This window comes from Anastrepha obliqua, chromosome 1, assembly GCF_027943255.1.
Source record: "Anastrepha obliqua isolate idAnaObli1 chromosome 1, idAnaObli1_1.0, whole genome shotgun sequence".
In the NCBI taxonomy this organism is placed as follows: Eukaryota; Metazoa; Arthropoda; class Insecta; order Diptera; family Tephritidae; genus Anastrepha; species Anastrepha obliqua.
In genome coordinates, this window is record NC_072892.1 from 42,365,738 (window position 1) to 42,509,916 (window position 144,179).

At 36.2% G+C, this 144,179-nt stretch overlaps 2 protein-coding genes across 2 annotated transcripts in view; one reads left to right on the forward strand and one right to left on the reverse strand.

Annotated features, from left to right (window-relative positions):
• Positions 1-12,707: 12,707 nt before the first annotated feature.
• On the reverse strand, positions 12,708-114,077 carry LOC129249553 (rho GTPase-activating protein gacF). Its single transcript, XM_054889374.1, has 6 exons — positions 113,981-114,077; positions 77,300-77,532; positions 74,273-74,495; positions 56,498-56,627; positions 56,019-56,372; positions 12,708-14,164 (listed from the first exon to the last, which is right to left on the reverse strand). The coding sequence occupies exons 1-6, from the start codon at positions 114,075-114,077 to the stop codon at positions 12,868-12,870; spliced, it is 2,334 nt and encodes a 777-aa protein (XP_054745349.1). The 3' UTR covers positions 12,708-12,867.
• A 23,366-nt stretch (positions 114,078-137,443) lies between these two features.
• LOC129247879 (juvenile hormone esterase-like) overlaps positions 137,444-144,179 on the forward strand; it is an 8,484-nt gene continuing 1,748 nt past the window's right edge. Inside the window, exons 1-3 of the mRNA XM_054887243.1 lie at positions 137,444-137,768; positions 141,263-141,388; positions 141,447-142,467. Coding sequence (XP_054743218.1) covers positions 137,526-137,768; positions 141,263-141,388; positions 141,447-142,467 — 1,390 coding nt within the window. The 5' untranslated portion in view covers positions 137,444-137,525. The remainder of the gene's footprint in view (positions 137,769-141,262; positions 141,389-141,446; positions 142,468-144,179) is intronic.

A 144,179-nucleotide genomic window follows, 5' to 3' on the forward strand; every position in this document is an offset into this window, starting at 1 on the left:
GTCATGAATTGGCGCATAAAATCCTTTTATCCTTTCGAACGCGCTCAATTTTGATGAGAAAGTCGCATTCGCACGTTTTTTGTTTCATTGTTAGCAAATGCGGCACACAGCTTTGTGAAACCCAATACTTCAGTTATCTAGTCAATCAAAATATTGATTACACTGCCCAATAAGATGCCTAGGACTTCTACTAAATTTTTTTCAATCACTCAATGATTTTCCAATACGTTTTCCTGTATTTTTTCTACGATTTCTGAGTTGTTGCTGATTTTGGACGTCCTTGACGTTGATCGTCTTCAAGGCTTGTATGACCACGTTTAAATTCAGCGACTCATCTTTCTAAGGTACTAATTGATGGCGAAAACTCCTTATAGACTTTTAACATTCGTTCATAAATGTCCGTTGTGTTTAAACTTTACAAAAATAAAAATTCAATCACTGCACCATGCTTGTAGAAAATGAGGAATTGAATTGACGACACATTGAAATGAAACTTCGCATACATCCATACGAAGAGTGTACCAACCTAACAAAAAAAAAAAATGTGGGCTAGGAGCGACGCCCTCCCTTATCGTGGGCCACTGTGCAATTGGTTTCCCTACAGGGGTAGATACATATATTATATAACATACATGCGTAGTACTTTTAACTTGCACTTCTTTATTTTCATATGTAAATACTACGGTCGCACGTAAGTTTACCAGACCGTTTTGAATAAAGGTCAAGAAGCCAGCCAAATGAACATATATTCAATTTGGGTACCAAACAATTTTGTAATTAATATCAACGCCTACCTTAATTGAAGGTAAAATGCGAGTAAACTAGTAAAACAACCTTTACACGCTTGGCCAAATGTGCAAGAACAAAAACATTCAAGGTATTAATAGCTTTGTGCATGAATTATTCATAGATTTCATTTAAATTTGTCCTTCGAATATTTAATGCAGCTAAGGATTCTTAGTACATAAATGTGGGACATGTCATCATGGTCTAGGGATACGAGTATGTATATTTAGTTGGAAAACGTATGTTATATATAAGTACATGCGTATGTATGTATGTGCATGTGAGAGATATCCCACACTAAACAAAGCACGTAGAGGACAGACCATTTCAACTAATTTTTTTTTAGTAGTATTTTGGAATATCGACTTAGTTTTTGTTAGTAATTATTTATGAGAGAAATAGCTTAGTTAGACTTCTGAATAATCCAATTTAACATTCTAGTTTTGACACTTAAAATGTCTACAGGATATTAATGCATTTTCTTCTTTAATGATTTCTTTAAATTCTTAAAAGCCTTTCAACTTCAGCATATTGTGAAACGTTTCGTTAGATACAGATATAATAAGACTGGCAAGAGTATATAAGTAGTATAAGTATAAGTCCACTTTAAATTTAATATACCCTCCTGAGCTTCAAGACACTTTAAGTCTCTTCTTTTAAAACTAAGTAAAACAAATTTCGAATTTAATCATCCATTCTAATCCTTTATCCTTCTAATCCAATATTTTAACTATTATTTCAGCATTTTTGATATATTGAACCCGCTTTTTAGCATGAAGAAAACTATCTTCTCTCAATAAATTACTTTCCATGTCTATCTCTCGCTTTTTATTCAGCTGAATAACTTTTGTTCTGTAGCTGAAAATGATTGGATTTCTATTCTCGACACTTAACAAACTCCAGTCTTTCTTATCCCAGCGGCAAAACAAAAATGATTTGTGCTATGGACTGCGTTCCTCGGATTGAGGAACTAAAGTGTCTGCTTATGTAGAAAAAGTAGACTTATACTGCGTAATCGATATCAATCAGTCATAATAGATCCAGCTTTAAGTCCAATGTTCGCATAAAATATAATATATTCAGATATCTCTCCATTCTTCAAACATAGTCGGCATTATTTTTCAGCCTACTGACTTGTTGACCCGGTACAGTTGGTCGATTATCTCTCCGTTGGGCACCTTTTTTGACATTTTCGGTTGGGGATCCGGGTCTGGGTTATATCCATAAATCTATAGAAAATTAAGTTTTAGGAAGCTAACTCGAAGCTCAAGTCGTTAACTATAATAAAAATATGTTAAATTCACGTCTAGAGTCGAAAAAGTCTGGCTAGACCCGGGTGCCCAACGGAGGGTTTGGACTGATTAATGTCCATTATGCAGAATAAGTCTGGTTTTCCTACATTAACCGACATTTTAGTTCCTTCAAAATTATTCATGGTCCGTTGTTAGGATTAAACAGATGATTGTGGTGGCTTGCTAAGATTTCCATCATTGCACGTACAAAAAATAAGTCTTAAATTGGACAGTGGTCCTCTCCGGCAGATGAGTGAACTCTTGCTAAAAAGGTAACCCATCCAATCTACCTTAACGATGGACTACAAGGACTCAACAGTTAAGTTGGTTATTTATGCCTATTTTGAAGGCCCAAAAACAAATGGCTACGTGTATACAGGGTTGGCCATATTAAACTGACCCATGTGATTATTAAAAAAATATGGAAAAAGAAACATTTTTTTGTGTTTCATTGTGAAAAACATTTAATTAAGTTCAAGGAGATTCGTTTACATCACTTTTTGAATATGATATCGCGCAAGTGGTCGCCCTTAGCTCGTATAGCGTAATACGCCCGTTTTTCGGCGTTTTCCATAGTTTTGGCCAGCGTCTCGGCCGATATGGCGGCTATTTCCCGTCGGATATTGGCCTTAAGTACGCCTAGTGTCTTTGGCTTGTTGACGTAAACCTTAGATTTCAAATTACAGTAAAAAGTTATAGGGCTACTCAATGGGTCAGTTTAATATGGCCAAACCTGTATATGTATAGGGTGGGCCATGTAAAATTTGCTTTTTTAATCGGCTATAAAAAAACAACGAATCAATATTTTTTCAAAATTGTTTTTTTATTTTGAAGATTAAACATTGTCATTTATGAATACAAAATAATATCGTTCAAATGACTGCCACGACTGGCTTTACAGTAGGCCATTCAATCAACCCAATTTTTAAGCACATTTTCGATTGTTTGGGCTCCAATTTCATGAATGGCAACTTCGATTTCGTGCTTTAAAGCATCAATCGTCTCTCGATGGTTTGCATAGCATTTATCCTTAACGGCTCCCCACAAAAAATAGTCAAACGGGCTTAAATCACAGCTCCGAGGCGACCAATTGATATCGGAATTTCGGCTGATTATTCGGTTTTCAAGTGTTTACGAGTGTATGTACGAGCACATATGCCCATAATTGTGAAAGTGGCCTAAGTTATATTACATTTCTTGTTTCAAGATATTTAGTGAATTGGATTTGAATAAATAAAAAAATATTTTTTATACATAATGCGACCTTTTTATTTAAGATTCTATAAGTCTTGATCAACCGAAATTTATTATGAATATGGAATATTGTGTGAATTTCATACGAAAATAGAATTGGTTTATATCATTTTCAAAATTATCTGAATGTCCTATAAATGAGTCAAAACAAAACTATAAGTTTTATTTTAAACTATAACTTTAGTGCAATAATTCATGAACATTTATTAATTACTTTAAAAAAGTAATACATCTGTATCATTTCGAGTTTTTAAGATTCTAAAAATGTTGCTGAAAAACTGGAGAAATGTATGGTAGTAAAAACGTAAATCTTTATGTATTTCTTCCATTACTGGTCTAGTGGTGGTATATCTCTTTCCGTCACGCTCTTTACTGCGACATAAAAAATATATTTTTTGTTGTTAATTGGTGAATATGGAATACAAGTAACACACGAATGCAAAAAAAAAAAAATATTTACCGTTAGGTTTTTGAGAAACAAGGTGGTCACCACCAGTAACGTCATGGGTCAAGGGTAAAAAAATTTATTAAACCTAATGCACTCAATTACTTCACTTTTTTATTTATTTTTAGAAAAAAGACAATACAAAATTTGGTAATAAATTAACAAATAATTATTTCTTATGAAAATCTGAAAAACATGTCTTTCCTTTTCGGAGGCAAAGTGGGACGTGGCATGTTCTGCATTGCCATAATGTGCGGACAGGGACGCTTTTGGTACTGCAAAAGGCGCATCTTCTAGGTGTGCCTCTAAGCGGTTGGTGTCGATTACTCTCATGGCGGATTTCAGCAGGCACGCTAGGCTTGTACCGTTTTATAGCAACTGGTACAGAAGATCTTGGTCTTGATCCATTCCTGGTCGCGGAACTTCCTGGAGCTCGCTTGTTTACGTAGCAAGGTGCTAACATCCCCTGGTAAATTGAGCGGCGAAAGTCCTTCAATGTCAACTCATCCAAATGAGGTCTGTTAATCAGAAGCTCTTTGTAAGCTATATAGCTATTGATAACGCAGCAATCCAAGAAATGAAAAAAAAAATCGGTGCCACCACTTTTGGGGTTTTCGGTCGATGGAGTAACACGCTTTTAATTGATCGAATTTATCAACGAAGTTCATATTGCTGTTGTATTTCTTTACAGCCAGAGTGCAATCGATCCCAACTGCACTTCCATCACGTTCCCTGCGAGTATCTTGTTCCACATCTTTGAATTTTATCATGCTTTCATCGATCGCGACACATTCGGGTGGTTTATAATTATTTCTGAAGTTGCGGCGAAGAATTTCAAGCATAGAACGGACCTTATATAACTTGTCATAGTCTGGATGCTTTCAAGCAGGCATGAGATTATTGTCATTCAGATGCAAGCATCCAAGAAGTCAGCTGAAGCGATTAAGGGGCATACAAGAGGAAATGTAGGAGTCACGTAAATCAGGAGCAGAAGACCAGTAATCTTTGTAACTCGGTAGCTTTTTTATACCCATCACCATATTTATGGCCAAGAAAGTTTGTATTTCAGAAGGACTGGTAGGAGAAAAAGGAGTACCTTCTTGTGTTGCATACAGGTTAGTTTGAAAGCTTATGACCTCAACCAAGTCCTCTGACCAAAACATGCGAAACAATCGGAGTGGTGTTACATCTTCCAAGCTGATTATATGATCAGCTAAGCCCACACTCTCAACAAACTCGCCAGGTATATCCATGGAGAAAGTCCTTTTCCATTTAGGAGGCTGCAAGGTCATAGAGCTACCAATATTATTCTGACTTACAAAGTTTGATAATGGTATGTCATCCTCGTCGTCGAATAGCTCTTCATGGATATTCTGTACATCTGCCCCACACACATCCAGTATCGATTTTGACACTGGCCACTCAGGCGTGTCTAGATTTTCATCCTCATCGGAACTGGCTTCACTTTCAGGTCCTGAAGGTAAATCTTCATACAAGCATTCTTCAATTTCCCTTTGCGTCAATGATCGTTGCATTATTGAAATAATTGCCTAAAATATTGTAAATACCAAAGAAAATCCCACTCATAGTGACCGTATAAAAAAGCAAATTCTAGGAATACTTACGTCACGGTGGTTATTGTTGCTAACCACCACTGATTATAAAAAATATTCGTAAAATAATCGAAATTTAAGCGAGAAAGCAACCACTGTGTATCAAACACACCACAAGAACTAAATTTGCACAAAAATCAAACCATAAATTGCGTTATTGAATTTATTATGAATTTTTACTTCTAGCTTTCACAAAAACGCGCGGCCACGGATTTTTACTTCAAATTTTCTCAACACGTGGTGGGTGTATTTCTAGCTATTAGCTCCCTTTTCACTTAAAAAGAAGCAATAATCAATATTCGTGCAAAATTAAAAACATAAATGTCGCCAACCGTCGTAAAAAAAATAAAAAATAGATGGTTAGCAACGCTAACCAACGAGACGGAAAGAGATATAATAGGAGTTCAACATTTTCGTATATTTTTGGTCTTCCTCTTTTAGGGGTACATTTTGGCGTGGAATTTAGAATTATCTAAATAAGTTTTATGAAAAATTTTATAAGGTTAATTTTTAAAAATCTTATCCATTGTATTTGCAGATAAGACGCAGATTCGCCCGCAGTATTTTTTACTCTCCATGTTGTTGACTCTTCTAGTGATTTCGTGGAATTAAAATTTAGCTGCGGCATTCGGTTTATCGAAAAACAACAAATATTTACACTTTTCTATCAATTCAGAAAATGCTGTTTAATTTTTATTTCTTTCAACTCAAAAACATGGTAATTCGGTAGAAAGTACCAAACATGTGTGGCCTATTGTTTCAATATTACTTATATTATTTCTTGACCGAGCAATTTTCATCCTTGCCATCTGTTTCTGTTATTATTTGATGCCATATTTGGGCTTATTATGTAGTTCGGAAATGCGTCAAAGAGCGCCATTTTCAATAATTTTTTTAATAATTCCTTAAAATTTTTCACTTAGGCTACTATCATAATTACCAATAAGTAAATTCTATATAATGTTGAAATTACAACCACCTATATAATGTAGTACTTACACAAAAAACGAAAAAAAAAAATTCATTGTGTTTCCACTTTTTTTTGTTTTTTTAAACCAAGTACTTGGGACTAAACATAGAGAGGAAATTGACTTGGCAGTCAAACATCTTAGAAAGGTTCAGGAAAACGAACCTAGCTTTTTATGCCTGTAAGAAAGCTTTAGGTAAGACCTAGGGAATTAAACCTAAGGATGCTCATTGGCTCTACTCTGCTGCCGCCAGACCCATTCTTCTATATGGAAATGTTGTCTGGTGGTGTGCTATGCAGATAAAAACCTATTCTAATTTATTGAATAAGGTGCAGAGATCAGCGGAATTAGCAATATGTGGCGTCATGAAAACCACGCCATCCATGGCTTTGGACATCATGCTGCATCTGCCACCCCTAGATCTCTTCTGCAAATACTCAGCGGTCTGCTCCGCTTTAAGGCTGAAAGCGAGCTCACAATGGAGGACTGTTACACATGGGCATTCAACCATCTTAGACTCCTACACGGATATACCCAGTGACTGTGATTATCACCCTCCCATTATTTGCTTCGAAAGGAATTTCCTATTGAAAATCACTTCTACACTGGAATGGCTTGAAAAAGATCCAACACTCAACACACCCGTTAAGATCTAAACGGCCGGATCTAAAATGGACACCGGTGTAGTATCAGAGTTATTTTGCGAAGAGCTTTCTATTAGTGAATCCTTTAAACTACCGGATCACTGTAGTGTTTTTCAAGCGGAAATAAACGCTATTCATGTAGCCTTAAAATGGTTAAAGATAAACAGAATATCTTCAACGGATATCTGCATTTTATCAGACAGCCAAGCTGCCCTACGAGCCATGGATGCATTCCAAACAACATAAAGGAGTGTCTTACGTTGTCCGCAATCTCTAAATGGGATGGCCAAGTAATATCGTATAATCTTATGTTGGGTTCCAGGCCACAGAGATATACCAGGGAACTGTAGGACAGACCAACTTGCAAGAGAAGGTACCTTTATGGAGATACCTCTCGCAACTTGTAAGCTTCTCATTAAGGGCGCGCTAATCAGTTCTGCAAATCAAAGATGGATTAACACCAGTGAAATTGCTAGGCAAACATGGCCAAGGCTAAATTTACGTCTGTCCAAGAGTATTATAAAACTGAGTTCTTGTCTACTAGGAAATCATGCAAGGAGATTACGCGTTTACACCCATGATTTCTGTCGTAGCTGTAGAAATGAGGAGGAGTTGGAAACAATTCAACACCTTTTTTGCACATGCCCAGCTCTAGCCAAAAGCAGGAACCGATTTTTAAAATCCTACTTCTTATCGAATATAGATAATCTATACATTTTAGGTATCAACAACCTTTTTTGCTTTGTCAAAAGCTCAGGATGGTTTAATATAGAGAGGGAAATGTAGCCCAGCCCCCGGACTTACAACGGACCTATTTTGTGGTCTAAGTGGCATCGTTGTGTCTATGTGCGATGTCGCTGCCAAACCTAACCTAACCTAACCTTCCACTTTTTTTAAAGAAAGAAATTGATTTCAAAAATATATTATTTGTACAAAATGTAAGGTATGTATATGTACATACATACAAGATAGCTTACGTCCCATTACATTTTTAAAAGGTGTTGATATAAAAAATAAAAAAAAAGGTGTTGATATACCGAGTACAATTTAAACAAAATTGTTCAAAATAATTGAAAAAGTCTTAGGAGATTAGGGGTGGTCAGAATTTTCAAAAAATTTAATTGCATTTTCTTAAAGTATAATATCTCAAAACACTTGTGTGAAAATATGAAGTGAAGCCGAAAAATACTTTTCGAGTTATTCAACAATTAACAAAGACCGCTCGGGCGCTTCGGAGCGTTCGAGAGCAAATAGCTAGCGGCAGATAAAAGCAACCGACTTCTCGCTAACGATAACACCCGAGAAGGTAGAACGCTACGTAGGCAACAGCAAATCGATATTTTGGAAGCTGCTATGATGGCTGAAGAACTATTATATGGACCAGGAATAGATGGCACAGTGTGAGTAATTAAATAATTCGTATAACTGTACATAAATCGATAGTAAAACTTTAAATACGTTTTTCTCAAAACTATGTTTTTTAAAAAACCGCTTGGTAGATTTCAAAAAATTTATACTGCCTTTAAAAAACACAAAAAAACTCGTGCCTTATCGAAGGATTTTTTTTTTCAAAAATTTTCATTTTTTTAAACAATTACTTGTCGTTTTTTTTCCTCGAAAATCTGAAAAATATTTCCTGACGCTGCCATATTGTTAGTTTTGAAAAAAAATTATTTGATTTTAGATCAGTTTTTCATATTCCCATCAATTTAATTTTCGAAAAATTGAATTTCCAAAAAAAATGGTTTTAAACACCCTAGAACATATAATCAAGATGAAACCACTCGTAAAAAAAATTCTTGAAAAATGTAGTTAAAGAAGTGATAAAAAACTTTTAAAAAGGCCTCTGGATATGCCCTTAAAACAGGAGAAGTACTGAAACAACTCCCAGAAAAAGGACTCACTTTCCTTACGTATCATCTGGCTTTGTTCCACCTATATGGAAAGTAGCTCAAGTAAAAATGATCCTCAAGCCAGGAAAAAGCGCTGAACAAGTCGAGTCATATCGGCCCGTCTGTCTATTTCCTATTGCCTCCAAAATAATGGAATCCCTTTTTCTCAAAAGAATGATGCCTATAAGTGGAGTTCGAAATATAAACCTAATTCGGTTGCAGCAAAAAAAACAGTGCCATCGAACAAGTCCATAGACTGATAAATAGTAGAAGCATTTCAACAAAACAAATATTGCACAGCGGCTTTTCTCGATATATCTCAAGCCTTTGACCGCGTTTGGCATGACGGCTTATTCTATAGAATAAAAGACACTTTTCCAATGAATAATTACATATTTATTAAGTCCAACTTTGGGATACTGGAGCTAATTTAAACATCGAAACAGTTAAAATATTCCAGTCGAAAACCCTCAGAATGAGCTCAAACGCCCCTTTTATTTCGCAAATGCATCGCGATCTCAAAGTACCCACAATAATTGAAGAAATAAGAAAATATGCTATATCACACAACTCTCAACTCGAATCGCACTTAAACCCTATTGTCACAGATATAATTGCAAATCCCATAACCTTCACCAGACTGAAGTGAAATAAATAAGTCTACATTATTATTTATCATAAAATTAGTAAATGTTTACATCACTGGGTGCATTCCATAAATGTTCTGAAATTAATTAAATAATTAGCTTTAAGTAAAAATATTGTTTAATGTTTAAAAACAGATGATAAAATAAAAAAAAATCGTATACTCACTTTGTGATTGAAATACGAATGGAAAATGCAAGAGGATATTCAACTATTAAAACTAATTGTTTGTTTACTTTCCGCCAAGACAAATATAGTAGGATCAAGTCTTTTTGAAAATTTATCCCTAAATATGTTTGAAATTTTTTAATGCATTTTTTTGGTAAATGTTAGAGATAAGTACTTATGTATTAATATAAGATTAAGCTTCACTTCGTTCTATTTATTGTTTTATAAAAATGTAAGGAAAACAGTTGAACTTTCCTCCTATGAAACTTCATCCCTTTGAGACTTTAACCCTTTCCCCTTTGAAATTTTAGAGTGATATACAAAATCTATTTCATGAGAAAATGAAAAACTGAGTATACATCAATCCTATATGCAATCTATAGCTACACGTCTATGTAAAGTAATATGTAACAGTGTAATAAAACTAAAAATGTTCAGTATATAACAGGGGTGGCCAAGCACTTTGATAGTCCGAGGCATTTTTTAAAATTTGAAATTTTTTGCGAGCCGCAATGAAATACGTATTTAAAAGGTATTAAACCAATTTTTCTGAAGAAATTATATTTATTGAAAAGATATAAATAAATAAAAGTACACATAATGTATTGGATTTAAATACTAGAAATTAAATGTATTTATTGTAGTTTACGTCTCTTGATAATTTTTTTAAATTTATTGAATAATCGGTGACAGCATTTCTCAGTAATTTTTTGAGACGCTGGTTAGTTAATACTGATCGGTGTTTTGATTTCACAAATTTTAAAGTGGAATAAAATGTTTGTTGTTCCAAATATTGAAATAGGTAATTTGACAAGCAGCCTTTTTTAATTTAGAGTTCTTTGATTTTGGTACAAATTTCCAAAATTTAATAAACGTCGACGACTCATGTTCTAATTGTGGAACTTCTTCTTCTTGCGTCTCTATGAATTCTCTAGATGCTTTTTGGGTTATAATTATATTGGAAATGGAAAACTCACCTTGAATTCAGAAAAAAAATTCTAGAGACGATTTAAAATATTTCAAGTCTTTGGAATCTTATTTGAAATTCCGTCAATATTCTTCTATATTTTTGATATATCAACTCATTGAGTTTTTCTAGTTTAAAATTGGAACACATTTTTTTCACTCGTGGAAAGTGATAAAATGTTTTATTTTTGATCTCATCTTTTGATGTAATTTAGTTTGAAAGCTGTGAGAGATCAGTGTTTGCAAATATTCCATGCCATCAGCCCAAAACATTAAGTCTCGTCTAATTCTGAATAGGTTATTTCCTTTTCTTTTAAAAATGCAGGTATCGTATCAAACAATTCTACAAAACGATTTAATACGTTGTAACCAGATAACAATCTAACACAGAATACGTATGCAAATGCAATTAATTCTTCAAAGAATTTTTTTAATTGCTGCGATTGTAATGTGAAATATGTAACACTATATTAATAACATCAGGCTATTTTAAATATTTTGTAACGAGATGTTCTCGATGAATTATGCAGTGAATCGGTTTGAATTTTGGAATTTGAGTTAGAGGCACATCAAGGGTTGAATTTTGAAGTACTAAATCTAATAAATCTTCTTTAACACGAAAGTCAGGTGAAACAAAACGTATAAAAACTTCCAATAGCGGAAGATCTTTGATATCTGAGGCTAATCGTAAAAATATATTTAATAGCACAAAAAAAAGAGAACTCGCTTACATTTATCGACACAAATAATCTTTCTAAAAGCCGCAGATTCCTAGACGGTATCTTTTTTATGTCATCTTTGGCATTTGTCACGAAGGCAGATGTACAAAATCGTTGATCTTTAAAAATAACACATGGCAAAATTTGTAATTTTTTTAGTGTAGGTAATCGAATGAGTCGACACTTTAAAGTTTGGTGAAAAAATTTCAAAACACCCTGTCAAGTATAGAAAAAGGACTAACAGACCAGACGTTCTCTTTAGATTATTGCTGCTAAACAACCTTCAGCATCGATATCTAGACGGCATTCATGAGTCGACTGTTTGGTGGATTTTATCTGTGGATGTACCATGGCCCATATTCAAATGATGCCATTTTTTACGTATAATTATTAAGCGTCGTATTTTGAATAAAATTAGTGACGCCTGAAAGAATCTAAATTTGCATATGTAATTATTTTAAAACAACATCTGGGTGCGCCTTTTGAAATACCCTTTATTAGGCTTTAGGGAGAATATGTTGAAAATGAAAAATGACTAAATTTTTATTTCGCTCTCTTTCCTCTATATTCTGTGAAGTTCAATTCATACCATAAATTGCCTGAAAATACTTATATACTCTGGGCAGGAAACTCATAACTCTTGGAATATATCTGGTAGCAATGTGTGCAGCTTAATTTTTTGTAGACTCTCATATTTTTTCGTACATCATTTTAGCTAAAAATCCTTGCTATGTTATTACTTATTTATTATACTACATTTTACTGGCTACTGAAAAACTCTTCGGGTTAGGTAATCTATCAACTTCAAGTCTCAATGTCAATGTGACAGGAGTCTATTACGCATTGGCCTCGGCTCCGAACAAACTAGCCCGCTCTGTTTGCGTGTATGCATGACTGCACGTTTGTAACTTTATGTGCGAGTATGCATAACTATGCGAAATTCCAACTCGTTTTCATGAGTAAATGAAGAGAAATTAATTGAAAGGATAAAGACGTCTAAATTGTATGCAAGTCACATAGCCGATAAGCTCATCAGGAGTTGTGTGTGTTGCAGAGCAGACGATAGGCGGCGCGCACGAATGCACAGCGAAAGATTGATGAATTACAGAGGCACCAAGTCAACGCAGGACTGTGGCTACTTGTATACACTATACATATGCTTAAAGCACAGCCCACTGAGAAGAGTGGCTGCTACTACTGCTATCGATACATCACGGCAATGAGTTTCGTACACTGTCTTACCTTAAATTTACATTATTTACTTACTTACTTGTCTACAATAAATAAAAACAAACCCATTCCCTTTCCCCGCTAATTCAAAGTTGCACACAGTCTGCGCCAAAATCCATTATCTATCTGCTCCGACTCCCACTGCGACTTGATGAACTGCGACGCTTGATAATTGCCAGCAGACCGGATGCACTCGAGTCTGATGATTGTTGTTTAATTTTCGTTTTCGTGAATTCCAACTGTTGCTACATGCTGGGGTTCCAACTCGACGAAGAGGAGTATCTGCAAAGTAGCACCTTTTTGAAGGCTTTCCGAAACACCTCATTGAAGGTTGTGTAAAAGATGGGATTGACCATCGATGAGGCATAGCCCAGCCATGTAACGACATCAAATACCCAGTGTGCTATGCGATTTTCGCAGTCACCACATATTGTGGGCAACAGATTGAGCACAAAAAAGGGCGACCACAGTATAACGAAGGTAAAGAATACAACACCCAGCACTTTTGTTGCTTTCTGCTCGAGTTTGATGATACGTCCATGGCGCGATGAATTCCGTGAAATCACGCTTGAGTTGCGCGAATGGTGTGAGCGTACGGTCTGATTGCGCTGCAGCTGACATGGTGAGGAGTGTGGTGTGCGAAATTGTGGACGCAATCTGCTTAAGTCAATCGTGTTGGTTGTGCTATCACCCGCGGAAGCCGAAGCGTGAAGATAGTTCATATTGTTGTGACTGCGCAGTGTGGCGGAACGTTGTAGTGGGGTTGCTGACGATGATGACGTTAGCGCGCTGCCGGTTTTGGTTGGGGTGAGTAGTAATGTGGTGCGCGCACTGCCGAAGCTGGAACCACGCCTGCGGTGACGGCTCGCATCCCACATCACAACCGAAGCAGTCTTTGAGATGCTGAGCTTACGTCGTCCCGGGCAGGGTGTGCCGGGTGGCGCACCTACGCTCAGATAACCAGTCGTACAGCCATCACTGGAATGCACGGTAAGCGAACTACCCGTATTGTTGCTGTTCATATGCGCAGCCGAGTTGGGGCTGAGACGTGAGACGGTGCCATTGCCGTTTGCAGTGCTTGTAACCAAAATACTACTCAGCTCCTCCTCGGGCGGATTGAGCAAGCTTTCGATATCCATAGCGTTGGTGACCTTAAAAGTGGTTGATATGATTTTGACCTCGGCTGGTTTAACACAATTTTGCAGCGGTCGATCGCCGAAGTATGGGCACGTGCATACTGGTGGCAACTCAATCTGCTTTTCACTGACTCGTTGATAATGCGATTTGTTGATTTGCTCTACATCTGAATCGGAATGTCCTTTAGCGGGCGACGCATCACAGTCGGTACTAGTAGTCGCTTGACTGTTTTGGCGGGAGAGGAAGAGTAATGCATTCTTGGGTAAGCTGTTGAAGCGGTTACGCCGTTGTGGTGGTGGCGTATCGGGTCGTACCTCTCGTATGCCCTGTGTGGCCGTGGAATAGCGCCGACGATTCTTGCAGGGCATCATTGAACGCTGCGCTTTGCACGATGGCGAAAGAGATCTGAAAATATTTAAAAACGGAGGAAGGTTGAAGAAAATTTGGCGAGTAAGTTTTTTAAGTTCTAAACAGATATAATTATGTATATTTTGGTTTAACAACGAACATTTTTAAGGTTCTAAGTGATTCACTTGCATTTGCGAACTCCAAGAAAAAAAAAGAAATATAAACGAATGAGGCACCAGGGTGGAACTGGTAAGGGATACCTTCTTTGGTTTTGACCAGAAAAATATATTTTTTGATTTGTTCATGAGTCTAAAGCGGAGGTATAGAAAGTACTCAAACTCTTGAAATCACACATGAGGAATTCGATAAACAGATGAGACTAGAGCACAAACATAAGAAATTTGTATTTTTAGCTTGCATTTTTTAAAGAACTTTCCAGTTTCAATAAATTTTTAACACTTGTAAAATGAATAATGGCGAATCCAAACTTCATATCTCTACGTTTTTGATTCCAATATATATAGGGGTTATGAATCTTTTTAAAGAGCATCAGCTTGTCTTTTAATTTGAGTGTTCAGTAGCAGGCCTCAATTAGAAGTAATAATAGAGGATTAAATTTAAGTTGGTGTGAGTAATTGTAATAATTTATATAGTTATATTTCTACAACTGATTTAAATGGATATTCAAAGATGATAATTCTAAATTGTCAACTTTTTTAAGACTTTTCTACCACAAAAAAAAACTATGGAAAAAAATATTTTCCGATTATTTGTGTTGCCCTCTTTCACTCGATACTCACTTCTCCATATTCTTGCCGTAATAATAAGGTCCTTTAAAAAAACATTCACTTATTCTAAAAAACTAAATGGATCTACAGTTCATTTCATTAAAAATTAATTTAAATGCGACCAAATTGCCATACTCCAGTCTTGGTCCAGTCGCTTGTAAAGAAAACTTTTTATGTTGTATTAGCTTACTAATAATATCACTGCGGAATAAATGATCTCCAGTCCTTGTAGTATGAGTTGAATGACCGATTTTCTTATGCAAATTTATTAACAATTACAAAGCTATATTAAGTATTTCAATCCATTAAAAAACGAAAACTCAGGACTCAAATTTTCGCTGATTACGGCCGCCTTAGCCAAATGGGTTGGTGCGTGACTACCATTCGGAATTCGGAGAACATTTTAATTCTAATAGCGGCCGCCCCTCGGCAGGCAATGGCAAACCTCCGAACGTATTTTTGCCATGAAAAGCTCCTCATAAAAAACATCTGCCATTCGGAGTCTGCTTAAAACTATAGGTCCCTCCATTTGTGAAACAACATCAAGACACACGCCAGAAATGGGAAGAGGAGTTCTGCCAAACACCTAACAGAAGTGCACGCGCCAAATATGCTTAGTCCTGCCAAAAATTCTGTTACAAGTTAAGTCCGTTATAGATATGAAATTATAATACTTTTTTTTAAAGAAGTTAGTTTTATTTAAACATGTAAGTAATAAAAAAACAATTTAATTTTTATTCGAAATAGTCACCATTTGCTTTTACACTAGCCTTCAAACGATTAGGCCATTCAGTTATTGCAGTACGCACGGTTTCCACGGATATTGACAACGCTACTCGAACCAAAGATTGTTGGAGACTCTCGAAATTTCGGTGAGGTCTTCGACAGGCCAAGTTGTCCAATTCTGACCACAAAGTAGTTCAATGGGTTCAGCAGTTTTAGCATAGGTTTTGTCATTCTGCTTATTAAAAACTTGTTCAAAAGTGAACATTTTCTCATCTGTGAAAATAATATTTTCATGAATGTTGAGCGAGTGCCACCGAAGAAGCTGCTTGCATCTGTCGAGTATAATTTGCTTCAAGCGCGTTGCCAAAAGATGACCAGTGGAGCGATTAGTTGATTGAATTGATTAATTCCCCTGAATATAATTTTCTGCATTCTAAGGGGATTTCTGCTAATTCTTCCACGAATGGCCTTTATGGCTGCACTAGTTCGAAACACACAAGGACGACCACTTCTTTTTCTGTCCGTCACTTCAGACGTTTTGGGAAAAACGAATGATTCTGTGGCAAAGAAATATCCTCGAAATATTCGTTTTTTCCAATAAAATCGTAAATCTCACTTGCACTTTTATCCCACTCCCATTTTCCTTAACCCTCCACTTCATTGTTAACAAGCGAAATCTGCCACGAAACTGAGTATAATTTATGAATAGACAATGCAAACGAACAAAAGCAATAATAACAGAAATTTTTGAAGTGAAACTTCTTTTGTCTCGAAGGATGAAACGCTGTGAGGAGTAAAACCATAGCGTTTCATCGATATGTGACGCTACGCCAGCGCCATCTGTTAAAAGCGTGGCGTGGATGAAACGCTGTGAGGAGTAAAACTACGCTAAACTACGTAAAACTCACGCTATGCCAGCGCCATCTGTTAAAAGACTGGCGTGGCGTGTCGTCGTGAATGTAATGCGGTCGTTTATTATTGCATTCTTATCGAATGTAATTTGTAAATATGACATTTGATTGACGGCCGCCGTAGCCGAGTGGGTTGGTGCGTTATCACCATTCGGAATTCACAGAGAGGTCGTTGGTTCGAATCTCGGTGAAAGCAAAATTAATGAAAACATTTTTCTAATAGCGGTCGCCCCTCGGCAGGCAATGGCAAACCTCCGAGTGTATTTCTGCCATGAAAAAAATCTGCTCATAAACATATCATAAAACAAAATGAAATAAATGTATAAAAAAAAAAAAAAAAAATTTTCTTGTGATTCGAACCAAGGATTTCGGATCGGAAGCCCACATTGCTAGCCGCTGGGCTATCGCGCTGTGCTGTCGCCGCAAAATAATGTATCATAAATCTGTTTACCATACCAAAGACCATACACTTTGCGAACGCATTTCGGTGGAAACAGTTGACAGTTATCCCAAACACAATATTATTAGTAACGCGAGACGCGTCATAGAGTGTGTGTGTAGTTTTGAGCAAATCTTACAAACATATTTTGTTTTGTTGATTGATTTCTGTTAAATATAGCATCAAATCAACAAAAACGGAAACCGAAAACAGGTGCTGAACGGCAACGTGAGTATTTGGAGCGTAAAAAATTAAGAGCTACTGTTGAACACCGTGACAGGGAATCCTCCGGTTGTACGATAAGTGATAATTTGTAGTACCAACAACAAGATGCGGAACTACCATTGATGCAGTATTTCATCGATACCTTGATAGATTAGAATGTAGATCATTTTTTACGTATTTCAGTTACCATAAAGCCCTTGTTTCATTTTTGGAAAACGAATCCAATAATGATAATGACAATGCCGAGAACCAAATGTAATTGAGTACAATAAATTCATTTCTTTTTATATTAAAATAAATAAATAATTCTGTTTAATAAAATTCCATTCCATGCTTTCCATGACTTCTGCATGCATTATATTGAAATAATAGTTAAATTATTGATTTGTTGATAAAAGAAGTTTCACTTCAATCGTGCGGGTTCCGTGAACTACCACACACTTTCTTTTTTTCAACGAATTTGTTCACACTGTATGCATTGTAGAATTTGCCACTGAATTTATGGCAAGACTAAGCATATATTGTACTTAACTGTTTGGGGTAAACCTTTTTACCTCCAACTCTTTGTCTAGCGCTGTTCTAGTTTGTTGTTCCCTTCTGAGTAATAGGATTTGCCCAAGTCTGAAAAATAGCCATTCGTTTCTGCAATCACCTCCTGCCAAACGCCATAATATACCGATCTGGCTGAAACTTCGTGTTTGTTATTTCAAGAGATTCTTCTAATTATAAATAACTTGGATCTGCACCAGTAGTACATCTCTCTGACTTTGCGCCGGCTTTCCAAACGCCCCGTATAAAATCGTAACCTAACCTAAATAACTCTGCTTCAGACAAAAATGACAACGCCGTTGGTAGATTATATTTCTTCATGAATGTGAATTCTGAATATGATCCGACACAGATTATAAATACGAATTTTCAAAATGTCTAGTTCCGAGCGACGCCTCACGTGTACAAATTTAATGCAATTAATCTGCAAAGTCCGAAGAGAAGTTCTATCTGCTGGGTTGGCGCACAAGAGAAATTATGTCTCATGCAAGTACCATACCCAGTATTTATATTTTGCTTCTCTGCTAAATCTTAACAGAATGTTAAAACACTGTGAATACGAAGCGCTGAGATAATTACGTCTGTGGCTGTCCAACTTGGTTTGGGTCACAATATATACAATTTCTTTTCAATCAATATTTCCACACATTTTTATCCGTTGCTAAAATATATTCCATTGTTACAAATTTATTGGCGTGGAAAATCAATTTCCTCCAATAACAAGGACGACTAATGAGAAATGCTGAAAACGGGAAAGCTAAGTAGAAATGAATAAATATAAAAAATGCTGAAATAGAAAGTTATAAATGTAGAAATTAAGGCACATATTTGTGCACAAGTACTCAGGAGTTAACAATAATGTCTTGATGATATTATCTATTTAAGCTGAAGATTCTAATTTGGAATGGTCTCGTTCCCATAATTCTTTTCCTATTTCTTTGTATTTCTCTTTAGCGACAGTTAGCTGACAACCAACTATTTTATTCAATTGAATTTCAAAAAGAAATATGAGAACAATTTTTTACTTGCATAATGTTAAAGTATATATGCCTGGGCATATCTATCATGTCGAGCATGACTATCGTACACATTTAAACTCAAACTAAAACTAGCTTTTAAACTTTTTTTATGTGGAATAGGCTTAACCCAAGTGTAGCTCTTAATTAGCGCTAAAGTTGATTTTGCGAAATTTTTCGTAGTGAAAATTATTACAAAGCACCAAACCATTCGTAAGTGACAAAACTAAAGTGATTTTTGGCGCTAAAAATTCAAAGGCGGGTATCAGTGAATTTGATAAAGTATTTCAGGCTGACTAATATTCGAATGCTTCAAAATGGTTATTAATTTATTATATTTTAACCAGTCTCGCGCGGGACATTTCGCACGTGACTTTTTTCCATCATGACATTTATGGGGGTTTTGTTGCTATTTTTAAGAAATTATGTACAAACAAGCTTAGTAAATTTATTTTTGGATCAAAAGAAGAGAAGTATTCAAAGTAAATAAATATTTAGAAGTAATAAATTATTGTGTAGTATTAAATGCCACCTTGATTAAAAAGCTCCTGGAACAACCGCCTGATGACGCTCTAAGTTCACGATTTCAGTACTGTTTTTTTTGTGTTAGGTTGTCCCATCCGTGATTAATATTTCTACCAAAATTGTTCCGCCATTGCTTGACATTTGCAAAAGTTGCGCCATCTTGAGTAAATCTACCTCTTCACATATTTTGTATTTTTAACAGTTTTAAAAATGGATTTGAAATTGCAACAACGAGCTTGTATTAAATTTTATGTTAAAATATATTCAACAGCTGGAAACTTGTTAGGGTCGTCTTCATACCAAAGGCAGGCAGAAGAGGACATGAATCAGCGAAGGACTTTAGGCCGATCAGTTTGTCGTCCTTCCTTGTTAAAACTTTGGAACGGCTTTTAGATATGCACATTAGAAGTTCGCTGGAGAGCTTTAGTATATCAACTGCACAACATGCTTACCTCAAAGGCAAATCGACGGAGACAGCGCTTCACGAGGTAATCCGAACAATAGAGGGGTCTCTAGTAAACAAACAGTATACGATGGCAGCTTTTCTTGACATAGAGGGCGCATTTAATAACGTTAGCACGAATGCTATCCAACGGGCGTTAATAGACTTAGGGGTGGAAAATTGTATCACCAATTGGATCATCTCTATGCTAGAAACCAGGATCATCAGAGCTAATATGGGTAACATCAACATAACTAAGAGAGTCCACAGGGGTACTCCACAGGGGGGAGTACTATCTCCACTTCTTTGGTTATGTGTGATTAGCAAAATCCTAATAAAACTTAATAGAGGAGGGGTAAAAGCGGTGGCGTACGCTGATGATGTGGTGCTAATGGCGTCAGGACTGTGTCCTAATACGATCAGTGGGATCATTCAAAGGGCGTTAGGCGAGCTTAATTCTTGGGCAACAGGCTGTGGCTTAAGTTTAAACCCGCGTAAAACAGAACTCATGCTCTTTACCACCAGATACAAGGTACCAAGCTTTACCCTACCAAATATTAATGGACAAACCCTCTCACTTTCACCCAGTGCAAAGTACTTAGGGGTAATTTTGGACTCCAAACTTAGCTGGAAATTAAACGTCGAAGAACGGGTAAGGAAAGCTGAAATTGCTCTATATGCCTGTAAACGTATGCTTGGAAGAAGATGGGGTCTTCAACCTAAGCATACATTATGGTTGTACAAGGCGGTTATACGACCAATTTTATCGTATGGTTCGGTAGTTTGGTGGAAAGCTCTAGGGAGAGATTACAACATCAAATTACTCGGCAGAATACAAAGATCAGCCTGTGCAATAACGGTCGGCGCAATCAGATCATGTCCTAGGGAGGCTCTGAACGCACTGACACACGTTATTCCAATAGACCTACATATTAAGAAGACGGCAACCATGAGTGCATTTAGGTTAAACGAAGCGGGCCGCTGGAAAGAAAACACTTATGGTCATGCCAGTCTACTATTGCGGCAAACTCAGTTAACCTCGGTGAGGACTGACTACATCGTCCCGACGGTAACATTCAATAGGAATTTTGCCACTCTCTTTCCATCTAAGGAAGAGTGGAATAAGGGATTCTCATTAAACAACTTCGACACTACAGTCTATACAGATGGTTCTAAAATGGATTGTGGTGTTGGAGCTGGTATATATTCTCATAGACTTAAAATTGAAAAATCTGTGCGCCTCCCCAATACCTGCAGTGTCTTCCAGGCGGAAGTACTGGCAATTGGGGAAGCTTGTAGGCTACTAATCACAGACTTCTCTTTTAAGAGCAATATCGCTATTCTCTCGGATAGCCAAGCTGCAATCCAGGCACTGGATTCAGCGACTACAACCTCAATGGTGGTGGAACAAAGTAGGAATAGCCTTTCCACCTTGAGCGAAAAACATAATGTTACCTTAATCTGGGGACATAATGTTACCTTAATGGGACGCTATACGCTTGAACAAAATTGGGAAATATTGAAAACCTATTTCCAAAGTGGGGAGTCTTCTTCTTCTTCTGCGGTTACAGTAAATGGCGAGCGTTACCGTGACATGCTCAACGAGTTTTTCTTTCCAAAAATTAAAGAGGATGACATGGTGTAACTTTTGGCTACCGTTTTTGAATTCCGATATCAATTGGCCGCCTCGGAACTGTGATTTAAGCCCGTTGGACTATTTTTTGTGGGGAGCTGTTAAGGACAAATGCGATGCGAACCATCCAGAGACGATTGATGCTTTAAAACACGAAATCGAAGTTGCCATTCATGAAATTGGAGCCCAAACAATCGAAAATGTGCTTAAAAATTGGATTGATCGAATGGCCTACTGTAAAGCCAGTCGTGGCAGTCATTTGAACGATATTATTTTTCATTTATAAATGACAATGTTCAATCTTCTAAATAAATAAAAAAGTTTGAAAAAATATTGATTAGTTTTTTTTCTATAGCCGATTCAAAAAGCAAATTTTACATGGCCCACCCTATATATAAGTAAATATAATGTGGTGGCGGTGTAAAATGCTTCACCTTGAAAAGCCCTCAACGCACGGCGAAGGCTTTTGCTAGCACAGTTTAATATACATACATAGTATGTATGTCATCCTGGGCAAAATATCTTCGTTATATCCGTGGTGCACTTTTTATGGAAACTTTCGCACCCATGAGGTTTTTATGGGGGATTTAACAAACATTTTTTTACATTGCATTTTCGTTTTATATATATACGAGGTGTGTTCAAAAAGTATTGCGAATTTTTTGTTTTTTCAAAAATTATTTATTTATTAATTAATATCTGTTTTGTTCCCTTCAAAGTAATCCCCATGAGATATTATGTACTTGTGCCAACGCTTTTTCCAAGCACTTCAAAAAATCATTTTTTTTATCTTGTTCAGCTCCTCCTTCGATGCCGTCTTTATTTCGCCAATCGTAGCGTTGCGTCGTCCTTTCACGGGCCTCTTCAGTTTCGGGAACAAGAAAAAGTCGCAGGGAGCAAGATCTGGGGAATACGGTGGCTGTGGCATCATTGCGCATAACTTGCAGGTAATATTCCTAATTGACCGTTTTACCCTGTGGCAAGAACTCATGATACACAACGCCCCTGCAATCGAAGAAAACGGTAAACAAAACTTTTGTTTCGACCGAACTTGGGGCGCTTTTTTCGTTCTTGGTTCGTGCGGCAGCTTCCATTGAGATGATTGAGTTTTGGCTTCCACGTCATAACTATAAATCAACGTTTCGCCATCAGTTATGACCCTCTGGAGCAAATTTGGGTCGTCGCGGACAGAGTCCAACATCTCATTAGCAATGTTCATGCGATGATGCTTTTGGTCGAAATTGAGCAGTTTTGGTACGAATTTTGCGGCGACCAGTCTCGTGCTCAAATCATCGAAAAAATCGAATGGCACGAGCCAATCGATATTTCTAGGATAGTGGAATCTATATGGCGCGCATTTTGGTGTAATTTTATAAGTGTATTTTAACAGTTCTAAATAAGTAAGTACTAAATTTGACGGATAAGATCTTGGTCCCCCTTAAAAATGTTCCGAATCAGTGTTAAACTCTGCAAAATATTTCTGTGAAGAACACAACTGCAATTTAGTTGCTGCAATATGTATTTTATGAGCGGGCGCCGTATGGGTTGTCATATATTATATGTACATATACATACCTACTTATAAATGAGTAAGAGCAAACATAAGAAGGCGAATACGAATACGAATGAGTATATACAAATATGAATGCCAATAAGAAATGGAATGCTGGAGCTGAACCATCGCCGTCGCTATCGAACGCAACTCCAAATGAAATTTTGAGATTGCGGCAACCGATAACGATTAGGCTTAGCCGATTCAATGTATATTAAGAAGATATTTTCTATTAAAGAAATTTAAACCCAGTTTCCCTCAGTGCTACATTTTGCACGTTAAAGTCACTCTTCTTTGTGTTTTATACGTCGTTACTAAAATAAGTATTAAAGTGACTAAAAATAATATTGTTGTTTCATTACAATACTGGCATTGAGCCAAAGAAGCAAAACCAAGAAACAAAAAAAAAAATAAAAACAAATAATAATTCGAAAACAGAAATGAATAAAAATGGCTTATTAAAAAACTGCATGATTTATTAGCCTCACTTGATTCCCTGTTCTTTATTTCGTTTTTGTTGAGTGAATCTTTGACACAAAACCGTTCTATTCGTGCAGAGATTGTTCCTTTAAATGCTAATTAAGAAAATCATGAAGTACGTAAAACAATACAAATACTATAGAAATCATATTTGGCCACATTATGCCAAAAAGCGTTAGTGTAAAAGCAAGGTACGAAAAGGCAAAAAAAATCTTGTAACGAAGCTAAAAGCTTCTACTAGGAATGCAGCGTAAATTTTTTATAAGAGTAAGTGAGTAGAAGTTTTTCCTCTAACATCATGTTGATGCCATTATGAATGATGCAGAGGGCGGTAAAGGGTGCTCGAACAGAGAAGTTCATATTTGAAGTAGCGTTAAAAATATAGGGCGGAACGTTGTTGAAAAAAGTAGAAGCTCTCTTAATTGGAAGTTCTTCTTATAGATATAAATTGTTTTTGGGACAGCCGTACTAAAAATGTATGACGCTGCCTCATACACTGTTATTATTTTTTTTATTGAAACCAAGGAATATTTTGGTGCAAGTAACTAGCACTCTAACGTGATTAACCGGAAAACTCGCATCAATCCGACTTAAGTTTATCCATACCTCTGCGCAAAACCATTTTGGGAGAGAGAAATTATTTTATAGAATTACGAGTATGACGCCGAGTGCGCCCTTGAAAGTTCGATTCGTGTAGTTGAAAATATTTTTGGTGGTCAAATGAGATTTTCATGCCTCTGAACAAGGTGGCCTCCGGAAATTAGAAATAACGTTTAATATATGAATATTATGAATAATATGAATATTAGTTAAATAGAATGTTCAGGCATAAGAAATAAATTTCCAAAAATAATTTTCCCGTCAAGAATTTAACCCATTATTGCCTTCTGCAGCGGGTCTTTTTGACCCTTTCTTTAATAAGTACTTCAATTTTCCATTAAAAAAAGAGTGATAGTGTTAAAAGGTGTACCAATTATATCCTCTTCTTCTTTACCTTTTATTATAGGCCTGTTCTTCTTTATACAAAAATTAGAATACATAAATATATTTTCATTAAAGTTTACATACATATGTATATGATGTTTTAGTGTACATTTTAATATTTAGAGAAATTACGCATAAATTGTTGTATATTTCTGTACAAGATAATGCATCCATCTTATATCATTGTTGTGTTTAATTTTGTGTTGAGGTGGATATCCAACTTTCTTCCCGTTTTCCTGATTGTCTTCTTCCTTCTGGTATCCCATCACGAGCTATTTTTAGCAACCGATTGCTAGGGACTCGCGTCACATATTCGTTCCATGCCCGTCTTCTGCCTCTTATGAATTTTACAATGTCGGTCACACCTGTCTGTTGTCTTATCTCCTCGGTTCTTAAGTGGTCTAGTCTAGTTTTACCAGCTATGGCCCGTAGGGCGTGCATTTTGGTAGTCCGCAGCAATAGTTTCTTGTTCAATATCGGCCTTAGAATTGTTCTGTAGATTTGTGTTTTATTTTCCGTATTTCATCATTTGAAAAATATACTATGCAATTTTTCACAAAAAAAACTTTACGAGATCAATAAAAATCCGCAAAACATTGAAAAATTCACACCTATGTAATGATCCATATTTCTTTTTTTTCATATATGAGCGATTCCAAGTAATCCAATTATTTTGGGTGTTGTTGACAATTTTACTGAAAAGTTTTTTTTTTGTAGGCTTAAGTATGATAAAAAATAAAGTGGACATATTTTAGGAAAAATTGAATAATTTTGAGACTTGTTCAATATTAAAAACTTTGGTGTGGAGTTTTTTAAAATGAGTTCTGCAGTTTCCTTTATTATTTTTATGAAATTAAATTTTTTTTTATTTTTTACAATAAAATATACTTAAATAAAGTAAGTCCTTTTTTTGAAAATATGAAAAAATATAATTTTTTAAAATTTAATTTAATTTAATATCACCGGTTCTCCTTAACATTTTTATGAAATTTAAATAATTTCTTTATTTTGTAGTATAGAAATTTATTTTTTGTTAAACGTTTGTTGGGTAAAATTTTTTTTTTGCCGTTTTTGAACTCAGATTTGTTTTATGTTTTTTATTAAAAGTCACTTGCGCAGTAATCTTGCAGCGCTTCATGGTGGGATTCCCATAACTTTTCGTTCTTTATTCAAATACTCGTACAAACAGCGAACCCAGTGAAAAAAACATCGTGTATCCGCTTACTAATGTAGCGACGCTTGTATTGATTTCTTTCGTACTATATTATAATACCATTATTTGTGCATTTGAGCGGATTACTTCAAATTTTCATAAGTTGCAGCAACTTTCGAGGTTATTAATCATATCTTTTAGTTTGCAGGGGAGACTTGCTAACAAAATGGTATCATCCGCACACATTAAGAGTCTAATATTCTTCTAAATATTAATTTGCAAATGGACGTATTACGAGTACTTTTTTTTTATTCATTTATTAAGTAATAAAAAACGTTCAATATAAAATTTTTTTTTGGTTAAACCTAATTTGCAGAATACAGTGTACGCTACCTTAATTCTTAAATATACTTTTTCCATACGATAATGTTGGAAAATATATATAAATTAAATTAAGGGGGAAAAACTACTATAAAAACCCTTATGAAAATTACGAGTACTTATGCTTCAATATTTTGCACTGATTTTTCAATGGTTGGCTGTACGAATTTAAATATAGTTCGAAATTTACGAAGCATCGTCTCGTCTCAGCTACAAATGAAAAAAATTATATAAAACTCTGAGCGAAATTTTCATTAATCACAAACCAACAAAAAAACAAAAACGTACACATTAAAAAAGATGTGTTTTGAACTAAAGTTGTTTAAAGAGTACATTATATCCTAAAAAACTAAAAAATTTGTTTCAATTTATTTCACTTTAAAAACTTTAGATAAAAACTTTGTATATTGAATAATTTGCAAAATTATTAATTTTTTCTCGAACGTTTTCCTGTTATTTTTTTTTTATACTCAAGCCCATAAATAAATAAATTTTCAGAAAAATATCCAATAACATCCAAAACCACTTGTCACAGAATCGCTGAAATATATACCTATTTCATATTAAATACCAGTTGAACCATGTAAGCATCTACCTACCCCTCGAAATATTATCTACCCGTGCAATTTTGATATACTCACCCAAATCCATCATTCTGCAGCGAAAACTCCTATCCCCCACATTTTGGTCTTCAATTTGTCTTAAAGTGCTAGGTAGGTAGGTAGGTATAGGGGGTGCTAATTGACGCACCTAGGCCTGATGTAGCATCAGGACTGTCCCCCCTCCTCAATCTACACTGTCCTCATTGAATCAACCTGCGGCTTTAATGTATGTAACAATCTTTGTTAATTTTAAATTGACTACTTCGGGCAAATTGTTCTTCTACCCAGAGTCATGCCCCCACATGGAAAGTGTTCTACAGCCTTTTCTTCTTCAATGCCGTTAGAGCTTCTGCAGTAGCCGTTATAGGGTGCTCTGAGTCTGCTGGCATGTCTGACTATAAAACAATACCCTGTTAGTACTCCAAAAAGATTACACACGTCTTTCCTGTTAAGTTTCAATAGTCAGTTTGTGCGGCCCATACTCCATTCTGGCCACGCCATCCTACTTGTTGCACAGGTCAGGGGGTGAGTTCATACCACGTTGGCAGATTTGATGGTGTGTTTGTCTATTAATAGCTTACAAATTGCTAGCCGTATATGTAAGTATGTTCGTTTTATCTGGTTTGATCGGTAATGTGGTACCCAATCTCGCTAGTTTATTTGGTTTGCAGTTACCTTCCATGTCTTCCATTACCTTCCATGTCTTTGTCATCAAACAAATAACAGCAGGTGCAGTCCAAGGATCAATACTCGGACCTGAACTCTGGAATATAAGCTACGATGAAATCCTTCGAATAGAGATGCCTGAGGATGTGCATTTAGTGGGATACGCAGATGACATTGCAGCTGTAATAATCGCCCGAAACACTGACGAAGCCAAAAGGAAGTTAAATCAGGTGATGATCCGAGTTCAGACATGGCTAGAAGACCATGAATTAAAGCTGGCCACGGAGAAAACAGAGCTAATCCTTCTAAAGAACAGACGTATCCCATTAGAAGTAGACATACAAGTACTCGATGCCACTTTATCGACCAAAAGAGTGATCAAGTAACTAGGAGTGCAATTAGACACAAGGTTAACATACTGGGCGCATATAAACCATGCTGCCACAAGAGCTGCCAAAGTAAGCGGCAAACCTTGGAGGTCCAACGCAGAACAAGCGAAAACTTTTAATGGACACGGCGAACTCGATTCTCTTATAAGGATGCGAAATTTGGGCAGATTCGCAAGGGGGTGCAATGCCGGTGGAAAACTTTGCAATCTGTGCAACGCAGCTGCGCTCTCAGAGTGGCTTCGTCATACATAACAGTATCTGAAGCAGCGGTGTTAGTTATCAGCGGAACCATCCCTATAGATATTCTAGCACAAGAGCGCAAACGGAGATGGGAGGCAAAAAACACAGGAACCCCAGTACTACGTTTCTCCGATATTAGAGTCCAAACGCTCACACTTTGGCAAGCAAGATGGAACTCTGAACGGTATGGTAGATGGACAGCGAGACTAATACCCGATATAAAAAAGTGGGTAGAAAGAAAGCACGGTGAGGTTAACTCACACAGTTTTTGTCCGGACATGGGTCCTTTTGCAAGTATTTGTGGCGAATGGGTAAAGTGAGCCAACCAAACTGCATATATGGAGATACTCAGTATGATGATGCGGAACACACCTTCTTTAAATGCGAGAGGTGGAACGTAGAGAGAACAGGTCTGCAACGAGCTATTGGTGTATTTACACCTGAAGAAATTATCGGGAAAATGAGGATAGACGAAGAAAAATGGAATGCCGTCACAAATTTTGTGGAGGATATTATCCGAAAAAAGAAGGGCGAAATGGAAAGTTATGCTGAAGAGCATTGAGCGTAGGTTTCTCAAAACAGGCGACCCTGTTCGCAGGGTGAGTAAGTAAGTTTCCTTCTTAGGACGCCGTCTCGGCCCTCTATCTGGAAGCAATGCGGAAGCAGTCTCGGGGTGGAGGGAAAACTCCAAGAGAAGAGGAGGGATATTTTTAGTGAAATCACCACACACGTTGTAGCGACGGTTACTATATGGTGGAAGGCAATTTTAACCCAACCTCACCGCCAAAAAAAAAAATGTCTTTGTGATAGTTCTGTTAAAACGACGGTACATTGTGCATTACAAAATGTAAGAAAGGGTATTCGTCTAGTTTTAAAGTGCTATCAAATCACTTTTTAAAATTTTGTAGTACCATTTGCGCTTTATGTCTATGCGCTTCCACATTGAGTACATAACATATACATTTTTGATGCACCCTGTTTATAAGTGCATACATACATCAACTTCGGTTACTTACTTTAGTTGAGACTTGAGTTTTGTCGCACACATTTTCACAGAAAAATCCATCCGTTTTTTCTTTTGCATAACATATCCTTTTCTGTAAGATGCACTCTCCATTCATGCTACGAGACTCTTACGCACATTCACACTCGTATATGTATATCGTACACTTGTGCACATTTTGGTATCCACGTTGCAATACGAGCATTAACGTTAAGCAAGGCTATATACCTTCTTAAGTCCCTGCAATAGCAGCATGTGGCACACGCAATATGGTCGTCATATTACAGCTAAGAAAAAATTTAAATATTTTCTCTGGCATTGTAAAATGTGCAATATTTCATAAGCGAGCTGCTGCAGAGAAGAAATGAATGTGAAATGTAGAAGCTACGGCAGGCAAGCGAATGAATGCAGAACGGCACCTGTCCTGTGCATGTTTAGTGGCTTTCCGAAAAGGAGCGCTCTACACATAAGTAAATTTAAATGTTATATTATAGTGCAAGTATATAAAATATTGTAGAAAGAAAGAAGTTGAGAATGGACGTGGAGCATATTTGTAGAGTACTACATACATATTTAGATATATCCTTCACCACATCTTGCATTGCAAATATTTTTAGTTTGAACTATGATTTTACTTTTCCTCAGACGTGCTTTCCAAGAATTTTGCATAAAAATGACATTTTTTTCTTGTGCAAAATATTTAAATTGAATTTTGTATACCTGAAATGCTAAGCATTGTTTGCATTCTTCTTTGGTCTCTAGCATTTGCTGCTAGTAAGTGGAGAGTGTACATGAAGGCCTCTTAAGCTGCTTAAATGTGTTTGTTGTTGTTTTTTACATTATAGGCGGAAGTTTTACGATTTATGGGAATTTATATGCTTTCTGAGTATATATACGAAAGGATTTCGTAAAGCGCGGACACGAAGTTGATTCATCAGACTGATGATTTACGCTGAGTAAGAGCTCGAAGGTGTTTTTTTAGCGCTTGGCAATTTTTGGATTTTTAATGTATTTTATATCTATTTATTTTTGTATGTTGCAAAATGTAATACTGTGGCATGGACTATGCAGTATTCACAAAAAAATAGTTCCAAAGTAACTAAGAGTTAACGTTTTCAAAATACAAAGTGGCGCAAATGTCATGAGTTTTTTTTTAATAACCGTTTTACAAAAAAAAAAAAATATTTTGAGTAACGAAAACTCTTATCTTGATAGCGGTGTAATCATTCGTCGGTGTAATGACAGATTTGCCATTAAAATGAACCGCAGAAGAGACTTGAGCGCTTGACTTTTAAGATTTAACAAATCGTTTAAATATCTTAGGATTTCACTTAACCCTTCGTTGCACACCTTCTTTAAAACCATCGGTTGGATATCCGGAGATGGCCTACGTTACATTAGTTGGCACTATGCGATCCAACAAACACTGCATTCTATCAGAAATGAAAAAGAACAATTCTCGCCTAGTGCTTTCCTGATTGTTTGGTTTTCATGAAAACCTTGTTACACTCAGCAGGTACGCACTATGGGTGTTTGGTCGAGCTCCTCTTCCTATTTGTGGTGTGCGTCTTGATGTTGTTCCGTAAATGGAGGGGCCTACAGGTTCATGCCGACTCCGAACGGCAGATATTTTTCTTTTTCATGGCAGAAATGCATGGCATTGTTTGTCGAGGGGCGACCGCTATTAGAAAAACTTTTTCTTCATTTTGGTCTTTCACCGAGATTCGAACCGACGCTGTTAAAGTAACGCTGTTAAAGTATGGAACTCATTACCCGACACTGTGAAGGCTGGACTTAACAGATCTAACTTCAGGGCACAAGTCTATAATTATTTTAAAAGTGTTTGATTGCATTAAAGTAGCGCATTACATTTCTCTTTACATTCCTTAATTACTCGTACTACTTTTGTTTTTTCTTTTTCTTTTCTAAATCCTTCTTTTCTTCTCCTACTGCTTTTTTTTTTTATTATTATTATAGTTAAGCTAAATATATTGAATTGAATTGTAAATGAACTGGCGCAAAATTTAGATTAAGAAACTTGTAAGTTAAAAACATTCCAGTTTTTTTTCTTTTATAATATTGTTGAAGTACAATTAAAAGACCTTAGTCTTACTATGTACTATTTGTATAAATAAATTGAATTGAATTGAATTGAGTTGGATCCCACACAATTTGTCAATCGCTCAAAAAAAGGCTCGTGTCGATTGGTCGAAGGAAATGCTCAAAAAATATGATCGCGGGGCTTCGAAACACGTCTATGACATCGTAACAGGTGATGAATCATGGATTTACGCGTATGATCCCGAAAGTAAACAGGAGTCGACTGTATGGGTGTTTCAACATGAGCCAAATCCAACAAAAGTTGTTCGCGCACGAAGCACTTCCAAGCAAATGGTCGCCTGTTTTTTCGGAAAAACTGGACATGTCGCAACCGTACCACTAGAACAACGTAGAACAGTAAATTCTGAGTGGTACACAACCATTCGTTTGCCAGTTGTCCTCCAAGAAATTGGGAAAACCAATCACCAAAGACGGATCACTCTTCACCAGGACAATGCGAACTCTCACACATCGGCTCAAACAACTGCATTTTTGAGCACCCAAAACATCGAATTAATGGGTCATCCGCCGTATAGTCCTGACTTGGCACTGAATGACTTCTTTTTATTCCCGTACGTAAAAAGCAAACTGAGAGGTCAACGTTTTTCGACACCTGAAGAAGCGGTTGCGGCATTCAGAATGCATGTTTTGGAGGTACCTCATTCAGAGTGGCAAAAGTGCTTCCACAATTGGTTCAAACGCATGCAAAAGTGTATAGATCTTCATGGAGAATATTTTGAAAAACAATAAAGTTATTTTCGATGATTAAAATTTGTTTAGGTTCTCTAATCCCGAAATAAAAAAGGCACCCCTCGTACCCATAATTCGTCACCAGTTATAACCCTTTTAAGCAAATCTGGAGCATCGTTGACGTCATTCAACAATTCCTGAGCGATGCTTATGCGACGTTGTTTGTGGCCAAAATTCAGCAATTTAGGATCGAACATAGTTGCCACACGCTTCATGCCCAAAATTTCCGAAAAGATTGCATGGCATGAGCTAGCCGATATGCCAACATCCGCAGCAACTTCTCTTATAGTGATTTGACGATTCTCCATAACCATTTTCTTTACTTTCACTTTTTCATCGGTTGTTGATGTACTGGGGGTGTCCAGAGCGAGCGTCGTCATTTACCTCTTCTCGATCTTCTGTGATAAGCTTGAACCACTTGTAAACATTTTTTTGACTCAGAGTATTCTCAGCGTATGCCACTTTCAACATTTCAAGTGTTTTTGAGCACTTAATTCCAGTTTTTACACAAAATTTGATGCAACTTCTTTGATCCATTTTTTTAAAAAGCAGAAAAGGTGGAATCGGTAAATCAGCTGGTTTGTTTTTTTCTTTCGCCATGTCCGTGTGGCTGTCAGCCCAGAATGAAACAAGGCGAATTCATTTTTTGTTTTCTACTTTTCTAGCACTTTGCTCTAACAATCAAATGTACAAACCATTTTGTTGATCTAGTGCCACCACCTGTAATGAATGCGCTTTAGTCTCGTCTTATTTAGCACTCCCAAATTCATAAAACTCAACTTTTTTCTTAAAGGGACATGATGTTTATCAGCAGGCGAAAAGGTATTCCGAGGTAGAAGTATTAACATTAGCACTGACGAATATGAGATAAAGAATTCGACTGAGTTTGTTTTCAAAATGATTAATTTGTACTGAGTTTAGGCTTAACAGATTATCAATAACATGATAATGTGACATTAGTTTAAACTAGGCTTTGCTTGCAGAAGTTAGTAGACCAACCGAATTTCGGGAAATTAGTTTTAATGAGCAAGCAGGGTGCCATTACAAGAGCCGGTTGAGAGCAGTGGGTATGTGATAGGCTAATGAAGTAAAAAGCACACTGCGCAACTTGATACTGAGAATTCCGTAATTATTGGCTTGAAAGTTGATTAGCATATCTCTTAAACGCACACAGTTCTGCAAGAAATATTCATCAGTAGACTAGCAAAGTTCTACTTTTCCTATCCTCTACTCACTTTCAGCATTGCTCTTAAATGTGGAACTGCGCTAGCTTTCATTGCAATGCTATAAGCAATTTATGATTTGAAATGTCACATTTCACAATATTATTACCCGAAGATATTTTTATATCTGCACCCACAATAAAATATTACATATATACGAATAGAACTATCAGTGCCTTATGGCAAAAATGATTGGAAACGCCTGACCTAATGTACCTTTTGGTATAAATATGGTGAGTCGAAAAATATTCGATTAGCAATGACGCGTAACAAATCGACAGACGTGCTGCCACGTGCGCAACGTACAAACAACATAAAAACCTGAAAGTAATGTAAAAATTTTCAATAGAAAGTCAAATAAAAATTGTGTCTGACGAAAAATTGACCATTTGGCTTGGTGCAAATGGTCAAAGAAGAAATGCAGTGGAGTAGCGAGGGCGGAATGCGAATGAATGAAGTGAAGTGTAGTGTGAAAATGTGCATACATTTAAAAGCCATAACAATAATAGTAAAAACAAAGTGAAATATCTAAAAAGAGTAAAAAGTGAACTACAAAAACGTCACTTTAAACTGGTGTACGTGGAAAGATTCGCGAAAAACGCAAAGTTCGCAAGGTGTGTTATAAAGGGTGCTTAAATTTCAACGGCCGATGTTGAATGTAAACCACACCTAAACGTCAAGTGTGCTTCTGCATTTCATTTCCCATTTTTCAATTTCAGATTAATTCAATTTGAACCATACCAATCAAAATACACAATCGCGCAAAGAGTTAAAGTTATTTAGGCTTATTATGAAAACGGGCGTTCAAATCAAAATGCATATCGCGCACTTCGTGAAGAAAATCAGCTTCAGTGATGAGGCACATTTTCACCTCAGTGGATTCGTCAATAAGCAGAATTGCCGCATTTGAGCAAATGATAATCCAAGAGTGATTGCCGAAAAACCAATGCACCCACAAAGAGTGACTGTTTGGTGCGGTTTATGGGCCGGCGGCATCATTGGGCCGTATGTTTTCCAAAATGAGGCCGGTCAGGCAGTTACTGTGAATAGTGTACGCTATCGTGAGATGATAACGAACTTTTTATTGCCCGAATTGGAAGACATGGATGTGGACGATATGTGGTTTCAACAGGACGGTGCCACTTGTCACACAGCTAACGAAACAATGGCTCTTTTGCGCGAAAAATTTGATGGCCGAATAATCTCACGTCGCGGCAATGTCAATTGGCCGCCAAGATCATGTGATTTGACACCGTTGGACTTCTTTCTTTGGGGTTATTTGAAAGAAAAGATGTACGTCCATAAGTCAGCAACAATTCAAGATCTAAAGGATGAGATAATTCGGCACAGTAACGGCATAGAACCTCAATTATGCCTCAGCGTCATCGAAAATTTGGACCATCGGATGGAGGTGTGCCGCCGAGGCCACGGCAGCCATTTGGCCAATATTTTATTCCATACGTAATTGAGTCATACCAGTATTATCATAATAAAGAGAAATGACAATAATTTTTTAAAGTAGTTGTATTTTATTTAAAATCAACACCGGCCCTTGAAACTTAACCACCCTTATTATATAAAAGAGAGCAGTGTGAAAATTAGTTTGTTTTTCAATAATACCAAAGCAAAAGTATTTATTTAAAATTTTATATTTTAAAACTAAGTATTAGAAAAAAAAAAAAAAAAAAATTGTGCAATGGAGCATTTACATTGAAAGGATATATCTGGTGTTTTGTGAGAGCTTAAAAACTTAAAATTATAGTACAAAACAACAATTTGGGAATTCAATTTTTTTTTATTATAATCTGGTAAATCATGGCATTTTTTCCTTATAATATCTGCCATTTACGCCGCGCTTACGGGTCCATTCGATAAGTCTAATTTTTAACTATATTTTCCAAAAAAATTGGTCGTAAAGCGTCAATAGTAGTTTGAATATTGCAATAAATTGATTGTCAAGTGTGCTGTATGGCAAGTTGCGCCTACTTGTTGGAAGCAAATATCGTCGATGTTATGCTGATAAAGTTTTGGAGGCAAAAATTCAGTCAAAGCGGCTCAATACCGCTCACCTTTCATTGTAACGGCATTTCATTCCTCATTTCGAAAGAAATAAGGACCGATGATGCCACTAGTGCTCAATAAATTTTTTTTTTAAGTAAACTTACACAATTCGGTAGCGTCGTTCTGACATTAAAAGATTCGGGATAACTTGCCAAACCTTACTGAACAGAAATGTCAACACAGTTTACCACTTTTAGCTGTGAACCATAGAAATCGATATCAATAGTTCTCAGCGCTAGATCCTAATTTTCAAACATTATAAAAGGAATGAAAATAATGATGTATTCTTAAGTGTTTTTCACATTGCATCTCATATTTGTTAAAAAGTGGACTAAGCTCCTTTTCACTCTAATCAGCGACATTTTTCTTCTTGTTACTTAATTTCAGTATGTGTAAGGAGGCACAAAATTAATCATCTAATATAGTTTTTGAATAATTTTAGTCCTAATTAAAAGAAAATTTATTTTAGTATTGGAGGTCTTTATTTTTGTCTATAAATTTCACACACCACGTTGCACTTGTTTTTTTCTAGCAGAGTTACGCATTTCCTACGGTATATTTATTTCAGTGATAATTAATGGGAATTTGTAGCCACTTCAAACTTTCACTATAATTGGGTCATAAAATTCATACCCAACAAAGCGAAGCATATCATCATCTACAGCGCTTCTGGCATACTAAGTATTAGATACCCTTAAGATGGAAAGAAGAGTTTTCGCCACATCGTCTTTCACTGATTCTTTCATTCTCACGAGATCGAAGACAACTTCTTCGGTTGCAGAAAATCATTGCTGAAGGTTTTGGCCATCATCAGCCTCTATGGTGACATTCAGATTTTTATTTTTCATTTATTATTAAAAATGAGGCTGCATCTGTAAGACTTTTCCGTTTCTTACAAAACATCAATTAGTTGAAAGTTACAAAATTCAATATCAAATATTTTTATACAAAGCAAACTTAAAACTAACTATGCATAAAAAAAGCAAAATAAACTTGGATATATATATTATATAAAAAAAGTGAGACACATTAACATAATAGTAGAAATTAGAGAGACAGAGAAATGGTGACAGTTTAATTGCAACCACATTCATTATACAGAAATAAAGTAATCATATGCTACCCCTTTATGGTTACGTCTACTGATCCCACCCTTGATAGATTCATAGATATAATTGAATTCTAGCGCCTCACAGAAGAACAGCCTTAATGAGAACAAGTAGAAATATTATATTTGGTGATAATCAGAGTTTGATGCCTATTAGATAACATCAATGGTAATTTCTCGTAAAGGTATTTGGGAGTTTTGAAAAAAATTAGCTAATGAAAAATACTGCATCCTAGAATTTGTTTTTTCCACAAAGAAATTCTTTTATATGGTCAACACAGAAGTAACAACGAAGCCTAAATTTTTCATTTTGTTAGTGAACATCAGTGTTTCGGAGGATGGTCCCTATGTAGAACTCCACGCAATTGGGGAAAGTTACTGATTGCTATTCACTAGCGAGTGGCCAGGACGATTCTTACGCACATGGTCCAAGCAGCTCTCAACTTTAGCCCAAGTATCCTCTAGGTAGCTTTCGAACCCCCGTCGACTACAGCATAAAAATCGTGCTTGGCGACTTCAATGCCAGGGGAGCAAGGAGGAAATTTGTGGTCCCACAGTCGGAAAATTCAACTTGTACAACGAAACATCCGGTAACGGATAGAGGCTGATCGATTTCGCCTGTGCTCGAAACATCGCAGTCTGCCGCACCTAAGCCGAGAGCTAATAAAGGAAGAGAGACGTAGGTATTATTCGAAGGAAGTAACGAGAGGCCGAAATACGTGAATGGGAAGAGCTTGAGATGCAGGCCAATGGGAACAACGCCTGTTAGAACAAAGACGGGGATTTAGTGCCTGACATCCAGGGCGTGTTTAAATTATTGAGGGAATACTTCGCAAACCTGCTAAATAGTACCAGCTGCGCAGGTCAAAGAGAATGTGAAGATCCCGATACCCCAATCTTTGACGACGGAATTGTCGTTCCGCTATCCGACCAGCTCTTCACGCTTTTTCTTGACATGCGCCTTCCAACACAGTTTAGCATCAAGGGTTATACCAAGATATTTTGCCTCGTTGACGTACGGTATATTTACGCTGTTTATGTAGACTGGCTTGTAAATTGTTTTTTTCAGGCCGAATACAATGTGAACTGATTTGGAATTATTTAATTTGATACGCCATTTTTTTGCCCATGTTGCAATAGAACTCACCGCTGATTGCAATTTCGTCGTTGTAGTCTCTATCACTTCTCCAACTGCTAGGATAGCCGTGTCATCTGCAAAGGTTGCGGTAACGTGTTGCTCGTGAACCGGTAAGTCATACGTATACAAGAGGTACAAGAGAGGGCCTAGGATGCTTCCTTGAGGTACCCCCGCGCGTGCTTTTTGCAATGATGAATAGGCGTTGTCAAGTCTGACACGAAAGTATCTGCCATCAAGGTAGGAAGAAAGGATTTCGCAATAATTCCTGGGCAAAATCAATTTTAGTTTGTGGAGTAAGCCCATATGCCAAACTTTGTCAAACGCCTGCGAGACGTCAAGCAACACCGCTGCGCAAACTTTGTTTTCCTCTATCGCACACTCTATGGTTCTAACAACCCTGTGAACTTGGTCGATAGTGGAGTGATTTTTCCGAAAGCCAAATTGGTGCGTTGGAATAACTCTCTTGTTTTCTATAATTGGCAACATTCGAGTCAGTAACAGTCGTTCAAAAAGTTTGGACAGCATTGGTAGCAGAGAAATAGGTCGGTATGAAGACACATCATTTGGCGATTTTCCGGCTTTCAGAATCATAATTACTTCTGCTGTCTTCCAGTACATAGGAACATATTTTAACAAAAAACACAAATTAATCAATTGAGACAGACAAGTAACACAATTAATGGGCAATCTCTGAAGAATTTCTGCAGTTATGAGGTCGAAACCAGGCGTTTTTTTCGTTTTCATTTTGAAAATTTCGTTCAGTACTTCTTCGTTACTAACTGGCTCAATGCTGACATCGCTTTCAATCCAATTTGACGAGATGTCAATATCTTCAGATCCATCATTGGCACAGAAGGTTTTACAAAGATTCTCTGCAAATAAATTTGCTTTTTGCTCATTGGATTTTGCCCATTGGGTGTCGTTTATTTTGATGGGTGCTATGTGTTTCATCGGTCGGTTAAATGACTTTGCTGCCTTCCATAAAGAGTAGTCTGTGGATTTATCAGATGTGAGGCTCTTAAGAAATCGATTGAAATTATGCTTTTTAAATGACTGAATTTGAACGTGTAGTTGTTTTGTTGTTTGGTTGAGTTTCAATTTGTCCTCAGGATATCTGGTTTGCTGCCAACGACGTCTAAGTTTTCGTTTTTTATTTATTAGCAACTTGATATATGATGGGTATTTTTTCTTGTTTGATGTGACTTCTTGCTGGGGCGTACTGTTCCAAGCTGCGTTTTGAATTATTTGCGTGAACTGAAGCACGGCAAGGTCATCAACAGTCACGATACGGCCGGTGTCTACCACTACAGCTTGTAGTTGCAGTTGGAAGTAATGCCAGTCGGTGAAGTTATTAAATAGACGAGGAGATGTTTTATTTAGTACCGCATTCCCTGATACTTCTAAAAGGATCGGTGAGTGGTCAGAGTTCAGATCGAAGCCTTCGGAAATAGAAAGATGGTTTGCGGGAATATTTTTGAAGACAAAAAAGTCAATCAAATCAGGTACTTTGTTGGTGTCTGTAGGCCCATATGTTGGCTTGCCAGTTGAAATTATTTCGCAACCTCTTTGTCTTATGGCCTTAAACATTTCGCGCCCTTTCGTTGTTGTAAGCCTAGACCCCCAATGTACGTGCTTAGCGTTGAAATCGCCTCCTATAATAAAACGTCCTTTGTATCTTTCGATGAGAGATACGTAATCTTCAGATTTTAGTTGATGTCTGGGTGGGCTGTATAAAGCTGTTAGTAGTATTTGTTGCTCGAAGGCCTCGACAGAAACGGAAGTTGTTTGAAATTCCTCGGCGCTGAGTTGGTCTTCCAAGTGGTGGGAAATATTATTTTTTATGAGAACGGCGCTGCCACCTCTTGCACAATTGTTGGGGTGAATAGTATGGTATAGGGAATAATGTTTAAAATTCATATATGAATGTCTTGTGAAGTGTGTTTCAGCTATTAGTCATACGTCAATCTGGTGGCGAACGAGGACAAAACGAAGTACCTCCTATTATCAAACAAACAGTCGGCGCCCTCGCGCATCGGAACCCACGTCATTGTTGACAGTTATAATTTCGAGGTTGTAAAAGACTTTGTTTATCTAAACTACTGTAATTAAGCAGCTGTGGGTCGAAATTTGGAAACCATTTTTTCATAACTAAGATGATGCCAGTTTTATACAATAGAAATTAACTTTGTATAGAATGAAAGAAAAGTTAAAGCAGAAATACTCCTAAAGCACCAGTTATAAAATTTAATCCCACAGCTTTCATTTAAGCACAGATTACGTATAAATATTTTCCTGCTATACATTTCTTATTTATGTATGTAAGCAAATATTTATGAATATTTACCATATGCCGGCCATTGTCCGTGAATATGGTGCAATGCAGCGATTCACACTCTGGATTGCGATCGTACGAGTATTGTGTTCTGACAACATAAAATGTCGGTAGCGAAATTCGAGTTATTATTCTTGTGGAAGTCACATAACAACACAACACAGAAAATTATGCGAAAACCAATAAACTGGTGCAAATTGATTGGCACAACAACAGGCGTAATTGTGCATAAATATGACATGAATGGCCAGTTTTTTTTGGTTTTTGTTTTTTGTTTTTGCAATCCTCACCCACGCGACGAGTGTAGAAAATTTAACGGGCTAAACTGAACGTAAAGTCTGATAAATACATAATTGTTTAAGGCATACATACATAGATGACCATTGGTGGTTGAGACTGAAATGAATTGAAATGGGATGAAAAAAAGGGAGAAGAAAAGAGAGAAGGGAAGGAATTTCGAAAAGAAATTTAAAAAAATTCACCAATTTATTCAAAGGATAAGAGGCCTTCCGAAGAATGTGATTTTTATAGTCTTCAATATTCAGGTAAAAGGCACAGCTTTTACTCTGGATAATTTGTGTGTTTTGTCTAGAAGGATTATATACCATTACGAATCTCATGGTTTAGGAAGGGGTATCTTTGCTCCATTTCCTCCTCAGTATTTTTAGTTAAATACAAGTTTGCAGCAGAGTGAAAGGATTAAGTTGCCACGACAGTCGGTTCTACGTGACCGAAACGACCTGGATTTATATCCGGCCAAGGACTGTCATTCCAGCAGCATTCCCCGTATGTAAGTATGGGCAATGTTTATGCTGCTAAAACAACAACAACATTAAGTTGCCTATTTAAAAAAACAGAGACTTTTAAGATAGAGTTTAAATTCAACACATATTACAAGTGGGAGCTCAATACCTGTTTATTGTTTTAAAGATGTATTAAATTTATTTCCAAATGCTATCCGCATGCATTCTTATACATGCCCTTTTTTTTGGTAAAAACTTCGATAAGATTTGGGTAAAATTGTGACTCTATCTCGCCCATTTGATGCCCTTCAAAACTTTATTGCTTTTGGAAGATTAAAATCACTTCTACTTTTTAGTTGATCCTACAAGATATAGTTAAAAGATATTCAATAGTACGGACTTGTAATTCAACCTGCTGCAGAATTTCGTGTCTACTAAATTGATTGTTTCGATAGTTGTGTGGCGTACTGCACCGTTTTGTTGAAGCCACATATCGTCAACATCCGTACCAATAGGCAAATGCCTTGGCTACAGTTTCAAAATCAAGAATAATTGATTCTGCCTGACTATTCAAAAAAAAAAAAAAAAAAATATGATCTTAGTCAGCAGAAGTCACACACATCACCCTAAAAGGTAGATCTTTAATGTGGAAAAATCTGCAGACTACAGACTACAAGTACAGCCAATTCTTTTAGGATTCTAGATCTGCCAATCCTAAGAGAAGCAGTTTCAGTGAAAGGTCTATCAAATACGCTAACATCAGATATTACTCAGCATATGCCCGCGACGACCCTTCTTCCCAGTGCCTGTAATACATTAGGATGTCAGCGTATTCCTAATTGGTATTCTTTGTCGTGTTTACAAGCAGAAATCAAAATCCAGTTCACGAGCCATGTTGCACAGTCACAGAAACTTTCTAAAAATCCTAGCCAAGTCATGTGGATGAAACGCATAAGCAGACTAAAGAAATAAAATAGAGACCAAGAGTTAGCTAAATAGGGGTGTCAGGGTGTGCCAGGTACTAAGTAAATAATGTTTAAAACCGATGTTTTTTATGTTTGGCTATACGAAAGGGGGTTAAACAAGTACCCGTGTTAGAAATGAAGACAACATTTTTTCAAAAATTCTTCGTTTTTTTTTTTTGGTATAGGACATAGGATTTTAGGAAGTTACACTTCTCCCAACGCCCTGGCCATTTTTTAAACCTCTCCAAAAAATAGGATTTGTCGAGCTCTCCAAAATACACCTCTGTCTCGGCGAAGACTTCCTCGATTGAACTAAATTTTTTTCCGCCGAGCTATTTCTTCATGTTAGGGCACAAGAAAAAGTCGCAGGTAGCCAGATTGGGTGAATACGGGGTGTGCGGCAGCAATTCATAATTGAATTCATGTAGCAACTGGTGGCGATAACTCCGGCGATAACGGAACCTTCTTTTTCGCCAAATGCGGAAGTGTCTCCTCCAATTTTTTGTTAAAGCGGTCCAATAACTAACTGTAGTATTGTCCAGTGATCGTTCTTCTTCTTTTTCTAAAAAATTCATGAGGATGACACCGTTCGTATCTCAAACAATATTCGCTATGACCTTTGCGGCCGATGGGACTGTCTTCGCCTTCTTTGTTGGAGCAGATTCACTTAGAGAAATCCATTGTTTTGATTTTTCCTTAGTTTCTGTTGTGTAGTGATTAATCCAGGTTTCATCAACGATGACAACTCGATGCTTGTTGTTGCTTGTGAGCAAACGCGGAACGAGAACTTTTTCATCGCCAATTTATCCTGTAAAATATTAATTGCCGTTCCAGTCGACACACCTCTGATATCTGTTACTTCGCGCACTTTCGTTTCTCGATCAGCGAGAATCATGCCATGGAATTTTGGAATGATTTCCTCGGTGACCACGACTGCCGCGCGTCCTGGTCGCTCCTCATTACAAAGGGATGTTCGCCCCCGTTTAAATTCGTTGAACCAATTTCTAACTGTAGTCATAGATGACGAAGCGTCCCCATAGACAACATCCAACTTTGCTTTCATCTGATCGCATTTTTTTCCCATCCAAAAATAAAAAGCGAATTACCGAACGATACTGCTCTTTTTCCATCTTGGCAAAAATTACGAAACACGTCTTACTCCAAAAAGCTGTCAAATCCAAACTGACCTATCAATGTGTCTGAAATTTGTTTTGCCTTCGTTTAATAGATGGCAGTACTCAATGCTAACAACCAACTTCCCTCAGCAACGCCCTCTGTCATTAAACACGGGTACTTATTGAACCACCCTCGTAATTTGCAGAATACAAAGAATTTAGTTTTAATAACGTCAATTAGGAAACACTTAATGGAAAATCATAAATAAAAACCTCTTTCAAACCTTTACGAGGTTTACAGACCTTTATTTTAAGGGCTTGATTTAAATTTTATTGATTATTCTTTTCAAGCGATGCACCTTTTAACTAAAAATAAAAATAATATCGGAACCTCGTATTAACAATAAAAGGAAGCGGTGAAAGTACAAGAAACAAAAAAAAAATAGTTTTTTTACCGACTTTCCTGGTAGCCTTGTACATACTATATATAAGTATACATAGATATATAAGTGGCTGGGTTCACCGAAATATGTGGAGTTCGGGTTGAGGAATTAATTTATCGAATTTAGAGTCCCAGATAAAAGAGTTCCGAGACTGTCAGCCTTTACCTGGACCTATCTGTAAGGAGACTGATATACCGACGTAAATATAATTCCACAGATTCCTTGGGGTTATGTTCAGTCGAGATCTGAATGGTAGAGGGAGTTTGAGATGTCTGTCTGGAACCATCACCCTGTACGTATGGCTTCAAAACGGATATATGTATATAAGGTTAGGGCTTCTATGATTTCTTGCGGAGCAGAATATCTTTTCATTTGCCTGATTTAGCGGTTGCTTGTAAAGCAGAAACGTTCGCTTATATCCAAAGCTGTCATCTTTAGAAGGTGAGCTATGGCGTATTCTGACCCATTCAAGGCGAACGCGTGATTCGTAGTATCTAGCAACTTCAGACCATTAACGGAACGTAGACTTAAAATTGCGAAGATCGCCACCTTTCTTACTGGGCACTAGCCTACTAGCCATCCCGATAAAAGGCTGGTTAAAGCAAAGAATATTTTGCTGAAGCTCTAGGGGTGGAAATGTAGAGTAGGTTTTAAATGTAGGTAGGTAGTTAAAAATTTTCGATGTATTTGAATGCCCGACTTTATTGAGAAAAAGGTAGGTCACGTAATAGGCATTTGGGTAAAATCATCTATGGAGCATGACCAACCGTAGTCTCTAAAACATCATCACCATCATCATTCCTTGATCTCCGTTGCGCAGCATAAGGTCAAAGTAAAATTTTTCTATTCTGTACGGTTCCTAGTTTTAGTTTTCACTTTCTGCCAAGTTAGGATTTTGTTCACGGCTATAAATTCGTCCTGTATGTATTTCTCCGATTTCTTTTGCAGTAGGTTTTTGATACCACCGCCTATTCCATTCGGTGTTGTATATCGAATTGTCTGCCCACCAAATACGTAGAAGACGCCGCTCCATGTTTTTCATTCGTAAAAAGGGACCGGCTTCTGTTTGGGTTAAAAATTTGGATTTTGGTTATCACGCGAATTTGCTTGGACTGCCACACCGAACGGAAAAAAGCGAATACACTTCGTGCTTTCTGCAACCTGTAGATATGAATGTATACACTATTCGCTTGAATTAGCTTGGCGCTATTGAAAAATATCTACATTTTCAATATTTTCCTCTCCAATACTGAAGAATGTATGGTTCGTGTATACTGCCAGATTTTTCGTTTTCTTAACTTTGACTTTAAGTCCAGCAAAACTAGGGCGTTTCATAAGGTCATTCAACTTACGCTGCATATCCGATTAGCATTGAGAGAGGAGTAGGATGGATGATGAGCGGAGCAGGGGTTTTTTCTAAATCAGCCAATTAATCTTACTTTGAAGTTTGCCACTGCCTGCCGAGTGGCGACCGTTATTAGAAAAAAACGTTTCCTTCATTTTGGTGTTTCACGGAGATTCGCACCTACGTTCTTCGAATTCCGAATGGTAGTCACGCACCAACCCATTCGATTACGAAATACAATTACTGACGAGATTGCCCGGTATGGGTCGACTTAATTGGTCTTAAAGGCCACTCACCCGGTCATCGGTATCCTCTTGATTGTTGACGCAGATCAGATGAATCTCCATTCGTGTGCTATTTCGAAAGCCCTTCGGCCAAGTACGATAGATGCAGGACGCAAAAAGTTCCTTGGTGTTTGTAGCTGTAGCTGTTAATGGTCAATGGACGATCGACAATGGACGATCGACATGGACCAGAAGCTATTGGGACCTTTCAGAGAAGGATACTGTTGAGCACTTTCTCTGTAAATGTCCGGGCTTGGCAACTAGACAACTAAGGCTACTGGGGGCTCCTTTCTTCGACAGGCTGAGTTATTGCGCCAACTTAAATCCCATCAACCTTCTCTGTTACAGCAACAGCTCTGGTTGCTTGTAGATACTCGTTTCTGCCCATTGGATGTTTCATAAAGTATCAAAACGGCGTTTTAGTGCTACTTGGTACCATTTCACGTACCTACTTACGATGCCATCGGCCAAATCTAAAATATTCTCAACTTTAAAAACTGTACTCGTTGGGTTTGACACTGCATTCAGGAGGTTATGTTTCAAAATACTACTTAGTTGCTACTAGAGCATTGACCCTCTTCGTCACATTCGTAACTCCATGTAACCTTATCAAGAACGAACGTGATATCTGGCCCAGATTTGCTTACTTTCTTCCTGGAAGTGAACCAAATGGTAGAGAAACTAGTCTGTAATTATCCTTAAAGGCAAGACTAGTTTGGGATTTTTGGACAAGACAAAAAAGACAACTCATTTAATCGCCTACTACATCTTTTCAACCACGGGTTAGGTTAGCCTGGTTGGCAACAAGCCACGCATAGACCGCTTGGTCCCTAGCGATACCACGGGTTAAATCAGGACTCAACTCCAGCTCTTCTTCTTTCTGATTTCTTGGCTTAAGGCATACCATCATACTGGAATTCGTGAGGTATTTTACATCACGTATAAGCCGTATTGGAAAACAGACGCTTGTGTGATATATTGAAAATTTTACAAATTAAACATAGAAATCAGTTTGAAAAATCGAAACATTTTCTTCTCTTCAAACATGTCGGCCGGACTGTACTTTTAACCCATACTGCACTGTTCATCGCTTCTGCCGCGTTGAACGCGTGAAAAGTAAACATGACCGGACACTAGCCGGCACAAAACAAAAACCTTTTTACTGACGTGCGAAAGGCGTAAAAATAAACAAAGAACACCGAGTTTACGGGGCAAAGAATTTATTTTATTTTTAATTTGTTTCGTAGAAAAGTGAAGCAGGACGAAAATCATGGAGGCAAGAGCCATAAAAGCGCGTCGGATTCTGTTTGTTTTGATGTGCTTTTGTTTTTGTTATTTTTATATGACTTTCGTGATTGTTTTCGTTAGTGCTGCTATTTTATTATAGTGCTCGGTTGTTTGTCTGCCTGTTGGCCGGGGCATTCGAGCACACCGTTGAACAAGAATCAAACGGAATGAAATTGTTTGCATAACACTTTAAGTTCGAGCAAAAATTGTATACATAAATAAATTATTTATGCCCGTACACCGGTTGCATGATGAGACCAATATTTAAGAAAATTAAAATAATTGTTTTTGTGTAAATTCGAAAAAATTAATAATGTAAAAGGTTAGGCGTTTTACGCTGGACGCTTTTAGTGAGCAATATATCACGGTGTGTACGAGTATACTGCACCGGGGCATGCTAGTCAGCGATTTAAAGGTGACCTTATGCTTGAAACATTTTTTTGACAGTTTTGTATTAGTTGCATACTACGGCGCTCCAAAATGTGGTTAAAATAGAGACAATTCGGTACACTCACCAGTAACTGGCCATAAAGACTTGGCCTCAAGTGAGAACTGCCGTAAAATATTGTGGACAAATGGCAGATCGGTAAGCTCACATTAATGGTCAAGAAGGTGTCTCTGTGCGTTTGGTGGCACTGCAAGGGCATCATTCACTAAGAGTGACTGCCAATGATACAAATACTCAATTCGGATCTCTACTGCCAACAACTGATCAGCTTAAAGTAGGCGATTGAACGGAATTGGCGAACAGGCAGAGTGTTGGGTTCAATCAAGACACACCAGACCACACACATTCTTAAATACGAGGGGTGCCTTTTATATTTCGGGGTTTGGCAACCCTGGTGTTGGAATCTGGCAACTGACAGCTGTATCGCAAAGTTTGACATTTTTTGGCTTTTACGTACTCAGAACGTTTTGAAATACCAGCGCTATTTGTGTTGTTTACAGTAACTTAAAAGATTCATCTCGGTCCAAAAATGGAATTAAATCGTGAACATTTTCGTGCGATTATTTTTTACAACTTTCGACGTGGATTAACTCAGCAACATTGCATGGATGAACTTAATTCATTTTTTTGGCGATGAAGTTCCATCAAGGACCAGTGTTTATCGATGGTATGGTGAATTCAATCGTGGTCGTAGTTCACTCCAAGACGAATTTCGTGAAGGTCGTCCAAAATCAGTTGTTGTTCCGAAAACCATTGATGCTGTCCGCGAACTGATATTGCAAGATCGTCATGTGACCTATCGTGAGATTGAGACAATCTTAGGCATTACTGGGACCAGCATACATTCAATATTGCATAAACATTTGACTGTCAAAAAAATTTGTTCGCGTTGGATCCCACACAATTTGTCAATCGCCCAAAAAAAGGCTCGTGTCGATTGGTCGAAGGAAATGCTCAAAAAATACGATCGCGGGGCTTCGAAACACGTCTATGACATCGTGACAGGTGATGAATCATGGATTTACGCGTATGAGCCCGAAAGTAAACAGCAGTCGGCTGTATGGGTGTTTCAAGATGAGCCAAATCCAACAAAAGTTGTTCGCGCACGAAGCACTTCCAAGCAAATGGTCGCCTGTTTTTTCGGAAAAACTGCACATGTCGCAACCGTACTACTAGAACAACGCAGAACAGTAAATTCTGAGTGGTACACAAGCATTTGTTTGCCAGTTGTCTTCCAAGAAATTAGGAAAACCAATCGCCAAAGACGGATCACTCTTCACCAGGGCAATGCGAACTCTCACACATCGGCTCAAACAACTGCATTTTTGAGCACCCAAAACATCGAATTAATGGGTCATCCGCCGTATAGTCCTGACTTGGCACCGAATGACTTCTTTTTATTCCCGTACGTAAAAAACAGACTGAGAGGTCAACGTTTTTCGACACCTGAAGAAGCGGTTGCGGCATTCAGAATGCATGTTTTGGAGGCACCTCATTCAGAGTGGCAAAAGTGCTTCCACAATTGGTTCAAACACATGCAAAAGTATATAGATCTTCATGGAGAATATTTTGAAAAACAATAAAGTGATTTTCGATGATTAAAATTTGTTTTTGTTCTCTACTCCCGACATATAAAAGGCACCCGTCGTATGAGCCAGATACCCAGAGAACTTGAATGAGAGACTCAGTGGCATTTGCCGTATAGTTCAGATTTGCCATTAAGCTTAAGCGATTAACACTTTTTCTAGTGTTCGGAAAATTTTCGTATTGGTACAAAATGAGCTGCGAAGTGACTTGCGTGACAGGTTTTTTAGTGATTAATCCATTTTTTTAATGGATTAAATACTACAGGGTAGGCCAAATAAGACATACTAATGTTAAACACAACTAACTTTTGCAATAATCATTTATTTTGGTTAATTGTTTTTATACATTGAATATATTTAATGGAAATTATGTATGAAATATTACATCAGACAAATGTCCATCATTTTTCTCGATACAAAGATTGGCTCTTTTTAACGCGTTTTCCATTACACCACATAATGTTTCTGGTTGAAGGCTCAGCATTTCGTCTCGAATATTTTGCTTCAGCTGTCTAATAGTCTCTGGTTTATTAAGATCTTGTTGAAACCACAAATTAGGATACTGCTCGGTCATTGGCCGCAAAAAGTTTTCAATCAATGTTCTGTAAGAAGCTCCTGAAATCGATTCTGGCGTTTCATCCTCATTTTTGAAGAAATATGGATTGATAACTCTAGTGGCCATAACACCGCACCAAACAGTACAGTTGGGTGCAACTGATGTTGGTGTGTTGCCCTTGGATTTTCAGAGACTCACAATCTATAGTTTTGTTTGTTGACATATGGAAATGCACTTCATTCGACATCAAAACATTATTTAAAAAATCAATTTGTGTGGCTAATTGTGTAAGAATAGAAAAACTCGATAATTTGTGTTGTACTGTAGGGTTCCATAATAAATTTCCAACAATTCAATTATAACCTACAAAAAGAGAAAAATATATATGTCAAAAAATAAAAAAAGTTATTTGTGCTTAACATTAGTAGGTCTTATTTGGCCCACCCTGTACTTATATAACAGAAATTTTATAATAATAATTGACGGCATGTCTTCTGAACTTTTTTTCGCCTCCCCTGTGGCTTCCCAAGCTATTGCTTGTTCACAAATAACATAATCAGCTTCAGTTTACCCAAATTTTTTCCTATGCTTTGGTTTTGTGTGTTTTTAATTTTTTAGAAGGCGTTTGAGCCTTATATAAAAGAATACTAATAAGCAATATTCATTTGATGGTTTAACTTATTTTAAGAAGCATTTTACAATATAATAACTATCCGCTCTCCATAAGGTCTGCTACAGTTGTATGCTTTAAACGTCTTTGAGTAGAATTCAGCCGAAGTAAGCTGGATGCTGTACAGTTGACCTGATTTTTTATTCGATGTTTGTGAGCTATTATAAACTGCTTCGATACTTCAGCCACATTTGATAATAAAAAGATCACGATGAAGGTCGCTCCTTATATAGTATGGCGTATTTACTAGGCTCCGCGGTGTTTTCTTTTGCAGACAGTTGATAGAAGGGATGTCATTTTGACTTACACATCCCCAGAATTGTATATCGATAATTCTTGCCGGTCTTAGTGCTCGTTCGGCTCAAACATTTTAAATGCATTCAAAATAAATTCTAGGGTCAAACATGGATGCTTATTGCCGCCAATATTATTTGCCCTTTGCATAAATGACTTACATGAAAGCTTTGAAGGAGGATTATAGACACATACAAGGAAAAAATATTAGACTCTTAATGTGTGCGGATGATACCATTTTGTTAGCAAATCTCCCCAGCAAACTAAAAGATATGATTAATATCCTCGAAAGTTACTGCAACTTTTGAAAACTTGAAGGAAACCGCACAAAGGCACAAATAATGCTTTTCAGAAAGGGTAGAAAACTTATTAAAGAGGAGAAATAGTATTGTAGTACGGAAGAAATACAGACTGTGTCTCGATATACTTACTTAGGAGTGGAAATAACACCTCAGATGTATTTAGAAAAACATGTTGAAAACAGAACAGCAGCCGCAAAAAAAGGTATTAATGCTTCGTAGACTTGTCTTTTAAAAAGAAAGAAATTTCAATTAATGCTACCATAAAGGGCAACTTTTTCTTGCAGTTTGTCATCCATTACAGTCATAGACATCACAGGTGTGGAGTTTTGGGTGGTTTTAAGAAGTTAATATACTGAAAAAGTGTTTTGTAAAGCGAATTGTGAAGCTACCATCACATATGCCTGTCTACATACCTACTTTTTGTGGAAACCGGCATGCAAGAAAATCATTTGTTTACTATAAATCTTAAGTATATGCACAGAATTGTCTTTATGTACTCAGAAAATCGGCTGCCGCATTATCTGTCAAAAATTGTTATAAAGAAAGAAGTTTTCTAGATTAGAGATTTAAAAAAATATTTAGTAAAAATTATGTCATTTCGCAAATAGATAACATGGAGCCAGAAAGCTGGATAGAAATCGCAAAATTGCCTTAACAATCCATAATCAGGCAAGGATGAATGTGTACATACAAAAAGCCTTAAGTAGTAGTAGGATATATGAGGAGTTATACTGGTCGAAACGTTGGTTTATTTTTTCAGATTATTAATGATTAATGTTATGAAATCCAAGCTGTAAAAAGAATTACTTAGTGTCATACGACAGGTGTAATTAATAAAGGAGGCAAAAAAAAAAAATTATTTGGAAAAATATGACTTAGAATAAAGCATGTGGATAAAGAAGAGTAAAGGCGTCATGGTAATTTTAAATAACAACAGATTTCTCAGAAAATAAAACTTACACATTAATAATTTTGGCGAGCCCAAATTAAGAGTAGAAAAGTCTTTTTCGGGAAATTTACATTAACTGATTCACAACTGATTGAGATACCCAATGTGGTATATCTTAATTCGAAGAAACTTTTGCGCTTTATTAAATGTGCCTTTGATAGAAAGATTAGTTAATAAAAGAGTTTAACTGGTTTTAAAAGCTGAAAACCGGATAATTTTCTGCACGAAAAATAAATTGAGAGACGGCTCATGCCATGCTCGTTAAATTATTCCAATTTTTTTTTCTTAATACTAGAATAAGTGTATATATATATATATATATATATGGCACTTACACCCTTTTCGAGTGTTTGACCGAGCTTCTCCTCCTATTTGAGGGGCCTACAATTTTAAGCCGACTCTGAACGGCGGATATTTTTTTATGAGGAGCTTTTCATGGCAGAAATACACTCGGAGGTTTGCCATTGCCTACCGAGTTGCGACCGCTATTAAAAAAACTTTTTCTTCGTTTTGGTGTTTCATTGAGCCTCGAATGGAAGTCACGCACCAACGACGGCTACGACGGCCGCCGGCTTCTAGAATAAATAATTATGCAAATTTTGTGTATTGACTTTCATTTGAAATAAATACAACTACTACAACTGCTGCTAGTGTTTGTTTGTAAATAAGTAATTTGTTGCGGTTTGAAAACCTTCAGCGTCTTCCAGTGAGATAATATAGCTTATTTATTTCAAGCCAAGTTTGTTTTGTTATTTCTCGACATGAACTTTCCGGCGCAGTTTGGCAACAAGTGTTATGGCAAAATATTTGGCCTCGTCGACATATGGGTTTATCGACGCGTCGACGAAGATTGGTAGCGGTTTTAGGGAAAGAACGAAGTGTGCTGTCTTGCTTTTGTTTAACTTTATTCTCCTTTTCTTAGCCTTATAGCAAAAAGGTTAACAGCTTCTTATGCCAGTATATATAATACACAAGCGGATAGTCTAAGAAACAGCTAACAATAAAAAAGAACGAAATAAAAGTCCATCCTAGTACAAAGTATTTTGGTGTAACTATAGATGAAAAACTTCATTGGGAACGACATGTAGAAAATAAACGAAGTGAAATCAAAAACAAGTTAACATTAACATATCATTTAACGTTATCCACAGTTTTATCAATTTTGCACAAAGGCCTCGTATTATTCGCTTACAGGGTCTACCTGATTCAGAGATTGGAGGTACATGACCATCCACCTCGGTATCGGTTCTCAATTTAGTCCTTAAAGTAACTTGTAATACACAACAATTTTGCTCGAAAAATGATTTTCCCTGACAAAAACACTTCTAGCTCTTCGGCTATATTAGCAAGAAAAAATGCTGCATCTATGGATTGGAAAAGCCGCAAGTGAAGGCAATGCATAATGCGAATTTCGGAGCGGTGGCATAATTGGTTACTTCTTCTTTGCAAACGCTGCTGATACGCAATTCGATCAACGAGGAGCGCTATAGAGACATGGTAAACTCAATCTTATTTCTTTGGCATTCCACGTGGGATCCAAACATTTTGTTCAATTCTTTAATCTTACTTTATAATTTAATTTTCCAGCAAAAGTCATCGAACTCTCGTAAGTGAGTAAGTACGGAAAAATCCAAAACTTCAGACAGTATGAATATTTTAAGATATTTAAATTTAGTCTCCATCCTGTCCATTAAATAAAAATTGCATTGAAGTGCCTGACCTGAATTCGGCGCCGCTGCCTACTTCTGATTTAAACACACTTCCCTTCAGCTACGCTTAAAATTGATGCTGCGCTGTCCTTCAACTGTACAGTATCTAACCAGTGAATTGCGAACAGCAAGAGTTTGTTTTTATATACACACATTTTAATATTATAAGTGACTTTTGGAGTACAGCTCAAAATGTGAAACTATTAAAGGGTTTTCCAATAACAGGTGTTATCTATCGCTATCGAGGGATGATTAACGATTTTCTATGTCCGGAATTGGATGGTATTGATCTGGACAACGTTTATTTTCAACAAGACGGCGCTACGTGCCACACAAGTAATGAAACCATTGACCTTTTACGGGAAAAGTTTCCGGACCGTGTAATCTCCCGAAGAGGTGATCACAATTGGCCACGGAGATCTTGTGATTTAACACCTTGTGACTTTTTTCTTTGGGGCCACGTGAAAGAGAAGGTCTACGCCAATAGCCCAGGGTCGATTCAATACCTCAAAGATGGAATTCGTGAGGCTATCGAGAACATAGGGTAACCAATTCGGTTATGGAAAATTTTATGAAATATTGTCCTGTAAGCGTGGTTGGGGTGGTCATTTGCCTGATGTTATTTTTCACTATTATCGGCATACCTTCTTTTTTATAATGAAATAAACATCCGATCATTTATATTAAAAATAGCATTTTTCTTTGAATATCAAAAGAACACCTCTTATTAGAAAACCCTTTAGATTAGATTAACTACATGAAGACTACAATAAAACCTTTTGGAGCAAGATTTAATTGAAACAAATTTATCGTATGTTATAAATGCAGAAAATGCAGAGAGGATGTTGAGGAGACTTTAGAACACCTTCTGTGCGCTTGTCCGGCATTATTAAAAACGCGACTAAAATGCCTGGGAGCCCCACTGTTTGAGGGTCTGGAAGACGTCTCAAAAGCGGAGCTCCCAGCCCTACTTAGATTCGCCAAAAGCGCTGACATCCTACATGATGTCTACTTCAGATATTCATAGAGGTCGGTCTCCATCTGGTATCGCTAGGGACCAAAAGGTCTATGCGCAGCTTATTGCCAACCAGGCTAACCTAACCTAACCTATCGTATGTTATGTAAATTTAATTTAATTTCTAGTTTGAAATTTACGTAATTTTTACGTTAATAAAATATAATATTATTATGAGCAAAAGCAATGAAGCCCGTCTTACTTTTTAGAATTTGTGCTCAAACTTGTGTTAAACCTTCAAACCTAATTTGTTCTATTTGTAAAAATGGAATTTACGCGTTAGGTATAGTAAACTGTCGTAAAGGGTAAATGATCATAAAGAATAAGACAGTTTAAAAGCCTATTGCAGCTTAAAAAAGCTATCGCAGAGGAATTGGCAAAAATCGACTTCAGTGTTCTTTAGTCACTCGTAAATTAGATACCACGAGGACTAGTAGTTTTTATAAATAATGAAGTTACTAAATATTATTTTATATTGTTTTTCTAAGATTTAATATCATGTTAGTTTTATCCTATATACCTGTTTCTTTTTGCGTCATTAAAAAGTATCAAATTTTTAAAATGAAAAGCTGAAATAAATCCTTCAACATGTTTTATTCTTATGTTTGTTTTCATATTTAATGCCGAAAGGTAAAAAGTTTTAACCTCAGAAGGTTTTATTTTCAAGTAGGTCAGTTGTTCAATACCTCGACGAGCTAAATTGGAGCTGCTGCCATGGCTCGCAAACTCCCCGGACTTTAGTTCGTCCGAGAACTATTGAGCTTAGCTTAAAAGTAATTGTACCAACATACAAATAATTTTCTGAAAATTTTAAAGGAAATTGAGAATGTGTGCACACTAGACTGGGTCGGTAGCCATACGAATAAAAGTGGGAAGAGTTCACTCCTGAGTTTAAGGCTTATATTCAGATGATTTCGCCACCATAAACAAGTTTTGTTATCCATCTAAAAATAGTCCAAATGCTTTTTTTATTATAGATTTGTTACTTGATGTCTGATTTTCAAAAACGATATGCCATTATTTCAGCATTTAGGAGTTATATATTAGGCGAGCAACTAAGTTCTCGCTGTTTTTTGATGAATATACAACTTTATTCTGAAAAAAAAAAAAAAATGGTTACAAGTGAATCATTTAAAGTATTGCCAATCGCTGGCTACTATTTTTTCTCATCTTTCTGGTAGATCTTGTATATCATCGCGGTAAAACTGTTGATCTTTTGATGCTATCCACAGATCAAGCCATTTTTTGATGTCTTCATATGAATGGAACTGCTGGTCAGCTAGACCGTGTGCCATCGATTGGAACAGGTGATAATCGGTCGGCGCAATATCTAGAGAATATGACGGCTGGAGTAGGATTTCCCATTTCAGTGCTTCCAAGTAAGTTTTAATGGGCTTGGCCACGTGAGGTCGAGGGTTGCCATGCTGTAGCATCACTTTTTCATGCCTCTCCGCTTATTGCGGCCGTTTATCGCGCATTCCTCGGCTCAATCGCATCAATTGAAGTCGATGCCGATCCCCAATGATGGTTTCGCTTGGTTTTAACAGTTCATAATAAATAACACCAACTTGGTCACACCAAATACATAGCTAAACCTTCGCAGCGTGAATATTCGGCCGAGGCGACGACGTAGAAGCATGACCGGGCAGTCCCAATGACTTTCTTTTCTTTGGATTGCTGTTATGAATCCATTTTTCATCACCCGTCACGATGCGATGAAGAAAACGCTTCCTTTTTCGCAGCTGCAGCAGTTTTTCATAGGCGAAAAAATGACGTTCAATGACGACATTTTAACTCATAAAGAACCCAAGTACCCTGTTTCTGGATAATTCCCAAAGCATTCAATGCAATCGCTTGGAAATGGATTGGCGGGTAACTGCTAATACTGAAGTAAGCTCTTCTTGCGTGTGACACGGATCCTCATTGAGCAATGCCTCCAATTCAGCGTCTTCGAAGGTTTTTGGCCTTCCTTCACGCAGACGGTCGTCAACATTAAAATCACCGTCTTTGAAGCGACGGAACCAATCTTAGTACATTGTTTCACTTAAAGCAGCATCTCCATAAACTTTTTGGAACTCTCGATGCGCTCCAGCCGCCGTTTTTTGCGAATTAAAGAGGAAAATCAACACTTCTCACAAATGACGATTATTCGGCACAAAATCACACATTTTCACAGAACCGAAAGTATATCATCCTAAAACAAAATCACTAATGTGTCGAAGCAGTTGGTTTACCATATGTCTAAGGTTGGTTTATGGTGTTTAGGTTATGTTATAATCGACTAGCACACACCGCTGGCGGCATCTATTGACAAACAGCGGGAACTTAGTTGCGCAGTTAATATTATTTTTATATACATACCGTATATTTTATATAATATTTTGCTCCGAACTCAAACAGGTTTACCGCAAAAAACTTATTTTAATTGACATAAGGATCGGTTAAAATTTACCTTTCTAATACACATTCAATACATCGGTACTTACTTCGAAACGAAAGTTTGTAATACTTTCATTGGACAGATACTGTATTTGTTCATTCACTACTTCCAAACGCACAAAAGTTCTGGTAATTCTACGCACTGCAATCCATTGAATTGAATTTGATAAAAAAACTTCTGTAGTCGTTCCTTCGCTGCTTATCTCTGTATTCTCAATCCCCTTTTTCATACTCTATCGACTTTTTAAATAATCTAGTTTGCATTTTTATTGCCCCACCTCAACTTAGACTCCGCTTCACTTATCTACGTACCTCCTTCCCATCCAAATTCACCTATTTGCTTACCTTTTGCGTCCCCTACGTGCACTACGCCGCAAACTAGTTGAACGCAGTAGCAGAGGACTATCAGCTGCGGCAGCCGCCAGCGCCGCTGTGGGTATTTGTTGATGTTCCCCACTCAGATGTTGTTGTTGTTGTTGATGGTGCTGGAGGTGTGACTGTTGTTGACTGGATTGCTTGTTGGCCACATAATGCTGTGGACTGTTGCCGGTGAAATGATTTGATGATGAAAATTCCGATTTGGTTGGTGAGCAAGTGGTCGAAGAGGAGGCAACCGACTCTAGACCTCTCGACAATTTCAACATTTCCGCACCGAATTGTTGCAATGCCGTCACAGTGGTGGCTGCGTGCTCTGGTGTGCTTTGAAAGCCCAAAGTAAAAATTAGCCGAAATATAGTTGAAATTGAAAAATTGGGAAAAATGGAAAACAATTTTAAAACATGCAAAACGCTGAAAGCAGATGGCCAATTAGAATGCACACTTACTTTGATTCGGTCAGCCACAATTCATGGGTATCCAGGGTGGAGAGCTCTGTGTCGGTGGAGTTGGCCGATTGAGCCTGCGTCACTGCGCTAGAGTTGGGTCTGAGTAGTTGCCGCCAGGTGCGACGACGTTCTGAAAAAAAAGCAATGAATGTAAGAAAACATAAAATTATTTAGAAGATTAAGAAAATCTGTAGACAATTTAAGGAAGGATAAACACACAGGTTTGTTCGAGTACAGCTGAGAAATATTTTTATCATTAGCGAACGGAAAGCTGAAAGCAGCAGCTTAACTGTAACGGAGTTTGGTGCTGTTAAAAAAATGATAATAATAAAAAGAAACCTTATGAAACAACAAAAAGTGCGATGTGAAAATTTCATACAGCAACATAAATATTTCTGCACACAAACCAGTCCGCAAATACATATTATCGCCTTCGCCAAAGGCAAATGTTCAAGCAACTCGACTTTAAACAGGCTACGTATTATAGAATATTATAAGCATTACCTTGGCCGGCTTGTTAGCAGCTGTGAGCACAGACATCCACATTACTAAGAGTGGTGTCGGAGGTGAGTGAGAATTGGTATTTGCTGCGCATGAAGCTAGCGGTATCTTTAGTCACTGCCAACAGTCAGCTTCTACTGGTTGTCAGCTTTTACTGGTTGCCAGCTTCCAACTTCCAAGGTACAGTAGCGAGGCTAGCTGGCAGCAGGTAGTCAGCAACCAACAGCGCTGGCAGTAGCTTTAAGTGGATTAGCACGTCAACTAAACTGCTGGTTGGCAGTCGACAAGCTGGCTGTTTGCGTACCTACCTGTGATAGTGAAAAGTCTCAACATTATGTTTGTGACAACGTATGATACACGGTGCGCAATTTAAAGCTATTCGTATTGCGCTTGAAAAATATATTTTTCTATCATATATATTTACATATTTATATGTGAATATTTTCGTTGTTTTTTCGGAAACTGTTCTTATGATTTGGACTCAATTTCTTACTTTGCTAATATTACTATCGTCGCTGGGATAAATGAGCGAAAAGGTAAATAAAGTGGCAAGATATGGATATACATATTTATATTATATATGTATCATATTATTTATGTAAATATCAATAAACAACTCTTACTGTCTAAAACAATAACCTCGGCATTAATAATTAAATAAAATTTAGTAAATTATAAAGCACAGTTTTTGGCATTTTGACATCCGAGATTTTGTTGAGTTCTAGAAGTAAGGTTCTTAATACATATAAAAGGGATAATAAAAACCATGAGATCTCGTTGGATTAAAAATTAACTAGCTTGAAGCAAAGATCGGCGATCAATATCACTCTTTATTACACCAAATTGAGGATGACAGATTAAAAGTTTTGGCCGTCCAAAGAAAAATTGTGAGAGTAACTTCAGCTGTCACGCCATCGGGGGCTCGGCAGCAAAATTGTGTCGCTCTTTTCACACGTACTCTTACGTTCCTCCAATCAGTCGCGGTTCAGATGGCATTGAAGCAACATTGACAGTGGCTGCCTTGATTTTTCCCTATACCACTATTAAAAATTTAGTTTTGTTGTGAAGAAACCGCTGTCATATCACTTGTTACGTCAGCAAATCAGCTGTTTCTTTCATAATCTTTAAGAGCCGGTCTGTTGTGGGAGATATGGGGAGAGTAGTACTTCTTGTTTCTAAAAACTTAAGATTAATAAGAAGTAGACAGGAGTGGTAGGATGCGATTGGATCGAAGAAATTTGGAGATCTAACACTGAAAGGAAAGCATTAGAATGCTGTCTTTTAAAGGATTCCGACAAATGTTGTTTTAGAACAACAAATTTTAAATGTTAGATTCTTTCGTGTTTAAAAATATGTCTACTAAAATTATATCTGAAAAATCAAGCCATTTCAATTTTGTCAAAGTTCACGTTCACAGGTGAAATCCGCCAAACAGTCGATTCATGAATATCTCATTGTTGAGAACGTCGAACGTCGACGAATTTTGCAATATGTTTTTCTTAAATATCGACCAGTTTCTTAATAAGTTTAAATAATTTTATTGCGTTGTTCTATCACGTAAATTTTTTATTTGTCTACTTAACAAATGTCAAAGGTGACTTAAAAAGGATGCTTTATAGGAATTATTCACTAGGCGTTACTTTGTGGACTAATTTTTAAAATGAAATGTATGTTGAAATATGCTCGTACATTGAGTATATTAAGAAACAATGTGGTGGTCACCATACACCCGACTAGTATTGAGGACACTCTGGGTAAAAATAGGATGTCTGACAACTGAATATAGAATTGTCGAAGGTGTTTAAGTGGGGCTAAATATAACAAAACTTTTCGCAAATTTACATTTTGGTAATTACAAATTTACAATTTCAAATAAACATCGTTTCGAAGCTTTCAGGACGGAATAAGACAGAAATCTTGAGAAACCATGAACGCCTCAAAGGAGACCGTGAGTACATCGAGAATGACGAATGTATTGGCAGGCCATCGACATCGAAAACTGATGAGCACATCAATAAAGTGAAAGAAAAGTTGATTATTAACCGCAAACCAACCATCAAAGAGCTGGCAGAGGACTTGAACATTGTTTATGGATCCATTTAGAACATTGTAGTTAATGATTTGGGTTTGCACTGTGTTGCTGGAAATTTGGTCCCAAAGGACCTAAATTTCTTGCCAAAACGAAACCGTGTTAATATCGCCAAAGAAGATTTCCAAGACTGAATCCGACCCAATATTCATCAAACGCATAACTATTCGAGACCAGGCGTTGGTTTGTGACCACGAGATGCAATCCAGACCAAATCAAAGGAGACCAAGGAACGGTTTTAGTCAAAAATAAAAACGATACACACAGTTTTTATGGGCTACAACGGTATTGCACACTACGAATTTTCAGGAGAGACGAATTTTATAAGACGTTTATGTGAAGCGATTCGCCAAAAAAGAAAGGATTTGCTCCATGAAAACACACCATAACCCAGTGACATCATTGTTCGTGAATTTTGACCAAGAGCGGAACGATTACTATCCAACAGCCATGGAATTTAGTTAATATGGCTTCCCGCGATTTTGTTTTGTTTGATCGAGTCAACAAACTACTACGGGGAACAGACAAAAAGACGTAATAGAAAAACGGCTCTGATGGCTATACCGATAATAGAATTTAAGGAATGTTTCGGGATATGGATTAAACGCTGGCATAAGTGCGTTGCAGTTGATGGGGAGAATTAGAAGGCGATGATATCACTTTTGAGGAAAATGTAAAATTTCATTTGTTTTTGTGTGTTAAAACGTGTACACATTACATCAAATTTACCAATTTACCTTTTAGTCATTTATTTGCCAATGAGTGATGAGAAAATCCTCTTAATATTTTTAAACTCAATATGCTCATATATTAATCATATAATGCAAACTCTAGAATTTATAAATTCTATAATAACCCATTATCTATCTTCTGGAATTTTCTTCGATGACTGGAAACTTAGAAGTATTTTCGATATATATACAAAGACCAATTTCTAAACTCTCGACAATTTCTAAACTTTTTGAAACTATTTATAAAGAAATGATGCCTCTTCTCAAATTTCATGAAATCAGCACGGATTCGTCAATGGACGGTTCACAGTGCCTAGTCTTGCAGTTTTTAATTGATATTGCATTAGAACCTTCTCAGCAGGGCTGCAAGTAGACTGTATCTGCACCGATTTTTCCAAAGCTTTCAACAGAGTCTCTCATAACACAATAATTTATTGCATAAATATCTTCGCCTATGTTAGGTGGTGTCAAGGACTAATATATTTCTATGGTATGACGCTTAAGTTTACGTTTAAAGTTTTTTTTTTTTCAATTTTATATAGGGGAATAAATTTTGATAATGTTTTTATTTTTTTTTTAAAGGCATGCGAACGCACAACGTCCATCAACTTACGTTATAAAATATGTTCAACAATTTTATGTGAATTACTGTAAGTATATTTTTTTTGTTGCGACCTCGGTAGATTAGCGCAAATGCACTAGCGTGCCATCCAAGAGGGTGTGGGGTCGAACCCCACGTGAAGCACGGTTCAAGCATTTTTCCAAATTCCTCTTCTTCAAAAAACTTTCTGACCCCAGCAACATCTCCACTTGCATTTTGGCTGCTAAAACGAGCAAAAACATACAGTTACACAATGCACCAGCGATATTAACAATAGGAAATGGGCAGTAACGGTAATAAACAGAATAATTCAACTGTAACGAAGTCCTCAACCATCTGTGCGATCCTGCTGGCAGACAACAAACATAGATGGCGCTTTAGCCAACAGACGATGTTGTTCCCAACTAGCGACAAATGGGCAGCCTCGCTACTTAAGACTGATAGCGGCAGGCTAGTCACCGATCCTATTAACGTAACCAATACAAGACAAAGCCTCGGATTTACGATCTCGCCTATGATAACGACATTCGGCACACGCACCAGGTCAAGGACAGCATAATGGAACTTTAGAACTCTCAGGGAAGCATCCAGAATTATCGGCCATGTCAAGATCAAGCCGAACTGCAGGAAGAAAACCAACAAACTGCGTCGACATAATCGATTGAACGTTCAGCTGCTTCGCTATCCTGCAACCAGAAAAGAAATACCACTCACTTACCAGAGCAACAAAGATTGGAAAGCTACAAATACCTTACTTAGTCAAATCGCTCAAGAAAGAATTAGCTCAGTAAAACCCAGCAATATTAGCAGCATTTATTTAGCGCAGAAATTAACTCAAATATCAACTTAGCTCCCTTCGGTCAGCCGATAGAGAGGCAGCGAAGCAAGTCAAGCGGCAGCAGGAGCAACTAATATGAGACAGCTGGACCCCTTAGTTAGCCGCCTAACCAACCAGCAGCGTATTAGTAATTAGTCGATCAGAAATCTGAATGTTGCTTTACTGACTTAAAATGATGGCCAGATCCGTAGATGGAAAGAACACTTTGAACCAATTAGCAACGTTGCTCTTAGCCGTGGATCTAGCTTTGAAGTGGGTGGCATAGCAACCAGCAGCAAAATAACAACATCCTGCTCCAACAGCCATAGGATGTAATTAAGAACTGAAGCTCAACAAAGCCGAAAGGCGCAGATGACTATATCCAGTACTACTGAGTGCCGATTCGAAATTCTTTATCCCCACACCCACAGCCACAGACAATAAAAAGCTGCCTTTGTTCTGGATAGAAGGCATTATCGTGAAGCAGCCCAAGAAAGATGATTTACGTGACTTTGGCTACTGGCGAGGAATAACACTGCTCAACGTCACCTACAAAATTCTAGCCGCGATCATACAAACCAGACCCAATGTATTGAACGCTTTTTAAGAGACGAGCAAGCTGGACTCCGCTCTCACTTCACCAATACGTATTTGATGCACCGAGATTTGAACCTACGCACTTACGTATTTTAGTCACGCATGAAACCATTTGACTGTTGCGGCCGCCAATTGGAATCACTGAATTTTCAGACTTTGTCATTTGTATCTATACGTAAATGCCGTTTTACTTTCTTCTCCATTTTGAGGTGACTCAACATTCTTCTTTTTTAATATTTTACGCATGCGGCGTTTCCTTACATGTTTGCATGGTGGCACAATATTTCTCGTTCACCTTATTAAGGCCCGTTTTTGTCCCTGTTGGATGTACTAAAGCATCAAGCTTTTCTTTACATAACATCAATTGACAAATATTAGCAAATTTATTGATGTTTTTGTTATCTATGGTCTTGGGCATTCAATGGGCATTCAATTTTTGTCAAATCCGCCTATTTCGCATGTAATAGCCGATGACCAAGGCATATCTTGCCATAGCTAAGATCATTGCACAATTTGGTTGTCCTCCGTTCCTTAAGATTATTCGTTAGTTTTAGCAGTGCTTCGTGTAATACTTTTGCGAGCTTCTCTGGTAATCGAAGTATAAATTTATTTTCCAAGTCGACGCCATTATCGCGGGACTTTGTTTCATGTTTTACCTACGCCGCATTCTTTTCAATCATTCTTTCCTCTTAATTAGAATTTGAGGCATAAACTTTAAAAACGGTATGCGACAGATTCTTACAACAGCTTGGCAGCGTCACCATCGAGAGCTTTGCATCGCGACGAATAAAGCTCAATTTGAGTCGTTGGCTGATTGGCTATTAAAATAGGATAAGCAACCAAGGAGTGCATCTCCTCAACTGAGGGTTTGCTAATGGCCACAATTTTATGAAAGGGAGCCATAAAACTCTTTCGGAAGAAACGTGGGCCTACGGAAAAATTACTTGTGGAGTAAAGACACAAATGAATACTCACTTGTTTTATTTAGATGGGGTTAAGAAAACTTAGTTTATTGCTTACAACAGATATAATTCTTTGGCACTCTTTATCATATTTCATTGGCGAAACCTTGCTCTTAACGGAAGAGCTAAATTTGAATGTCCAGTGTAATATTTCTTTAAGTGCAGCTGAAAATATAATGCATGTATAAGTAGTTACTTTTTCTGCATTAGTAGTTCTAACTGACATCGTCGTTACCGCCACCTTAACCGCTACCTTTAACACTTTCGCATACATTACCGTTATTGCCATTCTAGCTGCTGCACATTAGACACGTGACAGCTAACCATACCAAACTCAAATTACATTCATGCCAAGCAGATAATCTGGTCACCGTCAACTTCAAAACTGGTGTGCAAGGGCATTTCCCAATCCAATAGCGAAATCAGCGTAGCGTTAGAAATTACAAAAATTTATACGCATACACATTTATGCAAACATATTTATGCAAGATCCTTGCGGGGAAAAGCCAAACGTTCAAGTTCAGGTCTAATATTTATCCTGTATACATGGGCCAAATTGCCTAAGCAACTTTTAACAATGAATATTTCTTTAGAGCTTTAATATAAGCCGATGACTCGTTTTTACTTTTATTATTTGTAAGGCGTTGATTTTTTGTTATATCTGCCATTGGATGCGCTGGGAAAAAATAATTACGTATGCTGTATTTGGGTCATAATTACTCAAAGTTAATGGCATATGTTTTATTATAGAAATTATAGTTTTGAAACATTGCTTTGAGTGTTTGGGCACACTTGAGTTGAAGTAGATGGCATCACTATTAAAATATATTTTGGAACTTTGCTCATAGCTGGAGTATTTCGATCCCATGTCGAAGCACTCCATAGTCTGTGCGACGATAGTAAATGCCTTCTGACTTTCAAATCGGCAAAAAGTTGGCGTAGATTTCAAAATAACTCTTGAGTTGTAAGATTTGAAAATCAATTCAATAGAAATGAGCGGCAAGCTCGCTATAAGCTGGCTCTAATTAGAGATGTTTGGAGCCGCAAATTGCTTTACGTCATTAGAATATAGTTGTATAATAATAAAAGTAAATGCGAAATAGTAAGTTTCTTCAATATATTTTTATACAGAACAGGAACAGAAAATTATTAATATTTCAAATTCATTGAAGGGAGATATACGAAAATGTTGTAAATATTTTATGATTTTAAAATTGATTGTGCGCGAAATTTGGTTAACCATATGCAGTTAAAAATAAAATATACGTGTTTGGATAAAAATTGTGTATATTGTGCTTTTAGAATGTAGTTGAACCTTCTTTCTTATTCATGGTCTGAAAAATTCTTTTTGGGTGCGCGTCATTAAATTTCCGCTTTGTATTTATGTTCACATCCAGTCACGCCAGTAAAGTTGATGTTTTTAGTTTTTGTACCGTTGAATACTAGCGACCATTTAGATATACAACCTTTGCAATTATGTCCCAAACATTCACAAAAAAATAGGAGCTTAAAAAGAAGGGATACCTTACCACGAGAATAAATAAAATAAGAACGCGGCTAATCAAATTACGTTCCATATATCAATGTTTTATTCACATTTTAGTACTTTGATACTGTTAGGATTTTGATTCTGCTAATATTTGTAGTCACTGCTGATTATTTACTAACACGTTTTAGAAAAATAACAACAACTTTATGAGTGGACACATGAATAGTTATTTGTTTCACGTTCTGTGATCGCGGCTAAGCAAACTTCGCTCAGTGCATACAAATAATGCGCAATCTTGGTGAATGCACCACAGTTGATGAACATTTCAGCCCATTCAAGCAGTGCGGCATATGCCATTGAAACCTGAAAAATTGGCGATTGAATTATTGAAAAGTAAAATAACCCTAGTTGGGACAGTCCGAAAGAACAAAACATTCTTATCTGTAGAAACTACTAAGAAATCATACACTTCTTTTTTGATAAGAACAACAAAACCAGAATTGATGGCATTGCGGTATTACGGACTACAACGTAACATCAAGGATCTCACAAGGATCAGTTTTAGGCCCACTACTATGGAACGTAATGTAAGACAGTGTTCTAAGACTGGATATGTTGCTTACTATAACAAAAGTCAATGGGTTCCCGGACGATTTCGCGATAGTAATGATAGCAAAGCACATCCAAGATATTAAGAGTATCACCAACGAATTTGTAAATTGGATCAAGTCGACGAACCTGGAACTAGCTGAGCTCATAACTGATGTGGTTTTAATCAGCAGCGGGAAGGCAGTAGAATTAATGAAGGTAGGTAAATACCGGAACTGTAACTATCAATTCGAAACCACCTATTAAATACCTAGGGGTGAAGACTGATAGTCGTTTAAACTTTAAAATGCAACTAGAATACGCTGTGCAGAACGCATCGAGTGTGAAGGCACCAATAATGCGAAACAACGGCATCCCTGGTCATAGCCAAGGATACTTTAAAGCAGGCTTGTCAGCTCGGTCCTTTTATACGCGGCCCCAATCTGGGCTAATGCATTGAACATAGAAAACTATTCAAGAAAACGAATATCCATTTATCGGCTAGTCGGTTTGCGGACTATCTGCGTTTTCCGTATAATTTCACAAGCCGCTTCCTTCGTTATTGCTGACTAATCCTGGTGGACATTTTGGCAAAAGAAATGAAGAGAGGATATATATAAGTCTATCCAAACATGGCGATAGAGCAAGGCGTAAAGAATTTGCAGCAGAAGAAATACGTCACTCGTTCGCCCACTGACAAGACCGGTGGAGCAGATCACCTAAGGATAAATCGAAACATGAGTTAATACCCACCCTTACGACGTGGTTAGAAAGGAACCACGGGGCAACTACATAACTCAATTTCTTTCAGGACACGGAATATATTATACCTCCATAGATGTGGTCATGACAGTTCACCAAACTGTCCAATCTGTTCAGAGAAGGAAGAAGATGTTAATCACTTCTTGTTCCACTACCCACGCAATGCTCGAAAAACCTTCATTATCTTGAAAAGAGATAATACTGTAGACTTTGTGCTGAAGTCAGCTGATGATTGTAAAGAAATTTGTGCGCATGTAACATTCATAAAAATCTAAAACGCGTAGGCGTCACCATAATTAGGAGCCTGTGAGTTAACCACTCCCGTGAGGTAATACCTTTTTGACAGTTCCGCGAGGAGAGTGATAGATTGGCGAGAGGGGTTTAGTACGTAGGTGTAGCTGTGAGGCTACAAGTCGTGAATACAGCGTCGGTGGTGTAGCAGTACTCATGAGAGTTTCCTCTTGATGGGCGTCATCATGGGGGAAAAAAGTATTTCATTTACAATATTGTCGATATAAGCGCAAACAAGTTTTCTATAATTTTTAGTGAAATAAACCCTGAATAGAGAAAACTAAAATACTTAAACGTCGTATGTTCCTTGCAGAGCCCGAAACTTAACTAGAATCTCAGAAAATATCGTACAGAGCTGCTTCGTGCCAGTCCAGTCAAAATCATTGTTAGAAAGCTAACTTCATTTGCATAAATCGATAAAAATCGACATAAAATATAGCAATAAATATGTCAGCTGCAAAAAATTCATTTGTAAAATTCTGCAATAAAGAGTCTGCTTCAGAATTTGAAATTTGGTTCAGTGCTCAAAAATCTTAGAGAGACATACGATGTCTTTTTGGGTGAAGAACTCTTACGTAGGTTGGGTTAGCTTGAACTGGGTGAGTTGTAGACACGCATAGAGCGACTTGGTCCATAGCGATATCAGATGGAGTTCATTGGTTATGTGTTTTGAAGTAGTCCACCCGCTTTTATATAATTAAAAAAAGTTGTAAATATGTTTTCTAATTAATTTATTTTGTTTCAGAATCTAAAATAAGCTTTACCACCATCGATAAACCAGAACTCTTATAAAGAAAATCACTTAGTATATAGAGAAAAAAAATGGTTTTCCCAAAATGGGGTCGTCGCCAAAACATTCTCGTCTTTTTATATTCTTATTCTTTCTCGCTAGAACGAATTGGTATTTAGTTGTCATTTTGCTGATACATCGCCGTAGATTTTAAATTTTGTAGGCCATCGCCGTCTTAAAAACACCACTTGCTAAAGATAGAAAAGAAAGGAAATTGAATTGCCATTATTCTAATTCACAACTAGCATATTTCCCTGCAGGGACAGATCTGCAATCGTTGGCAAGAGGAATGGAAAGAAGAAGCAGTTCAGACTCTAGAATTTAGGGGAGAGAACAAAGATAAACTGTTGCTAAAGCCAACAATCCAACATTCAGTCAGTTGTGTCGGCACTATGGTAAGTTAGTAATATGCGTCTAGATTGACATCTCAATGTTGCTTTGTGTGGGTTAGGCAGCTAATGGAATTACCTGGAGTGGCCATGCAGACTGTAGAGATATAAAGTGAGTGGAGCAGATATGCAAAGGCAGCGAATTTGGTAGACAACAGTAGAAAAGGAAGCTAAGCTGTGCAAAAACTATGTTTTATGTATGTACAGTTACACTCTTGTATTGGATCTGTTGTCGAAGTTTCAGTTCTGATACAGGCTTTGCAAATTAATAAATTCTTAAAAATTACCAAATGGGTATCAAATGAAAGAAAAATAAGTAGGAAGTTTAAAAATAAATTCGACTAGCAATTATTCTTTCTTGTCAAAAAAGTCTTGCGGTATTTTTATTGAATTTTCAATTGTTCTTAAAATTGGTTATAATAATGCGATTTAAGTCAAATATGCGCCGTTTTGTTCGATGACGAGTTCCCAACGAGATGCCAACTTCATAATGCCCCTTTTATAGAAGCTCGCTTCCCTATTGTCAAAAAACTCGAAGAGCCAATTTTCACAGGACTCTCTTGAGGACAACTTCCGACTACCAAGCTCGTTCGCCATGGATAGAAATAGATGGTAATCACTTGGTGCGAGATCCGGACTATACGGTGGATGCAAAAGAACCTCCCATCCGAGCTCCCGGAGCTTCTGGCGCGTCACCAAAGATGTGTGTGGCCTGGGGTTGTGCTGATGGAAGACAATTCGGCCTCTGTTGATCAAAGATGGCCTCTTCTGCATGAGTGCTGCATTCAAGCGGTCCAGTTGTTGGCAGTACAGGTCCGAATTGAGCGTTTGGCCATAGGGGAGCAGCTCATAGTGGATGATTCCCTGCCAATCCCACCAAACACACAGAAGAACCTTCCTGGCCGTCAATCCAGGCTTGGCCACCGTCTGGGCAGCTTTACCGCTTTTCGACCCACTTTTCATCGCCAATCACCATCCGCTTCAAAAACGGGTCGATTTTGTTGCGATTCAGAAGCGATGCGCATGCATCCATACGGGCAAAAATGTTTTTTTTGCGTCAAGACGTGTGGCACCCATACATCGAGCTTCTTTTTGAATCCAAACTTCTTCAAATGGTTTATAACGGTTTGATGACTCATGTCCAGCTCCTGACCGATGCTACGGCTGCTACTATGCCGGTCTCTTTCGATCAATTCAGCGATTTTATCGCAATTTTTGACGACAGGCCTTCCGGACCGTGGCGCATCTTCGATCACCTCTGCACCAGAACGAAAACGTTGAAACCATCGTTGTGCGATGGAAATGGAAACTGTATCGGGTCCATAAACTGCACAAATTTTATTGGCAGCATGAGATGCATTTTTGCCTTTATCGTAGTAGTACTGTAAAATATGCCGTATTTTCTCTTTATTTTGCTCCATGTTTGCGACGCTATAATTCACGAACGACTGAAAGCAAACAAAAATTAATCAAACACGTGTTAGCACGTGAAAAGAGCTTTCCAAAAAGCTATAGCGTGAACCGATGCGACGAATACAACTAGAACTACCCGCTTGCAAAGACAAGCTTACGGAAATACCGCAAGACTTTTTTGACAACCTTATATGTGAAACAATGCCTTTGCAATCTTCGGTTTTACTATCCTTTAATGTTTTAATTGGGATTTGTGAAAGAAAAAAACAAAAATGATCATCAACACCTTTATTTTGACTAAATTTTTGTTAAAACTCTGTACAACTACTGATTTACTTACAAAGGGTCTTTCAAAAGTCTCGCCTATATGTAAGTAGTGAATAATTCCTAGTCGGTACCTTTTTATATTTGTTAGGTAGACAATTTACGTATAATTTTACTCGATAGGATTCATCATCATTAAGGCATTTACAGCTCGGCGTTAGCTAATGCTGGGTTCATTGCATGGCTTCTTTGTGCGTTCACGCTACACAAGTCGTCTTTCGCATAATTTGCCCACCTTCTATTTGGCCGCCCGCGCTTTCTATTGCCCAAAATGCGAAAGTTTAAAGTGTTCTTTACAATTCTGTTGTCATCCATTCGAAGTACGTATCCTAGCCATCGGCACCGTTGCGTGTTCTCAAATCTCTTATCCATTTATGAGCTTTTTGCTCTTATTGTTATGTTTTATTTCTATAACACTCATCAGTTTCTCGTAAAGGACCAAAAATGCATCTCAAATTTTTACGTTCAAAGCGTAGATGCTAGTTTCATACATAACATTAATAGTCAGAACCCTTGTTTCACATCCATAGGTTGCTATTAGTCTTATGAGTGTCCTATAGATCTGTAGCTTACATGTTTCCAAGCAATTTGAGGTCTGCATAACAGCTTCTATTTCCAGTGAGCAGTATGTCGTGTACGCAGATAAATGGATCTGCGGTACTACGTACATATAGGTTTCGATTATTTAAAATACGTGGGACCCGAATTTTAAATTATTCTCTCTTCTTAACTGGCGCGATAACCGGCGCCAATTGGACACACCAAGTGAAGCCAAGTCCTTCTCCACCTGATCTTTCTAACGCGGAGGAGGCCTCTCTCTTCCTTTGCTACCACCGGCTGGTACCGCATCGAATTCTTTCAAAGCGGAGCGTTTGTATCCCTTCGGATGACATGACCCAGCCAACGTAGCCGCTGGATCTTTATTCGCTGCGCTACGTCTATGTCGTCGTAAAGCTCCTACAACTCATCGTTCCATCGCCTGCGATATTCGCCACTGCCAACGTGCAAAGGTCCAAAAATCTTACGCAGAATATTTCTCTCAAACACTCCAAGCGTCGCTTCATCGGATGTTGTCATCGTCCATGCTTCTGCGCCATACGTTAGGACGGGCATGGTGAGAGCCTTGTAGAGTGTTAGTTTTGTTCGTCGAGAGAGGACTTTACTGCTCAGTTGCCTACTTAGTCCAAAGTATCATAGCACTTGTTGGCAAGAGAGATTCTACGTTGCTTTCATTTCAAGGCTGACATTATTATTGGTGTTAATGCTGGTTTCTAAATAAACTAAGTCTTTTACAACCTCGAAGTTATAATTGTCAACAGTGACGTGGGTGCCGATACGCGAGTGCGCCGACTGTTTGTTTGAAGACAGGAGGTACTTCGTTTTGTCCTCGTTCACCACCCAGACCCATTTGCTTGGCCTCTTTATCTAGTTTGGAGAAAAGAGAACTAACAGCGCGGTGTTTAAGGCCGATGATGTTAATGTCAATAATTACTGAATTTCAAGTTATCGTAAGGAAATTTCCATTGCTTCGCAATCTAACCAACTCTAACCAACTAGCTTTGCTTTTTTAATCAGATCGTCAACATTGACACAGATTTGAACGCCCCGAGAGGAAATCGTCGCGCTAGAGTTGATGCTGTTGATAACTAAGTTCAAAATTAAGTTTAAAATTAGGGCAGACAATGTGTCACCTTGCTTGATTACTCTAAAAAAAAATCGAAAAGGTCAGAGAGTTTTCCTTGTATCATCACCTTAGATTCCATGTCGACGTAGAATGAACGTTTACTTTTTTCTGTCGATGCTGTTAAATACTTTTTTGGAATCTATAAAAACGCAATGAATATTGCGTCCGGGCTCATTGCATTTTTTTAAATTTTATAAATATATGTTGCTGCTCTATTGGTTCTAAATCCGCACTTATACTTGAATATAATATCCTCTGCCACCGGACTTATTTTATCGATGAGTATTTTTGCGAGTACTTTGTAGGCAGAGCTTAGAAGAGAGTAACCCTCTAGTTATTGACGTTACGTTTATCTCTGTTTTTATGGACCTGGGATATTAAGCTACATTGCCAGCCCCAAGAAATCGTTTCATATTCCCAAATATGCCTTTCTACTTTTGTTAGAGTCAACACTACTGTCGGATAGTTTTATCGTTACGCGTGTGAACTATTGATGCTCGGAGTTTAGCCATTGTCTGGCGAGTGGCGACTGCTATATATTAGCGAGAATTTTTTCTACCATTTTGTTTTTCATGCCGCTTATATGTATAGGCGCACTCTGTCCAAATCAGATTTTTAAAATTTTTCACTTTTATACATAGACATCATGCAGTAATAATTTCTCTTGCCCTGGGTTTTAATTAAAACTTAGGAACAAAAAGCAAAAAATAATAATAGTCCTGACTTACTGGCGCGAAAATAAAAGCTGACTGCAATTGAGCTCGGGCAACGCACGTTTATCGATTTTCTCATTTACAAGGTAGCGCAAAATTAATCATCCCAGCGTAAGATTTAATATTTCTGCGAATGGCATTACAAATTTTGTAAATGGCAGCAAAGTTTGACACTTGCGAACTAGCCAGCTGCAGTATACAAACAGAGATGTAATGGAGCGCGTAAAGGTCAAAATATAGGTTTCCATCACTTAAATTCAGTTTTTATTTAGTTTCACAAAAAATGAAAGTCAAAAAAAAAAAAAACGTGGATCTTTCATTTTGTGCCACAAAAATAGTTGCATTTTGTCGCATTGTGTAAAATACATTTGTGTGTTCTCGCCCATGCAGCTTTTTTCCTCCTCTAATAATTCCAATTATCAATAAAATTTAAAAGGTTTTGCATGTCTGTCGACAGACATGCCGTTACAGGCTTCCTATTTTTAGCTTAAACGAATTTCAATGGCTATTTTTACGAGCCTTTCAATTTGTCGACCTTGAAATGTATGCGACAATTGTGCTGCATTCAGGTTTCACATTTATTATCATAGTTTTGGAATATGTAGACTTTTGAATTGTGTATAAATAAATATCTGTGTGAACTTAGAAACCTTTTACATTTGGTCAACTTCGTCAATCAAATTTATTTTAAACAGACAATTTGAATTTGAAACGTTTTGAGCAGTAAAAATAGAAGAAATAATCACACACATGAGCACATAGAAGGTATAAAAATATACAAAAAGGAACAGCAATGAGGCATGCATTCAAAGAAGGAAAATATATTACATACAAAGCAGTTCAGAAAAGTAAAATTTATTGAGGGGGCTTGGATACAAAAAGAAAATCCATTTCTCAACATTCTAGAGATTTTATGTGATGCGATTTCTAGATTTACAAGGGAATTCAATTTTTTGCCAAAAAGGATATAATAGAGTATAAATATAGGCAACACAATATCGTCTGCCAAGCAGCTATCAAAATACAAATCACCAATGCAACAGCAATTTAAATGTTCGGAACAGAGTATTTTACTGCGCTTATATCAACTCACTTTTTTGGTTAGCAGAGACTTTACCTATGAGCTAGAGGATGTAATCTTTGAATATAGCTCAAACGTCGTTTACAATTCAATATTTAGCAATTTATTTCAGGTTTCAAAGAGCAATAGAATTGAGATGTCATAATTCATTAGTATTTCCTTTTCAGGAAATAACTTGCTGTAGTGTAGAAATATTAGCCTCGGTATACAGGGGCCTGGGCATTTGGCATTTACACCACAAAGTGATAGCCAATATGTCGCTAAACTCAATTAAGCTAGAGAACTGAAACTTGGCATGACAGCTTAAATTGCATACCTACCGTACTTATGGTGAAAAGTGGTGGGTATTGGAAAAGAGGACGTGGCATCACCCAAATCGGTCTTCTCGGTCTCGGATTTTTAATTGAAATAAAACAAATTGATTGGGTAATATTTATTATTTTTGTGTAGAACCATTCATGATATTTATTCCTTAAATATAATCCCTTTCAAATGTTGGCCTCAACTGCGCCGTAATTCGGTTATCCATAGACACTAATTTTGAATGACTCTCTGGAGGACTTCCGTCAGTATCCCTTGAGTAACTTCAGTAATGGTGACCTCGAATGCCTCAATCGAAGCTAGTTTATCCACAAAGCATTTAGACTTTACATACATACCTCCGCAAATAAAAGTCCAAAGGTGTGACATCCCACGATATTGGTGGCCAATCCACTGGTCTGAGACGAGAGATAAATCGCTCACCGAAAAGACGTCGCAGTAAATCCGTTGTTTCACAGGCTGTATGGGAAGTAGCGCCATCGTATTGGAACCAAATGTTGTGGAGCTCACGGGCTTCAATTCGACATCAAAAGGTCGCTAGTCACGGCCCAATGGCGTTCGTTATTCACTGTTACATAGACGCCAGCCTCGTCTTTGAAGAAGTATGGACCGATGATTCCTCCAGCCCATGGGTCGCACCAAACGATTGTTTTCAATGGATGTAACGACTGTTCTTGAATGGCTTTGGGTTGCAGTTCGGCTCAAATACGGCAATTTTGCGTAATGACGTAGCCATTAAGCCAAAAACGGGCCTCTTCGCTGAACACCATAAGTTGGTATGAACGCGCTATGGTTTTTTTTCACAGATCATCGATTATCGTTGTACAAATGTAGATACTATTTGTAAACGTTGTTGACACACAAGTCTTTCCATGATGAAATGTCAATGAATACTGGCTAAATTACTTATTTAGTTTGACAGTAGTCACGCGTTATCCCTTGACTTTTGACACGTAATATTAAGATTTTTATGCACGACATTTGAAAACTTTGACCAACTCTGCGAAATAATGGACCATAACTTTGTTCCTTAATACGAAAGTTGTTTACTTTTGATATATTTCAGCCAAATTAGATGGTACGTGACTACAATTAGAAATTGACCGGACAGGCGCACACCACGAATAGAAGGAGTACCTCGGCCAAATAACAAACTCATGGTGTAAGTGCTAAGTGTATATTTATGTGGCGCAGGATGAATCATTAATTTTATTTTTTAATAATCTTTTTACTAAATAACAAAAGAAAAAAATGTTTTGAGTGATCGAACTCTTTATTTCTGCCTTTACGCGCTCCAAAAATACACTCCACAACAATTTATCATAAATGGTTTTTATAAAATTTTTGAATATAGCGTGAAGATGTCCACTTTCATTTACTCAAAGTTTGCCAGTTATCTGATTTTTAAAAAATGCTGGACAATAAGTATCGTCTGTTTTAATTAAACTCTTTATTCTCATGCATTTGGTGTCCACTTAGTCAAAATGTAATGAGTCTAAAGTTTTGAAGAGCCAATACAATATTTCAAACAACCGTAGAGCTAGAAATGTGTTCTTTATATTACTATTTGTAACTATAACTACAAGTATAACCATTAAATGTTTTTTAGTTAATTTTTTCCATTTAACTTACCAAATGCACTGCTTTGCCCCAGCCAAATGCTCGCCCAACCCGGCGTCTGCGGCTGACTCATTCCATCCAGATTATGGCTTTTCTTCGCCAATAGACGTATAGTCAGACAGTAGGTAAGTAACATAACAAATAACGGTATATAAAAGCAAATAATTGATCCGACCAATTTGTAAACAGGATCAGGTATCTGACATGTACCGTTAATCAGCACTGAATCGTGATTCTGTGAAGAAGAAAAGAGATAAACAGAGAATTGAAAGTGACCAGAGATAAATGATAATTAAAAGGAAGCACATAGTTTAATCGCAGGTGGTAATGAAGTGACTGGAGGCACGGGAGTGAACAAAAGAATAAAAGTAGGATGAAGTGATATCATGACGTGGCGTTGGCTGCTTAACAAAGCTTGGAAGAAATTGAAAAAATAATTAAAAATTGTATTTAATATGAAATGCTTTCGTGGGTGATTTAAAGTTAAGTAAAAAATACAAGGAAGCCGCATTCTTATCTTAGTTTTCCCATTATTACGATTTAAGTTACTACGTGAAGCTTTTTAAGACTACTGAAGAGAGAATGTAAAGGAAAGAGCTGAAAGGTATTCCAAAATTGCCTTATAGAAGAAACTTTGCAATACGCATATTAGGTGAAACGGATATTAATTTTAAGGCAATAAAATAAATCTTAATGAGTACTTGAAAGAAATCTCTGTTTTTAAATATAATAAAAATGTTCTATTTTCGAGATAAAGTTTACAATCTTCATGTAAATGAAAAAAAAAAATTTTGACTCCTTAATAAGAATTTTCGAAAAAAAAAATTCGCGTGTAAAGTTATATTGTTAAATTAATATTTGTACAATATACAATAAAAAAATGTCAGTTTCAAGTTTTTCTGGAAATTTTAGTGAATTTTCTTAATACAACGAATTCTTCACATCTTTTTTTTTACGAAAGTAAACACTCAACTCAACCGAAAAAATTTCAAAAATCAAAGCGAATTTTAGAATTTTTTTTTAAAACATCTGTTTAAAAGGTTGAAATTTTGGTGAACATTTTTTATTTGTTTTTAATTTGCATGAAGTTTGTAAACTTGGACTTTAAAAATGGAATTGTATTTATAAGAGTCAGAAATTGAGAGTGTTTTCAATTACTTTTTGAGATTCATTTTATTGTTATATTTGAGCTTGGCTTTATATTTTTTGTTTGTAGAAAAGTGAAATAAATTTTTATAAAAAATTAAATGAAATTTAAATTAAATTTAACTGAAATTAATTAAATTTTAAACAAATAATATTATATTAATATTAACCAAGGCAATTATCATAGTCTGTTCATAAGTCCCCGTTCCATAGGTTTTTGACGCGGTGTATTAGAAAAGGGAAGAGAAATACAGGGTTGTAATAAAAAAGGGGTAGAAAAGGGACTCCGAAGTTAAGGGTGGTCAGAGGTGTATTTGCCGAACAAGAACGTCGGGTAAGTGTATCAAACTACCCAAAGGGCCCAACTCACAGAGGTCAACATTTATTTTGGTGCGAGTCAAATTATGTTTTCAAGGACCACGGTTGTGACGAAAAATTTCAACTAACATTTAAAGTATCTATCTGAGCTGTATGTAATGTTCGGGCATATGAAGTAAAATTTTAGGAACTATTTTCTTGTAAAGCATTTTAACACATTAATGACTATAATGATCGGGTTTTTTGTGTTAGATATGTTAAAAAAGTTAAAAAAACGTGGTAGAAACTCAAACTCTGAAATTATATACTATTACCTTTTATTTGTCGAGTCTCTAAAAGATGCTGTTAGGAAAAGAATTAGATGGTTATAATTAACTACATATTTTTGTTTTCCTTGTGCACTCCTCTCGGGAGCATAGTGACTCGACAAGACTTAGTCTTGCGTTAGTTTCGTTAATCTATTTTGATTTCTGACAGGATAGATGATTAGCCTGTGCACTAGCCTGCCATCCCAGAGGTTGTGGGTTCGAATCCCACGTAAAGCACGGTCCTCGCACTTTTCCAAATTTGCTCTGTTTCTAAAAAAACGATATCATTTCTCAACCCCAAAAACGTATCCTTACTCCCGCACAATAGTCAGCGCATTATTTGCATTGCGGCTGATAAAACAAGCAAAAACAAAGAAAAACATACAGTTACACATTGCATCAGTGGCGCCAGTAAAAGAAAGCGGGCAACCGCGGTAATAGCGCAGGCACACCAAATTTAGCGAAGTCCCTAACCATCTGTGCGATCCTTCTGGCAGAAAACTGTGAAACACAGATGGCGCTCCAAAGCAGTAAGAAGGCGTTGTTCTTAAGCAACTACATATATACTAGGGCGGGTCGATTTAAAAATCGCTCATTGCTCTGTGAAAATCGTATTCTAGGGATCAAAATAAGAAACTTTGCCGAAGAAACCATACCTCTAGAACGAATTCTGATGTCCTCCAATTTCAAAATATCACCATTTTTGGCCTTTACATGAAAAAATCAGCTAAATGGCTAGGTTTTTTCTTTATTTTTATTTATTTATAATAATATTTATTATTTATTTATAATTTTTCTTAAGAAATATATTTAGTCAGAACATATGTAAATGAAAAAATTAATTTAAGTGAGTTATAGAAAAGAAACTAAAAAGTTCGACCCAAATTGGGGGACATCAGAATTCGTTTTAGAGGTATGGTTCCTTCGGCAAAGTTTCTTATTTTGATCCCTAGAATATGAGTTTCACAGAGCAATGGGCGATTTTTTTGCCTCCCCACAAATCGACCCGGCCTAATATATACTCCTTGGATATTTTCGATGTGGGTCTTATCTCACAAAAACTTAATATTATTACTAAGCGATAGTAATTTTATAAAATTATTTTAAGATAGTTTAAATCTTTGTGTTCAACTGAAACAAAAAGCAGTTACAATTTTTTAAGAAGTAAATGAATATTTATTTGATAGATTATGGCCACATCATAACTTTTTGACCCATAAAAAGTATGAACATAATTATTCTATTTCGTTTCACTAAATTTACTCACCTTCAAGTACATCAAACACAGCGGTAGACTTGTCGATAAGGATAAGAACCAAACTAGACCGATTTTCAAAAAGACACGTCGACTAGTCTTATTCCGACCAAAGCGCATAGGAAAGGCCAGCGAAAAAAAGCGATCGACTGAGATGGTGCAGAGATGCATTATACTGGCTGTACAAAAGAGCACATCCAAGCAAATCCAAATGAGGCAGCACAGTGAGCTGAGTGGAAAATAACCTGGAAAGTGCAAATCAAAATTAAACATTTCATTAGTAAGGAGAAATTGCAGGAATTTAATTTCAATAATAAATAGAATGCGTAAATTTGTATGTTTAAAATATTATATGTATCTAAAGAAAGGGATGCATGGTAAAGGATGCACATAAATCATCGGTTGTCAAAACAAGTAACCGCTGCAAATAAAAAAATATATTTTTTTGATACAAAAAAATATCTTAACTGGACATGTGCGAGTGGCTCAAAGGCCAGACATTTATAAATGCAAGCAAAGCTGGAATATACAATATAATATATTAGCACTATAGACAAATACACCGTTGTTCAAAATAATAGCAACGCGACATTTTGCAAAGTTTTGACTATATTTTTTTCTATGATTTTTTTTTTATAGAAATATAATTTATACTATAATACAAATACTATAAAAAACTTTGCAAAATTCTTTAAATTTTCATCAAAATGTCAACCTTTTTAGTCAGAATTTTTAAAAACAATTCGAGTACGACAGTCATTTGAAAAGTCCGTGCAAAGTCAGAGAGATGACACTACTGACGCATATCGAGATTATGTTTAGTTAGTAGCATCTCTTGAAAGAACGCACACCAATTTTTTGCCAGATTTTAGCCTATTTCTTTATGGTTGGCATTCGTTTGAATCGAAAAGGTCGAGGGATTTTTCTTTTCCGTCACGACAACGCACCAGCTCCCGTCTCAGCCGTTCTGGTGGCAAAATTAGTAGAAAAAAGGTTCGAACTCAGATCCGTCGAAATACTATTTCTTCCCCAATTCGAATAAATGGCTGGCGGGAAAAATATTTGATTCAAACGAAGAGGCGCTTGCAGAAACAAATGGTTATTTTTCAGACTTGGAGAAATTTTATTATTGGAAAGGGCTCAACCAAGTAGAACAGCGTTGGACGAAGTGTATAAGCCTGAAAGAAGACTATGTTAAAAATGAAAAGGGCTAACCTCAAACAATTCAGTAGCTTTTATTTTTGCATCCTCCTGTGTAGTCGCGCAGCCCATTAGGTATTGATACAATGAAGTTAAAGTTTGAAATTTTTTTTCGCTGCGGTCTTGTGGACTTGCTCTATATAAAAAAATTTCTAGCATTCCTTATATGGAAGAAAATGCTTAGCATCGTCAGATGAAAAAAAATTATCAGAAATCATTGTGCGGAACTTTTGACGAACACAATGAGAGACCAAAATATCTATGGCCTACAAAACTTCAAAATTTTTTTTTAGAAATTCTAACTAACAAGTTTGAAATATTGATGAAAATTTGTTTAATTTTGTATATTGTTCGAAAATTTTAGTTAATTACTTTTTTTGGTGGAACGAACTATAAGAGTATTTTTGTAAAAACCTAAAAAAAAAATTTATATATATTCAAAAATTTACAACACATCACGCTGCTATTTTTGTGAACACAAGTGTATATGTGTAAGTCCTTTTGGGTGCAAAATCCTGCTGACCCAAAAAATGGTAAGTTACATCAAATCACATTGAAAATATTCAATTTCCCTTTGCTTTATTGTCAAGGCGACCCCAGCACACACACAGACAAACATATATGTATATACGCCTTTTTATAAGCACTGGCACAAAGGGGCAACGTTTAAATCTGGCTGCTCAAATTTCGCCATAATAAAGTTTATCAATTTGCCGCAATGATCACTTCAACAAAAATAACAACTGTGCACATACATATGGCATGTCGGTGAGTAAAATAAGGATGTAGTGGAAGTAAAAACATTAAAAGCGGACGGCTGTAACCAAGGGACATGTGAAAAAACAACGGATCCATTCGCCGCACATTACCCGCACCTTCAGCGCACTACATATGCGCTGCCTGGGAAATATCACTCATACGCCCTGTTGTTCCGTTGACCGGCCACATGTTTTCGATGTTTATTTGTTTTTTGTTTGTTTGTTGTTGCTTGTTGTTTGTTATCGTTTTCGGTATCCGCTGACACAGTGGTCGAAAAATATATGCATGTACATATGTGTGTGTGTGTGTAAATGCATGCAATTTAAGAATATATACACAGTGGACTGCCCTTCAGGAAATTCACGGGCCTTCAGAGATTTAGTGAAGTGAACGTAATTCTACCAAGTGTGGAAATATCGGAATGGAATATTTTAGTACATCATTTGGTTTTTACGATCCAGAAATTGCATAAAAATGTTTAAAATTAAATATTAGATGAAGTAGAATATTTCGATCATTTTTAAGGTGGGTGGTTGCGCTCTGAAATAATGTTTTCGGGAGTGTTTTTGATGAGCTCAGTTTATTTTTTCTAAAATAGAGATAAAAGAAGGAAACTCGATACATTCTTCAGTACCCCCACGACCAAGGTGAAAAATCGGAACAAACTGCCAAAAATAGTTTAACGCTTGTGGACCCCATAGAGAGAGAGAGAGTAAGATTATTTTTCTTGTAATGTATACCTTGACGATTAGATATTCTGTAGCTAGCCAATATTAGAAAATGTTGATAAAATCATCGGAGTGTGAGAGGGGAGCATGTATGAACACTTATTCTATAAGAAACGGCTAGGCGTATGGATTTCGCATGAATCGTTTCAAATTGATTTTGGATCAAATTCGCGCCTGCGATGTCTTAGAAAAACGTGCACAAGTCGATCAGTTTTTGAAGCGGATAGCAAGTGGCGATGTTTTGCTGTGTGCTCGGTGGAAATATAGGCAAAACATTCACTATGAGTCGTTTCCATCAATTAAAATATCCAATTCAAACCTCTACTATCAACAGTTTACAGATTAAAGCAGATAATTGCCCAAAATAGGAGAATAGAAATGGTGTGTTTCAACAAGAAATTATCGTATATAATTAGCATCTCATCTAGGCTCGCGTAAATGTGCTTGTTCTTGGAAATAGTGCAGAAATTCGTTTAAATTTTATAAAATATTATATTTTTCATTAGTCGATCAAGATGCCAAAATCTTGGACTTACAGAAACAAATCTTTAAACCTGATGAAAAGATGATATGCTGGGGTGGGTCTGGATATAAACTCGTCCAAAAGAACTTTACCAGGAATGAAAGATATCAGCATAGACGAAGTTGCTATTGATTTGGTCTGCAAAGTTAAATATCTTGGCTTTGCCCTGGATGTCAAGCATAACTTGTCCAAAGAAACAAAGGCTCTCATAATCTGCGAACGTCTAGCAAGAAAATCGTAGGATTCTAGCCCGAAAACCCTAAGATGAATGTACATCATAACAATAAGACCAATAAAAACATATGGAGCGGTTGCTTAGGCATCGAGAGCCGCTCTCTCAACAGTGCGCGCAGCATTTGCATTATAGTAGCAATGCGGACCTGCCTCAATGCCGCTAGGGATGATGCTCAAGCAGACACTGCTTCACATAGTTATCCAGGTATCAGATAAGCGTACCCAGATAAATATTGCTAGGGAAGGCTTCGGTAAAGCAAAATTATATTATCTAAGAATATGGAATTGCAGAGTCTGCTATTCGCAGAGATGATATTTCTAAAGTTTTTAAATTCGAAAAGAAGTTCAGAATTGAACTGGATGACAAGGTAAACCTGCATTTGGAAAGAAAATCCAGGAGTGTACCCTTCACTGGTACACAGATGACTCGAAGGCTCCAGGAGGTATAAAGCTGGAATTTATGGTCCCAAAACCAAGCGTTCTGTGCCGGTGCGTAGATTTCCAAGCATCTTCCTAGAGGAGGTGTATGCCATTTTCCTATGCGCAGAGATTAACTTAGACAAACTTCCGGAATGAGCGATTTGCCATTCTGAGCAACAGTCAAGCAGAAGTCAAGGCTTTGTCATTCTATGAGATTAGGTCCGCACTGTTCATTGAGTGTATCGATAAACTGAATCTGTTCGGTACGCCCAACCGCATCCAGCTAATTTGGGTCCCAGAACGCAGCGGTGTAATTGGGAACGAAGTAGCGGACTTTTTCTTCTTCTTAATTGGCGCGATAACCGCTTACGCGATTTTGGCCGAGTTTAACAAAGCGCGCCAGTCGTTTCTTTCTCGTGCTAACCGGCGCCAATTGGACACACCAAGTGAATCCAAGTTCTTCTCCACCTGATCTTTCCAACGCAGAGGAGGCCTTCCTCTTCCTCTGCTGCCACCAGCTGGTACCGCATCGAATTCTTTCAAAGCCGGAGCGTTTGTATCCATTCGGACGACATGACCCAGCCAACGTAGCCGCTGGATCTTTATTCGCTGCGCTATGTCTATGTCGTCGTAGAGCGGACGCCGAAGTAGCGGACGCATTGGCAAAAATTGCAGCCTCGTAATTAATAGGACCCTGAACTGAGAATTCGGAGATGACTGCTGGTCATCAGTCCATGATCGAGATATGGTCCACTGACTCTTGTCGCGTCTGTGACCAATCCCAGGAGACTTTAATGCACCTTCTCCTTGAACGCGTTCGAAGTGCAAATCTACTGTAAATCTAAATAGAAAACTAATGGCGAGTCTCACAGCCTGCATACTTCGCAAAAAGTGTCCGGAAAAGTTTTTGTTCTTAAGTGAAGTGATGCTTAACGACACGCCTGTAGATATGAGTGTTGGAGTTTTATGTTCTGTCGCCACATTACTGCATATTCGATTTTCAATCATTTTTAATAAACAAAAGAATACCGTACTTTACATGTCACGAAAGTTATTGAGCATGTTTTGTTTCTGAATTTGAATATCAATGAATAAAGATATAAAACATTCTGGCCTTATAACCTTTGTTTTTACGAATTGTGACAGACAATTATTATACAATAAGCTAATCTTTACAAAGGTTATACACACAAAAGACGCTTTAAAATTTTGTGCAAGACTGTAATTAGTCCTGTAAGCTATAAGCTTTGATGTAAGTAAAAAAATATGCTGCTTCTGTTAGCTTAAGTTTTTTCCTTGCGTTGTCCGAAAACTTTCAGAATAAACTAGGATTTGCAAACGCAAATCTATTTCACTTTTAGCTTAGTAACGCATTTTCATTGGCAACTAATTATTTCTAAGGCAGAAAACTGGAGCTTACTTGGAGATTTTGCAAAAGTTTAAAGAGTCTTATAAGTACCCTAAAAAACTTTTAGCCACTTCGATGTAAAAAAAAACGATTATGTACATGCCACTATGTTTGTGTGTATGTACGCATTTTCTCTTTCAAATAGCAAAACTTTTAGAGCACGTAAATTCGATTTTATATTAATTTTTTCACCACAGGCAGCTCTTGTATGGAATTTATTTATTTCACCAGTCGGCGTTCAATTCGAAGGCATTGCTTGAACGTTGGCGCGGGCATGGGAACACCATCCCTAACTTACATACATTCATGGCACTCATACGCTCAAAATTTATATGCTCCTTGCAACGACAACGGCCACCAGCTGTTCGCCATAACTCTTTGCCAAGTTGCCAAGTTGGCAAGAGTTCGCAAGGTTAAAGTAATTCAGTTGGTACAAGTATGAATGGGAGTGGTCAACTTTATTTCCGCTTAAGTGCTTTAATGCTCGTCGACTGTCATTGCCTGCTGCAGCAGAGCTTCGCTTGAACTATCGACGCACAGTGCAACTTCATTGCATCCAAGTCAAGATTTTTCATGGTAGAGAATTTAAACGTATTCGATATAATTTTTAACCGAATTTATAATTAAAGATGAAATAATATTCTGTAGGCACGTCCAAAGGATGGGTGTGCAAGCACATGACTTCTATAGAAGTTGTCTTGATGAGGAAGAGGAAGAGACAATCTTAGACCTTCTGTGCCATTGTCCTGCTCTATCCAGACGGAGATTTGCCATTCTAGGCAGACAATATTTTAACGAATTGGAAGATCTCCGCAGAAATAGGAGGTTTTCTAAAATGTTTGAAAAGCACACACTGGTTGTAGGAGAAATAGGGGAAGCTCCCCACGCGGCATCACAATGGGCTGTGAGCCTGAGTGTGTCCTACAGGACAACCGCTTCAACCTATCCTAATCTAACCTAACCTAATATTCTGTTTCTTTGCCAGTGCTCTGCCTAAACTACGACAAGCACTTCAAACTGATTTGGATTCTGTTTTACTTTTATTTTTATTTTTATTTTTATTTTTATTTTTCAAATTTATTAAAATGCATATTTTCCACCGGCTATAATGAATGAATGACAAAAATAGTTTTTAGTTGTACTGCATTAATTCATAGTTGCTTTAGCAGTTGAAAGTGGAAACAATTTGTGCTCTATACATTTTCTTTTACAAGTAAGACTTTATAATACAAAACTTTATAAATTTTCAGTTTGATGGCTGCCGCAATCTTTAGTGACACGGCCTGTTTTGACAACCCTTTTGGGCGTTTCCATACCAAGTGACTCAAGCATTTTTTTATAAAGTGGGAAATTTTTATAAAAATTTATTTATTTGTAGGTTGAGTATATCGGTTAGATTTGAAAAAAAGTAAAAATGTTGATACTAGTCAAAAAACCAATTTAGCTTTAATTAGTTTTTATGACAAAATAACCTTTGATCTAAATATGATAAATTAAAATTTTGCCAAAACAAAAAAAAATTTTAAACTATATTTTACCCTAAAATTCAGAATAAAAATACATAAAAATATTAAAAGGTATATAAGATATTTGACTCTAAAGAACATTATACAAAAATGTTCATCACAGAATAAATTAGAAAATAATACAATTTTTCATAACATTTCAGTTTATTTCTTATTATAACTCAAACCGACAAATAAACTTATTTTCAGAAAAATTTGCAACATTCTCTAAAATGCTTGGATCACTTTTCATGGAATTGCTTTGGTATCTTGTGCCCTTCCAATTTTATACAGCAATTTACTACCTTAAAAAATAATAGGGGATCTTCACTATCCATAATTTGAGCTAATGTTGGGAACATTTATTCGATACCCTCAGCTGTGCTGCCGGTAAGTTAGTCTATATAAATGACATAGACGTGAGATTGGACGATGGAAATATTCAAAGAGGCTCTAGAAGTGAGTGAGTTTTATTTAATTTATTTATGGTATTGTGTGTTTTGAGGTGGAATATCTACGTTTTCAATTTTCTAGTATGAAATATGTTAAAAAAAAAAATTCTCTTTCTTAAATATTTTTTTTCATTAATTTTGAAAATTATGGTCTTTAGGTTTTTGAGTTGGAATATCTACTTTTTGCATTTTTTGGTATGAAATATGCTTAAAAATTTATTTAAGAAAAAATTTTATTTTACTTTTTATATAAAATTTTTAGCTTGAGTACAAATATAATAAGAAATAAATTGAATATTGAAAAAAATATTTTTTTTTTCAGATTTATTTAAAGCTGTATATTCTAATATAAACATCTTATGAGGCGCAAAGTTTCAGTTTTAAATTTTTTATAATTATTTTTCTTTGAATTAAAAAATGTTTTTTTGGGTAGAATTGTTTTTTTGCTTAAAAATTTTGGTTTGAGTAAAATGAGAAATAAACTAAGAAAATTTTAAAATGTAATGACCGAGGTCAAATCAGAGTTAAACATTTTGTTGTAGTTTTTAAAGTCAAATATCTTTTTTGTTTAATTTTGTATATATAAAATAATTCAGAAAAGTTTTTTGGAAAACTCTGAAGAAGCGTGTTTTTGAAAAAATAACAAAAGAAAAGTTTTTCAAAAAAGGGTCAAATGTGTTCAAATTTATTCTCAAAAATTAAAAAAAGAATATTTTAAAAATATCTATTAAAAGGAACAGAAGATATTTGAAAAAAAAAATTGTTTAATTTAGCCCCTATTATATTCAAGCCTACAAATAAACCAACTTTTAGAAAGAAGTACCACATTGCTTAAAATAATTGGTTAACTTGAAATAGGATCGTTCAATTGTTAAATTGCATAATTTGTTGTTGTCATCGATTAATGACAAATGTTCCCATTAATTGATATTTAATTGCCTGGAAAGGGCTTAAAAGTTATTTAAAAAGGAAAGCCTTACACTACATTTTTTAATTTCAAGTTCCGTAACAAAATGAAAAATGCTGGTAGCTGCCGATAGATCCAGTGGAACGTCTAGACTATGATAAAGGTCCATTATGAAGTCACATTTAGCTAAGATATTCACCCCTTGTATCATCCAATTCTTGTGAATAGGCCCAGGCCTATGAAGTCAATATCAGCCATCTGACTTATTGTGACTAAGAATAGAGTTCCTGGATGCGGCAGCTTATTCCTGGAAAATGCAGGGTAGTAATGGACGATATGAGAGGGCGTGCCTTTCTAAAGATGCTGTAAATGCCTTTCTACATAATTTTTTTCTCTACAGAGTACGGCACTCGAAGTGTAACCAACTTCAGACCACTCGCCAGCTGACGCAGCTGCCTGTTAGTTGGCTAAATGACAGAGCAGAGCATTGTTTACAAGCTCGCGGAAGCATTTTGCCGAGAGTAAATGCGAAAAAATAAAATCAGTAATGGATTCCAAACGTAATAGTGTGATTGCATTATATTTGGCTGGAAAATCACAACCAGCTATTATTCGAGGGCTTGAGCATCTTAAAATGAACAAAGTTTTTGTTTATCACACCATTACTCGTTACAATGATACTGGTAGCATTGCGAAACGCCATGAAGGTGGTCATCAAAAGACTGCGACGTCACGTGAAATGGTTCAGAAAGTGAAGAAGCGACTTGAGCGAAATCTCCGACGAAGTGCCAATCAAATGGCGAAAGAACTGAAAATATCTGACTGTGGCATCCGCCGTATACTGAAAAATGATCTCAAAGGCAAGCCTTACAATATCCAAAAGGCGCACGATCTCAGACCAAAGCAGCAACAAGTCAGACTTGAAGGTGCAAAGAAGTTTCTTCGCTTGGCTAAAAAACAACATTTCGAAGTTCATAACGTCCACAGAATAGCTCCTAAATTCACCAGACACGAATCCGGTGGATTAATATTACTATAAATTTAATTATACAGGGTGCGCAGTTTTTTATGTCGGTATGTAAACGCTGAATAACTTTGTCATTTACCAACCGATCGACTTCAACATACATGTTTTCGATACGTCAATTCAGTACAATTTCAACCATAAATCGCTTTACACCGAAACAACCGAAATCGAGATTTGTGATTGCTAATAAAGGTGGCCACTTGATGGATATTGTATTCAAAAAAAAAATTGTATAATAAATAGTAAATAATCAAACCAAATAAAAATATCTCACTTACTCAAATCAGTTGTTTTTTTTTTCAAAGTTATTCAATGTTTTCATACAGACATAAATGATGGCGCGCCTTGCATTTTGTTACTTCGTCGAGCTTCTGCTACAACTTGTCCTACAAATGAAAGGATCTCCGAACCGCCTATTTTATGAGGAGCTTTTTCAAGTCAGCAATACACTCGGAGGGTTACCATTGTATACCGAGGGGGGACGGCTATTAGAAACAGCTTCTTCTATTATTTGATGTTTCATCAAGATTGTGGGTTTGGAACCGGTAACGCAAAAGCCCATTTGACTAAGACTTACTTCTTCGTAATAATCAAAAATTTTTAAAATTAGAAAATAATAAAGTAAATTTGTTTATGCGGTAGCGAGTGGGTTAATTTGTTTTTGAGGTGAAAGAATAAATTTTCTTTTTCTTACCAAACACATATTTGAAGCTTCATTTAGACGTGAAGTGGACCAAATAGTATAATAAATATGTCTATGTATTGTAGTAATGGTGGTGAATGGGTTAATTTTCTTTTTCTTACTAAATGTAAAATAACAGCATTTTACAAACCCATTGATCAAGCAATAAAATATATGCGTCTATGTATTACAGTGAAGGTAGTGAATAGGTTAATTTGTTTTGGAGGAGTTTTCAAACGTGAAATTGCTCAAATAATGAAATAAACATAACATTAATGCTCGTGAATGGGTTAATGTTTTTTTTAATAAAATTGTTATCCTTTATACATTTCTTCTTTATACATTTCGCTCATGAACTTCAACAAGTTCCAACCATTTCACATCTTTTACCGCTCATATGAATAAAACAGCACACCGTGCGGCCCGCTGCGTCGACTTTTCTGCAAGAGAATTAGTGTTGGCATTTTATATAGAGTTGGCGAGTTGACCGCATAATTTATGGGCTGAATTTTTGTGCTGATGTGGCTGGCAAAAAAAACAAAAAACAATCATAAGTTGTCCACTTTTTTACGGCTTCGTTCTGAAATCAAATGAATTTTCATTTTTCTCTCACTGGGTTTGGTTTTTCGCTTCCGTTTGTACTTGCTGTGTGAATTTCATGTCTTGTTTGGCACAAAAAATGCTACAATTACCATTTTTTATTTTCAAAACCCAAGCGACCCAATTGGCTGCTGCATAGGAAATTAAAAAAAAAAATGAATACGAACAAGAAGCAAAATGGTTGTGAATTGCTGCAGTCGAATTTTTGCACTTTTTTGGAAAGCGAAAAAACTTTGTAGACCTAAAAAAACATACAAATCCACATTAACCACATTGACCGATTCGCTTGCTGGTTGTTGCGGTTAGTTACGCGGTTTGTTTGCCACCATTCATGAACTTTGTGACCACAAATCGTACAAGGCAATGCGAAAAGGAAAAGAAGCATAAGGAATAATAGAAAGCTATGCCACAAAACTGAAAAATTCGAAAATGTGATTACTCTGTGTCACGCGGAGCATCCCCTTTGGGGCACAGCCACAAACAGTTCCCAGTTCGCAGTTCACAGTTCAATTTCATTCAATCACTCATTCAATCACTCATTCATTCACTGTTTCGTTCATTTGCTTATTTCCGTGAAGTTGGATGTTGTATTTGCTTTTTATTCACCTTTTTACTCCCTCCCTTTCTCTCCACACCTCCTCGTGTACGCTTTTTCTACTTCCTTGTATACTCTGCTATACCTTGCGCCATGAGTTGCCAATTCACTTAACCGCAAGTAAGCTAATGACTTACAAACCCACTTTTTCGTATTTTATGTGCCCCCCTTCTGGCAGGTTGATTCCTTTGATTTTATTAACGTTTGCTGTGCTGACTTTTGTTCCCCGTTTGGCGACCCTTGTGCGATTTAATTCATTTATATTTCATTAATTACTACAAATGTTCATTGCTTTGGTTTGTAATGCTTTATTATTGTATTTTTTATTATATTATATTTCCCGTTAGTATTTCAATTGCTATATCACGTGCTTTCGTGGTATTTCGAAAGCGTCGTTTGGCTTTAATGTTTTTGTGAATGGCTTATAATTCCGTAAATAAATCTACAAACAACACGAAGAATTTAAGCACATGGTGCGCGAGGGTTGCTTTTTAACAGGGTCGCCTTGGCAACACTGCGTATGCTAAACTGTAATTCTATATTTTTATAGAAGAGTTTGGTATTTTTAGCATACACGAACTTATAACGTTTTCATTTACGAGCTTTATTTGTTGTTTCTTCAGTGCGTTCACAAATGTATCTTGCCGAAAAGATAGAACAAACTCGTGAAAATGTTCTTGCAATGATTTGTTGCGATATTCGATGTGGATCATCGAGACAGGAGTGGCTTGATCAACTTAATACGATTTTTGGCGTTGAAGCGCCACATCTAGCCACTGTGAAATGTTTGTTCAAAGAGTTCCAACGTGGCCATCGATCCTGGCAGATCGTCTAAGAACGGTTGTTGTGTCAGAAAAATTGATAACGCAAGGTCGTCATGTGACATATCGCGAGGTAGAAGCATCCTTGGTTATTAGTGGGATCAGCTTACATTCAATATTGCATCAGCATTCGGTCGTCAATAAATTTATTCTCTTAGTATTGCGCGGTATAATTTGATAACTGCCCAAAAAAAGGCAGTACAGGAATTTAAATGCTTACGCCATTTTAATAATTCATCCTCTGTTTGAACACACAACAAATTTTATTCCGACTTGATAACACAGTGCGACAATTTGCAGGTCATCGGCTCGGGCCCAAACCAAACCAAACCAATTGCAAATGAAAGTACACATTTGTTGGTGGGCAAAAGCTGTATTCGAAGGTGCGAGTTAGACAGCGATAGCGATTCGGAAATATGTCCTCCGAAAAAAAAGCGAATTCAACCCTGCCTCTAAGAATCACTAGTTAAATGAATTAAACGGGTGGTTTTTCAAAAACATCTCAGAGTTTTCTTTCGTATGGAATACATGAAATACTTATTGTAAATTTGGTTTTGTTACATTTTTTAATTTTTTTACGTTTAACCCATAGGTGCTCAATGTCTTTGACAACCCCTAATGAAATTTTCCAAGGAATCTTCTTGTGGAACATATTAACCCTTTAATAGCCAGTTCAAGAGGGCTTTTGAACAGCTTTGAAAAAATGAGCTAAATAGTCACATGACAGTGGGATTCAACTGGTTAAAATGTTCTACAAAAAATTTTTCATTGAATTTTACTAAGAGTCTTCCAAGTCGAAATTTAAGAGAAATCAATATTTGCCCTACATTTACTATATTATTTAATATGGCATTTGGTCAATATTGCGAAACTTTAATACACTGTAAAAAAATTTTGATCCGGTAGCCCAAAATCCAGTTGGGTTTTATTATTCTACTTGAGTACTTTCATTTGTTTTTTTTCCCCAAAAATTGCTGTTACACAGTGTAATTCATTCTACAAGCCATTTGAAGTTGATGTAATAAATTCCGAGCAGTGATAAAATTCTTCATTTTGGATGCTGTTACAACAGAAATTCATAAAGAAATAATGAGAGCGATAAAGCAGTCTGCTCTATCATTGTCAGTGGTGTATCGATATGTTTTAGAGTTATATAAAGTGGTTGTATAAGCTTTGAACAGCAACACCAGAAAGCTAGTGTATGGTATTATTTGTGAAGATCTAAGTGTAAAACTTTTGAAACCATAAGCATCTTAAATTTGCTCCATATTTCAAATGAAGAATTACAAACTTATGAAAAGCTCTTCGGAATGTTAATACCAAATTCGTTAGTAATCCAACAATAATCCATTGAAAAGTTAGTAAAGATACGATACCAAAAGATTTGAAGGATAACTGGGGTAAGTGTAGGGAAGTAAGTGAAGATTCTGTTAAATAAAAATACTAGTCTTATTTGAAAATTCACATTTACGCATTTCTTTTGCGTGCTTTTCAGTCAATCTGTACCTTATGAGATGTCAAAGACGAGGCGAAAGTTGCTAGGCTGTTCATTGAAAATGTCGACAAAATTATGAAAGCCTTGGAGTTCGACGGAAATGTGAGTATTTACTCCATTTTTAACGAAGGTAATATTAACCAACTTTTTTAAACCCATCAATGAAGCAAGGCGAGAAAACTGGATAAAAGCTTTTTAATTGAAATGCATGGAGTCATTAGAGATATTAATATGCGGAAAAATTATCAAACCACAGGTAATACTACGAACTTATAATAAATAAATAACTTAAGCAGATATGACCAGCTGTAGTTGTATGATGTTCTCCTTGGAGGGATGAAATAAGGGTATAAAACCAAGTCTGTTCCGACTCTGATCAAACTTAGACATAATAGAGGATGCATGCGATGATTGAGCACTTGCATAAATGTTGCTACAATTTTCCGAAACCATTATTTTTTTTTTTTTTGCTCTTTTTCAACTAAGACGTGGAAAACCACAATTTAATTCAAGAACTAAAGAAATGAAGCGATATGCAATTATGGTTGCGAGAAGAACAATCATCGATTCACCGATTTAGAAATCTCTAATTTTGAATATTACGAAAAAATTGAAAAACGAATCCACAAAACTGCAAATGCAAAAGAATGGTGGAGTTTAGCGAAGGATATAAGAGGAAAGTCATTTCAAGTTGGTACAAATATCACTGCGAACGATTTTAAATACTATTTTCAAAGCCTACTAAACCAACCGCAATTAACAAAAGACATTTATTACGCAGCTGCGCTATGTAAAGATGAATATCTCGATAAAGATATAACATTTATGGAAGTTGAAAAAACCATTGAAAATGCTAAAATCAATAAAGCGCCAGGAGAAGATAGAATACCTTATGAGCTGCTAAAGTTTGCTTCGCCAGAATTTAAGTTGGAGTTAACAAAGGTATACAACATAATTTTTGAGAGCGGAAGAATCGATGAAACTTTTGAAAAAACGATAATTTTCCCAATTTTTAAGAAGGGAGATGTAAATGCAGCCAGTAACTATCGGGGAATATCGTTTATGAATTCTATCGCAAAGGTGTTAATGGGATTGATAAACGCAAGACTTGCAAATTGGGTAGAAAAAAACAACGTGCTCACAGAATTCCAAGCCGGCTTTAGAAGAAACTATTCAACTGTAGATAACATTTATAATCTTGCGTCTATTGTACATCTAAAGTTTCATGAAAATCAAAAAGTTTACGCATATTTTGTTGATTTCAAGGCGGCGTTCGACAGGGTGCCGAGGAGACCGATGATTTATAAACTTCGACAGATGGGAATATCTAGCAAAATAACGAACCTCATAGAAAATATTTGCGGTAATACTAGATCTGCGGTTTGGACGGGAAAAGAAGTATCCGACTATTTTGAAACCTGAACTGGTGTGAAACAAGGATGTCTGTTGTCGCCATTATTGTTCATTTTATATCTAAACGATTTGCACGACTATTTAGAAGGTGGACTATTGGTTGAGAGCATGAATATACGTCTTCTCCTTTATGCCGATGATATTGTTCTCCTAGGGGATAACCCTAAAGTCATGCAATCCATGATTAATAACCTGGAGAAATACTGCGCTGAATGGAATATGGAAGTAAACCCAAATAAATCGGAGATGATGGTCTTTAGAAGAGGTGGACGACTTTCCCAGGCTGAAAAATGGTGGTACCAAGGTAAAGAAATTAAATTGGTGGCCGAATATAAATATCTTGGTGTCATTCTCACACCCAAAATGGCATTCGGCAAGCACCTAGAAGCCAGAAATACTTCAGCAAAAGCTAGTATTAATTGCACATGGAACGATTTTTTAGCGAAGCCATTTATTTCATTAAAATCAAAATGGAAGCTGTTCCAAGCGGTATGCAGAGCGATCCAAACCTACGCAGCGCAAGTTTGGGGATATGCCTTATTCGATGAGGTAAATAAACTTCAACGTTACTTTATTAAAAGAATCCTCAAACTACCCGAGTTCACTCCAAATTATGCAATAACATTAGAAACTAATATAGAAGATAGCCACATGTATTCTTTAGAATTACACATGAAGTATATCTGGGAAACTATTTACAAATATAATTGCAACAGACTCCCACACAAACTAACATAAGGCATCTTAAATAAAAATGTATTTTGGCTTAAACATCTGAACGACATGGGAATGGAGTTCGGTCTGAAGTTTGAAGAAAACATCACTTCTATAGACTGGCAAGATCGCTGTGTGCAACTTCTTACCAAAATGAGAGTAAAAGATATCAACATGGCAAGGCAAAAAGCACAGTCAAGCGAGAAGCGAATTTATAAACATTTAGACTACTCAAAAGGGGAATCATATATTAAAGAAGATATGCGGCTAGCTGATATTACGACAATTTTCAAAGCAAGATGTGGTTTACTGAATCTAAATGCAACTACGTATGGAAATGCTCAGAAAATATGCACCCTCTGCAATTTAAACGAGGAAGAAAATATGCAGCACTTCTTAGGAAGATGTCCGGTATTGAAGGAGATCAGAATAAAATACCTAAACGCAGCGAAGCTAAATGAAGCAGAAGTAATAGATATACTTAATGGCCACAATTGGAAAATACTAACTTGCTTTATATACTCAGCCTTACGCTATAGAAATTTTCTTATTGCAGAGTTCAATTTTTGATTAATTTTTGAGTTGTGACAGACAACATTGTTATTGCCACAAATTTATTATTTCTTTCTTTATGTATTTATATGTATATTTAAACGAATTATTGTAAAAATTATTGTAATGTAAGATGAAATATTTATAAATAAATAAAGAAGAATTACTACTACTACTACTAAATCTCTAATTTTCTTAAGTGCACCCGTTTATTCGTTCATTAGGTTCGCCGTAAATTGAAAGCATCGCGGGTGATGCAGATTCTGTTGCAAAGTGCAAAAAATAAAAGGCACGTTCTGACACTGAATTCAGAATTTATTCAACAAGTGCAAGCGATCATTGACGAGGACCTTTCAAAATCAATGAAGGCACTTGCAAGGAAGCATTGTGCTTCTGAGGGTCTTATCCGCTGAGTTATCCAAGAAGATCTTTGGTTCAAATCCTCCATTATGCGCAGAAGACAGTTTATGTCGGAGCAAACACGAGAACAGCGAGCTATCCAATCAAAACGTCTTCTAAACCAAATTAAACTGCGCCTGAGATGCAATGGTTTTTTGAATGAAAAAGAAATTCGGTCCAAAATCAAAAGACCAGCCGCTGAAATAACTAGAATGACAGGTGGCTATGTTTCAATACTGTAGAGGTGCCTGTTGTCATGCATACGATGTTTCCAGTCACTGGCAGGGTTTATGTGCGACATGACATGCCACCCACTTCTTTACGCAAGGATTTCGAGTGAATTCTGCTGCATATGTCGAGGTTCTTGAGGCAACAGTAAAACTCTGGATCGGTAGTGTACAAGGTGACAGCACATACATCTTTCAGCAAGACGACGATGGCGACACAAGACTGGATGGCTAAAAATTTCCATGATCACATAACACCGAACTTTTGGTCACCTAACTCCCTTGGGTTACTAGGCATAGGACGTATTTGTGCGTGAAACCTATAATCATCCTCATAACACCTTTCTTCTATGAAGTCTGGAACTAATATCGTTATGGTCAACATGAACAAGAAGCATTTGATTAGACATGCCATCGTTTCCGGACTCGGATATGGGCGGTTATTGCAGCTAAAGGAAATTTTATCGAATGATTTTATAGATATATAATAAAATATTCGTAAAGTTTCATTAAATTGTGTCAAAAATAAAAGCTAATAGGTCTATGAATAAGTTCGTGCGGTTTTTTTCGAAATTTGAATTTCGGATCATTCCCATGGCTTTTAAACGTTTGGAAATGGTTGATTGATCAACTCCCAAAGTTTTTGCAACCTCTTCTTGCGTTTGAGCCGGATCTTGATCGAGTAATTCCTCCAATTCGGTATCCATGAACTTTGGCGGCGCGGCCAAAATCACCACTTTTAAAGCGTGCAAACCACTTCTGGCACGTTCGCTCAGCTAGAGCATGCTCACCATAAACTTCCACCAAGATACGATGACTTTCGGCTGCTTTTTTCTTCATATTAAAATAATGAAGAAGAATTCCCCGCAAAAACACATTATTTGGCACGAAACTCGACATTTTCAAGTGTGGTAAAAATATTGTTGTTTACGCTTCAAATAAAAAACTTATACTGACGTTTGTGCCTTACGACAGTAGCTCTCCAATGAATGTTTGGAAATGTGGATCGATGGAATAATAATCAAGTTACGCCATCTGTTGTAAAACCGCACGAACTTATCCACTAATTAGTTTCACTCCCAACTTGTCCTCAAATATCATTTCATATGCACTCTGTATATATTTTGGAAAAGAAAAGCTTAGTTGTTGAATGAAGGGCCAATTATTTTTTCCATTTCTTCCAAAAAGAAGTTACAATTTTTGCCTATATAAAGTGAAAGATTTCAAAACTTAAATATTTTTCTCAAGCATAGCAGTTTGGCAATAGGCTGACACGTGTCCCATTTTCATATGACATTTGCCCATTTGGTCCATTTATTTTTCTTAAGCTAATTTTGCTATCCAACTTTAGACAGAACAACTTTCTTTCTCAAATCACACACGCCTATACTAAGACTAAGACTAAACTTGAAAATTTAAGAACTTATGCATTAAAGTTGTCAACTTGGAGAACAAATGTAATAAGTTTCAAACAACAGTTATTTCTCATACACTCACAGCACAAGTGTAATCACAAGCCTGAGTGCACTTGGACTCCCAAAGGGAGTGTCAAATTTGAACAACTCCTTTTGTTGGTTGTATCTTGCAGACACTGCACTTCGAAGTTTCCAAAGTAGTTTCTCTTTTCTTTAAATGTTTTGTTAGATTATTTTCACTTTTTCTTGTCTACTTTTTTGCCTTAGTTGGCTATTGTGTTGGAGATGTTTGTTGTGAAAATTCAATTGTTTGTTATGTTTTTGTTTTTATTTTGATTTTTATTCTTATTGCTCTTGCTATTGTATTCTGCATAGTAGTTGTTCTGTGCGCTTTTCAGGTTTCACTCGAGAGTATAAATGGCGGACACTCACATTTGTTCAAGCTCCTTGCGGCCAAGTGCGCAAGTTCAAGGGCCTATTGGATTGTATAAACATTAGGGTGGGTCAGTTTGCTGTTATATATGAATATATAAATTAAAGAAAATTACTGGCTTTATTATAGCAGCTGAAGTATTTGAAATTTTTTGGATTATTTATTCTCATATTTTTCAAATCTCTAGTTACAGAGAAAAGTTGCTAAGCCCACTTTTTCTAAAAAATCATTTTTCAAGCAGGGAGTAATAGAGGCAAAATAACAACTGCATCGTTTTCTAAAATATCAAACTAAAAAAAAACGTTTTATTTTTAGTCGTTTCTACTCAGCTTCTACACTTTTTTACTTTTTCAATTATTTCAATTCTACGTTTCATAAGAACTACAAAATGGTTCCACGAAGGAAAGTAAATGGGGTTTCCGTGCAGCACAGTGGTATCAGAACGGACCTGCAAAAACGAAGTGAGCTGGTCGTGCAGACCGACTACCACCATAAGCTAACCTAACCTACTCAGTGTTGAGCAAATTTACTAAGCCCAAAATACTCACCGCAATTGTGATAAGTCGCAAAGAATACGAAAACTGTTCATCAGCGTTGTGGAAATCAAATCGTTTTAAAGAAAAAATTGATGAAATACAATCCGTGTTTTCACAACATTTGCAATTTTTTATTTTAAAAATATTCTTTTGCCGTTGTTGCTATTTAGAATTAGCGCACCCGGTAGACACAGTGACCAAAATGGATAATCCAAACTGATTCGGCGAATTTCTAACGGCTGGGCTTGAGTCCTGTTGATTGTATTACGAAAAGAAGCTGCATTGGAAGTTTAAGTCCTTCGATGTGCAAAAAATAAATAAAGTAAAAAAAGTTTAAAATTTGAGTTTATTGGAATTCAAACATAATTCAAACGTCTGCACTTTCCCTTGAGATTGATTGCCTCGATGACATTTTCATTTTTCCCTACGTCATTATATATATATACATAATTGGCACGTGCACCCTTTTCGGGTGTTTGGCCGAGCTCCTCCTCCTATTTGTGGTGTGCGTCTTGATGTTGTTCCACAAATGGCGGGACCTACAGTTTCAAGCTGACTGCGCACGGCAACTATTTTTATAAGGAGCTTTTTCATGGCAGAAATACACTCGGAGGATTGCCATTGCCTGCCGAGGGGCGACCGCTATTAGAAAAAACTTTTTCTTAATTTTGGTGTTTCACCGAGATTCGAACCAATGTTTTCTCTGTGAATTCCGAATGATAGTCACGCTCCAACCCATTCGGCTACGGCGGCCGCCTACGTCATTAGTCTGTTGATATTATAAATTCATTATAATCATCGAACATACTTTATATGGTGTAAAAATACTTATAGTTGAAATAATTTCAAAAAAAGGCACGAACTAATTCTTGAACCATGAATGTGAACGCCGATTTGCATTTGCATGAAATTGTCTGACATAAAGGGTTTTTCAATTAGCACGGGTCGATTTTGACGCCCTGTGGCAGCCATTTTGTTTTGGTGACATCTGTCAAATCTTTTGTTTATTATTCAGTTGTTTATGCCAAATCATCATGGCAAGTTACACGATTGAACAGCACGTTCAAATGATAAAACTTTATTATCAAAATGAGTGTTCATTAACGCAAACGTTGGGCGCATTGCGCCCATTTTTCGGTAGACGTGGTGGCCCTTCCAATTTCTTATGGCCCATATTGAACCATATAGACCTAGACGACATGTGGTTCCAGCAGGACGGCACTACATGCCACACAGCAAATGCCATTTTATTCCATTTCAACATCTACCCGCCCTTATTGAAAACCCCTTTAGAATTCGGTTTGGATGGCTGCATTGAGTTTGTTGAAATTTTGATTATTAGCAGTGAATACAGCAGTGGACTTAGAAAAGTGTGGTTTTTGGTATGTGTAGTTATTTCATTCCTCTTTCATCAGCTGTCGTTGATCTTAAAACGAAAAGAAATGCCAGAAAAAAAATCTGTAAATACCCTGGTTCGGCAGCTAGACGTTAGCCTGGTGCAGTGCTCCAACCTAAGTCCCATCACCCATCTTCATTACATCAACACCGCTGGTTGGTTGTAGATACCTGACTCTTGTAGGTCTAAAACTGATATCAAACCGGTGCTTTAGTGCTACTTGGGGAGTACACTTATGCGAAAGTTTTTCGGCAAGTCGAAGCCGTATATCTGATCGGTACAAAATATAGTATGCCGAAAACCTTGAGAATTTATTTTGTGGTCATCATAGTCACCCTTTTTCGCACTAATGTAAATAATTTTGCGGGCGACTCAGCCATGTTTTTGGCTCCCATGTAATCGAGAGCGAGTCGAGTAATCGAATAATCGGGTCAGATTTAAATGAATCATCATCTCATCATTTTGTTAATATAGATGAGATTATTTTCAAAATCGTGGTTTGGGTCTTACCGAAAATATTTCCAATATAACTTTGAGAATTGCCATTTTGATGTAAATTAATTATGGCAGAGAACTTTTGGTCCGCCAGCTAATTGAATTTCGTCATGAACACTCACCAAATTAACAGTTCCTTTAGCCCAGAAGCGGTCAATATATAAACCTGAGCTGGTCGGGATGAAAATTATTTAAGAAAACCGGTTTTTATCACAACACCAAATTATTTTTGCACTGTTTCTTTTTGCACTATTTCGGTTAAACACAATCCCAATAAGACATTTAAGAATAAAAACGCTTTAAATAAAAAAAAACTATACATATCGTCAAGACGTAGCGATTAATAGACTAATTCATTTTTTATTAATTTTTTAAATTCATTTTACTTTTGATTTTCACGTTGACAACTTCATTGTGGCATATATTATAAATCACTGTTTCACTTATTTTAACTAGGTGGCAACGTTGTTAAAAAATTTGTCTAAAATATGACTTTTTTTGGCTTTCGTTAGATACGAATATTGTAATATTTTATTTAATTAAAATATAAAACTATTTATAATTCTTGATAAAGTTGGCGGTCATATTTTTCGAATTGTGTTTACTACAGACATTAACCGCTAGTGAGTTAAGCGGACTTGAGTGAATATCATTTTATTTTGAACATACTATATACAATATCTCAATATCTCCTAATTTCAACGTATGGGTGAAAAAGTAAATTATTCGTTTGAGAAACAAAATGGTGGCAATATTTTGCTAAAAAGATCATTATGCACAAACTATCTATGTACAACAAGTAAGCTTTCAACTAAAGTAAAATATATTAAACAGGGATCTGGTAAACTTGGAAAAGATTTGAAAAGATTTTTTAAAATTTTGTATATGAGAGCATATCTTTTTTTGTATATTTATGGATATTGCAGGTGGCTGTATTTGTATGATAGTATGAGGCGGTTAACACAATTCAAATTAGCTATCGTTTAGTCTTTTCCATAAACCTCAAATATAACTCTCCTCTGCTGTCCTTTCTTTTCTGTCTTTCCCACTTTTACCCTCATAATTGTATGAGTATCAGAAAGAATAAAATTTTTGGTTTTGTCCGAGTGAGCTCTTGCATAAGCGACCTCATGTATAGATTGCACACCCTGACGAAATTAAACGAAAATACTTTACTAAAATTAAGGGTCCACATTAACTAAGAAACGAAAGGTAGTAATTTGTAATATTCAATATCTCAACAACAAGGAAATATTGGAGCAAACTCAATGGCATTTGAAAGAAGAATACTTAATATAATATAATTCTTCGTAGGGTGTGAGTTCTCGTGCTTTCCTACAAATGTAGGGGTCTACAATTTTGTTCCGTCTCTTCGAAAACTGGTTGGTTTTTTTATGAGGCACTTCTTCATGGCAGAAATACAATTATGTTTACCATTGCTTGCCTCGAAGGTTTCGAGCCCAGGCAGTACCGAATTGTAGTCACGCACGTTCGGATTTGTATTCAGTAAGTTGAAGATCTTTGGAAAAGTTACTGTCTACATTTTTGTTGGTTTCTGTTATTAAAAAATACAGAAACAAAGAAAAAAAAAACCCACCTTAATATTCATATATTACATACAGCAGCAGATATGGCACAATTAGCGCAAGCTTTATATTAGGTTTTGCCCAAGGTTTTGGAAGGACCTACAGTTTTATGCCAACGAAGGACAGATGTTTTGTATGCGGATTTTTTCATAGCAAAAATGTACTCTCAAAACTTTTCTACCATTTGATTTTCAGGGCCTCCAGTGAATATTGAAATCAGGACCAACCGGTTGGTAGTCGCGCCCAAAACCACTCGGCGTCCTGCCTATTTCTTTAGTCACATAAAAATATCTGCTGCCTGCATGTTTGTTTATTTATGTTCATATGTGTTTATGCGTCTTTGTGCATGTGTTGTAAACAATTTTGCATACAAAAGGAGATGTAACGTGAGAACTTGGTCTTCTGACTTGCGAAGCCAATTGTTGTTAACCGTTAAGTGCAAAGGCGAAGCAAAACTATTACACAAAGAAACTCAAATAGGAGAAAAAATTTACAGAACGTTGCATGCTTCCACATTGTTGTTGTTGTTGCTGTCCGCTGTTACTGTTACGAGTATCTTAATAAAAGGCAAAGTTATTCAATTTGCCAAATACTTTCTCACATCCTCATTAAACACTTTGTACTTGAAGTGGCAAAAGGGACTAGCACAAGTTGGTGAGCAGTGAGCAAATAAGTAGAGAAAATGGAAATGGCTCTGAAGTTCATTGTACATTCATACATACACATAATAGTTTGTCTGCGCTAGAATTGCGAGCAGTGCATTTTGCAGCTGTCAACAATAGTATGAGCAACAACACCACCAACAGTAGAAATATAATTAAGGACCTGCTCTCTTTTAGCTTTTTGCTTTCTACTCGATGCATCTAAAGCTGTTATTATTTGGAGATGCCTTCAAAAAGCGAAAAAATTTAGAACAGAAAAAAGTAAAAAAAAAGTAGTTGAAGGCGGAAATCTTTGATAGGACAAGTCTTGCGCAGAGCATCTGTCAGTTTGTTGGTTTTCGACTGCGTTAGTTCTTTACACTTTGCTGGAATTGTCTACCCAAAAAAACTATTTTGTTTACTCCATTTTTTTTGCAAGTACTTGCTTATATAAGAAATCTTAACTATTTTGCTTAATCAAACTTGTTTGCTGAATTCCATTAAAAACTAAAAAAAAAGTAGAACGTAAAAAAATGAACGAACTTTATGATAATTTGCTTTTGCTAAAGCGAATGGCTTGTTGAAATTAGTTAAACTTGTTTGACTGAGGTAGGCGATAAGAGATAATGTGAAAATTCACAGGATAAAGCAATAAGAACAATACAACAATAACAGAGTCGGAGCGCAGTGAATGGAAGTGAAATTAAGGTAAGCCACGAAAATCACAGTGAAAGTTGGCATGTGAGGAAACAATGGAAAATTGTGCTAAGAGGAATGCAAAGAATTAATTTCGTTTTAGTTTGAAAATTCCAAATTTTCACTTATTTTTGAAACTTCTTCGAAGTTTTAATTGTAAATACTTTCGCAAGCGAAGTGCATAACGCATTGTGTTGAGAGTAGAAAGAAAAATTGTGTGAGGAATACGAGGTGTGCCCAGCTACCGATGCACAGTGGTCCTGCGGCCGGACAAAATTCAATTTTTCAACATTTTGAAATAAAAATTTGATAATGCAAATGTTTTCTTAAATATTCAAGGCAGATTTCCTGAAAATATTACTTAATTTAAAAAATTTTTCATTGTTGTTTTTTTGACTTTAAACATGAAATTGTATGCAAATCGTACTTCATACAAGAGTTTCATTTTCATGTCTGCAAATAAATATTACCATTTGATTGTTAACCAAATATTGAAAAAAAAGATAATTGAATATATTAACGGAAACAGTAATAATTCTCTTAAGTTGTGGTACAAAATCCAATTTTTGTTTTTTTGAAATTTCAAAATTTTTCGAAAATTTTTCGAAAATTTTTTTTTAAAGATCATTTTTTCAAGTGGTCCACACCGGTCCACTTGAAATCAACATGAGTTTTGTAGCCACATATTTCAGCTATGATCTCAAACTTAAACCTGTTGCGCAAAGTTGCGCAAATTAAAAATAATGTAGCTTTTGTGCATTTACCCACAGGCAAAACGTTACATATGGCTTATGCAATTTTGTGTAAAAGACAGAAAAAGACATCACAGACCCCATCAGCATTAAGACACAACTAAAAAAAAAAATTGTATTAACAAAACAAAATTTTTTTTAATATTATTACAATATTAACATGATATATGTATATATAACACTATATACAATAAAATTATATATAATATTTAATATAACATTTTTACCTGCCACTGGAGGAACGGGCATAAGCCGATTAGAATATTAACGAACATCTGAGAATTGCTTGTAATAATAAAATCAAAATGACGTATAGTTTTGAAAAAAATGGGTTATTTATTTTTTTGCGTTCTTCAGAAAAAAAAGGTTTGAAAAGGTTACAATTACAAGATTACGTTCTTGAGAAGCTTCAATACCATGATGATAGTGTGAAAGAATTGAAAGATCAGTTTGAAGATTGTTAGTAATTTTTGTAAAGATATTATATTAATAGAAAATTAGAACGATCTAACAGACATTGGGGTCGCGTATTAAATGAGAATGCATCTTGGTTAGCTGAAAAGATTGATTTTCCCTTAAACGACAACTTTAAATCCTCTTCATCTCAGGAAGCACGCTATAAGGATTTGAAAAATTTTAGACAAAACAATACACGAAAAATGTCGAGAACTGACACAATGACAGATTTATTAAATGCTTCCCTTTGTTCATCAGATGTAGTTATAATATCAAAAACTAAGGTTCCGAAAAACAAGCCAAAACCATTTTCAAAAAAGGTTGTTGCGCTTTTAAATTTGAAAAATGATCCAGCCTCAGAAAACAGCTCATAAGAAACCGAGGATTCTGAATCATAAAAAAAAAATGAAAAATGAAAAACAAAAAACAAAAAAACAACTAAATATCCAAAAAAATTTAAAAACTAAAACAAAAAAAAAATAAATTAAAAATTAAAAAAATTAAAAAATTAAAAAAAAAAATAAAAAATAAAAAAAAATCTAAAAACAAAAAAAAAATGAAGAGAGAATAACCTTACCGTAATCCTCCACGTGGTACTCTCTGGGGTCGTGAAAAATGTAAAATGAACTCACCAGCTAATTACGGAAGTAAAAATGTGTTTATAGTATTCAATGAATTTAAAATTTGCTAAAACTAAAGCCAGATTCGTTATCACTGATCCTTAAAATCCCTAAACATATATTTTCAGCTTAATTAAATGAGTTTTTGAATTTTGTCCGCCAAGGCCTTCTGGTCGGACCACTGTGCGATGTACCGAATGCAAAGATGTTTCCGACATCACACCGTTAATCGGCTCTCAGCGAATTTGAAGGAATCAGCTGATTTGCAAACGTAATAAGGGCTATGACAGCGGTTTGTTTGCAACAGAGACCGGCAGAAGCGGAGATTGAGCTGTTCATATATGAGAAAATTAACGCAGCCCCTACTAACGCTACTTCGTTGCCGTCTGAACAACTACTAATTGGAAGAGCGCAAGAATGGGCACGAAATGAGCGCACACAGTTATGCTGTCAAGTCCTCTATGACGTATCAGCCAAAGTTACTCACACAACTTTGTTTCGGATGGCCAAACCTTATAATCTCTCATTTTTCCGTCTAACTGATTTTGATATAAATAGAAGTAAGGGAGTTTTTTAAGAGTTTTAAATGAAAATACCAAACAGATACATTTTTGGAATCAATTTTTTATTAAAATCTGGTAGATGATTTCATGGCATTTATTTTTTTAATATACTATCGGCCATATGTCCGCCGCGGTTTAGAGTTACATGATTAAAGCGGTCCTATTTTTGACTACTTTTTCCAATAAATCTAAATAATAAATTTAAAGGAGCTCAGTCAGCAAAAATGCGCCGGAAACTATGGTCATTTGGCTTAAATTTTTGCATGAGCTGTATTTTAGAGACACGTAAGCTAAACTACCTACGTAAAATTTTTCACGTCGTCTTCTAAAACACTTCGCTATATGAATTTCGCGAGCATGCGCGAGTTACATGCCAGCAATTAATTCAGCAACATAACAAACAAGTCGTGCATTAGATTACAGGCAGTATACTAAAATACTAATAAAAATTACTGTTAAATTGTAGGCAAGTTAGTTCTGAATTAACAAATTGGCAAAGAGCAATACATAGCAAATTTAAAATTGTTTTCTTTTTAGTTAAGGTAAACTTGACATCGGTACCTCGCGCGCACTTACGGTAACTACCGAAAGTCACTCGCCAGCCGACTTTGGACTTTGGAGTGATATGTACAACCCTTGACATCTAATTAGGAACGCTAGTTTTGTCTACTTTTCTTTTGGTTTTTTTTTAATTTTCAAACTATTTTTATAATGATATAGTTCTTTCTATGGATTAAACTTTCAAATTTGAGCAAATTTAAGAAAAAAAAAACAAAATTTTTCATCACCGAAAAAAATGTCAATGCATACCATGGCTATATTATTGAATTATATTGCAACAGAGTGCAAATTTGACGTGGCTTAAAGTTCATTTTGATTTTTGTTTTGTGTTTTCTTTTTGTGTAAAATAAGGTCATGCATTTTTCTTGGAATTCTGAGTAAATGGTTTGAAATGTTAATGACAATTTTTTGAATTTTTTTAAATTTGCACAGATTTTAAAACTTGGATTTATTTGATGTTTGTTACATAATAAACTATACTTCTTCCATATTAATGAAAATTTAAAAATAATTTAAACTGCCCAATAGTCCAATCAGTCCATAAGTTCGTGCGTATTTTACCCATAATTTCACTTTTGTATGATTTTTGCATACAAAAATTATTCGCGGAATATAACGGAAAAATGTAATCTTCGAACGCGTATAAGAGGCATATTTTTTATAAAAGTGGTAAAAATGCAACAACTGCTGCTGCAGAAATAAACATAGTTCACTGAGAGGATACCGCGAGTGTAAGGACTGCGCAAAAGTGGTTTTCAAAAAGTGGTAACTGCGACGTGGAGGATGGCCCTCGCGCTGGTCGTCCTGAAGTCTTTAACTCCGATGCCTTGCTCGAACTCGTGGAAGCTGAGCCAAATTTGACAGTCGATATGATAGCTCAGAGGTAAAATTCATCGCATGGAACAGTTCACAGGCACCTGGTTCAGTTGGGAAAGGTTTCAAAGCTGGGAAAATGGGTTTCGCATAGACTTTTCGTCGCCAACCTTCAGTAGAGAGTGAATGTGTGTTCTCAGCTGCTGCAACGGCTTGAAAATGAAAGTTTTTTGAACCGTATCGTTACTGGTGATGAAAAATGGGTCCTTTACAATAATCTTCTAATCTGATTAGATAAAGATGAAACACTAGAACCGACCCCTAGAAATGGCTTTCACTCGAAAAAGATTCTCCTGCCTATTTGGTGGGATATGACCGGTATTGTTTATTATGAACTTCTGGAACCAAACCAGACGATAACTGCTGATTATTATTCCCATCAGCTATCAAACCTGAATGAAAAAAAAAAAAAATAAATAATTGGTGCGTACACTTCTGTTTGGTGTTTGGCCGAGCTCCTCCTCCTGTTTGTGGTGTGCGTCTTGATGTTGTTCCACAAATGGAGGGACCTACAGTTTCAAGCCGACTCTGAACGGCAGATATTTTTATGAGGAGTTTTTTCATGGCAGAAATACACTCGGAGGTTTGCCATTGCCTGCCGAGAGGCGGCCGCTATTAGAAAAATGTTTTTCTCAATTTGTTGTTTTCACCGAGATTCGAACCAACGACCTCTCTGTGAATTCCGAATGGTAATCACGCACCAACCCATTCGGCTACGGCGGCCGCCTGAATGAGGCACTTAAAAAAATCGACCGTCTTTAGTGAATAGACGCAAAGTTTTGTTTCACCACGACAACGCAAAACCTCATACCGCAAGGCAAACATTAGGCAAGCTGAACGAGCTCGGATGGGAGCTAATGCCGCATCCACCATACTCTCCGGACGTTGCACGTTGATTATCACCTTTTCCGTGGATTTCAATCCGAAATGAGTAACAAGAACTACTCCTCAAAAGTAGCTATAATCATCCAATTTTGTTTCTGGATAACTATTTTTACTACAGCTGTTTAGATCAAGTGCTAAATTTGATATAGGTAGGATGCCATTTGCAAAAATTATAAATCTTCTGATAGGGATATTAATTTTGCGCCACTTGTGCCTATAAAAGTGTCATGCTGCTCGTTTACGCTGATGACATCGACATTGTTGGCATTAGTCACCTTGCAGTCAATGCTTCAGTCTTAAAAATAAATTCAGTCGAGAGTATTGCGGTAAACGAGAGCAAGACAAAGTGCTTAGGGTCAACAACCAAAAAGTCTACGCGTATTGGACAGCAGGTTGCGAGTTCGCCGTAGTCAAGGACCACATCTACCTAGGATCCATCATTAACACCAAAAACAATGTCAGCTAAAACATCCACGATAGGCATCCTCGTACGTGCTACTTTGGCCTGGGTAGGTAATTGAAAAGCATAGCCGTCTCTCAACGCACGAAAAAAGCTCTATGAATCACTCATCCTTCCGTTCTTACTCTATGGTACTGAGTCCTGGACTTTGACATTGACGAACACCGATGCGCGGTTATTAGGAGTTTTCGAGAGACAAATTCTTCGCAAGGGTGATGAATATCAAATAAGATGGAACCCCAAACGGTACGAGCTGTACGCTGACATCGACGTAGTGAAGCGCTTTAGAATTCAGCGGTTGCGCTGGCTAAGTTAGGTTGAGCGAATAAACAATAATGCTCCAGCAAATAAGGTGCTATTTTCGAAATTCATTGGTGTAACGGACCAAAAAATGACGACCTCATCTACGTTGGAAAGATCAAGTCGACGACGGCCTGACTGTCCTTGGTGTTTCTAACTGGCGCCAACGCGGGCTATGCAGAGGCTTAAGTAAGCTAACGCCTTTCTTACTTTAGAATCACTTTCGATTACAAACCATTTTTTTTATTATTGGGGTTTTTAAATTATTACTCTTTGACAGAACGTATATTTAAATATTCAACCATCCTAACTTACCCCAGATATAAATTAAACTTTTCTTGCGCTTCCAAAACTCGTAAGCACTTAAAAATAAACTTAAATACTTATCAGCTTACTTCGTGCACACTACAACACGTTTGAATGTATGTGTGCTACTACTTTGTCTTGTTGCGTTAATGAAACTTACTGAAGAAGAAAACTACAGAATAAATACGAGTATCAATTACAAATTACTTAGGAAGCAGCATCACAACTTGTAAGTGGTTGTGCATGTGTGTGTGTGTAGTTTTGGCAGCTGTTAGTTCTCAAGACCTGGCTACAGAACAATAAGAAGAAATACAATATTTTGAACAAAACCGACAGCAACAACTTAAGCACATATCAATTTACAGACATTTTTTCCCCAATGAAAGAGCTCCTCATGGCTTGTGCGTCTCACGACTTGTGCTGCCGCCCTCCAACCCATTTTAGGCGAGGCGTTAAAGTGTTTCATTAATTACCGTAAACCATTTGATTTTGATTTAATTACAATTACTCTTGTTTTTCTTGTTGTCGCGCATTATTATTGCGTTGCTTTTAGTATGTCTTCATTACAAAAACAAAGGCTGTAATTTTCTTATTATTTTACAGCATTGCGTTTATTATAGTCCACATTCGCTTATATATCGCAAGCACTAGCTGTCAGTTAACATACAAACATACATATGCTTACACATATCTATACACGCACTCATATACGCAACACTTGCCACTTGCGTTAATTCGCTACCCCTTAAGTGGCAACATTTTCCCTATTACCTACAATAACTGTACTCTCAGTTTTTGCCCACCCAGTTGGTGGTGTAAAAATTGCAGTTACACACGCAACAGAAGGCATACGCTGGCAGAAAATCATTATTGTTTCTATGTGTGTAAAATGACAATAACAACAACACCACTATCACTTGCATAGCATAGCAAAGTGTCAGCACAAGTTGGCAGGCAATCATGTGAACATTGCTTGAACATCATGACTATGAAAGCATCTAGCGCAGCAAAGTATCTAGCTGCTTGTAAAATACCAGCATCATCTGAAGCCAGAATCAATTCTAGCAGCCACACCCCTAGTACACCGGATCTATATTTCTTGCTTCATAGTTAAACTCTTCTCACCTTAAACGTCACCCTAAGTGGGCCTACACCTAACCAGTGGCGCATTCACGGGGATTTTTCGAGTTCGGCGTCAGATAAACCAATACCCGATACTCGTATCTGCTTATAGTATAGTCAGGGTATAATATACAGAGTATTAAAAGAAGGATCTCAAATATTTAACTTGCAAAATAAGCAAAAAAGCCTTTGCAAAAATGGTTTCGAAAACTAACGGTTTTGAGAATATGGCAAGTTACTATTTTACGAAACATTTATTCCAAGTCACCTGCTTAATTTGGCCGTGGAAGCAAACAAAGCAGGCAAAGGAGCGATTCCATCTCAAGTGATTCAAGTAATTTGTACATTGTCGAAAATTCGTCTAAAAATTAGTTATTAGTAGGCTTGAATACTATTTATAAGAAGTAAACGAAACAAATTTTGAAAAAAAAATTATAATTTTGGTTGGTATTTATTCAATGCGGAAAATTTCGGTACAAAGTTTTGTAAAGTGTTCAGTTCTTTTGAAGATTTTTATTATTTAACTTTTTGCTATAAAATGTACTTATTAATAATATATAAATATATGATTTTGGGGAAAAAATTATATTTTTTCTTAAACAATTCTTAGACATTTTTTTTCTTTAATTTTTGGGCCTCAAATGTGACTTGTAATAAGTGCTCCAGTGGTCTTTATTTTTTGTTCGAAGATGGTGAAAAAGAAGAGGAGTCGAATGAATTCGGAGCTCAAAAAAATTAAGAGTTTCCATCCCAAACAGCTATGGAGAAGCTCAAGTGTAATCTAAAAATTCCGCAGCACTAAAGAAGTTGTAAAAATGGAGCGAACATTAGCCGAACCACAAATATATTTTGATTGACTATACTCATTTCTTATTCAACAAAGTGTTTTTCTGGTATATACCTATGTACAATAAGATTGTCTCCATTTTGCCGGTATTGAGTGTAAAGGTGGCTTACCTTCGCTAGGGATTTTTGCGTTGGTGACATGAATGATTTGCCTGAAGAGGCCTGTAGTAATATTTCAGAAAAATAGTTTTCCAGAACATTTTAACCTTCTAATGACTTTCCGTATGAAACATGCAAGTTAGATTGGGGCTCTGAATAGGTAAAATCGGTAATTAATCGCTCCTAACTTCCACGTATTATACTCAAGCAAATTTGCTCAAACTTTGTAGAAAAGATGATATCCCAGACAAAAAAACACTTGGTTTAAAATGTTGTCCATGGTACCGCCTACTTTTGATTAAGTACATATGCATATCTACGAAACTTATTTATTAAGCTCGACCAATATTGCATTTGACTTAATCAAGGAGTGACATCATAAGAACAACCAAAGCTACCATTTGCTCACGCGTTCGTTCATAAAAGTTGCAAGAAATTTTATATTCTTGCTGAACTAATATATATATGTTACGAGTATGGGATAAAAGTCTACCGATTTTCAGTTTTGCCAAACGCTTCAAGACTGAACTGGGCATTAAAAAGACACCCTTCCCAAGTCTAAAAATTACAAGATAAACCAAAAAATGATAACACATACTCGGACGGATGCTTCCCCGAATAAGATAACGTCCCAGGCACTAGGCAAGATTACAAGTTCATTTCAAGCTGAGGACAAGACTCTTAACTCCTTCCAAGCCCATAGCCAGACAGAATACAACTCTTATTCAGAAAGCAGAGGAAAAACAAAGAAAATCTCATTGGGACACTTTAGCAGGTGTAGCGTAATTAAAGACAATGAAAGGTGGCTTTAACCTAGATTGATTTAGAGAGTTTATGGAATCAAATAAGAATAATTTTAGAATAATCACAAGAGTTCTAATATGGCATTCTAGATTAAATCATCATCTTACTAATCTAGCACTATACTCCAATGGAATTTTTTGGTTTTGTACGAAGGAAGACGAAACCTCAAGATTAAACCGGGGAAAATACCTTGGAAAACATATTTTACCAGAGGAGAAAATAAAACTCAATGAAATACGACAAATACTAAGATTTGTTGAAGAAATTGGTTTCAGATAAATACTCTGAAACCATGAAGGGGGCACGATATATCTTTCCCCTTCCGTATAACGTTGCTTTCCAAAGTTACTAAAAAAGCGATATTTCCGTAACTCACGCCGAAAATTTGTTAAAAGCTAGTAAAATTCGATGGTTATATAATTTCGTGAGCCTTCCGCTTCAAAATCCTGCGTGCGGCTCTGTCTCAAGTACTAGTTTTTAGCTGCACCATTGCTCTTTCGTTGGCTTTTTTCTTGGTTATTGTTTCGCCAGCAGTGTTTACTTTTCTATAGTATTTCTCAAAATGTTTGTTTCTTGTTGTCGGTTTTGCTTCTTTCAACATAAATAGCAGTGGTAGCGGATCACTAATTCTGTTTGGAGGGGGTTAGTAAATATCATTTTATTTTTTTTTATAGTTTGGTTTTTTACTTAGATTAACTTAAGTATTATCTTGAGTATAAAAATTGATGGATTACTATTAGAGTAGATTGCAATTTTTTTTCCAGCGTGAAAATAACCTAACCTATGGTTGTTGCGGTTGACCATTATGAGACACACTCAGGATCGTAGCCAATTGCTTTACAGTGTAGAGAATTTGTTCTTATCTCTTACTCTCTAAGGGTCCTGATTTCAAAAAAGCTGAGATTTTCCATCTTTAGGATAATAATCTATACCAGGATCAGGAAAATAAAATAAACTAAAGTTCTGAAAAAAGCTTTATTTTTCGCGCCTAGGCCAACATAAATTAGTATTTTTAATTTACGGTGAACAAACATTTTACACTGGTCTTGCTGTTTTTACTCCACTGTTACTACACATATACCTGTTCAATGTACAATATATTTTTTGATATATGGATTTTTAAAAAAAACGGTGCTTTTTTATAACAAAAACTAAAAAAATTTCATTCTGAATGTAATAGATCTTGAGATCCGAAATGGGTATTTAAATACCCTAAATAGCTTGATCCATGCTCCTAAAGAATGTGAAATTGTTATCAATGGTAACCGTTTTATCGTCCTAAGAGATTGTAAGCTGTTTTGCGAAGTGAAAACAAAAAAAATTACTGAATAAAGTGAGTGAAGGGTCAAAGGGACAAAGCACCTTCAGAATTTTTCTTCTAAAATGGCATTACAAAATAGTGGTAGTTTCAAACTATTTTGCCTTTTGCTTCAAGTCCCGTTAATTTTGAGCGTTGCTTGAAATTTGGGGTTCTTGAAGCAAATATTTATAAGGGGCAAGTGCTTTCGTTAGAATTTTATTTCTTGTTGCGGCAATTACATAAAATATTTCGTAAGGTAGGCTGAGTAATTTCCATTAGCAAATAAATAATATTCTTGCGGGGAAAATAACTTTTTAGGCCACTAAGCCAAGAGAAGCGCAGCTATTTACCGAGGAGAGGGCTTCCAGTGAATTGGGAGTGTCAGTTCGCAAAATAGCGCTAAGAATAAGTTGAAATAAAAATACGACAACTTCTTGAAAAATCCTTATGGATGTGGAAAAATTAAAAGAACTAGTTTGACGACAGGTGTAAGAAAGAGATAAGATGGTTGGCTATCAATAAAAGTATCAGCTCTAACCCAATTAGATATGAACTTGTTCTCAATGTTACGAAGAGAAGAGACCAACAAATTTTGAGTGAAGATTCAAATTTAAAATATCAAAGTACAACGGCTAAGCCGATGCTTACACCAGTTGTTGAATGGCAATCCGAAATTTTTAGCGATGAAAAAAAAAAAAATTATCCGATGGGCCTGATTGAGTTCAGAAGTATCGGAGAAATATTCGCAAGCCACGACGAACGCGTCACTACCGAAACTTCCGCGGTGGCTCTCTTATGACCTGGGGGGCTTTTAGCTACTGTGGTAGGAAAAAAAGAAAAAGTGCTGAAGTGGCCCGTGGTTAGTCTAAATTTAATCCAATTGAGAGCCTCTGAAGTATTCTTAGCAGGAAAGCTTATAAAGGCCTATTACCACTTAAAAAAGCTATCCAAAAGGAATGTAGTTATAATAAATATCGAAGTTATTAAATATTATTTTATACTATTTTGTTAAGATTTAATTTATGCCAGTTTTTTCCATATACTTATTTATATCCTGTTATAAATCCCTTGAAATTTATAAAATTGTGACAACAGCATGTTTTACTTTTACGTTTTCCCCCCTTTATGCCGAAAGGTAGAAGGAATAAACCTCTGATTATTTTATTACAAAAGGGCATTTTTTTCAGTCCCGTGTCAGATTAAAAAGTGCTAAAAAACAGAAAGTACAATTTCTAATTTGTTAGAAATTGCTAGCAGAAGTGGATAGTTGGAGCGACGAGCAGGATGATATGCGTACAAATTAAATGTTACCTACTAAAGGGTGTTTTTTTTAGAGGTTAGGTTTTCAAGTTGGCACTACTTTTTTCGTAGATGGTCTTTTTGACAGCTGTCACTTGATTTATGCTCAGTTTGGTTTGCCATTTCATAATTAATAGATTTACACCTGAACAACGTTTGCAAATCGTGCAAATTTATTACGAAAATAATGGTTCGGTTCGTGCGGTTCGAAAATAATGGTTTTTGTTCAGCGATGAAGCTCACTTTTGGTTGAATGGGTATGTCAATAAGCCAAATTGTCACATTTGGAGTGAACATAATCCAAAAGTCACTGTTTGGTGTGTTCTATGGGCAGAGGTAATCATTTGTCCATATTTCTTTAAAAATGAAGCCGGCCATAATATTACAGTCAATGGAGAGCGCTATAGAGCCATGATTAATGACTTTTTCGTGCCTGAATTGGACGATGTTGATGTGGACGACCTTTGGTTCCAACAAGAAGTCGCTTGTCTACGCAGATAAGCCCGAGACGATTGACGTCTTGGAAGAGAATATTCGGCGCGTTATTGCTGACATACGGCCCCAATTGCTGCAAAAAGTGGTCGAAAATTGGGCCTCTCGGCTGGAATTTATTCGAGCCAGCCGCGGCGGCCACTTGCCCGAAATAATTTTTAAAACATAATGGCAAACCCGTATCTTTATAATAAAGCTAAATTCTTGGCCATAATATTAAATTATATACGTTTTATTTCATCTTGAAAACCTAACCTCTAAAAAAACACCCTTTATTATACCGCCAAAAGACGTTGATGCAATCAGAGATAATGAAGAATTGGCCGACAATATAAAAACAAATATTTTTCATACAAACTATATTGTTTACTTCGTATGTTTTTGAGCATCTATAGCCTATCGGGTATTAAATGGCGAAATTTGGCCTCATGATCTCAGAGAATCAAACTAATTTTTTTCTGGGATTTCGCCATTTTGCAGCATTCTAAATAATTGTAAGATATATTAAATAGATTTTTTAATAGGGGAATCGCTGATCTTTGAACCTAACAAGGTACACCTAATAATCGCAATATTTTTTTATTAAATTAATATCACTTTGGATATTTAATGGATATTTAAATATCCATCAGCTTTCCGCATGGTATGCTTCAGACTGATAGAGGCTGCATCAAAATCGAATCGAGTTTTCCAAACATATTTTTCACCTTAATCTTTAAATTATTAGAACAACTTTTAAGAAACAAAACAAAAAAAAAAAAAAAATTTTACAAAAAAAAATCAACAGATTTTTTGAAATTTCATACCACCATTTTCGAACTCGAGAATAAAACAAGTGAAAAGTGAACCCCTTTTTGAACACGTTTCCTGGAGCAGTCCTTTGTAATATCGAGTTTCCTAACCATTCAGCGCGTGTTTTCTCTTACCTTGTCTCCCCCGTAGTTCCGCCGCTGTTAGGTAATAGTTACTGCAATTTAAGTTCGTGCTACCCTTGTATAGCTGACACTGCAGTTTTGCTATTGTTTGCATTTGCTTTTGTTATTACCTTCTAATACTCCTATTTGTTCTATTACTAAGCACAACCAATACTACATACTATTAGTGATTTTTTCATTATTCGTATAACCTTTGCTAACATCTTTCAGTTTCGCCAATTTCTTGTTATTCCCTTTGTTATTATTGTTAGAGCTCATTTACGCTCTTGACGAAGGTAATGCTTTTTTGTGTTATTGTGCCTGTTTGTAAGACAAAAACAATATTTTCTCACCATTGCTCTTCTCAGCCAACATTTTCACTTTATCATTTTTTTATTTGCACAACTGACCTAAACCAAGTATTTCCTCTACTTTTTGGTGTGTAGCCAAATAAGGGATTCTTGCTTCAAATTTGAAACCATCAAGGTAATTGCACTTAAGAAGATTAAAATTTATGAAAAGCACAATGTTGTGTCCTTGTATTTTTATTATTAACTTGCGAAGAAATAAGAAATATATCAAGAAGTAATAGAAGTCCTAAAATTTTCGTTCATTTCAGATATCATTCATTTCTCATATTTATTTAAAAGCAATACTGCACATTAGAGAATTTAAACGCTTGGAAATCCTTTGCTTTGAGCAGTAGTTTGTGAGATCCAGTCTCTGCGGTATACTATGACTTTTGGCATCTCCAACGTGGCCCGCTGCTTGACCAAAACCAGACAAACAAGGATCTTGATGAGCTTTTTAAATATTTAAAGACGGTAAACGTCTCTCGTTGTAATATGATAGGTGTACAGCCCAATCATTGCAATCAGTTTACGAAATAGTTTTATTTTTATTAATTATTCTAGCTATGTTTTCGAAATATCGGAAAATTTAGAATGTTTGCAAATGGTGTCGTACGTCATTCGTATTTGACACTTGAGCCACAACGTAGTCCTCCTCACTAGTGAGTTTCATCATGCGTGGACTGCATAAGACATTATTAGCTTTGTAAAGGGTGATTAGAGTGAAGGTACTTTTTTCAATAGGGCTTAATTGACAGATCACCCGTGACTACTGTCCAATTAAATACATAATTTTTTCAGTATTCATTGATATTTCAGCATGGAAAGACTTACGCCTGAACAGCGTTTACAAATCGTACAATTCTAATATGAAAATCGACGCTCTGCGACGCGCGCTCGGACCCCCTTCTGGTCTACGTAACCGTTCAGCGATGAGGCCCAGTTTTGGCTTAATGGCTACATTAATGAGCAAAATTGCCATATTAGGGCTAAAGAGCAACCCGAAGCTATTCAAAAGGAGCTTTTACGTCCGTTGAAAACAATCGTTTGGTGCGGCGTGGTGGACTGGAGGAATCATCGGCGCATATATCTTCAAAGTAACAGTGAATAAATGCGCCATGATAAAAGACCTTTTGATGCCGACGATTGAAGCCCGTGGTCTCCACAAAATTTGGTTCCAACAAGACGGTGCTTCTTGCCATACAGCCCCTGAAACTATTCGCGGACCAGTGGATTGGCTGCCAAAATCGAGGGATATCGCACCTTTATTCATCGGTTTGTGTAAAATCTAAATGCTTTGTGGACAAACCAGCTTCGATTGAGGCATTGGAAGCCAATATTACTAAAGTTATTCACGTGATACCGACCGAAGTATTTCAGCGAGTCATTCAAAATTGGTGTTGCGGCCAACATTTGAAAGGGATTATCTTTAAAAAATAAATTTCGTGAATAGCTTTACACAAAAATAATAAAGATTGCCCAATCAAGTTGATTTTTCGTTGTTCTATTTCAGTTAAAAATCCGATACCTCTAAATTGATCACCCTTTATATAAAACAAATAAAGAAATATTTTACGTGATGGAAGTCTGTATTCGGACCTTTACAATGTATACTGTTAAGTGAAAGATAATATCACTCAAGTAGCTGCCGCCAGTGTTGAAACATATTTGCGCCCGTTTTATCGCATTTCGGTTAAACTGACTTTCCGCAAGCTGGTTAAATCGATAATGCTTTTTTCACAATATCCGTTGTGGCTGAGCTATGCGTGCGGTTGCATCGTCTTGTTGAAAAGACATGTCCACAAAGCCCGTTTATCATGGCTCTGTAGGGTTCGTCAGTAACAGTGACCGTATTGCCAATGATGTTTGAAAAAATACGGCCCGATCCACCCACACAGTGGCTTTGAGTGAATTTTCAGTGCCCCACAAACGGAGGTTTTACTTATTGACCTAACTATTTAGATGGAAATGCGCCTCGTCACCCAGGATGATTTTCGATGCAAAATCGTTTTCGCTTGACAGTAATTAACACGCGACTGACTGTCAGCAGGCATTAATTTATGCACTGTTTACACTGTATGGGAACATATGTAAGTGTTTCACTAAAATTCGCTGTAGAGTCCCCGTGATTCCCAATGGCGTGGTCCGTCGTCTGGTTGAAGGTTCTTCGTGCTCAGCGACATCGGCAGCCACAGCCCCGATATTCTCAGCGGAACGAAAAGTCCGGTGGCAGTTACGGCCTGCTAGGTCTCGTGTGGTTCCAGTCTGTTCGAGTCGGGCAGCTAGGCGCCGAATATTTGCCCAGTTGGCACCACACGGTTAGGAAATCGACGTAGATATTCACGTTTCGCCAATACCGCCGACTGATTATTGGTCAAAAAAGTCGACACAATTACTCCACGCTTCGTTGTTTGCTAATATAAATAAGTAAATAAATAAATATACCTTCGGTTATTCTTCTAAAGAAATTTCCATAAAGAAATTTCCATACACAGGCGCGACTTTGCTACAGTTTTATTAATGTGCCCATACATATATCTCAAAATTATCCAAAAGGGAGAAATATGCAAAATGTTAAAATCAAAAGACTTAAGTTGTAGGTACTAAGTTAAAGTACTAATTAGTAAACAAAATATTAGGGGAAAAACCCAAACATTTCACGCCAGCTAGATTGACGAAAAATCATACTGTACACCGTCTTACAATACATATTACAAGTAGATTTAACTTTTTAGCTATAGCAATAAAAAAGTTACTTAATATTAACGGTTTGCCTGCCGACCATTAGTGCTGCCAAGACTACCAGCAAGAAATAAACAAATATACAAATATACACACACGCATAAGCGTTTCTCTATACATCAGGCAATAATTAAATATACATACAGTCCGGTTCACTTGATTAGAGGCAATATTATATTATTATAAAATGGTTATTAAAGCCATTGCATTTGATCTAGTAACCCAATATTTTCTGATAATTCAAGTGGAAACTATACTTTGCTCGAAAATAAACAGGCATCAAAATATTATTCCAGCTAACGGTAGTTCGCAGCAGTAAAACGTCAGCAGCTGTAATATTAATTGATTTATTGGTTCACTTGAACACACTCAGTTTGCCTGTATTATTTGCGCATTAAAGCTGTGAAAAGGGATCGTTTTTCTAATCATTCATTATGTTTTGTCAAAAACTTCCTAATTCTAATGAAATAGGAAAGCAGAAAAGTTTAACAGATCACCAAAAAGAAAAGCCGACCCTCAGAGGAGCTTTAAAATCGCCAAATTGCCAAAAAGATTAGTTGAAGTCTAAACGTTGTTGATCTTTACGTGAAGCAAGGGCCACCTATGCTAGAAGACAGAACTGCAATAGCTTTGACACCGAAGCAAATCCGCAAAATCCTTAGGATTGCATCGAATTCCGCTCTTCCGACAGCAAAAGCCAAAGAAATGGCAAAATCCATGTTCGAAGTGTTAGTCCACCATGTAAAGCGCCACATCTGAATCAATAAAATTACTAAAAAAAAACACCTTGGCTCACATGGCTTGGAGTTTTGTTACAAATAACGATCCCGATAAATGGAAAAAAGTGGTTTTTAGTGACGGCAAGAAGTTCAATTTGGATGAACCGGATGCGTTGGATAAATACAATTACTATTTCCATGACTTAGGAATGAGGAAAAGGCACTTGAGTCGACATCACAAATGTGAAGGGCAGCAATACGAGTATTGTACTACGGCGCGGTCGAATTGAAAACTGGATACCACAAAATGATGAGTACCAGCTATAAAGCTCTGTTGGAATCATTTTTGAGATTCGTGAAACATTTGGACCTATTAATTGGATTTTTCAATAGGATAATTCACCTGTACAAATTTCAAGTGTGGCCAAACCTTAGTTGAGACCCAAAACGTTGAAATTTCATCATGATTACCGAATCCCCCAGATCTGAAAGTTATTGAAAATCTATGGCTTGCTTGTAAGCTTTATGAGAATGGGCTATAATTTGATGACAAAAATGCTTTAATTCGAATCATTAAAACGGTCCGGTATAAAATTTCATTAGGCTATGTGGAGAATTTGTACAAATCTATTCATCATTGTCTTTACGAAGTAATTCAAAAATAAGTTGGCAGCACAAGCTATTAAGCTTTAAATAATGAATGTAAAAAAACAAAATTTTTCCAATTTGTTGTTATTTTTTCCTGACTAATAAATCAAGCATAGCATTACAGCTGTTGAAATTTTACTGCTGTAAAATACCGTTTGACGGAATAATATTTTGATGTATGTTTATTTTCGAGCAAAGTATAGTCTTCTTTTGAATTATTGGAAACCTTGGACTACTATATCAAATACGATTGCTTTAATAACCACTTTATTCCATAAAAATGACTGCCTCTAATCAAGTGAACCGGACTGTATGTGTCTTAACGAGTAAGTAGATGCCCGTGCGTGTTGCTTTCGTTGTTGCAGCATTATGAGTCGTTGTAAAAACATAAACTTTAGTGGGGCAATTGCTGGGGCGTATAGTGGAATTGAGTATCTTAGGCTCGCCATTAGGCGCAACAAATGACTTGCCAAAGTAAACCAGGAAATACTCACACACACAGAGAGACTTTGTAACATTTACCTATAATGCTCGTATTCATGTCAGGAGACAAATACAAATCGCCGGCATACAAATGTTAACAGCGTGTCAACAAAACGCAAAGTTACTACCAGACACTTCGTCTTCATTTCCACCCCACCCCTGCCACTTGTATTGATTACGGGCGAACTTATTTTTCTTTTTTTTTTTTAATGTTATTGTACTTAGCTTATGCTGTCACATCATCGTTGCCATCGTCATCGTTGTGGCTGCCTTGCCATTATCATTCCTATTTACTGTCGCGGTTATCTCTTGGCGCAGTGTGTAAGAGTAGGAAGTTATGGCGGAGAGTGTGGGAGTGTATGCGGATGTAAAACGCAAGTGTCCTGCATAGTGTTGGCGTTGATTGCGGGTGTAAACGGTAGGAGACCTGACAACGTCAGTGACAGGCACAGCTGGAGATATTACATAGATATTTATTCAACAACAAGCAAAACACAGTGGTCGCATGATTTGCCAGTGACTATAAATAAATTCTACAGAATTAAGGTAATTTCGTATCTGATATTACAAAAAGTTGTATAACTTTACTTCAGTTACGAGTATAACTGTAACTGCATATGTAAGAAAATTCATAGATGTAACTATGAAGACAATGCCTTTATTAGGTTTTACAGGTACCAAAAGCATTTTTCCATATAGAACCAACTAAAATAAGCTAAAAAAAGCTCCTTATAAAATTATCTGCCGTTCGGAGTCGGCTTGAAACTGTAGGTCCCCCCATTTGTGGAACAACATCAAGACGCACACCACAAATAGGAGGAGGAGCTCGGTCAAGCACCCGAAAAGGGTGTACTCGCCAATTATATATATATGTATATATATATTTATATCATTGTCTACAAAGTGTGTTAACAAGTAAAGATATTTTTTTTCTTAGAAAGATGAGCCGCAACAAATATGAACAACGGTTTGTTTGGCAACATAAAAGGTTGTCCACCGGCAGATATTTTTCCACAAATCAAATTCATTTGATAGCTTCTGCACGACCAAAGCAACTCAGTACCATACCACCGAGTGGTTGGATTGCTTTAAAATTAGTGAAAATCAGTGAATGCAGTACCACTCAAACAGTGCAAAATAAAAAAAAAAAAAAACGTTTCGCTTGACATAATGCTCTTTCATATCCTGGAGCGAGCCCTTGTTTAAGGGAAATGGTACCTTCTGAGGCACACAAAAATTGATAAGTGTTTAATCTGTCATATTGGTGGTGTCAGCCTGTGTTGCCAGGTTAAATATAGACGTTAAGCAATACCAAGAGTTCTTTTAGAATTAGAAAATACCTCTCCAAGCCATTTGATAAAAAACCAGGTTTTAGACAGTGCGACTCTCTGTCGTGTGACCTCTTTAATCTGATCCTGGTAAAGTTGGTGTGAGCCGCAAAATTTAATCGCTTAGGCACCATTTATTATAAAATACATTGTTTTGAACAACCGAAAATCTTTGTGTCCTCTGTGAGACTTCCCTCTATTCAAACAAAGTTATCGTATTGCCTGCAGATCACATTTGGTGCCATACTTTTCAGAAGACGATAATGAAAACTCGTCAACCATAATTGGCGAGCGGTATCGAACCATGCTGAAAAAGTTTTTAGTACTGCAACTGGATAATGATTCTAATGATCTAATGGCTCCAACAGAGCAGTAGCATCATTCACACAGCGCCTGCCGTCCATGAGTTTTGGGGAATACATTTCCAGACCTCTTGATTTCTCAATTAGGGCATTCCAGAGTACTCAGAGTACTTTCTGAAGGGTTACTTAAAGATGATGGTCTATGTAAACAAGCCTCATACATAAAAACTGAGTTGTTATTAAAATGAAATAACGCGAATTATACAAAAACAACAGTAGCAAAAATATCGTTAATTTAATCATGAAAATCTTGCCAAATGGAGATGAAATTTGCTTCTGTTTTGGGCATTACTACCCATGAGATGACATTTTGGAGAAATAAAAAATTTAGTTTATTGCTTTGTTGTGATTTTATCTGGAAGATATGGTGATTCAGGGGAAATACAGTTATTTGACAGCAAGTTTTTGTAAAACGTGATTTTTTCAGACAACTGATAAATTATAAAATAAACTAAATCATTTCGAAAAATGTTATTGTGTTTTATTGGTGTTTAAATTTCAAGGGCCGATGTTGAATGTGAACCACACCTAAACGTCAACGACACCGTTGCACTTCTTTCTTTGGGGTTATTCAAAAGAAAAGGTGTACGTCGATAAGCCAGCAACAATTCAAGAGCTCAAGGATGAGATAATTCGGCGCATTAACGGCATAGAACCTCAATTAAGCCTCAGCGTCATCGAGAATTTGGGCCATCGGATGGAGGTGTGCAGCCAAGGCGGCGGTGGCCATTTGGCCAATATTTTGTTCCATACGTAATTGAGCCATTCAAATATTATCATAATAAAGGGCAATGAAAATAATTTTCTAAAAAAATTGTATTTTATTGAAAATCAACACCGGCCCTTGAAAATCAACCACCCTTTATAAAATGAAATATACTGTCCTATTGACCACTCTTTGCCATTATATTTCTAACCTTGTTAGAACTTTAGTGTTAAGTATTTCAAAGTATTTAATTTGATGTGAAATTAACTCCCGAAGGACTTTCGAGTATCAGTAACTTTCACAGAATACGAGCAGCGTTAAAGCACATCCAATCGAATTTGTTTAAATGGTTTAACAACAAAAAAAAAAGTACATTCATGTAGCGAGAAACCACATCCATGGACTGCATTCCATTGGTATTCGTGTGTGAGATTCAGTATGTAGGTTGTCACTATCAATTTTATTTGCCTCTTTTCACTCCGGTGGCATGCAACTGCCATGTTATGTTATCACAAACACGCGACTCACCTACTGCTTCGTTTGTTCTACCACCAATGTTTACATAGCCCAGGAGGAGCGTCTCTGTACATACTCTTATGCATGTGTATATGTAGACAAGGATGTATTTAAAGATATAACGAACGATTAAGTAAATACACACAATTACATATACAGGTGGACATGTTGACATTTCTCAGTTGCCGATAGTCTTTTGGTTGCACTAGAATAACAGAGTGCGCGCATGTTGCATGTACCCGTACGGAATTTTTAACACACTTCGTTTTCGATAGAAAAATAAATATTTGTGAAGGTCATCCATGCCTCATGACATGGAACATACGCCCTGGTAACCTTTTTTGTAAATAAATAACCAGTCGGTATTGTGGATAGGACAAACAGTTATGAAAAATAATAGACCTGCCACAATGGGTCCGTTGCGGCAATGCATTTGACTGGCGTGACGTGGTTCACCAATGAAACTATTGCCGCATATAAAAAAAACAAAAAAAAAAAAAAAAACAAACAGTTCCTCTCTCAGCTCCTCTCATGAATGTAAATATTGGTGTATAAATAGGATTTTGTTGGTTGTGAAATATATTCTAAAATTAATGCTTATTTGAGCGAAACAGGTTTTTAATAGAATTTATTGGAGTTGTAGATTATGGGTGTGTCGATAACTCCCAGATTGAGACTCACATTAATTTTTCAGGACAACTTTCTTAAGTCTAGACTAGACGAAAAGGACCCATTGCGACGGGCAAATAAGGGCTGCAACGCGACCTTTATGTATTTTGAAGTTTATATGAACTTCGTAATGAGAGAGTTTTTAGATTGTTGACACATTCTTTCCGTAAAAAAACCCACAACGTCAAATTGTATGCTCTTAGTAGTTTGTTTACATGGCTTCGGTGCTAGACACGAGTACACTCGAACTATATTCTCACAACTCTCACAAATTTGCGTACTGGATTTCCGGAATTTCTATGCTTTTTGTAATTGTGTATTTTCCCATGATTTAACTTCGAAGTGACAGCTGTCAAGTAAGGACGACCGAATTAAAGATATCTCGATAAACTCGAATTATTCGCGCTTAATGTGATACATAATACTTCTTTTCTTAAATCATAAATTTTAATCATAATTTTAAATGCTAGATCACAAATTTTATCCCATAAATTATCAAGAACATATCACAATTATTACCATAATCAAAAGTCACTAACGATTAATTACTAAGTCTACTAGTCACTAATCTTTATTGATTAATCACTTATTACCAATTCTTAATCATTAATCAATGAAAATTATTTATTAATAATTAGCTATCAAGCAGTAAATTTTAACCTTTAATTAGTAATTACTATTCTTCAACTGTTTGTTATCATTAATCACTAATCATCAATCATCAGTACCCACTAATACTTAATCGCTATTCGTTAACAATCAATAATTAGGCCTTAACCATTAATTATTAATGATTAAACGAAAATCAGTATTGTTCAGCATTAACCATTAATCATAAATCCTTAATCATAAATTAATAATCACTAATCCTTAATCAGTTCTTATTAAGCAAACAACCATTAATCACATGTATAAATCATTAATCATTAATCAGCATTCAGTAGTAAATTACCATCAAGAAATAATTCCTAATTATCAACCGTACGGCCATTAATCGCTAATCATTAGTCAGTAATAAATAATTATTAACCTTTAAATTTTAATCATTGATCAATAATCATTAATCATTTATCATCAACAATTAACTAGTTATTTGTTATTAATCATCAAAATTTCATTAATCACAAATCATTAATATTTAATCTTTAATCATTAATCATTAATCAATAATCATAAATCATTGATCATAAATCATTAATCATTAATCATTAATCATTAATCATTAATCATTAATCACGAATCGTTAATCATTAGTCATTAATCTTCAATCTTTAATCATTAATCATTAATCATTAATCAATATTCAATAATCATTAAGCATTAATCATTAATCATTACTCATTAATCATTAACCACTAATCATTAATCATTAATCAATAACCACTTATCATTAATCATTAATCATTAATCATTAATAATTAATCATTAATCTTTAACCATTAATCATAAATCATTTATCATCAACCATTAACTATTAATCAATAATCATAAGTCATGAGTTGTGAGCTATAAAAAATAAAAACAATAAATTCATATTTTTTAATCCAAATAAATTTCGCACATCCGTGCATGCCCACTTCATCCTAGTCATTTGCTTTTATGGCAAATTTGTCAGCCCCTGACAGTTACTGCGTTGCCAACTTCCACCTACCTTATAATAAAATATCACATTTCATAGCCGCCGCTACTAGGCCAGTAAGCTGTGCTTACTTTACCATGTAAACATTTGCATATTTTAGGCAATAATAGCAAGGGTCTAATTGTATTTTAATGCTAAAAACCGTCTGCCTGTTGTATGAAGCACTCAAGTCAAAATGTGACACTCCACGGTGCGCTAAATATAGACAGATCCAACAGGTAAAGTACTGTACTGGTGGAAAGAAAACATAAAGTGGGTAGTGGGTTTATGAAGGGATCAATCAGACTTAGCGTTCGAGTGCTAGCAAACTGCACAAGTGAATTCTCACCGTGCAATTACCTTTATGAGTGTTGAATGTGTAGGTTGACGTTTGCCTCTCCGAAGTCTACGGTTGTTTTCTTTACAAATATTATATTAAATTTTTATTTACCGCATAGATGCACATACATACGTACATACATATACAATTCCTAAGAGAAGGAATATGAAAGGAAAAAGAAAAGAAGAACTCTTATTTAATAAATAATAATATATTCTTTATTTGACAGATTAAAAATGAGATAGGTTAGCATTTTAATAGGTATAAGGGGGCTATTAAGACAATTGAAACACTTTATTATAATATAAATGAGCTCAAACCCCTTTTTCATTACCAATGATAATTAGTGGTAAGCGTTTTGGCACGGACAGAATTTTGTAATGACTGATAACCGCTTGTAAAGGGAAACTTGTAACAGAAATAGTTGCAAACTCAGTCAGAACTAAATGAAATGAGAAATTTTATCAGATTACCAGCTGCATTAAAACTTAAAAACATCTGAGTCCAGTATATACATTTGGTACATATAATACAATTTTGAACTACACAAGATAAAATTGGCCTGGTGGGCTACGAAAAGTACGATGGCTCGAAATATATTGCTCAGTTTCTAGGCATTGAGAATTCAGACGTGTTACTCCACAACTTTGCTAATAGCTCTATCATGATACTGACCGACTTCCGGTACCATGAAAATATACCAAATTGCTCCATAACCCGTCTATCCGTTCTTGAACTAGGCGATTGCAAACAGACAAACAGGCAGGTTTAAAAATGGTTTACTTATATTAGTTCGAGGAAAAATAAATCTATTATTTTCTCAGTATTTTTGTTTTTTAAAGTTTATGCTCGTTGTCAAGCCGACATTAGTTAAGGAATGATTTCATTAACAAATAATAAATAAAAATAGTTAAGTAAATTCTAAGTATAATCATGCAGGGCTGAACAAATCCAAACATATTTTAAGAATACCAAAAGATAAACATGTTTTTCCTAAACAGCAAACAAAGAAAGTAGTATACAAGTCGTGTACCTAAAACAGTAAGATGAGGTATAAGTATAAATACGACTGTCAAATATGTTGGCCCTAAAATTAAATTCAGAAAAATTAATTTTTATATTAATCGCAATTCAAGCAAGTCCTTAACTATCTACCAAGTCTTTAACTCATTTCGCACTAAAAAAATTATCTTGCTGTTTTTTGTTTGTTCCATTCACTTGTGAGTTAAAAGGTGTTAACAATGGGAGTCAACAAAGAGGCAAAGGCAAAAATGCAAGCCAGGCCGCTGATATTGTGAATATTTAAAGTGACGATACTGTAACAGCTAATTACGAGCAATTTAGTTTCATCGATTCTCTTCAGGTATTTATGATGGTGAAGATCGACTATAAAACAGTTCTAAGCCATTTGTCCAAAAATCGTATGCAAAAATAATGATATTCTTTTTCCCAAACCAATATTTTGTTACACTTCTTACATCACAAACAATTTTTTTTTTTTATAATATTTTGGATTTGATTACTGACAGGGTAGGTGATTAGCCTGCCTACCTAAATGTAACCAAGCTCAGATACATTAGTGATTTTGTTTTGGTATCAAATACTTTTGGTTTTGTGAAAATGACTGATTTTGTGCCGAATAATCGTCATATGCGGGAAGTGTTGATTTTCCTCTTTCAGTCGAAAAAAACGGCGACTGAAGCTCATAGAGAGCTACAAAAAGTTTATGGAGATGCTTCTTTAAGTGAAACAAGATGCCGAGATTGGTTCCGTAATTTCAAAGATGGTGATTTTAATGTGGAAGGCCAAAAACCTTCGAAGACGCTGAATTGGAGGCATTGTTCAATGAAAATCCGTGTCAAATGCAAGAAGAGCTTGCTTCAGTATTAGGAGTTACCCGCCAATCCATTTCCAAGCAATTGCATGCTTTGGGAATGATACAGAAACAGGGTACTTGGGTTCCTTATGAGTTAAAACTAAGGGATGTTGAACGTCGTTTTTTCGCCTGTGAACAACTGCTCCAGCGGCAAAAAAGGAAGGGTTTTCTTCATCGCATCGTGGCGGGTGATGAAAAATGGATTCATTACAGCAATCCAAAGAAAAGAAAGTCACGGAGACTGCCCGGTCATGCTTCTACGTCGTCGCCTCGGCCGAATATTCACTCTGTTTGGTAAGACCAAGTTGGTGTTATTTATTATGAACCGTTAAAACCAAGCGAAACCATCACTGGGGATCGGCATCGACTTCAATTGATACGCTTGAGCCGAGCATTGCGCGAGAAGCGGCCGCAATACGCGGAGGGGCATGAAAAAGTGATCCCACAGCATGACAACGCTCGGCGTCACGTTGCCAAACCAGTTAAAGCCTACCGGAAACACTAAAATGGGAAATCCTACCGCACCCGCCCTATTCTCCAGATATTGCGCCGCCCGATTATCACCTGTTCCTCAAAAGATAAACAGTTTTACCGCGACGATATACGAGATCTACCAGAAAGATGGGGAAAAGTAGTAGCCGGCGATGGGCAATACTTCCAATGATTCACTTGTAAACATTTTTTCAGAATAATGTTGTATTTTCATCAAAAAAAAAAAAAAAAAAAACAGCGAGAACTCAGTTGCGCACCTAAAACAAAAACGGTTTTCTATCATTTGATGTTTTACTATATGTCCGGAAATTCGAACCTGTGCACTTCTGACCGGCCACCCATTCGGCTACGGTGGCCACCATAAATATATATACTTATAAATATTTTACAAATGCTTTTATTTTCGGAATTCTATCACTTCGACAAATTGCCAAAATAACAGACTATAACTCAGAGTCATCTAGCGCCCGTTGCACCCTCTGACAATAAAGCCCAAGTGTTGTTTTGTTTTCTACCATATTTGTTATTATTGTTTTTTTTCATTTTATAACGGGTGGTTAAATTTTAAGGGCCGATGTTGAATGTGAACCACTGCTAAATGTCAAGTTTTTTTCTGCATTTCATTTGACAGTTTTCAATTTCAGACTAACTCAACTTGAACTAGGAGAAGAAAACACAATCGAACAACGCGTTAAAGTTAGTCAGGCTTATTGTGAAAACGGGCGTTCAAATAAAAATGCATATCGCGCACTTCGTCTTCAGTGATGAGGCACATTTTCACCTCAGTGCATTCGTGAATAAGCAGAATTGCCGCATTTGGGCGAATGATAATCCAAGAGTGATTGCCGCAAAAACCAATGCACCCACAATGAGTGACTGTTTGGTGCGGTTTATGGGCCGGCGGCATCATTGGGCCGTATTTTTTCCAAAATGAGGCCGGTCAAGCAGTTACTGTGAATAGTGTTCGCTATCGTTTTATGGTGCGAATTGGAAGATATGGATGTGGACGATATGTGGTTTCAACAGGACGGTGCCACTTGTCACACAGCTAACGAAACAATGGCTCTTTTGCGCGAAACATTTGATGGCCGAATAATCTCACGTCGCGGTGATGTCAATTGGCCGCCAAGGTCATGTGATTTGACACCATTGGACTTCTTTCTTTGGGGTTATTTAAAAGAAAAGGTGTACGTTGATAAGCCAGCAACAATTCAAGAGCTAAAGGATGAGATAATTCGGCACATTAACGGGATAGAACCTCAATTATGCCTCAGCGTCATCGAAAATTTGTACCATCGGATAGAGGTGTGCCGCCGAGCCGCCATTTGGCCGATATTCTGTTCAATACGTAATTGAGCCATACCAGTATTATTATAATAAAGAGAAATGACAATAATTTCCTAAAAAAATTGTATTTATTCAAAATCAACATCGGCCCTTAAAACCACCTTACCCACCTTTTATAAATGTAATGATTTTTGTTGTCCTTTTTTTGCACAAACAGATGTTTAGTGGCGCTAAACATTTTTGGTCATTAACTTTGTCCATCAATTCGCTCTGTTATCGCTCAAGTCAATTGCGTTAGGCAATAAAGATATGCGGTCATAGTTCGTGTTTTTGTTAACGTTTTCCTATTTTAGCAGCTCGTTGACACTCGACGCGCCCCACAAATGTTGCTATTGTAAAATTGGATTCCGTTATATTTTAGGAGGCAATCGCCTTATTATGAGTTTTTCCAAGTCTGCAGTTTTTTTCTTTATACGGTGAGGGTGTTTCTAACTTTATTGTTTTTGTTGTCAATAAATAATTTTCGCAAAATGTAGGGTGCGTTATTCTGATCCAAAATTTACAGCTATGCCCAATTGAGGCTGTTTTTTTACGTAATTTTATATGAAGCTGTATTCGAATCTTTGCAGAAATGGGTTCAAATTTTGCAATTCTTAGATAGGAGTACCAAATGTCGCTCAAACATATTTGAGCTTCTTTTTTAGTTGTGCTGTGTTTTGGCAGCAGTCACAGTTCTGGGGTTGCTTTTGATAGATAAAAATAAAATGAGTTAGATTTCGCTCGAGAACCGTATAAAAGTAGTTAAAACCCATTACGTAATGATGGATGTGTGAAAACTACAATAGTACTCTCAAAATTTCGTATACAATAGGTCGTTATAATTTTTCAACAGAGCCCGGAATAAAAGAGTTGGATATCAAAATCTAGTGCAAATGCTCTTACCGTCAACGGGGATATATTAAACATGGTTTTTTGGCCCATTGTTTACCAAGGTATACCAAGGTTGTTCTTTTTACTTTGCGCCTAATAATAAATACGCAGTAAATTGAAATGGCTTTAGTGTTGCAAGTCAGTGCACCTCTGCATTCGCTTCATATAATTTTCATTTCACTTTTGTCACTCAGATGTGTATACCTCCAAAACAAGCTGTTTAAAGGTTTTAACAACTTCTTAAGGCATTGAAACAAGTTTACCACGCATTTTATTTTTGATGTTCAAGAACAGAAAGAAATCAGAATTCATTAGCTGCCAAATTAAGGCTGTAAAGCGGATGACCTGACTGCTCAGAAATTCTCGCACGTGAGCCATTGCGTGAGAGCTTGCATTGCCTTGGTGAATTCGTCTTCGGTGGTTGGTTTTCCTTAATTCTCCGAACACTTCTGACAAACAAATGGTTGCGTACCACTCAGAATTGTCTGTTTTAGGTTTCTCTAGTGGTTAATTTGCGACATGATCAGATTTTCTAGTTTATGCGAGTTTTTGCCTTTTTTGGGCAATTGACAAATTGTGCGGTATCCACTGTAAGCCTTCTTGACGACTAAATGATTGTACCAAATTGAATATATGCTGATCCAACTAATACCCAAGGATGCCTCTATCTCCCAATATATTACGTGATCATCTTGCGTTACCATTTCACGTGCATCATCGATTGTTTCTGGCACAACAACCGTGTTTGGAGGGTCTTCACTAAATTCCACCTACAAGGATTGACTGCCACGTGGGGACTCGTTATACCAGCGTTTCACAGTGGGTAAGTGTGGTTCTGGCTCTGATGAACCACATCAAATATCGTAATAAATCATTGGAAGAAAATTTTCACGAGTTAGTTTTCAAGAGATTAATTTTTCAACTCACTGAAAAAATAACAACTAAAGCTCGTAAGTGAAAACGTCATCATGTAGGTGCTTCAGCATGCCCTGCATCAACATTTTTTGTAGAATTATTCTTTTTAATAAGCACATATATATGTATGTACATTTGTGAACAAGAAAATAGCAGTACCTTTAAACATTTATTTTGAAATCATTTATTTGTTTTCAATAAATCATGCAGATGAAAATTTCAAAACCATATATCTACGAATGGTTAAGGCTTTCAGATATGTAGAGTTTACCTAAGTAAATCTGGTAATTACGCAATTAATGGTTAATTATTGGCGTCGTTAAGTTTTTAAATGCAACATTGAAATAGGAGCACCTTCAGTTTTTTAAAGTTATGGGTAAGTTGCCCGCATCCCACGAAAAAGTCACTCACGACACCAAAACATAAGACAAAATGTTTGTATGAAGACATACTAGCTGGAAAGCCACCATGTGGCGTAATATTTTATGAACTCTCGAGTCTGAAATAGTTTTTTATGGCGGCATGGTTTTAAGACAATAGGCTAGACGTCCACCTGACATAGGAAATCGACCACAATATACTCTAAAAACCATTAAAAATGATAAAAAAATGTTCTCCATATTATGGCGCAGACCCCATACACAAAATTGATGGCATAGTGGACTCCGGTATTTATATTGGAAAAAATGCAGAATGTTAAGTTGCTGTATTGCAGAGAGCAAATGCCAATAAAATGAGCTTACAATCGTAAGGCCAAGGATTGGCTTCGCTCAATTAAAATTGGGGCTATGTAATGGTCAGCTCAGTCCCTCGACCTCGATCCTGTAGAAAATCTAAGAAACAATCAGCAACTTTGGGAAATTGTTAAGATGCGTACCGAAGCAGCGATGTGAGAAATTGGTTTACTCAATACCCCATCGTTGTGCTGTGGTTTAAAAAATGTGGGAATTAACTAAATATTAGTTAATATTTTGTATATACAAATTTTGTCAATGTAGTTTTTCTTTAATTTTTGTATAAACTTAGTCAGAATGCGTTACATAAATGACTTAAGTCAAATCTATCTTTTCCTAAAAAAAGTTTTGTTTTCCGTTAAAGAATTAGTTTAAATATGTGTTGAGTTCAAGAGTGGAATGATAGCTACTTCAATATAACAATAAAAACTTTCTAATCACATCATAGATTAAATTTTTTAGAAAAAATCTCGTTGTTTAGAGTTTCTAAGCGAGGTTGGTGTCTAGTCACAAGTTAAAGTCCCATAAAAATCCATTCCATAATTTTGGAGATTTGTGAGTTCTAACAGACACGCAGGCATACAAACATTCTAAAAATGGTTCAAAGATATTCTATTACATTCCGGTCACTCTTTTAAAGAAATTTGCAAAGCAGAGACTCGACTTTCCGCAAGCCAAGCAATGCGTTTCCTTACAGAAACAGATGATGAAAGTATGCGGTTCTGTTAAACGCCTATGTACAGTCAGCGAAAACATTGTTAGTCACTACCTCGTTTTGTATATCACCACGTATTATATGCACTTACTACTGTGTCCAAAAAATAAGGTGACATTGTATTTATTTTGAAAATTCTTTATTTATTCTTCCAAATCAATTTCATCCCCTTCAAAGTAATCCCCTCCCGACACAATGCACTTATGCCAACGTTTTTTCCAATTTTCGAAACACTGGTTGTAGTCACTTTCCGGGATGGCCTTCAGTTCCGTCTTCGTTGCGGCCTGAATCTCCTCTATCGTGTCAAAACGGTGTCCCCGGAGCGGTCTTTTGAGCCTGCTGAACAGCCAGAAGTCGCACGGTGCCAGATCAGGTGAATACGGTGGTTGCGGAACGATATGGGTTGAGTTTTTGATGAAATGATCACGAATTACGAGTCCAAAAAATTCAATGTTTTCGGTACCAGTCGAGATTTGACGCGCTTGAGGCCCAAAACATCCTTCAAAATGGTATTGACTGAGCCTTTCGATATGCCAACATCATCAGCAAGGTCTCTAATCGTTAATCGACGGTTTTTCAACACCAAATCTTTGATTTGTTGGACGTGAGCTTCGTCAGTTGAGGTTGAAGGTCGCCCAGGACGCTCTTCGTCTTCGACACGTTCACGACCGGCTTGGAACTCACTATACCACTTGTAAACATTTTTTTTAGACATAGCCTCATCACCAAAGGCTTTCTGCACCATCCTCAACGTATCCGAAAATTGATTCCGCAAACAAAATTTAATGCAAATTCTTTGCTCAACAAATTTCGACATTGCAAAAAACGAGAAACTCACTTTTAGCAGCTCACAAAACGACGCGTATCTCAAACAGTAAATGAATATTTCACATGAAATTTGACATAGATGTCACTCACAGTACTACCAACCTAAAAAAAAAAAGAATTCTCCTAATCCTTCAAAGCGCGCAGTTTAAAATCAAATGTCACCTTATTTTTTGGACACAGTAGTATATATCACCCCTCTTAACCGTACACATTTTCTGAAGTTGTCATAACTGCAGGCGCAGCAACAACAATGATTTTATTAGTATCAGTGCCCTGCTAATGGTAACCATTATGTAAATAAACATCTGTAAATCGATGCTTGCCACTCAACACCTGCTATTTTGGTTACTTTTCCCACTCTTGCTCTCTCCGTCGATTATGACTTTGGATTGGCATTTTCTTTGACAATTACCCGTAATAACGATGCCACGCAAACGTGTCATAAGCAAGAAAACTTTCATTGCATATCAAATGAATGTAAAATGAATTTGAGAGTTCGGATCGTGCGTACCATTTTAACAAAATGCCTGTTGCTTAGCAGACGTAAATCCTATGCATAAATTGATATAATAGCAGCCATATTATATTTAATTGTAAGCCACACAATTCAGTTTAATGTTTTCTTACTGCCACTCTATAAACTCATGAATCCTAAATGCTTATTATATGAAAACTGTACAGCATAGAATATCCAATTTTTATTTAAGTCATGCAGATATTTAAGACGACATTTGTTTTCATAAAGAAATAATGGATACCTACATTTTAGTACGCTTTTCGCGTAGTAACACTTGTAAGAAGACAATGTTTTAGCCTTGGGGGTATAGAAAGTATATAGAAGTATAGAATCCAAATAGCATTATAGTTCAATTACAATTTACAATATACAGTTTGTGTTTTCGTCAAAAGCTTCGCTGTCTCTTGCCACATTCCACAACTCTCTGATGTTTCCTATGCCTGTACAGTGTTTAATATTACGAACCCATGATATTGGTTTTCTTCGTTCTACTTCATCTTCCTTCTATTTTAACTTCCAGGATCAGTTGTAACATTTTGAACTTGCCATAGAATGTGGCCTACTCCGATTTATTCGGTGAAGAGCTTCAGTGTTGAAAAGTGATCAGTTCGCGATATTTTCAACATTAGCCCCTTACCCACATTGCAAACGCTTCTATACTGTTCATATCAGCAACTTTAAGGGTCTTTATTTCTATACCATACAAAAGGTAAGGTGAATTTATTTGTCTAACTTCGCAGGATTAAAATTTCGCTCTAGTTACTTTTTTCATGAGTTGGCAGCACTGTTGATAACATCTGGGCCAACTTTCATGTGAATGTCATTATCAGTAATATATTTACGCTTGTGTTTACCAAACGACCAAGAGTGCATTTTTCGATTTTTACAATGTCTGATTTGATTGAGCAGAAAAGTGCCATCAAATTTTGTTTGCGGAATGAAATTTCGGCTGCGGAAACGTTTAGCATGTTGCAGAAGGCATTTGGTGATTCGACCATGTCACAGAAAAATGTTCATAAGTGGTACAAAGACTTCAAAGAGGGTCGAGAACGTGTTGATGACTTGGAGCGCTCCGGACGACCATCGACGTCAACAGATGAACAACACGTCAGTAAAGTGAAGGAGTTAGTGCTCAAAAATCGTCGGTTGACTGTTAAAGACCTTACTGATATGATCGGAATATCAGAAGGATCTGCGAAAACCATTTTGAAAGACCATTTGGGCCTACGAAAAGTCAAATCTCGTTTGCTGCCGAAAACTCTCAATTTCTTGGAAAAAAGTCGTCGCGTTGATGTGTGTGAAACAATGCTTTCAGACTATCAGGACAAGCTTAAATGCATCATTAGATGAGAGGGGAGATGAGACTTGGATTTATGCTTACGACCCTGAAACAACCGATCAATCAAGCGAATATCGTACTAAAGGCGAGGCCAGACCGAAAAGAGCACGTCAAAGTCGTTCAAAAATAAAGGTTATGATGACAGTTTTTTTTCGATTTTCGTGGTGTGGTGCACTATGAATTCCTTCCACCTGGCCAAACTGTTAATAAAGAATATTATTTCAGCGTTATGCGTCGTTTACGTGAAGCAATTCGTCTAAAAAGACCAGAATTATGGGCCAACAACTCTTGGTTTTTGCATCACGATAATGCACCGTCTCACACTGCACTCGTTCTTCTGATTTGGCTCCGTGTGACTTCTGGCTATTTCCAAAACTCAAGAGACCACTCCGGGGAACGCGTTTCGAGTCGATTGAGGAGATAAAAGCTGAATCGAAGAAGGTGCTGATGGCTATACCAGAAATATACTATTTGGCATGTTTCGGGGATTGGAAAAATCGTTGGCATAAGTGTATTTCATCGAGAGGGGATTATTTTGAAGGGGATGAAATTGATTTATAAGAATAAATAAAGAACAACCAAATTCACCTTACTTTTTGCCCACAGTAGTACGCATTTGACAAAACGAATTTTTAACTGCATTTTAATTTGATGACTGCAGATCACTTTTTATAGTTGCAGAATGCTGACCTTGCTATTTCCATTCGAGTCCTAATTTCTTCGGTACAGTCCCAGTTCTCATCAGCAAGGTTTCATTGGTTCACCTTGTGTCGGTAAGGTTAAATTATTGTAAATATTTTTTCTGCATACAGCCATGTAATTGGTCTTAGTGGCATTGATCTTGATGCCGTATTTATTGCTCTACTCACCAACCTTCCTAAAAGGCTTTGCATATCTTTCTACTGTCCATAACAAGTATCATGTCAACAGCATTCCTAAAGTATTTCCGGAAAAATTGCTTCGGAGTAAATATTGAATAAAAAGGGTGAGCATACACACCTTTGCCTAACGCCCTTCAATATTTCAATATCCATTGCATTTCATTTGTATTTCTAACCTCTGCGGCTTGGTTTCAATGAGCGCAACTCCTTTACCTCGATGTCAAGTGATTGTAACACATTAAATAGCTTGTCATGTTGCACTGTATCTTAGCATATATCCGACTATATTAAATGAAACAAAAAAAAATTGTAAAGACTTATTCGTTAAGTTGATTAACCGATACTCATTGCATTTTTAGCCTGAGGTTTTTTAGCAAAGTGATAAAAATAGATTTTAACCAATGACCAAAATGGCGTTTTCAGTAGAAAAATTTATGTCAACACCCCAAAATCATCAATAAACAGTCACTCTCAGAGTAAACATTGACTTCTCGATGATCACGTGCGGGTTTTCCAATTCCAATCTTGCTTGTTACTATCTATAGCCGCCGCTTGTTATATGGACGCCCAAACAACACAACATTGAATTCGGAAATAAGTTTGTAATATTTCCCAATGTTGCTCAAGCGTAAAACGATTTATTTCGTTTCGCGAAGATGTGACATTGACTTTTTGTCAGGATCATATGATTAAATCCAATGCATTCCATGGACCACCCTGTACATACTTAGATGCCTACTTCAGTTGGTGTGCGTGTACATTTCATGTTTATGTAGTGGTAGTATTTTGGTTATGTATTTTTATACTACAAAGCAAAAAGTGTGGAGTGTTGAAAGTTTAATTAGAATTTTATTACACAAATGGGAGAATATGATAAACCAATTGAAACGATTGAGGGATTCCGCATGCTTAGGCTATGAGTTCATGCAAAAGCAAAAGCAAATAAACAAAATCACTTATAAATGGTGAACAAAAAATAATAAGCAAAGAAAAATCAAATAAACTATAAAAACTAAAGTCGCGGCTGGTGGCAATACTAGTTCGTATGCCTTTTAATTGCTGGAATGAAATGAGAACGCATTAATTTGATAGCTTAACGATAGTGCATAAATAAAGAAATTAAATGTTTTTCACACCAGACATACGAGTAACGGGTGTTGAAGCGATAATATTATAGTTCATATACACACATCCGTGCATGAACATTCATAGAGGAAGAAACAAATCGTATAGTTTTAATTCAATTTAATTTGCTCTTCAAAACATTACTCGTTGTACGCTGGCATGAATGGAATTCAGTTTGTCGCCATGAGATTAATTTGAACGAGATTTACTTATTACGGTGCACTGTAAATTATTTTAGGCTAAGCATATCGCGCTGAGCTTAAAGTACGGGTACGCGGTGATACCACTACGAAGAGAAAAAGGTGATGTTAGTGAGGAGAAAATTATACAGCCCACTAGGAAAAGAAAGATACCCAGATAGACAGGAGTGATTCGATCTACAGATACTAGAAACCCATCCAAAATATCTAAAAAGAAGGTCGCCATACCACAAAAGACATGCAATGGAATAAAATGGTGTTGTGTATGGACGGAAATTTTCACAGCTCATTGTACTTAAGATCAAGAGTGAGTATTTAATGCATAGGTGAGCCAGATGGTAGGACGATTCATTATTTCTCGCAGACTATTTTAAAAATCGTAGTAGTTTGCCGAAAAGAGAACATTGTTCGACCACTTTCAGTGCCACTCAAATTAGCTTTCACTCCTGATAACTATGAGCTTGATCTCAAAAGAAGAGTTTGAACGCACATTTCACAAATGTTTGCAAACCGAGCTGAGCAATATTTATGCAAAAAAAAATCTTCGAGCCAATTAACTTTTACTCATGATGTGTGCTTTATCTCAAAGGATGAGTTTGACCTCACATTCTAGAAATGTTTTAAAGCAAGAAAGAAAACCATTATATGAATCTGAATGGAAGATAATTTTCGCGTTTTTTAATGTTGTTTTTTAGAAAAGTTTTATAAGTACGGGTGAAAACGAATGCTCGAAATTTTTTAATATTAAAGAAAACTCCCAACATCGCCATCAAAACAATTGTCAAAAATCATTTCGATTTTTGGGCTACATGACACTTGCACTTTGCAAAATTGAATAGGCTATAAAATTGCATACTCGAAATATTTCTAAAAATTCAGGCTGAAAAATATCTAAACAAATTTTTTAATTTAAATATTTAAATATTTAATTACTTTAAATCGGCACACATTTTCAATTGTTTATTTGTAAGATTGTTTAAAAAGGATGAACTATATTTAAATTATATAGCTAAAAATTCAATTACTAAATTTGCCAAAATTAATTTGCTTTCACTTAAGGCAGTATTCATATAACTGTAATATGTTTTGTTCTAAGTATTGTATATTACAATATATTAACACCCACATATTCAATTACTAAAATTAATAAGAAAAAAGTTCCAATATTTGTATATAAAATAATAAATAAATACTAAAGCTTTTTTCGCCACAATGAAACTCTTTACCATCAGAACGCACTTTTATCGCTCAAACCGACAATTTTAGGCTCAGCTTGCAGCTAAATTTAAAAAACAAACTCAGTTTACTATCAACGCAAGTGCCGACTACAAGCATTGACGCTGTGTGTTTCTCTTAATTTTTCGTATTTTTTTTTGTTTGTTTTCAAGTGCATGCACACTCGCCATAATGTTTCTAATAAAATCTCTCATATTATTTAATTTACTTCATTGGCTGGCTTTGCTTAATTGTCGCGCACAAGTAAGCTCATCTGCGTCGGGCATTGGTGAGACTATTAAAAAGGAATTCTTTGTCGATCAGCGGAAGATTACGGTTGAAGGCGTGCTTAATGAGAGCTGGACCGGTGAGAAATATTTTGCATTTCGTGGAATACCCTACGTGAAGCCACCGATTGGGCAGCTGCGGTTTAAGGTAAAGCTACATAGAAAGTTGATATGCATAGGAATTACTATAAATCTGTTATGGAAAGAATATTAACGCTTTGAATGACAATTTATTTTCAGTCAGCACTGCTGTGGCAGACGATTTAAATTTCTTAGTTTTAAGAGGAGGGATTGAAATAGAAGCTTACGGTTTTATTGTTCAAATAATTTGTTATTATTAAAAATAATATTTGTTTCAGATATTTATATGAATGTTTATTGTTATATTTACTCGTATGTATGTATAAATATTGTCAGTTTGTTCAGGAAAGTTTACGAGCTGGACTCGTCATTTTCGTTTAAGAGGTTAATTGATTTCTACAACAACATTGAACTTTTTTCATGACAAGAAACAATGGGTTCCAAGGAAACCCAGTCTTGATATAGATATCTGTATAGAGATATGTGACTGTACTGAATGATAAATATTTTGATAATATATTCTAAGCCGTTATCTTTTTCGTATACTTTCCTGTAATGGATGAAGTAATTGATGGACTCCAAAAGAATTATCATCACAGTATTCTTTATAAAATTGTTAAGCAAGTAAGTTGGTGGAGAAGTATTGAAAGAGAAACCTGTTAGCCAGTAACGGAATCCAAAATTTAATATCTTAATATTTCGTCTAACATTCGAATGTACAAAAAATTGTACTTCGATCGGTCAATTCTTTACTAGCCAATATAATTTGTATTTTGTTTTTTTTTTTTCAATGGAAATATTCGTTTGGAAGGTCTATCAGCAACAAAAATTCATATTCATGGATATTTTTTTTATTGCAATAAAAAAAGGATTTCATTTAAAAATTCAATTGTGTTATTTCCGCTCTCTTGCTTTTTAACCAATCTGTTTATAATAAATGACAAGATAGATATTTTTCCCTAAGCTCGTATAGTGTAAACAGTCAGTACAATGCTATAGAATTTTGACAATTTAAAATGAAAGCATCGGACAATCGTATAGCTTTTGACCTCCCTAGATCAACTACTGCATTAGCACGCTCGAAGCTTCAGTAGAAGGAGATTTATATTTTCCAGCAACCAATAGTTTTAAGAAACATGCTGATGCTTTTCAGCTGCCGATGAGACTGGGTTGAAAATAGTTATAAGAGTCAATTCCTGTTTCTTACGTTAATGTTGAGAAGATTTCAGCATCATAAACAAACATTTTTTCTATGTTGCTAAAAATCACCGAAATGGTTTTTTTTTATTATAATTTGATTATTTGACATCCGATTTTCAAAATAATAAGTCAATAAATCAAATTTGAAGAGTTCTGCATTTGGTTCTAATGCCTTTTAGAGCATCGAAGTCGTTTTCACCTAATTCGGTTATTGAAAACGATTATACTCCCCTAAGGTATCCTTTATTTTCATACTGTTTTCATAAACGTAAAAGTTATAACATTTCCAGGGCTGGAGCTTCGCAACTTTTTTTTTGAAGGGTGACCCACTCAGTCTATAGTGCATTAAAAAAAATGTCTCAAATATGAAAAAAGCAAAGTAAAAATTGCACCAGTCCTATATAATGAAAAAGAAATTTCTATTAAAACATCAAAGTCTTGCAGCCCAACCTCATGTAAATTCATGGCGTGAAAGTTTTTTATGTAAGTCTGGGTTAGTTTGTCTGCAGATGTGTGTGCATAAGGAATTTTTGACAGATTATTAACGGCATGCATGAATATTAGGTTGGGCTGTGGCGCGCCACTAAGTACACAATGCAAAGGTGTGCCCAATATCAAAGCGCTAATCGTCTCTCAGCGAATTTGAGGGAATCAGCTGATTTGCTGAGATAATAAAGGCGATAACAGCGGTTCGTCTACAGCAGAGGTCGGATAAAACTGAGATTGTATAACTCATATCAAAAAAATCAATGCAGCCCTTGCCCATCCCACTTCGCTGCCAATTGATTTGAAGAGGGTACGAATGCGTATGAAATGAGCGCTTATAATTGTACTGTCAAGTCCCCTATGATGTATTTATTTATTTATATAATCAACAAACAAGAGGCTTACAGACTATTTATTTAGACCATGTTGATTGGGACATAACAAATGTTTAACAGCAAAGTATATTTTGTCTTTGACTATATACTCAAACAATTTCGAAACTGTAAAGAGCAGCCAAGGTTACTCTCACAACTTTGCCCCCGCAATTTTCCCTTACAATTTCTTGATTATGATTTTCTATATTTTATATATTTTATTCTTTGTTACGAGCCAACGTTGAAGAATCTCGAACAATGTCGAGAGTACGTGGCTTTTAACAATAAGGCTTCGTGGGCCACTTTTTCTATGTCTCTTTTATAATTTGTAGCAATTTTAAAATAACTCCATACAAAATTTAAACGACGTGAATTTAAACAGATTCATGTGACTCAATACTAAAACAAAAAAATCATTTGAAATTGAATCTTCTTCCATATATCCAGGAATCCCACTGGATTTCTCTTGAACCTATTGGAGAATATCAAAGAAAAATTCGAATTTCTTTACTAAGAAAGATGGCTAAAGGTAGTTAATTAACAAATTTGATTTCCCTTACACGAAGTAAAGAATCCCAAAAATTAATGCAAAGTGTAATACTAAATTAAATACAACGAAAAGAAGTGAAGCGAAATGAAGTGAAAAAGTAATGGTTAGAATGGAATTGAGTGAAAAAGGATTGAGGAAATTCTGAAATTTGAGAATTTATAATGAATGGGCTCAAAATCGTTTAAAGAAGAAATTAAATTTCTACATACCCAGAAACGTAATTGGAACCAGTTTTCTTTCTCGCATTCGCTAGCAACCTTCAAGAGGTCTCACTGGTCAGCTACCCCTAATTGACTTTGGAAAATCAAAAAAAACAAAAAAAACAAAACAGAATAACGTGTTTTAAACCTTATCGTGGCACAGGATGGGATTAGAAATAGAATCTTCTTCTATTTATCATTTTCAATTTCTGGAGTAAGGCACTTCCTCTTAAACCTAGTGCAGATTATCAAAGAGAAATTTTAATTTCCCAACTAATCAAGCTCACCAAGGAATATTTGGTTAACAAATTTCATTTTTTTTTTAATTTTTAATTCTTTTCTTATGAAATTGTTCCACAAAATTGAAGGGCCTACAGTTTCAAGCCGACTCCGAACGACAGATATTTTTATGAGGAGCTTTTTCATGGCAGAAATTCAGTCGGAGGCTTGCCATTTCCTGCCGAGGGGTGACCGCTATTAGAAAAATGTTTTTTTTGTTTTGTTCTTAATTTTAGTGTTTCACCGAGGTTTGAACCGACGTTCTCTCTATGAATTCCGAATGGTAGTCACCAACCCTTGACCTCATAGTCTCGATAAAATCGAGCAACAGTCATTCAGATTTAGCAAACTAAATGTATTTATAAATAATATAATACTTCAGAGTAAACTAGCCTGATTTTCTGGGTGTGCGATTTCACGATTATTATTTTATGAAACAACATAAAATATAAGGTTAATTTTTTATTTTCAGGATCCCAAGCCACTAGAAGAATTACCCTCATTTATCGATGCACGCTACGATGGACACGATTGCCCTTCTATCTACGCCACAAATGCTTCAGAGGATTGCCTCATACTGAACATTTTCACTCCAACTGTGAGTTTTAAAAGTAAACATACCCCGAAAACTCAGGTAAAATACCTTTTCACTGCAGATTATTGGAACAGCCTCACTGCCTGTACTTGTCTTCATTCATCCAGGTGGGCTTTATATCGGATCCTCACTAAGTTCCTTTATCAGTCCCGTTTATCTCCTATCCAAGCCGATGGTAGTTGTAACATTCAATTACCGTCTCGGCACACTTGGCTTTCTGCAACTCGGCACACGCGAAATACCCGGCAATGCTGGGTTCAAAGACCAAGTGCACGCACTTCGCTGGGTAGTCAAATATATACAACTATTCGGTGGCAACCCTAAAGATATCACACTCATGGGTTATAGTGCTGGTGCATTGAGCGTAAGTCTACATTTGGTATCGCCTATGTCACAGGGTCTCTTTCACAAAGCGATCATAATGAGTGGCTCAGTGCCACCTCAGAAGTCATTGCCGCAACGCGCACAATTGGAGCTGATGCGCAAACAGGCGCGTGTTTTAAATTGTACGGATGCAATGAATGAAACAGAGATCTTGAATTGCTTGCAGCGATTTAACGGTTGTGAAATTGCTTCAACGCTGCGTAGCATCTTTGAATTCGGCAAAGATAATCCAATTTATATTTTTCTGCCGGTTATCGAAAATGACTTTGGTCAGGAACGTTTTCTTACTGAACCGCCTTTTGAGAGTTTGCAACGTGGCGAATTTTCTAAGGTGCCTATTTTGCTAGGCTTTACAAATGGTGAATTTTGTCAATCGGCTGTGGATATTATGAGAGATGCGAGGTTAGAGCGACAGTTCTATGAAGAGTTTGAAAAGTTGGCACCTGCTGTATTTATGTATGCTGGTCATAAGGGGAATTTGAGTGAAATTAGCGTGACATTGAGGGAGCGTTACTTAAAGAACTTTACAGGCCTCGATAACAACAACTTGGCGCGGTTGTGCGACTTTTTCTCGGATGCAATTATTCGCTTCGGGGCGCAGCACCTGGCGGAGTTAGCGGCACCACATACTAAAGTATTTCCTTACAGCTTTGAGTTTAGAGGAGAGTTTACTAATCTTAACTATCCCATAAAACCGGGTGAGTTAGTGAAAAGTAGTAATTGTTTTTAATTCTTAAGCAATATATCTTTTTTATTCAACTTCTCTTCGTCTAATTTCATTAAATTTATCTTCATTATCTATTCTTCTATTTTTTTCTTCTACTTATAGGTTTATTTCATTTAATATAGATTATTGTTTCTAACATTTCACGCTTCACATTTTTTTACTTTATTTCATTAGAGAAATACATTTAATTTAATTTAAAAATATTTTTTCCTTTCGTTTCATTTCATTTTGTTCTACTATAATTTATATTAGTAAATTTTTTTATTCCAGTGCTTATTATTTAATTTCACATTATTCTTTTCTATTATACTTCATTTGGTCTTCTTCTAATCCACTCCGTTTCCTTTTACTATATAGTATTTCATTCTACTTCTTTCCACTCTATGCCATTTCGTTACATACCTTTGCATCCAATTTTATCAGAGGACGTCTGAAATAGAGAAAATACACTCCAGGCATAATTCGGAAATTAAACTTACCTTTCATATATCATTACGCACCCAGGCTTGGTCTTAATTTGATGTATATTTAAACCTAATAATGTTTTGGGTGGAGAAATAAGCAAGATAAATTAAGGAAACGGTCCTTTTTAATTAGTTTTATTCCTGTTAATTTAAGGGGTTATACGCAGTTATGACTTTCAAAAAAATCGATTTTTTTATTGCATTTTTGCAATGTACATATATTCAAAAGTATACGCACGAAATTTGAAGTAGATCTAAGCAATACTTTCGGAGTTATACCTAAATATGTAGAGATGCCTCGGCACGTTTTAAGGTAGGTATTGAAACTTTAAACGTGTTTTTTTCAAAACGGCATTTTTCAAGTCGGTGTACACGATATCTCGAAAACGGCTTGTTTGATCGGTCAACCGTTTTAACTCAATCTTTAAAGATACATTTTCTAGTAATTAATCGTTCCTTTTGTAAATCTGATACTTATTTTCCATTTTATAATCAATTTACGGCCAAATGTTAACGTAAAAATCGAAATCATTTCTTTTAAAAGCTGCCATTTTGTGAAAATTCACTATTTTGATTAGCCGAACGATTAATTACTAAATAATCTAATATATTAACAAAATTTGTTTGGTTTTTTGATTTCAGATAATCCAATCCTGAGTTACGATGTACACCGTAAATCGTCTTTTTTTAAAGGAGGTTCCAAAAATCGCCTGCAGCGCGCTCTATAATCAACATTTTCATAAATAAAAAATTTTGTTACGTTCTTGAAGGATGCTTTAATAACTGCCAAAAATTTTCAAATTAAAATATTCTGAAGTTTCTTCAGGATAAATCCTTGACAACCCGTCTTTTATTTGCTTCATAACTGCGTATAACCCCTAAAATTTACCCCATTTCATTTTGTTTCAAAATTTTATTCCAGTTAATTGTAACTTACTTCATTTTATTTTATTTTAAATTTCACCTTATCTCAGAGCGCTTCATTTAAAATTGCAAGCGATGGCGATTTATTTAATTTCATGTATTTGAAGATTACTTGCTTGTACTGTATTTTACTTCATTCCACTTTATTGTTCAAATCATTTGAAAATATCATTTCACTTCAGTTTATTTTATTTCGCTCCAAAATCCCTTCCATTTTTTTTTAATTTCATTTCATTTTACATTATTTCAAATTTTTATTTGATTTTAGTTAATTCATTTCGTATCAAAATTCCGT

Bases quoted from the DNA above. Each gene is read 5' to 3' on its own strand.
- LOC129249553 (XM_054889374.1), bottom strand. From the start codon at position 114,077: ATGAGCTCTAACAATAATAACAAAGGGAATAACAAGAAATTGGCGAAA. The intron at 77,533-113,980 runs GTATGTAGTATT...TGCACTTTCCAG, and splicing joins TAATGAAAAAATCACTAATA to GTTATTTTCCACTCAGCTCA. The intron at 56,373-56,497 runs GTAAGTGTGCAT...GGGCTTTCAAAG, and splicing joins TTGTGGCTGACCGAATCAAA to CACACCAGAGCACGCAGCCA.